This window comes from Chiloscyllium plagiosum, unplaced genomic scaffold (genome assembly GCF_037043375.1).
Source record: "Chiloscyllium plagiosum isolate Xiang-an unplaced genomic scaffold, Cpla_swu_hap1 HiC_scaffold_47, whole genome shotgun sequence".
Taxonomy (NCBI): Eukaryota; Metazoa; Chordata; class Chondrichthyes; order Orectolobiformes; family Hemiscylliidae; genus Chiloscyllium; species Chiloscyllium plagiosum.
The window spans coordinates 31,329,534-31,473,712 of NW_028270185.1; the positions used below are offsets into that span (position 1 = coordinate 31,329,534).

Below are 144,179 nucleotides of genomic sequence, written 5' to 3' on the forward strand. Positions count from 1 at the left end.
ATTAAAAAGAAATCAAACACTTAACTGAACAAATGAAAACAACAATTCCTTCTCAATAATCCACTATTCAGTTTTCACTGTCCGCTCAGGCCTCCCCATAAGCTTCATGTATAAACAATCTGTCCCTCTTCATCTACCTTTTTAACTTCTTTTTTCTCAAAACTTACCCACCACTGACAGCAGATTCACAGATCTATAGTTCCCCAGCTTTTCCCTACCATCTTTCTTAAATAATAGCACGATGGTAGCCACGGTCCAGTCTTCTGGCACCTCAGCCTTGGCTGTCAATTATACGGATATCTCAGTGAAAGGCCCAGCAATCTGTTCCCCAACTCCCTCACAGTCTGGCATTTTACAAAATCACAGCATCATTTTATTCCAGAATGTGTGATGTGAAGTCAACCAACAGTCCGCCTTCCATCCACTTCTAACCTACACCATGGAGACAGCAGAAACTGGTCTGTGGGAGGGTCTGGTCAAACCACTAACCCTGCAGAGTCCTTCGAGAAGAATAAACCTTCCAGAAACAATGATCCAATGGGTTACATTTGTCTCTATGGGACTCGACCAGCCATGACTCTCCTGTGATACACAGTAGCATGAAACTAGTGGACTGCAGATGCTGGAGATCAGTGTCTAGAGTGGGGTGCTGGAAAAGCACGGCAGGTCAGGCAGCATCTGAGGAGCAGGAGAATCAACATTTTGGGCATAAGCCCTTCATCAGGAATGAGGCTTGTAGGCCGGGAGAGATAGATGGGAGGGGGCTGGGGGGTAGTGCTAGGGTGAAGGTAGCTGGGAAAGCGATAGGCAGATGAAGGTGAGGGTGAAGGTGATAGTCAGAGGGCTGTGGGGTGGAGCAGACAGACAGGAAAGGTGATGTCAGGTCAGGAGGGCAGTGCTGAGTTGGAGGCTTGGGACTGGGATAATGTGGGGGGAGGGTAAATAAGGTAACTGTTGAAATCCACATTTAACCCGAGTGGCTGCAGGCTCCCAAGGCAGAATATGAGGCATTCATCCTCCAGGGAACACTTCCCCAGTTATAGCACTTGGAAAGCATCTGGATGGATATTTGAATAAGAAGGGTTTAGGGAGATAAGGGCCAAATGCTGACACATGGGACCAGATCTGTTCAGGGAGGACGGCTTTAATGGAAGCGTCTGTTTCTGTGTTGCACACGTCTATGACTCTAAGTCATCAGTATAGAGAAAACCACGAGGCATGGTCATTGGCAGGCCATTTGGCTAAATGTTGAAAATTGTTTAGGTCAGTCCTGTGCCAGTACTTAGTCAGTCTGCCCCATGCACTTCCCAGTTGTTATCGAATCATAGAGATGTACAGCATGGAAAAAGACCCTTCAGTTCAACCCATTCATGCTGAACAAATATCCAAAATTAATCTAGTCCCATTCACCAGCACTTGGCCCACGTCCCTCTAAACCCTTCCTATTAATATACCCATCCAGGTGCCTTTTAAACGTTGTAATTGTGTCTGCTTTCACCACTTCCTCTGGCAGCTCATTCCATACACACATCACCCTCTGCAAGAAAAAAACTGCCCCTTCGGTCCCTTTGAAATCTCTCCCCTCTAACCTGGAACTTATGACCTCTGCTTTTGGACTCTTATCACCTGGGAAATAGACGTTGTCTATTTACTCTATCCTGGTCACTCCTGATTTTATAAATCCCTACAAGAGCACCCCTCAGTTTCTGACATTCCAGGGAAAGTAGCCCCAGCCTATTCAGCCTCTCCCTATAGCTCAAACCCTCCAACCCTGGCAACATCCTTGTAAATGTTTTCTGAACCATTTTCACAATATCCTTCCTAGAGGAGGAAGACCAGATTCGAAAACAGCATTCCAATAGTGGGCTAACCAATGTCCTTCACAGCCACAACATGACGTCCCAACTCCTATACTCAATGTACTGACCAATAAAAGAAACACGGGAATGCTTTCCTTCTCAGTTTTTGTGTTTCTCCATGCACCTACGTCTTGTACTTAGGTACCTTGGTACCTGAGATGGCACCGTGCTTGATGACATTGTCACACATTTCACTGTTCTCCTGTACTTGAGTACATGTGACAATTAAGCTTAAGTCTATATCTAAATACCAAACACCTTCTTCATTACCCTGTCTACCTGCCCTGCACCACCTCCTCTGTAATGTGGAGATTTATCAAGATGTCACTATTTATTTCCCCAAGTTCTCTTGATTCCATCTTCTTCTTCACAATAAATACTTCTGTAAAACATTTGTTTACCATCGCCCATGTCTCCTGTAGTTCCACAGGTGGTCTTGCTGATCTTTAAAGGGCCCTAAAACAGAACATTGAACTGCCAGTCTTTTCCATTTCTCAATAGAAAGTGAGGACTGCAGACTGCAGAAGTAAACTAGAGATTACTACTTTTCATAATCTGTTTATTAACCTTCTACCTAACCTCTTACACTCACTCTGTAATGCTTCAACCTTTTCTTGTACAATGTCATTCCTATCAATGTGTACAACAACTTCCGGCTTCTCACTCTCCCCTTTGACAATCTGTTTCAAACATTTTGAGACATCCTTCACCCTGGCACCAGAAAAAGCAACATACTATCCTCGATTCACACTCACTCCCGCAGAATCTCCTGTCGTGTCCCTCGCAGATGAGTTCCCAAAAAACATTAATCTTTTAAATCTTGACAAACCTATTTAACATGAAATTCACTGAAAGTGGCAGTGCTACTGGATACGGGGGTAAAAAAGGCTTATAGCAAGTTTGCCTTCATTGGAAGGAGCATTGAGTATATGGATAGTACAAAGATGTGCAGGTTAAGTGACCTGGCCAAGCTAAATTGCCCATGGTGTTCAGGGATATGTAGGTTAGGCGCATTAGTCAGGAGAAATATAGAGTAATAAGGGAGGGGAGAGGAGTGGGTAAGGGTGGGATACCTCTTCTCAGGATCGGTGTGGCATGTTGGGCCAAATGGCCTATTTCCACACTATAGGAATTCTCTGATTTCTATGTTAGGAAAGTTATGCTACAGCTTTGTAGAACTTCAGTTAGACTGCACTTGGAATATTGTGTCCAGTTCTGACCACCACATTACTAGAAGGATATAAATGCTTTGGAGGGGGTACAGAATAGGTTTCCCAGGGTATTGCCTTGGTATGTGGGATTTTGAAGAAAGGTTAGATAAACTGGATTTGTTTTCACTGGAATGCAGGACATTGAGGGCTGGCCCAGTAGAAGTTTATAAGATTGTGAATGCCATTGGGTGAAGTGGAAATATGAGACTTTTTCCCAGGGTGGAGGGGTCAATTACAAAAGGCACAGGTTCAAACCACGAGGAGGGAAGTTTAAAAGAGATGTGCAAGGCCCGTTTTTCACACAAAGGGTGGTGAGTGCCTGGAATGTACTGCCAGAGGAGGTGATAGAAGCAGACACATTAGCAGCATTCAAGGGAATACCTGGACAAATACACAAATAGGAAGGGAATAGAGGGATACGGATCCTGGAAATGAAGACAGTTTTAGTATGGAAGGGTAAAAAATGTCAGCACAGGCTTGGAGGGCCGAAGGGCCTGTTCCTGTGCTCTATTGTTCTTTGTTCAGTGAGCTCTTCCTGCATTTAAAACACTGCAACAGGGATGCTATGAAAAGGCAGTAACCAAGAAACAACTCCAGGTCACTGAGATACAGACCCACCTTGGAGGGTACAGTCCCAGATGTGGCTTTCCCAGACTAGTGCACATGGAAGTTTGAGTATTGAGTTTTACTTTTAAAAAGACCCTTCCCCTGGATACTATTGAGAATAAAATGTCTATGCAATCACATCTTCAGAATTCCAGTGTCTTTCCAGTCAGATCACTACTCCGAACCCCTTGATTAGACTCCAGTCTGTAACTCACTCTGGGATGTTTACTATTCGATATAGAAACTTGTTGGAAAACACAAGAAAGAAATCACATAAGAACCGCACCAGGTCAGGCAGCATCTGTGGAGGGATAAGAGAGTTAACGTTTCTAATCAGTGTCTCTGGGGTTTCTGAAACAAGGATCCCTTCCTCCCAGGAACTGAGACTTCTCTGAACTGTTTCCAATACAAGTATATTCTTTTAATAAAAGAAACTAAAACTGAACGCAATTCTCAATGTGTGGTCTGAACAGTGACTGTGCGGTTGTAAGACCTCCCTCCTTTTATACATTATTCCCTAACGTTAAAGGTCAATATTCCATCTGACTACCAAATTCTTTGATGTACCTGTATACTACTCTTTTAGATTCCTGTACAAGAACAGATAAATCCCCGTCCGACAGAATTCTGTCGTCTGTCTCCTTTAGCACTACTGCCTCACAGCGCCAGAGACCCGGGTTCAATTCCCGCCTCAGGCGACTGACTGTGTGGAGTTTGCACATTCTCCCTGTGTCTGTGTGGGTTTCTTCCGTGTGCTCCTGTTACCTCCCACAGTCCAAAAATGTGCAGGTTAGGTGAATTGAGGAGATCATTATGGTTTCTTGCTGTGGCATGTTGGAACAGGCAGTAGATGAGTTGAGCATCATGTCCCGTTCTTATGAGGGCACAGCGAGAAACCGTAATGACTTCCTCAGGAGACAGACATTGGGGTACCAACCAACAGGGTACCCTTCATTGTCCAGTTCTTCCCAGGAGCTGAAAGACTACACCATGTTCTTCACAGCCTGCAACACATTATCAATGAGGATGAGCACCTCATCAAGACCTTCCCTTCCCCTCCACTTCTCGCCTTTAAACAACCACCAAACCTCAAACAAATCAATGTTCGAAGCAAACTGCCCGACTTTCAGGACAACACCATACAATCTTGTCACAGTGAACACTGTAAAACGTATCAGAGTGTTGAAACGGATACCACCATTACCTGTGGGACACCACCCACCAGGTACATGACAGGTAATCATGTGACTTGGCCAATGTGGTCTATCTCCTCTGCTGCAGGCAAAGATGCCCTGAGGCATGGTACATTGGCAAGACCGAGCAGAGCCTATGGCAATGGATGAATAGACACCACACAACAATCACAAAACAGGAATGTTCCCACCCAGTCGGAGAACACTTCAGCGATCCAGGACATTCGACCTCAGACCTTTGGCTGACCATCCTCCAAGTTGGACTTTGGGACAGGCTACAACATAAAGTGGGCGAGCAGAGGCTGGTAGCCAAGTTTGGTCCTCAGGGGGATGGCCTCAACTGAGACTTTGGGGTCATGTCACACTCCAGGTGACCCCACTGCACTACACACACTCTCTCACAAACACACACACTGCGACAGACCCATACACTTACGCAGATCCTCTCTCACACACAAGCTCTCGCCCATACACTCATACATGCACACCGACACTCACACATATACACACCCTCTCATAACACTCACACTCAGAATCATGCGCACACTCTCTCACAGACACTCATACACACCTTCCCCCCGACCACACACACACACACACACACACACACACACATATACACAAATTTGTGGGGTGAATTTGTACGTGCAGAAGTACACTTTATTTTGCTCAAAAACCATGTGAGATTGTGAAAATCCTTTTTTTCAGAAAAAGAATCAGTCTGAATATTGGGGCCCAGACAGCCCCCCACAGGGTACCTCACACCTTCAATGTATTACCTGAGCTGACATGGCATCTACTGGTAAAGTTCACTTGAGAATGTAACTTTAAAAAAAGTGCTGGGATTTTCATATGAAACAACTGAAAACAACATGGCTACTATAAAAGATGAGAAACATAACAAACAATCCAGGTCTTTTTCAATATATAATTTCAGTTGCAGCACACTGTAAACTTTTGCAATAAATTCTGTGTCTTATGATCTTATATTCCACAACCACCTGATGAAGGAGCAGTGCTCCAAAAGCTAGTGCTTCCAAATAAACCTGTTGGACTATCACCTGGTGCTGTGTGATTTTTAACTTTGTTCACCCCAGTCCAACACTGGCAACTCCAAATCAGGATTGATGAAGGCAGTGAGGTGAAAGTGATTGATAAGTACTTCAGTAAGGCATTCAACAAAGTTCTACATGATAGATTGGTGAGCAAGATGAGGTCACATGGAATACAAGGAGAACGAGCCATTTGGAGATAGAAGGAAGGAGGCAGAGGGTGGTGATGGAGGTTGCTTTCCAGACTGGAGACCTGTGACCAACGGTGGGACACAGTGATCGATATTGGGTCATCGCTTTTTGCCATTTATATAAACAATTTGAATGTGAATATTGGAGGTAAAGTCAGTAATTTTGCAGATGACACTAAAATTGGATATGTAGTGGAGAGCAAAAATTCCCACAGAGTACCTTGGGACCTTGATCAGGTGGGTTACTGGGCTGAGGAGTGGGAGGTGGAATTTAATTTAGATAAATGTGAGGTGCTGCATTTTGGGAAGGCAATTCCGGCTGGGACATATGCACTTAACGGTAAGGTCCTGGGGAGTGCTACTAAACAAAGAGACCTTGGAGTGCTGGTTCATAGATGTTTGAAAGTGGAGTCACAGGTAGATGGGGAGTGAAGAAGGTGTTTGGTATTCAGATTCAGATGTAAACTTTATTGTTATGTGTTCTCAAGTACAGGGGTACAGGAATACAGTGAAATGTGCACAATGTCATCAAACACGGTACGCGTAGTAACACAAAAACTAAGTTAGAGGGAAAGCATTACTGTGTTTTTTAGTTTAAGTAGAAAAATCAAGACATAAAGTTAAATGTTAACATTACAGTCCTTCGTACTGTTAAGTGGCGCAATAAAATAATAACAGTAAAAGTTGCCCAGTGTTTCTGAAGTGCTCCCTGTGAAGGCTCGATCCCCTTTGCTTGGGCCCGCTGTTTGGGAAACCTCTATCTCCCTGCTCTCGATGCTGCAGATGCTGGGGATAGGGGTGGGGGGTATCTCCCCCATCAACACTTTTGGTTTGCTCTGACCATGTTAGGCTCAGGCCCACGGCCACATCCACGCCCCAGATGGCCATCTGACAGCACTCAGGACCCACGGCCGCTGCCACACTTCTCACAATGCATCACCACTGCTGCCTCTCGACAGAACTCCAGAGGGAAGGAAAATATATACTAGAAGGAGAGAGGGACAGGAAATCTGGCCAGCCAGGAGCAGATGGGCCGAAGGCTCCTGTTCCACAATTTTTGATAACTTGTTCACTCTCTCCCTCACACTGCCCGCTCCCACTCTCCCTCTCCCTCACACTGCCCGCTCCCACTCTCCCTCTCCCTCACCCTCACACTGCCCGCTCCCACTCTCTCTCCCTCACACTGCCCGCTCCCACTCTCTCTCTCCCTCACACTGCCCGCTCCCACTCTCCCTCTCCCTCACCCTCACACTGCCCGCTCCCACTCTCTCTCCCTCACACTGCCCGCTCCCACTCTCTCTCTCCCTCACACTGCCCACTCCCACTCTCTCTCCCTCACACTGCCCGCTCCCACTCTCTCTCTCCCTCACACTGCCCGCTCCCACTCTCTCTCTCCCTCACACTGCCCGCTCCCACTCTCCCTCTCCCTCACACTGCCCGCTCCCACTCTCTCTCTCCCTCACACTGCCCGCTCCCACTCTCTCTCTCCCTCACACTGCCCGCTCCCACTCTCTCTCTCCCTCACACTGCCCGCTCCCACTCTCTCTCTCCCTCACACTGCCTGCTCCCACTCTCTCTCTCCCTCACACTGCCGGTTCCCACTCTCTCTCTCCCTCATACTGCCCGCTCCCACACTCTCTCTCCCTCACACTGCCCGCTCCCACTCTCTCTCTCCCTCACACTGCCCGCTCCCACTCTCTCTCTCCCTCACACTGCCCGCTCCCACTCTCTCTCTCCCTCACACTGCCCACTCCCACTCTCTCTCTCCCTCACACTGCCCGCTCCCACTCTCTCTCTCCCTCACACTGCCCACTCCCACTCTCTCTCTCTCCCTCACACTGCCTGCTCCCACTCTCTCTCTCCCTCACACTGCCCAATCCCACTCTCTCTCTCTCCCTCACACTCCCTGCTCCCACTCTCTCTCTCCCTCACACTGCCGGTTCCCACTCTCTCTCCCTCACACTGCCCGCTCCAACTCTCCATCTCCCTCACACTGCCCGGTCCCACACTCTCTCTCCCTCACACTGCCCGCTCCCACTCTCTCTCCCTCACACTGCCCGCTCCCACTCTCTCTCTCCCTCACACTGCCCGCTCCCACTCTCTCTCTCCCTCACACTGCCGGTTCCCACTCTCTCTACTTTGCAATGCCAGGGTTTGCTTGCTTTTATTGTCAGTGCATTTAATATAGGAGTTGGGAGATCATGTTGTGGCTGTCAAGGACATTGATTCGGTTATTGATATCCTGCATTCAATTTTGTTCTCCCTGCTTTAGGAAGAATGTTATAAAACTTGAAAGGGTTCAGAAAAGCTTTACAAGGATGTTGTAGGATTAAAGGCTTTGAGTTTCCTAGAATCATTGAAGAAAGGATTGGGAAGGTGATTCAGGAGATGAGTGACAGTAATAGGGTGGTTGTTATGGGGGACTTTAACTTTCCTGATATTGATTGGAAAAGCTATAGCTCAAGTTCGTTAGATGGGTCAGTGTTTGTTCAATGTGTGCAGGAGAGTTTCCTGACACAATATGTAGACAGGCCAACAAGAGGTGAGGCCATACTGGATTTGGTTCTGGGTAACGAACCAGGCCAGGTGTTAGAATTAGAGGTAGGTGAGCACTTTGGGGATAGTGACCATAATTCGGTGATTTTTACACTCGTGATGGAGAGGGATAAGTGTGTACTACAGGGCAAGAGTTATAGCTGGGGTAAGGGAAATTATGATGCGGTGAGGCATGACTTAGGATGTGTGGCTTGGAAAAGTAGACTCCAAGGCAAGAGTGTAAATGATATGTGGAACTTGTTCAAGGGGCAACTATTGAGTGTCCTTGATAGTTATGTACCTGTCAGGCAGGAAGGAAAGGGTCGTGCGAGGGAGCCGTGGTTTAATAAGGAATTGGAATCCCTTGTTAAATGGAAGAGGGCGGTCTATCTCAAGATGAGACGTGAAGGTTCAATTGGGGCGATTGAGAGTTATAGGGTAGCTAGGAAGGACCTGAAGAGAGAGCTAAAAGCAGCAAGGAGGGGACATGAAAGGTCCTTAGTCGATAGGATTAGGGAAAACCCTAAGGCTTTCTATAGGTATGTTAGGAATAAAAGAATGACTAGGGTAGGAATAGGTCCAGTCAAGGATAGTAGTGGGAAGTTGCGTGTGGAGGCGGAAGAGATTGGGGAGATACTGAATGAATACTTTTCTTCAGTATTTACTCAGGAACAGGGCATTGTTGTCGATGAGAATACTGAGTCACAAATAAGTAGAATGGATGGCTTTGAGGTATGTAGAGAAGAGGTGTTGGAAATCCTGGAAAAGGTGAAAATAGATAAGTCCCCTGGGCCTGATGGCATTTATCCTAGAATTCTCTGGGAAGCAAGGGTGGAGATTGCAGAGCCATTGGCCTTGATTGTTATGTCCTCTTTGTCTACAGGAGTAGTCCCAGAAGACTGGAGGATAGCAAATGTGGTTCCCTTGTTCAAAAAGGGGAGTAGGGATAGCCCTAGTAACTATAGGCCGGTGAGTATCACTTCTGTTGTGGGCAAAGTCTTAGAGAGAATTGTAAGGGATAGGATTTATGCACATCTGGATAGGAATAATGTGATCAAGGATAGTCAGCATGGTTTTGTGAAGGGCAAGTCGTGCCTCACAAACCTTATTGAATTCTTTGAAAAGGTGACGAAGGAGGTTGATGAGGGGAAAGCGGTAGATGTGGTATATATGGATTTTAGTAAGGCATTTGATAAGGTTCCCCATGGTAGGCTACTGCAGAAAATACGGAGATATGGCATTGAGGGTGAGTTGGAGGTTTGGATTAGGAATTGGCTGGATGGAAGAAAACAGAGGGTAGTAGTTGATGGCAAAGTTTCTTCATGGAGTGCCATCACTAGCGGTGTTCCGCAAGGACCTGTTTTGGGGCCATTGCTGTTTGTCATTTTTATAAATGACCTGGAAGAGGGGTTAGAAGGTTGGGTGTGCAAGTTTGTGGATGATACGAAAGTCGGAGGAGTTGTTGACAGTGAGGAAGCATGTGGCAGGTTACAGCAGGATATAGAGAAGCTGCAGAGCTGGGCAGAAAGATGGCAGATGGAATTCAATGTAGCTAAGTGCGAGGTGATTCACTTTGGGAAGAATAACAAAAAGATGGGGTACTGGGCTAATGGTCGGATACTTGGTAGTGTGGATGAGCAGAGGGATCTTGGTGTCCATGTACACAGATCTCTGAAAGTTGCCACCCAGGTAAATAGTGCGGTGAGGATGGCATATGGCGTACTGGCTTTTATTGGTAGAGGAATTGAGTTCGGAGTCCTGAGGTCATGATGCAGTTGTATAAGACTCTGGTACGGCCGCATCTGGAATATTGTGTGCAGTTTTGGTCGCCATACTATAGGAAGGATGTGGAGGCATTGGAACGGGTGCAGAGGAGGTTTACCAGGATGATGCCTGGTATGGAAGGAAAATCGTATGAGGAAAGACTGAGGCACTTGGGGCTGTTTTCACTAGAGAAAAGAAGGTTTAGGGGTGACTTGATTGAGGTGTACAAGATGATTAGGGGGTTAGATAGGGTAGACAGTATGAACCTTTTCCCGCGTATGGAGTCGGGTATTACAAGGGGGCATAGCTTTAAATTAAGGAGGGGTAGATATAGGACTGATGTTAGGGGTAGGTTCTTCACTCAGCGAGTCGTTAGTTCATGGAATGCCCTGCCAGTAACAGTGGTGGACTCTCCCTCTTTATGGGCATTTAAGAGGGCATTGGATAGGTATATGGAGGATAGTGGGTTAGTGTAGTTTAGGTGGGCTTGGATCGGCGCAACATCAAGGGCCCAAGGGCCTGTACTGCACTGTATTCTTCTATGTTCTATGAGTTCTTGGGAGAGGCTGAATAGGCTGGGGCTATTTATAAAATCATGAGGAGCATGGATGGGGGAAATAGGCAATGTATATTTCCAAGACTAGAAGTTGTAGGTACAAGGTGAGAGGGAAAAGAATGGGCTTATCAGTGATAGGCAACGTGGTTTTGTGAGGGGGAGATCGGGCCTTACCAACTTAATAGAGTTCTTTGAGGAAGTGACCAAGTTGAGAGATGAAGGAAGGGCTGTTGACGTCATATACATGGACTTTAGTAAGGCATTTGATAAGGTTCTCCATGGTAGACTAATGGAGAAAGTGAAGTCACATGGTATGCAGGGTGTTCTAGCTAGATGGATAAAGAACTGGGAAACAGGAGATTCGACGTTTCGGGCACATGTCCTTCTTCAGGAATGCATTCCTGAAGAAGGGCATGTGCCCGAAACATTCCTGAAGAAGGGCATGTGCCCGAAACGTCAAATCTCCTGTTCCCTAGATGCTGCCTGACCTTCTGTGCTGTTCCAGCAATAAAGTTTCAGCTTTGATCTCCAGCGTCTGCAGACCTCACTTTCTCCCTGATAAAGAACTGGTTGAGCAACAGGAGACAGAGAGTAGTAGTTGAAGGGAGTTTCTCGAAATGGAGAAAGGTGACCAGTGGTGTTCCACAGGGGTCAGTGTTGGGGCCACTGTTGTTTGTAATGATCTGGAAGAGGGCACTGTTGGTATGATCAGCAAGTTTGCAGATGACATGAAGATTGGTGGATTAGCAGAAAGCATAAGGGACTGTCAGAGAATACAGGAGGGTAGAAATAGACTGGAGAGTTGGGCGGAAAAGTGGCAGATGGCTTTCAATCCCCTGGAGCATGGGAGGTTAAGGGGTAACCTGATAGAGGTTTATAAAATAATGAGGGGCATTGATAGGGTAAATAAACAAGGTCTTTTCTCTCGGTTGGGTGAGTCCAGAACTAGAGGACATAGGTTGAGGGTGAGAGGGGAAAGATATACAGAGGAACATCAATTATCCAAAGGGCACAAGCAGGGGTATTTTGTTCAGTTAAATGAATGCCGGTTAACATAGTAGGCCACGCATTGGGATCATTCGATTCATCAAATGTCGGATTATCGAGGTTCCTCTGTAAAAGGGATCTAAGGGACAACTTTTGCACAGAGTGATTGGTGCGTATATGGAATGAGCTGCCAGAGGAAGTGGTGGAGTCTGCTTCAATTACAACATTTAAAAGATACCCTGTAGATGAACAGGATTATTTTAGAGGGATGTGAGTCAAGTGTTGGCAAATGGAAGCAGATTAATTTAGGATGTCTGGGTGGCATGGACAAATTGGACTGAAGGGTCTGGTTCCATGCTGTACATCTCTGTGACTCCATATGAATGTGCAAAACAAAATCAGAATGAGAAAAGAATTGCTTCCTTTTTTAACTTAAGACTTTAAGAGAAAGTGTCCCACTGAAACTCCAAATCTGTGTTTGTTCCCACGTCCAGTTTGTCCTTCCTCCTTGGGACTTGTGTTCGTTCTGTCCATTTTTAACTATTATCGTTTACACCCGCGTGCTCGGCAAGTTTTAAACCTCTGTAAGTGCTAAAGTTTTACGTTAACCTGTAAAATCCGAAGCCAGTTCTGATAGTTTTCGGTATATCCACTCAAACGGTGATTTATTCTCTTCCGCTTTATTCTCCTGGAGTGAGCCGTACTGTGAGGCCACATTTATTGGCCAGCCCCAGTTTCCCTGAGAAGGTGTTCTTAGGCCTTCTCATTGGTATTCACCTGTCCCAGTGATGAAGGTGTCAGGAATTCCAGGATATTAATCCGGTAGAATGAAGGAACTGAATAGCATGTCCGTAGTGGGTATGGCATGTCTTTGTTTTTCCTGTTGGTATAGGAGGTGGAGTTGGTTGGTTGGTACTGTTGGGGTGAGTTATTAATGAGTTGCTGTAATGCATTCTGAGGATCAGTCTTACAGCTATAGTTCAGGTGCAGTGGATGGATAACCGTCCGAGATGGCGATCAGGCAGGCTGCTCTTCTGGAGCTTCTTGATTGTCCTTTTAGTTGGGAACATGGAAAGAGTAGGAGGCAGTTTAATGTTCCAGGCATGTTCCTCCTCCACTGTGATCCTGGCTGATCTACAGCTCAGTCCCTTTTACCTGCCTTTGTTCTCTATCTCTCAGTACTTCTGCTTAACAGAAATCTTAGTTTCACTTGAGAGTTAGCAACTGATCAAATACCAATTTCCATTTGTGAATGGAAACTTCAAACTTCCATCACTTGCATCCACCTTTTAATGTGTAAATGGTGGACAGAATTTGACAGTCACTCAGTATCTAGTCTCTGCCACACTCTCAATAATCAGACAGTTGAACATTTTCTTGTTGGAAATGGTAACTTCTTCATTAGTAAGTACTACCTGCCAGTTAATGTTGTCCAGGTCCTGCTTTAGGCATGTTGTGAGCTGCCTTAGTCTGGAAGGAATTGAGAATGTAGCTGAATGATGTAAAATTGCTAATGAACATTGCTGCACCTTCGTATGATAAATGGAGGACTGTTGAAGGAACAGCTGAAAATGGGTGAGACGAGGATACTATTTGGAAGAATTCCCAATCACAGAATCTCTACAATGTGGAAAAAGACCATTTGGCCCATTGAGTCTGCACTGACTCAAACCCAGCTTCCTGTCCTATCCTGTAATCATTGTAGAGAGAATCACACATTTACTGTAGTTAATCCATTTAACCGGCACATCTTTGGACTGTGGGGAGAAACTGGAGCACACAACGAACACCCATGCAGACACTGGGAGAATGTGCAACTCCACACGGACTCCAAGGCTTCAACTGAACCGGATCCCCAGCACTGTGAGGCAGCCGTGCTAACCTCCGAGCCGTCATGCCACGATTCAGTTATGTTTGCTTTAGCTATGGAAAGGGATAGGTGCACACCAGAAGGAGGAAAGGCAATTACAACGCGATTAGACAAGATGGAGGATGCATAGGTTGGGGAAGGAAACTGCAGGGCATGGGCACAACAGAAATGTAGAGTTTATTCAAGGAACGACTACTGTGTGTCCTTGATAAGTATGTACCTGTCAGGCAGGGAGGAGGAGGTCGTGCGAGGGAACTGTGGTTTACTAAGGAAGTTGAATCTCTTGTCAAGAGGAAGAAGGCAGCTTATATTAGGATGAGATGTGAAGGCTCAGTTTGGGTGCTTGAGAGTTATAAGTTTTTCTGGAAAGATCTAAAGAGAGAGCTAAGACAAGCGAGGAGGGGACATGAGAAGTTATTGGTGGATAGGATCAGGGAAAACACTAAAGCTTTCTACAGGTATAGAAGGGATAAAGGAATGACTCAAGTAAGATTCAGGCCAATCAAAGACAGTAATGTGAAGTTGTGCATGGAGTCAGAAGAGACAGGGGAAGCGCTAAATGAATATTTTTTGTCAGTAATGACACTGGAAAAAGACAATGTTGTTGAGGAGAATACTGAGATACAGGCGATTTGACCAGATGGGATTGATGTTCACAAGGAGGAGGTGTCAGAAAATCTGGAAAGTGTGAAAATAGATAAATACTCTGGGAGAGATGGGATTTATCCTCGGATTCTCTGGGAAACCAGGGAGTAGATTGCTGAGCCTTTGGCTTTGATCTTTATGCTGTCATTGTCTACAGGAATAGTACCACAAGACTGGAGGGTAGCAAATGTTGTTCCCTTGTTCAAGATGTGGCGTAGTGACAACCCTGGTAATTATAGACCCGCGAGCCTTACTTCGGTTGTGGGTAAAGCATTGGAAAAGGTTACAAGAGATAGGATTTATAATCATCTTGATAGGAATAAGTTGATTAGGGACAGTCAACATGTTTTTTTTTAGATTAGATTAGATTCCCTACAGTGTGGAAACAGGTCCTTTGGCCCAACAAGTCCACACCGACCCTTCAAAGAGCAACCCACCCAGACCCATTCCCCTCCATTTACGCCTGACTAACTCACCTAACACTATGGGCAATTTAACATGGCCAATTCACCTAACCAACACATCTTTGGACTGTGGGAGGAAACCGGAGCACCTAAAGGAAACCCACACAGACACGGGGAGAATGTGCAAACAGACAGATGCCCAAGGCAGGAATTGAACCCCGGGCTCTGGTGCTGTGAACCAACAGTGTTAACCGTTGAGCCACTGTGCCACCCGAAGGAATGAAGGGTTTTGTGAAGTGTAGGTCATACCTCACAAGTTTCATTGAGTTCTTTGAGAAGGGGATAAACAGTACATGGATGAGGGTAAAGCTATTGATGTGATGTATATAGATTTCAGTAAAGGGTTTGATAAGATCCCCCATGGTAGGCTACTGTACAAAGTACAGAGGCATGGGATTGACAGCGATTGAGCAGTTTGGATCATGAATTGGCCAGCTAAAAGAAGACAGAGAGTGGTGGTTGATGGGAAATGTTTGTCATGGAGTTCCGTTACTAGTGGTGTACTGCAAGGATTCGTTTTCGATCCACTGTCGTTTGTCATTTTTATAAACGACCTGGATGAGGGCGGAGAGAGATGGGTTAGTAAATTTGCGGACGACACTGACTTCAGTACAATTGTAGATAGTGCCGAAGGATGTTGTAGGTTACGGAAGGACATAGATAAATTGCAGAGCTGGGCTGAGAGGTGGCAAATGGGGTTTAATGCAGAAAAATGATTCACTTTGGAAGGAGTAACAGGAATAGAGGTTATTGGGCAAATGATAAGATTCTTGGTAGTGTAGATGAGCAGAGAGATCTCAGTGTCCATGTACATAGTTCCCTGAAAGTTGCCATTCAGGTTGACAGGGCTGTTAAGAAGGCGTACAGTGTGTTAGTTTTTATTAGTAGAGGGATCAAGTTTTGGAACCATGAAGTCATGCTGCAGCTGTACAAAACTCTGGGGAAAGCCGGACTTGGAGTATTGTGTGCAGTTCGGGTCACCGCATTCTCAGAAGGATGTGGAAGCTTTGGAAAGGGTTCAAAGGAGATTGACTCAGATGCATGGTTTGGAGGGAAGATGTAATGAGGAAAGATTGAGGGACTTGAGGCTGTTTTCATTAGAGAAGAGGGTTGAGAGGTGACTAAATTGAGACATCTAAGATCATCAGAGGGTTAGATCGGGTGGACGGTAAAAGCCCTTTTCCTCGGATGGTGATGGCAAGCACAAAGAGACATAGCTTTAAATTGAGGGGCGATAGATATCGGACCGATGTCAGAGGTAGTTTCTTTACTCTGAGAGTAGTAGGGGGTGTGGAATGCACTGCCTGCAACAGTTACAGACCTGCCAACTTTAAGGACATTTAAATGGTCATTAGATAAGCATATGGACGAGAATGGAATGGTATAGGTTCGATGGGCTTCAGATAGGTTTCAGGGCCAAAGAGCCTGGACTGTGCTGTGATGTTCTATGTTCTATGTTCATGTCTGATGTCCTGAGACAAACGCAAAATGCTGTCAACCCTGGAAATCTGAAATTAAAAACCTGTCAAATCAGACAGTATCTGTGGAGAGAAACCGTTTGGTACAGGTCAGGGACCTTTCCACATGAGATGCAACCTGCTTGAAACATCCTAGATTCCCAGAGGATCTGACAGGGTCGATGCAGAAAGATTGTTTCCTCTTGCAGGAGAGTCTGGAACCAGAGGGCATAATCCCCAAATAATCCCTCACCAACCTAGAGACATCAGGTGGAATTTCTTTTCTGAGAGTAATGAATCGATGGAATTATTTGCCACAGATGACCATATAGGCTGGTTTATTGAGAATAATCAATGCTGAGGGAGATTGTTAAGAAGGCATATGTTGTGTTAGCTTTTATTGGTAGAGGGATTGAGTCATGCTCAATCAAGGTTATACAAGGTCATGCTGAAGCTGTACAAAACTCTGGGGAAAGCTGCACTTGGAGTATTATACAGTTCTATTTACAGCATTATAGGAAGGATATGGAAACCTTGGAAAGGGCCCAGTGATTTACTAGGATGTTGCCTGGTATGGAGAGAAGGTTTTATGAGGAACGGCTGAGGGACTTGAGGCTGTTTTCGTTAGGTGACTTACTTGAGACATATAAGATAATCAGAGCGTGAGAACGGGTGGACAGTGAGAGCCTTTTTCCTTGGATGGTAATGGCTAGCACGAGGAGACATAATTTTAAATTGAGGGCTGATCGATATAGGACAAATGTAAGAGGTAGTTTCTTTACTCAGAGAGTCGTAGAGGCGTGGAACGCATTGCCTGCAACAGTACTAGACTTGCCAACTTTAAGAACATTTAAGTGATCATTGGATAAACATATGGATGAAAATGGAATAGTGATGAGAGATAGGCTTCAGATTGGTTCCACAGGTCGATGCAACATCGAGGGCCGAAGGGCCTGTACTACACTGTAATGTTCTATAACGTAGTACTTTCCACTTCCAAGTCTCAGATGAGGAATGGTCACCTCCTTGATGATGACAAGAACCTCATAAAGACCATAATTCCAGCAGGAATGACAGCATCAAGGAGGGACAGGGCAGTTAAGCATCAGCCACATTGCTGGGGGTCTGGAGTTCCATATAGTCCAGACCAGGTAAGGATGGCAGTTTCTTTCTCTAAACAACATTCGTGAACCAGATGGGTTTTTCCAACAATTGATAATGGTCACTGTTGTGACTCTTAATTACAGATCTTTTGTTAAATTCAGGATTTCAACTCCTACTGTACTGGGATTTGATCTCGGTTCTCCAGAAAATTACTTGGGCCTCTGGGTTAATGGTCTAGAGATAATACTGCCCATTACTTCCACGATATCAAAACAGTGAGTGTTTTGGTGGCAGACATTTAACACTTTTTTTAAAGCTTTTGGACATCATTAGGTCAAGATGAGCTCATTGATCAAACAGATTTTGTATAAGTTTGATAATATTCAATGCATATTTGACCTTATTACTTAGTCCTCAGCTACTGAATCACAAACATGGTAATAATGTACCATGAGTCTGCAGGTTAGCCTGTTTAAAGTTGATTGTAGGAAAAATATTGCAGTCTTTACTAAAGCCATAATGGAAAACTATCCAAAACTGAGAATACAATAAAGAGCAGTCAGCACTGGTGTCAAACCCTATTGAATTGTTTGCTGACATAACAGGATGGGTAGGTACTACTGAGACTGTATTATATCTGGACCTTTAAAAGGTACCTCCAAGTAAATGCATGACTAAAGTTGCAACATGGATTCAGGAAAGAAGGAACAGAATAGATAGCAATATGGTGGACACTCATTTAAAAACCAAAAGAACTGCAGATACTGTAAATCAGAAGCAAAAACAAACATTGTTGGAAAAGCTTAGCTACAAATAAGCACTAAATCTTAAAGCTAGTTTCTCAGACTGAAAGAATGTGTTGTTCCATAGGGTGCTAGTCCTGAAAATAGTTATCTAAAATAATTGTGTCTGGAGATCAGAGGTATAGCAGTTATGTGGATGACAGGAAATTGGGGCTTATGGCTAATACTGAGGAAGATTGTAATAAAGTAGCAGATTACAGGAAGGTTAGCAGAATGGACAGGACAGTGGCAAATAACTTTAAGAGCCAGTGTACTTACATTGGAAGGAAGAGCGGGAAGCTGCTTAGATATATGTTTAAAATTGAGGGCATTTGATGATGTAGACTCAAAAAGTCATTTCCACAGATGAAGAATAAAAGTGAGATGACATCAATGTAAGATAGACATAATTAAGACCAATGAAGTATGAGAGAAATGTCTACTCCAAACAATGTGGCATTCAATGCTACAGAGAAACATAGAAGACAGGAGCAGGAAAAGGCCATTTGACCCCTCAAGCCTGCTCAGCCATGCACCACAATCACAGCAGATCATCCAATTCAATCAGCTAATCTTGTTTTCTCCCCATACCTATGATCCTATTCACCCTAAGTGCTGTATGTAACTGCCTCTTGAATACATTCAATGTTTTGTCATCAACTACTTCCTGTGGTAATGAATTCAACAGGCTCACCACTCTTTGGGTGAAGAAATGTCTCCTCATCTCCGTCCTAAATGATCCATCCTGAATCCTCAGTCTGTAACCCCTGGTTCTGGACATTCCCAACATTGGGAATGTCCTCCCTGCATCTATCCCATCTAGTCTGGTTAGAATTTTATAGGTCTCCATGAGATCTCTTCTCATTCCTCAGAGCTCCAGCAAAAACAATCCTAACCCTCGTCAATCTCTTGTCATAGGTCAGTCCCGCCATCCCCGGAATCAGAGTAGTAAATCTTCGCTGCACTCCCTTGAGAGCAAGAACGTTCTTCCTCAGAAAAAGAGACCAAAAGTGTCCAGAATATTCTCGGTGTGGCTTCTGCAAGGCCCTGTATATTTGCAACAACACATCCCTGCTCCTGTACTTGAAACCTATTACAATGAAGGCCAACATACCATTTGCCTTCTTTCCCACCTGCTGCATCTGCATGCTCACCTTCAGTGACTGGTGCACAAGGACACCCAGGTCCCACTGCACACTCCCCTCTCTCAATTTACAGCCATTCAAGTAGGAACCTGCCTCCTTGTGAATAACCTCACATTCACCCAAATTATACTGCATCCCATAGGCTTCAATGTTGTGATGTTTCGAGTGCTCATCCAAATATTTTTTAAACTTTGTAAGGTTTTCAAGCTTGTCGAATATACTGGCAGGGAGATATCCTAGAACTGTGCAGGAGGATTTAAATTGGTGCAGGGTGGGAAAGGGTCCAGGATGGCAGGGGGTGGGAGTGCGGTGCTAGTGGAGAGAGACCCAAGGAGACAGTGAGGAAAGAGAGAAAAGTTGCCCATTCAGGAAAGTGAGGAGTAGTCCATCACACACTCCTGACTTGTGCCTTCCTGATGGTGGGACAGGCTTTGGGGATTCAGGAGGTGAGTTACTCGCTGCAGGATTCATGGCCTCAATAAAAGTTGGGAAAAGGAGCAAATCAAATTATCAGGGGAGGCAGGAACCATGCAGAGAACGAAATAAGACTAGTAAATTAAACTGCATTTATTTAAAGCACAGGGCCTAGCAAGTAAGGCAGATGACCTCAGCATGGGACTGGGATAGCATGGCAATTATAGAGATGTGGCTTAGGATGGACAGGACTGACAGCTCAATGTTCCAGGGTATAGATGCTACCGGAAGGATAAAAAGGTGGGCAAGAGAGGAAGGAGAAGGGCATTCCTGATTAGTGATAACATTACAGCTGTACTTAGGGTGGATCTTCCTGCAAATGCATACAGGAAAGTTATTCGGGTAGAGCTGAGAAATAAGAAAGGGGTGATCACTTTATTGGGATTGTACTACAGTTGCCCTTCAATAGTCAGTGAAAAATTGGGAACCAAATTTGTAAGGAGATCTCAGTTATCTGGAAGAATAATAGGTTGGTGATTTTAACTTTCCAAACATAGACTGGGATTGGCATAGTATTAAGGGCTTGGATGGAGAGGGATTTGTTAAGGGTGTACAAGAACATTTTCTGATTCAGTATGTGGATCTACCTATGAGGGAAGCTGCAAACCTTCACCAACCATTAATGATATAGATGAAGGTATTAAAAGTAACATTAGCAAATTTGCTGATGACACAAAGCTGGGTGATAGGGTGAAATGTGAGGAGGATGTTAGGAGAATACAGGGTGACCTGGACAGGTTAGGTGAGTGGACGGATGCATGCTAGATGCAGTTTAATGTGGATAAATGTGTGGTTACCCACTTTGATGGCAAGAATAAGAAGGCAGATTACTACCTAAATGGAGTCAACAAAGCAATCATGCAGGTACAGCAGGCAGTGAAGAAAGCTAATAGCATGCTGGCCTTCAAAACAAGAGGAATTGAGTATCGGAGCAAAGAGGTCCTTCTGCAGCTGTACAGGGCCCTGGTGAGACCGCACCTGGAAAATTGTGCGCAGTTTTGGACTCCAAATTTGAGGAAAGACATTCTGGCTATTGAGGGAGTGCAGCGTCGGTTCCTACCAGTTACGATGAAGGATTACTGGATCTGTAACGTTACCTCTGCTTTAACTCCACAGAATCTGCCAAACCTGCTGAGTTTCTCAAGTGATTTCTCTTTTCATTCACATTCACATCCAGACGACAGTCCCAAGGTGGGACCACACTTTCTATTTGCTATAAGCTCGAGATGGACAGACTTTCTAACCAATCAGAGAGGGATGGAGAACCAAGGCCCGCCCTGAGGACTCACACGGTGTCAAGATTAGAGTGGTGTTGGAAAAGCACAGCAGGTCAGGCAGCATCCGAGGAGCAGGAAAATAGACCTTTCGAGCAGGAGCCCTTCGTCAGGAATGAGGCTGGGAGCCTCGGGGGTGGAGAGACAAATGGAAGAGGGGTGGGTAGCTGAGAGTGCAATCGGTGGATGGAGGTGAGGATAAAGGTGATAAGTCAGAGAGAAGGGTGGAGCAGGTAGGTGGGAAGGAAGATTGACAGGTGGGACAGATCATGGGGACAGTGCTGACTGGAAGGTTGACACTGGGGTAAAGTTTGGGTAGGGGAAATAGAAACCAGTTCCACCAGAGAACACACCAGATGGCCTCCTTCTTTAAAGACCGTAATGTCCCCTCCCACGTGGTTGAAAATGCCCTCCAATACATCTCAGCCAGGTCCTGCACCTCTGCCCTCAACATTAGACATCCATGTCTGATAAAGGAAATCTCATGAATCTGAGAGATTATCTGACGAAGTTCAACTAGATGCAGATATTTGAAGATAAAATAATGACAAACCAGTGGGAGGATTTCAAAAGTGAGATTCTAGATGAAACAGTGTAAACATGACCCAACAACAGAAATCATTCTGCTTCCAGATCTAGTGCCCCATAGGTGTCCCCAAGCAGACAAGGTGACAGGAAACAGTAAAAGAAAGATACTGATCCTGACAAAACAATTCAAAAACTATGAGAAGCTTTGCCGAGAGTCTAAATGGGTGAACTGAAAACTAAAAGAAACACTTGGAAAGGCCAAGGAAGGACAGGGCAATGTTAGTGGGTAAGACCAAAAAGAAAAAGTGGTTTATTATGAAATGAAGAACAAAAGGATAACTATGAAAATTATAGGGCTGTCAAGTGCAAGATGATTAATATTGCCACTGCACATTCACACACTAATGCACACACACAAATGATAATCCAATGCATCGCTTAGTATTTTATTACTTTAATCACAGTGAATCATGTTACTATGTTTGTGATTTATTCCATGTTAATGAATATAAACCTGTTGTGGGAAAGATTTGTCTGAGGTATCATCTCAGGAATTGGTTTTGAAGTAGAAATGTTTCCCTGACCAAGGAACTGCATCAAAGATAGTCAAGACATAAACACTGTATTGGAGAACGGTGTCCCATTGTTACAATGACTATGAAATAACGGCATTTGGAAATAAAACCCCAGATAGCCGCACATATTTCTTCAACCGTAATCTTGACGAGAGGAGCAGAGAGATGACATCTGGGGATGGGCTTGAAACAGGACAGTGATGTCATTGAAACTAATTAAATGAGCCAATACCAGGACATCCCGAACATGACAGTCACAGCAGGAGAAAGGGGAATGAAGAAATAACTTGGAATTTGACTTGCTGCCGGAAGCTGGGTAAACCACAACTGCTGGAGAAATTCAGCAGGTCTGGCAACACCTATGGAGAGAAAATAGTTAACATTTCAAATCAGTGACCCTTCATCAGAAGTAGTAAGATTGGGTGCTCCAAAATTGAGCTCAAATGACTGTTCATAGGAAGGGGAGGCAACAAAGGAGTGGGACTGGCTATTTTGATTAGGGAAACATCACGGCAATACTGAGAGAGGATGTTCCTGATGGATCGTCCAGTGAAGCTATCTGAGTTGTGAAAAAAGAGTGTTATTACTTTGATGGGATTTTATTAAAGATTCCCGATTAGTCAGTGGGATATTGAGGAGCAAATATATAGGGAAGTCACTGATAGGTGTAAGAATAATAAGGGGATCTTAACTTTCCAAACACAGATTGGTAATGGCTGGGAGGAATTTCTTAAGTGTATTCAATAAATCTTTTTCAATCAATATGTAGATGGCCCTCTGAGAGAAGGGGCAAAACCCAATCTTCTCTTGGGAAATAAGGCAGGGCAAGTCACTGAGGTATTAGTGGGGAAACACTTACCACAATTCTATCAGTTTTAAAATCGCTATGGAAAAGTATAGGCCTGATTCAAAGGTTAAAGATTTTCGAGCTGACAGTGGGATTAATTCAATCTCTGGATATTACAGCATGTTTGTTTGCCAGCCTTTGATATTGTACATAGGAGTGGGCGGCACGGTGGCACAGTGGTTAGCACTGCTGCCTCACAGCGCCAGAGACCCGGGTTCAATTCCCGCCTCAGGCGACTGACTGTGTGGAGTTTGCACGTTCTCCCCGTGTCTGCGTGGGTTTCCTCCGGGTGCTCCGGTTTCCTCCCACAGTCCAAAGATGTGCAGGGTCAGGTGAATTGGCCATACTAAATTGCCTGTAGTGTTAGGGGTAAATGTAGGGGTAGGGGTAGGGGTATGGGTATGGGTGGGTTTCGCTTCGGTGGGTCGGTGTGGACTTGTTGGGCTGAAGGGCCTGTTTCCACACTGTAATCTAATCTAATCACTCAGCACTCAGAACTGTTATTCTTTGTATGTCTGATGGATTAGGACCATATATTTTATGTTTATCTCCATATTTTTGATTGTAACTATATTTTTATTATTGTAATGTATAAATAGTTTTCTATGTGGTATATCAATTATAAATAATCTGAACTCTATGGGAATATTTGTTTTAATTAAATAACTTGTGTGCCTTCTGAACATGGAGTAAACTTACATGAATGTAAACAGCAAACACTCAGCAGATCAGACAGCATCTGTGGAGAGAGAAACACAATGAATGTTTCTGGTCAATGATCTTTCATCAGAGAAAGTGACTGAGTATTTCCAATAGTCTCTGTTTTTATTTAATGTTCACAGCATCTGGAGTATATAGTTTTTCAAATTATAAATCTGCTTAAACATACTATTCAATTGGTTGTTGTAGGTTACTCTTGAGAGATTAACACAGTTCTTATTGATCTTATAGTCGCTGTGATTTGGAGGCTGGGATTTGTTTACAGACCAATTTGGAGAGAAATGACTCCTTTCTCTCTCGCTCTGTTTGAGTGTTAGAATAAAAAATATATCACTGAACGTGGGATCTTAGTGAGACTGAACACTGTCTCTGTCCGAGCCTTTGGGAGTGATGACCCTTCTGTGTCTCTCTATCTCTGTCAGTGATAATGTGAGTGTGTGTGAGAGGGAACTGCCTGCATTGTTACTTGTGTCTCAGCTGGAAGGTGGGAAGAAGAGCAGTAGGGAAAGTCTGTGATGGTCTGGAGAGCAGGAGAGGCTGAAATGACAGAGTAACAATATTAACCAAAATGGTGCAAGGAATGGGGTGGAGGGTGCAGTGGGAAAAGAGAAGAAACAGAAGATGGGGATGTAAATTACAGGATCCTTACCAACTGTCATCTGAAAGGAATCAAAACAAAAGAAAACTGTGACAGCGATAACAAAGGGAGGTACTCTGTCAAGTCCCCTTCACTGTTTACAGGATGCATGATGACTGTCAGATTCTGAATCAATTCTTTCTGTTTCTCATTATTAACTCAAAAATGTCCATTTACTCTCAGTTTTCAGGAAATGGATCTGGAGTCAAGTGACCAATTCATTGGTTTTACAGAAATTCTGTTCCAACCCAGTTTCAGTGGGAAGACACAGGGAAATGTCCTCAGGCTGTTGGTGCAATGGGCCCGTCTTCTCAGGGCACTGTTACATCCCAAGAATTCTGTACTAACCAAAAACCCACTCTGTCTGTCACTGATGAGCAATCTTTATTGACATGACAAATCTCCGACATATGCACTGGACAATACAGATATAGCTTGTTGTGAACAAAGATCAAAGAAAATTTACAGCCCAGGAACAGGCCCTTCAGCCCTCCAAGCCTGATCCGATCCAAATCAACTGTCTAAACCTGTCGCCCAATACCTAAGTATCCCTCTGCTCCCCACCTACTCATGCATCTGTCCAGATGCATCTCAAATTAATCTGCCGTAGCTGCCTCTACTACCTCTGCTGGCAACCCATTCCAGGCACCTACCACCCTCTGTGTAAAGTACTTGCCGTGTGTATCCCCCTTAAACATTTCACCTCTCACCTTGAAAGTATGACCTCTCATTATTGAATCCTTCACCCTGGGAAAAAGCTCATCTCTACCTAGGAGAAAGTGAGGACTGCAAATGCTGGAGATCAGAGCTGAAAATGTGTCACTGGAAAAGCGCAGCAGGTCAGGCAGCATCCAGGGAACAAGGGAATCACCATTTCGGGCATAAGCCCTTCTTCAGGAATGAGGATTCCTGCACTCCCAGATCTCTCTGCTCATCAACTTTCCTTGAGGCTCTTCCGTTTACAGTACAATTCGCTCTAGAAATAGACTTCCCAAAATGCATCACCTCACGTTTACCTGGATTGAACTCCACCTGCCACTTCTCTGCCCAACTCTCCAGTCTATCTATATTCTCCTGTATTCTTTACAATCCCCTATGCTTTCTGATACTCCACCAATCTTCGTGTCATCTGCAAACTTGCTCATCATACCAACAGCGCCCTCTTCCAGATCATTTATGTATATCACAAACAACAGAGGCCCCAGTACAAATAACAGTGTCCCTGTGGAACCTTTCTCCATTTCGAGAAACTCCCTTCAACTACTACTCTCTGTCGCCTGTTGCTCAACCAGTTCTTTATCCACCTAGCTAGGACACTCCACACACCATGTGGCTTCACTTTCTCTATTGGTTTACCATGGGGAACCTAATCAAATGCCTTACTAAAGTTCATGTGTTTGACATCAACAGCCCTTCCTTCATCTCTCAACCTGGTCACTTCCTCAAAGAACTCTATTAAGTTGGCAAAGCACAATCTCCCCCGTAAAAAACCATGCTGCCAATCATTGATGAGCCCATTCTGTTCTAAGTATATATAGATCCTATTCCTCAGTACCTTCTCCTACATATTTCCCACCATTGACATCAGGTTCACTATTCAGTAGTTACCTGGAATATTCCTTCTACCTTTATTGTACAGGGGCACAACATGAGCAACCCTCCAGTCCTTCTGCACCTCATCTGTTTTTAGGGATGCTACAAAGATATCTGTCAGGGCCCCAGCTATTTCCATTCTCGCCTTCCTCAGCAATCTGGGATAGATCCCATCTGGTTCTGGGGATTTGTCCACCTTAATAACCTCTAGCCTACCCAAAACAACTTCCTGACTGATGTTAACGTGATCCACACTAATCAAATATGTATCTCTAATCTCAACATTCATCATGTCCCTCTCCTCAGTGAATACTGATGCAAAGTAATCATTCAGAATCTAACCCATTCTCTCAGGTTCGACTCACAGACTTCCTTCATTATCTTTTAGTTACCCACTTGCTTCTTATATAAGAATAAAAGGCTTTGGGATTGGCCTTAATTCTGCTTGCTAAAGCTATTTCATGACTCCTTTTAGCCGGCTTGATTCATCATTTAAAACTGGTCCTACTCTTTCAATATTCCTCCAGGGCCTGTTCTGTTCTTAGCTGCCTTGACCTTATGTACGCTTCCCTTTTCCTCTTGGTTAGTTGTATCATTTCTCCTGTCATCCACAGTTCACGAATTTTGCCTTTCCTATCCTTTGCTTTCAATGGGACATGCCTACCTACCCTGCACTAACTTTAAGCTATCTTTGAAAGCCTCCCAAATATCAAATGTGGACTTCCTTTCGAATAGCTGTGTCAAATCCACATTTCCCAGCTCCTGCCTAATTTTGATATAACTGGCCTTGACCCAGATTAATACTCTTCCTTTAGGACCACTCTCATCTTTGTCTACAAGTATTCTAAAACTTACAGAATTGTGGTCACTGTTCCCAAAGAAATCCCCCACCGCAACTTCTACCACTTGGCCTGGCTCATTCTCCAACACCAAGTGCAATATGGCCCCTTTCCTCATCGGAATATTGGCATACTGCTCTAAAAAATTCTCCTGGACGCTTCTTACAAGTTATGCCCCATCCAGACCTCTGACACTACGTGTATCCCAGTCGATGTTGGGAAAATTAAAATCTTCCATCACTACTACCCTGTTGCCTCTACATCTTTCCAAAATCTGTTTACCTATTCATTCTTCTACTCACGCTCACTGTTGGGAGGCCTGTAATACAGCCCTAACAATGTAACTGCATCCTTATTTCTCAGCTCCACTCATAATGCCTCGCTACTCAAGCCCTCCAGAGTGTCCTTTCGCACAGCCGTGCTATCATCCCTGACCAGCAATGCAACTCCTCTCCCACTTTTGATTCCCTGCCTGTCTTATCTGAAGCGTCTATATCCTGGAGAGATAGTGCAGGGGCTGGAACGGGATAAGGAGGGTGTAGGTGCTGGAAGGAAATTATAGAGATAACGAGGGGTGTTGGAGCTGGAGGAGTTTACAGAGGTATGGGTTGGAGGCAGTTGGAGAGACATGGAATAATGTTGATAGTCAAGATGGCTTCTCATACAGGGAGGGATGTAACTGCTGGATGGTGACAGAAAGAGGAAGGGATGTCGGGGATAGGGACAGATGCAGTGTCTGGGGAATGTTACAAAGATAGAGATGAGTTCTGTTGGATGGTGGAATTGAAAGAGATAGTGAGGTTTGTAGTTTCTCGAGGACATTAGAGAGATGAGGGGTGTACAGATAGAGCAGGTTTACAGATATAGGGAGGCTTGTTGTGGCTAAAGGAGGTAACAGAGATGGGAGGGTTGTAGGTGCTCTGGGAGGTGGCAGAACTGGGGAGGTGTGCAGGGGCTGGAGCATGTTACAAAGTAGGGAAGAGTTTAGGGGCTAGCAGAATTTACAGAGATAGGGAGGTTTATAGAGATTAATGGAAGTGACAGAGATGGAAGGATTCTAGGTGCTGTAGGAGGTTACAGAGATAGGGATGGGTGCTGGGGCTGAGGGACGTTATAGTGAGGGTTTCAGTAACTCCCTGTTTGATCGCAGTGAGGCCTCTTGAACTGGACAGGTCAAAGTATGACCTCACTGTGTACATCACAGAGAGAGCTCATACATCACAATTGGTTTATAAACTGGCTTCATCGGAGACACGAGGCTGCTCCAGGAAACACAGGGAAGGAAACACTGACCGTGTCTCTGTCTGATCTGTCTGAGAGTGAATGTGATCAGCAATAAGATCAAAACATTTTCATTTCATAGACACCACATTATATTGTGTAAATCCCATTAGCGAGGTGATCAGGCAGAAGGTGGTGAGGTTTGAAAGGTCCATGAAAAAAATCTTTGTCTTGAGGTTTTGGTGGAGATAGGGGAAGACAAGACAAGCTGTTTGATCGATGGGAGGAATGAATCCAGTTGGTGGCTAGAAGGAGAGGTGAGGGGCTGGGAAGGGAGTCGGGGATAGGAAAGGGGGTTACTTGAAATTGGAAAACTCAGTGTTGAGTACTCTGTGTTGCAGGCGGGCCAGACGGAAGATGAGGTATTATTCCTCCAATTTGTAGTTTAATTTGTTGTGGCAGTAGAGGAAGCCAAGGATGGTCATGTCAGAAGTGGGAAGGGGAATTAAAATGGCCTGTGACTGGGAGGTCTTGTCGGCCTCTGTGGGCCTGGCTGAGATGCTTGGCAAACTGTTCACTAAGTTTACTTTTGGTCTCCCAGATGTAGAGAAATCCACACCAGAAGCACTGGATACAGTAAACTAGGTTGGAGGAGAGGCAGGTGAACCTCTGTCTCACCAATGATGCAAAACCTACCAGCACACCACCCCCTTCACCTCCATCCAGTGCCCCAAACAGTCCTTACAGATGAGACAATTTCAAATAACCCCCTTTCCCATCCCCTGATTCCCTTCCTAGCCCCTCCCTCTCCCTTCCATCCCTCTCATCGACCCTTCCTCCAAGCCACCAACCGGATTCACTCCTCCCATTGACCAACCAGGTCATACCCTCTACCTGTCTTCACCGATCCCCACCAACACCCTGCCCCGTGCCACCCCCTTTATCTGCAGCTCCCCACAACCCACTCCCAGTCCTGAAGAAGAGTTACCCCCAAAATATTGCCTTCTCCACCTCCTGATGCTGCCTGGCTTGCTGTGTTCTTCCAACCTCCTGCTTGTCTCCCTTGGAATTCAACATCTGCAGTTTTTTTTTGTCTCTGAGCAAGGAAATGGTCAGCCTGTGGAATGTGGGATTCTGGGAGGTTCGAAGTGTCAGAGATAAACATATCTCTTGGAAATGTGACAGTGTGCATCAACTGGAGCTCTGTTTTCGAGAATGGGAGTAACTGTAGGCCATCCACGGGACTGAGGATGAGGAGAATAACACATTTATGGAGGTGGCTACACCACAGTTAGTGTGTATGGGCAAATAAGGAATACGTGACAGCCAGGTATCTCAGCAGTCCCCTGAGATGATCGAGATCAGACATCAGTTTCCTGCTTTGGAAGCTTGTGATGGAAAGAATTCATCAGAGGAACGCAGACAGAGTCACGTCAGCTGGACAGGGTGGTAGGAAGAATGGGTACATTGTACTGATAATGGGTTCGTTAGTTAGGGGAACAGAGTAGAGTTTCTACAGTTATAAACATACCTTCAGCATGCGATGATAACCTCCCTGCTACCAGGGTCAAGGAAATCACAGAACAGCTGCAGGAAATTCTGCTGCAGGAAGATCAAACGACAGAGGTATTTTGCTCCATGTTGGTGACAAAGACCTCGGTGGGAATGCGGAGATGTGGTCCATGAAACAGATTTGAGGCAGCAAGGAATGAGATTGAAAAGCAGGATGTGGAAACAGTATTCTCAGAATCACTGCCAGTCTCATGTGTTGATCAGAATCCGAGCAGAATAATTGGATGGTTGAACATGTGTCTGGAAAACGGGTTCAGAAGGTCAGGCAGCATGTTTCAAGGCATTAGGACCAGTTCTGGAGCAGGCTAGAACTCAATAAGATGGACAGTTTATATCTTGGGAGGACTGGAATGAACATCCATACAATTCCCCCAAATAGGTTTGTGAGTGCTGTTGGGGAGGTGATAGTCGAGATGAGAAATGGCTTGGGAATGTAAGTGGCATCTTGGCTTCAAGGGAAGGCTGCATTCATAGCAGAACATCGAACACTTTCATATTGAGTTTATTCAACAAAACTCACAGAATCCAAAAAAAAAATGAAATCAGTGGAAGAACATGGAACATTTTGGATACACGAGTGAGAATTTAAAATGAGAATTTGGAGGACAATAGGCCTGTGTTGGTCCTTGCAATCACAGGATGATCAGGGAATATTGGGATTTGCTGGGATACGCAAAGCAGGAGGGAGGAAGACATTTGGACAAAGTAAAGGTCTGGAGTTTATAATCTAGTTTCAGCCGATATGGTGCTTGTTACAAAAGTCCAGATATAACAACCGAGAAAATGACTGTTTCACCAAGTATGAACTGAGACAGGGATATACGAGCTGTTTTGCAGATGGAAACAATTCTTCATGGTGATGTAAATATCATTTTGAATTTATCACACCCTTCAATATGAAGCCACAAGCAAACAGGGTTCATCCAGAGTTAGTTCACAGTGAGCTCCATGGAGACAGTGAGAGCCACAAAACATTTTCACGGAAGTACGAGATGTCGCCTCATTTTCCATATCCGACCCCATTCCCAAGCTTCGGATCACATCTGCCACCAAGCCCTCTAATTGGGCCTTGGAGTTTCCCAACCACTTTCACAAAGATTGTGTAAAGAAATGAATAATGAACTGGAGTGATATCAGTCTCAGAGGAGGGCAGACAGTGTGAATGGGCAAAGTAAATTATCGATGAAAATATGTTTGTAATGAAAAGGCAGTTTTTTTGCTGTTTACACATCACATTATTTAGTCTTTATAACAGGAACTTTTGTTTTTCACTTTTCCCAGATGTATATATCAGAGACTTCAGTGTGGAAGAATGGGCAGGAGCCAGTCATTGGTTTTTCCACTGTGGCCTGCAGTGAACAGTGATAATTCCCCCAGGTCATGTATTTTATCTGTGTCTGGTTCACACACTGAGAATGGATTGCTTCAGATGACTGTCCTCTTTTGCTTCGGATGAATTTTCTTTTGTGCATATTTAATTCCTTTTTCGGTTTTGCTTTTGTTGTCCCACTTTCTACTAATTGTTGCTCATTGCTGACAGCACTTTACACTGGCTTTGCACCTCCAATCTCATTCACTTTGCCCCTCAGATGGAGTCATTCCTTGCCCATGAGGAAAGGAGTGTTATCATGTTGCTGCTCCTCCTTCTCCTTTCGGTCCATTCCTCACGTGGACTCCTCGTTCCGTTCTCTGCTGCACCTAATGTTGACTCCCAGCTACATGCATTTATTCATCAATTGAATTATTTTTATAAGTGGATATTTCACTGCATACTTTAACTGGTCTCTGAGACTATTCTTCATCACCACATAAATAAATGCATTTATGCAGCAACTTAAGTCTCGCAGCATAAATGTGATTAGTTCAAAGAGATAAAAATCATCCAAATAATAACCAACATTGAAGAAATATAAAATATATACCAACCAGAGAAGTATGAAGCTGACAGCTACAACAAAGAGTAAAGTCACTGATTTCTTTCTGCTCTCTATCTCGGGGTCGTTCTCTATTTTTCTTTGACTCCTCAGTCCCTTATGTGTCTTAACTACCTGAAAAATGTGTCTCGTACTTCCATAAAAATGTTTTGTGGCTCTCACTGTCTCCATAGAGCTCACTGTGAACTGACTCTGGATGAACCCTGTTTGCTTGTGGCTTCGAATTGAGGGGTGTGATAAATTCAAAATGGTATTTACATCATTATGAAGAGTTGCTTCCATCTGCAAAATAGCTCCTAAACCCCTGCCTCAGTTCATATTTGGTGAAACAGTCATTTTGCGGTTGTTATATCTGGACCTTTGTAACAAGCACCATATCGGCTGGAGACCAGATTATAAACTCCATACCTTTACTTTCTCCAAAATGTCTTCCTCCCTTCTGCTTTGCATATCCCAGCAAATTCCAATATTCCCTGATCAACCTGTGATTGCAAGAACCAACACAGACACACTATCCTCCAAATTCTTAATTTTAAATTCTCACTCATGTATTCAGGATGTTCAGAAAGAGAATAAAAGTGAATGGGAGAAGTGGTATTAAAAATGTTTCAATATATCAATAACTCAGCCAATGAGCATCATTATAATATCTGTAGGTGGTGTAACAGTACCATGGAACACTGTTAATGATCATTTCGGCTTCAAATCGAAAATAGTTGGGAATATTCTTTAAAGAAAGGAAAATTCAGATTATTGCTAGAACCCTCATTGCAGTTTTCTCTGTGCAATACTGAGATGTCATCTGATGAATATAAATTGCAACAAATCAATCAAAAGAAAAAGCGACAGTGAACCAGACAGAACAATCAACGGTCAAGCGGCTCAGGGCATAGATAGCGCTACAAACAAGAGTCATGTCCAGAAGGCACCATGGATAATAATAGTAAATAAACTTAGAAAGCATGATATCAAAAGTAACGTACAGTAGATCAGACACTGCCATGGTTACCAGATAGCGAGCGGTGCATGTCGAAAGACCACACTTGCCCTCAGATAAGATTAGAATTGCTGCTCGACGAACTGTAAGAGAGAGAAAGGAAAAAAAGAGACAAAGTTACTGATCAAATATTCTCTATGCATGATGGATTTTAGCACAAAGATAATTGTTGCTCTGTGTCTTATCATCTGAACCAATATAGTAACACCTCTCAAATCAAACAATTGCCCTTCTAGAGACGCATAGGGAAATGCATCAGCAGCAAATCACCCCCAGAAACAAATTAATGTACTCAATATTTTTTGGTGGAATCAGAAGTTGTTTCTTCTCTTTCATAGGTTACTGTGACTGGCAGGAGCTTCCCATAAGACCACAATATCCAAAAGAAGACACCTGGAATCAATAAAGTAGAGAATGGGAGACACCTGACATGGACATTAACTGCAAAATGTTTGCATTCGGTTTTGGAGTCTCCACAGCTCAGATTGCCTCCAGAATTTTATATCCACACTTTATGAAGGACAGTACAAGATATGGAATCACTCCACAGTAACCAGAAATGGATGCCCTCAACATTATGGACAGGTGAATGATTGGACATTGAGTCACTCTCTCATGCACAGGACTGAACACACTGACAATCAGAACTTTGAAGGTATTCAGCAGTGAATCCAACCACCATGTCCCAGGTTAGATTGCACCAAAATTAAAAGAAGTGCCTTTTTTAAAAAATCTGTACAGTGTGGATACAAGTCCTTCATCCCAACAAGTCCACACCAGCTCTCTGAAGAGCATCGCACTCAAACACCTGCCTCCCAATCCCAGTAACGCTGTGTTTCCCATGGCCAATCCACCGACCCTGCACATTTTTGGACTGTGGAAGGAGACCAAAGCACCCAGATGAAACTGATACAGACCCAGGGAGAATGTGTAATCAGCACACAGTCACCAGAAGCTGGGATTGAACCTGTCTTCTTGGTGCTGCAAGACAGCAGTGCTAACCACTGAGCCACCATGCCGCCCAACGTCCAATATTTGTGATGGAATTCCTCCACATGTTCAAGCCTCTAAACCACAGTCTTCACACAAATAAAATCTGACTCCATGTAACATAGTTCATTGCATCTTTCCAGTTTAGAAATCAGACACTTTATCTGAGATTAAGCAAAGCTTCTTGCTTGATGTCCAGGTTCATGCACCCAAACTTCTCTCCTAGTCCCTCTCCCTGTGAATGGAAACCCCCCCTCCCAGATTTGGAGCACACACCCAGGCTAAGAGTCTTCACGGTTTAACCAGCACTCTCTGTGGAGATCACCAGAATTGCACCACAATTTTGTTCTAGGAGAGCAAACATAGAATAGCATTTATTGTCACATATACTCAATGAGTATAGTGAGGAGTTTATACCTCACCAATTACAGTACCGACTGAGATACAAAAGTAAACGTTCAGGACAGCAGACCACGCTGGCAGCTAGTTTTCAGTTCGCACCAGTGACACACAATGCCGGGAAGCTGCTATGCAAGGAGGCTGCTACGCCAGACTAGGACGTTGCCATATCACCCCGGGAGGCTGCTGCACCAGGCGGGGAGGTCACTGTGCTGTAAGGCCACTGTACCAGGTCAGGAGGATGCCACACTGAGAGGCCACTGTGCCAGGATGGGAGGATGGCACGCCATGCTGGAAGGCTGCTGCGCTAGGCTGGGAGACCCTTGCAACAGGCCAGGAGGATGTCATGCCTCACCGGAATGCTGCTATGGGAACCATAAGGCTGCCCACAACCTGCCAGGAAGCTGTTGGGTCAGGCCAGGAGACCGTGAGAGAAGGCTGCTGTGCCAGGCTGGAGTCATCACCAAAGGGCGCAAATCATCTCTGCAGGCAAGGACTTGTGCTCCCCAGAGGACGGGAGTGGTTGCCAGAGGCCGGGAATCATCTCTACAGGCAAGGAATCATTGCTCACCAGCGGCCAGGAAGAAAAGGAGCAGGAAAAGAGAAAGAAGAACACGTGGCGCGGATGAGTTCTGGCTGGAACATCCTACTCCACTGCCTTCTTGGAGCTTGGTATCAGGGACTGCTGCTGTGGATCCAGTTCAATGTCAAAGATTAGGGGAGATGATGGCGTTTTGGTCTTGTGAGACAATGAGTTCAGAGATCAAGGGGAGCTGGGTTCGATATCCCCAACGGCAGATGGTGAATTCAATACAAATCTAGACTTAACAGTCTAATGGTGACCAGTAAACTGTTATCAGTTGTCAGGAAAAAAGAATCCCATCTCCTTCACAAATGTCTTTCAGAGAAGGAAAGCTTTCATTCTAACACAGTCTGGGCTACATGGGACTACAGTGTGTAGGAAATATGCCTTTAAGAGAGATTTATTTTGTCCTGTTTCTCTTGAAGAGAGCTATTGTCAACTAATGGTGAGGTGTCTGCTCCATGGAAAGCAGAGTAAATAGCTTTGATATTTTTAAAATTTACACAACAACATCCTGAGTGGATGGAGTTCGGCTCACAAACTCCCAGAGTTTTAGTTTCTGCTTTCTGTTGTTGAACTTGGTGTTTTGGAATTGAAACTGGTCAATAGAGCTCTCTCTCTGCTGCTACAAAAAAATCTTGAGGGCTCTCTCAGTTGTTGAAAGGGTTCTTTCAGTATTTCATTTTGCTGCGTTAGAATGAGAAGACTGCAATGAGAATCACACTGTTTTGCTGAATTTGCTTTCGCCAAGGGTGTGTTTATGGATGAGTTAAAATACAAATTACTTTGTCTCTGGTCAGTAATATAAAATAGAATGCATCTGCAAATACAATTCTGCAAATGCGAATTCACTCATTGACTTATGTGTGTGTGTGCGTATGTGTGTGAGAGAGAGAGAAAGAGAGTGTGTGTGTGTTGGGGGAGAGGGACAGAGTGTGAGTGTGTGCATGCTTCGTGGAGTGTGCAGAGGTGGAGTGGTCGATAGCCACATTTGATACCCATGAGGATGGCCTTAACGGGATCTGGGGTTTATGTTACACTTCAGTTGACTCCACTACAATATACTCACACATATACTCACACATTCTTATATGCACATACACTCACATTGACCCTCTCACATACATATTCTCTCTCTCAGCCACACACACTTACAATCCCCACTTGCACACCCTCTCACAGTCTATCAAGCATACACACACGCTCGCACACATACACACACACGCTCGCACACACACACACACACACTCTCTCTTACACACATACATGCAGACATATGCATGCACATACACACATGCTCCTCTCTCCCTCACATGTACACACACAGACATTTACGTCAATGGGCTGAATTGTATTTGGAGATACAATCTATTTTGCTCAAAAAGCACATAACCTGCAGGCAGTGAATGCAGGCAGTTAATCCATGTAACATTTTATAAATTCCTACGTTGGAACTAGAACCAGTCTGACTCAAGGATGGAATAGATACAGTCTCTCACCTCACACATTTAATGCCTTGTCTGAGCAGTGATGTCAATTCTTTTGTAAAATCTTAAGTTATCTCGGGAATATGACTTGAAAGAAATTCTGGAATTTACATATTAATGAATTAAAACCCGCAACCCATTCTAAAAGAAAGACTTAACAGCAATCTAGATTTCTTCAATACATTGTATCAGTTGCATGACACTATGATCTTGTGCTCTAAATTCTGTGTCTTATGAACCTGCCCCATGAGCTACCAAATGAAGGAGAGGTGTTCCGAAAGCTACTACAGGTACACAATCCTTTATCTGAACCCTCAGGACCAGTTGGTTTTTGGAATTCGGAAGTTTTTGCATTTCAAAATAAGTGACTGTTTAATTGTGATTTTTTTTCAAATTGTACTGAACATCAATTTCATTGGTGAGTATTACAGGCCCTGAGACAAAATTGATGCCTGCCAGTGCTGGGTCATGCCCCCATGTCACATCTGAGTGATGTGGGTTGAGTGGTTATGGAGTTGGGTTAACTGTTTGCACGCCAAACAACTTTGTGAATGAGAAAAATCTTCACAAAAGGAACTTTGGATTTGGGAGCTTTTCGGATTTCAGGATTTTGAATAAAGGATTGACTACCTGTGCTTCTAAATAAACCTGTTGAACTATAAAAGCAAATGACTGCGGATACTGGAATCTGAAACTAAGAGAAAATGCTGGAAATTCTCAGCAGGTCTGGCAGCATCAAAGCTTTGACAAAGGGTCAGTTAGACTCGAAACGTCAGCTCATTTCTCTCCTTACAGATGCTGCCACACCTGCTGAGATTTTCCAGCATTTTCTCTTTTGGTTGTTTAACTATAACTTGGTGTCGTATAATCTGATTAAGATCTTATTAAGGAACAGATATTCTGTGAATGCAATTCAAACAGTCCTGTGTTTGTCACACTTTAGAGTTAACACTTGCTTCTTTGGAAGCGGCTGGGAATAAAAAAAGGGATTCTGGATCAGTGGTGCTGGAAGAGCACAGCAATTCAGGCAGCATCCGAGGACAGGCAAAATCAACGTTTCGGACAAAAGCCCTTCATCAGGAATAAAGGCTGAGAGCCTGAAGCATGGAGAGATAAGCTAGGGGAGGGTGGGGGTGGGGAGAGAGTAGCATAGAGTACAATAGGTCAGTGGGGGAGGAGATAAAGGTGATATGTCAGGGAAGAGGGGGTGGAGTGGATAGGTGGAAAAGGAGCTGGGCAGGTCGGACAAGTCCGGACAAGTTGAGTTGCTGGAGGTTAGAAGCTAGGATGAGGTGGGGGAAGGGGAAATGAGGAAACTGTTGAAGTCCACATTGATACCCTGGGATTGCAGTGTTCCGAGGCGGAAGATGAGGCGTTCTTCCTCCAGGCGTCTGGTGGTGAGGGAGCGGCGGTGGAGGAGGCCCAGCACCTCCATATCCTCGGCAGAGTGGGAGGGGGAGTTGAAATGTTGAGCCACTGGGCGATTTGGTTGATTGATGCGGGTGTCTCTGAGATGTTCCCTAAAGCGCTCTGCTAGGAGGTGCCCAGTCTACCTGGCCTTCTCCACCGCCGCTCCCTCACCACCAGACGCCTGGAGGAAGAACGCCTCATCTTCCGCCTCGGAACACTTCAACCCCAGGGCATCAATGTGGACTTCAACAGTTTCCTCATTTCCCCTTCCCCCACCTCATCCTAGCTTCTAACCTCCTGCAACTCAACTTGTCCGGACTTGTCCGATCTGCCCAGCTCCTTTTCCATCTATCCACTCCACCCCCTCTTCCCTGACCTATCACCTTTATCTCCTCCTCCACTGACCTATTGTCCTCTATGCTACTCTCTCCCCACCCCCACCCTCCTCTAGCTTATCTCTCCACGCTTCAGGCTCTCAGCTTTTATTCCTGATGAAGAGCTTTTGCCCGAAACGTTGATTTTGCCTGTCCTCGGATGCTGCCTGAATTGCTGTGCTCTTCCAGCACCACTGATCCAGAATCTGGTTTCCAGCATCTGCAGTCATTGTTTTTACCTAATTAAAAAAAAGGAAATGTGTGACATAGTCTGGACAACCGACAAAGTCAGAATATTTGTCATTATCATACGAAAAGAAGAGAAATGCCCGCAACTCGAGAAATTGGATTTGTGAGTTCTGTTAGTGACATTAAAATATGCTGGGCAAAATTGAGTCGTAATGTCTTAAGTCAAACGTCTCATTCAAGATTTTCTCTATTTAATAGCCCATATTCTGCATTCTGTACTGTTAATTCTCTGACATGCTCTCAAACTCAATTATTAATCATAGTCACAATATTGCAGATACTAAACTCAGTTATTTGTTGAAGCAGACATTTTTATTCCTATTAATATTTTTTTATTCCTGTATGTCCATCCAATATTCACCTGTCCACTCCACCCCCTTCCATGAACCAATCACAATTACCCCCACCTGCATCCACCTATCACCATCTCGCCTGCCCTTCCCCCAGCCCTACTCCCCATTTATTTCTGAGCTCCCGTCCCCTTCCCTCCCTCGTCCTGATGAAGGATCCCAGCCCAAAACATCATTGACTTCCCTGCTCCTCCAATGCAGACTGACCTGCTGTGCTTCTCCAACTCCACATTGTTGACTTATATTTGTTTATCTCCAGCGGATCATTTAACTTTGGAAACTTTGGACCAAACATATCCACCCAACTGAGAATATTTTCCCACATGCAATCCATCACTTTTCCAAGCTACATTTATAGCTCCATTTGTGAACAGATCAGAAATGAGAAATATAATACAAATAAAGCATCACATGGTTTCAAATAAGTTATCATTCTATTTCCCACTGCAGTCAGATATTCCATTGCATTCAGTTCCCCACAAACAATTAAAATTTATAGTCTAAGATATACCTCCTGAGGTCACGGGTATTCTGCTGTTAGTGCTCCACATTTACTCCAATGCTATATTTACAGATACCCACAGAAAAGCAAGAATACTGGCTCAGAAGTTCATATCTGAGCAGTTACCCACATTCTGTACAATTCTACAATGACACATCCTCCCAGCAACATCAGGGTCCAGCCTGAGGTTTGTGATCCCCATTCAGTACAATTTCATGATCAGAGTGATTCCTGGAGATCTGGATCAACAGTACACAACATTACAATCAATCTCTGAATAATGCAGAGTGTCTGTGAGCTACAGTCAGAGTTTCTTTCCTCAGCTGAGAAATTACACCACAGAGTAAGTTTGGAAATGTTAACTGCAGACATTAATCTCACACAGTGGAAACTCGCATGAACCCAGCGATCTGTCCTCACCAATGTCATGACCCCACACATCCACTGACTGATAAAAACCCACAAGACGTTCAAAGCCATCTCTGCTGACCCTCACTTTTTAACTCCATAATAACCTGCTGTATCCATTGATTACCCTGTTTTATCTGGGCTCCCATTTGGAGGAAGCTGACTGAGCAAGATCCCTTTCCATCAAGGAATGGGAAACACCAGGTGTCACTGCGAGGTGGGTTGTTACAAAATCCATCTGAACGATAGCAGGCTGTGAACTACCATAGAGAGAGGATGGTCTTTCGAAACCCTTTCTAGACCAGCCAGGGCCGGTGCTCAGCCAAACCCTATCAATGTGGCCTCAGTGTAAACCAATTCTGCACAGAATAGGGAAACACACCTTACTGAGGAGCCTCCGAACTGACAAACTATTCACTTTAAATTCAGTCAGTGAGGACACTATTGTCTGACATCAGAATTTCCCTTGCTAAATGGAAATATAACAATTATCAGTCGTAAGTGGAAATAACTATGTTTCAATGCAGTGATTTATGCAATTTAAGTTATAACAAAACCTCCCAGGAACACCAACGATAGCAAGATGGTGTAGCATACTGTTGTGATCCTTAGCCTTAGAAAATACATTTTGTTGTTTGTGAAACAACCTCCCCCTTCCTGCTGCTGGCAATCTGTCCAAATTGGAGAATCCTCTCAGAATTGGAGATGAGACAGTTCCAGAGACTTTATTTTATATTGTGTTGCATCTCCACTGGGAAACTGTGATTACACCTTCAGGCTTCTTATAATTTTGAACAATAGCTTTATTTTAATGATGTGATGTCATTGAGATTTAATCTGTAATTGAATACGCCAAAGACAGCACTAATCTGATCCTGGTCTCAACCGTTAATTCCAACTTGTCTTCAAACAACAATACTTAAATTATTTCAAGCACTATTAGCCACATCAATATCTCAATACCTTTTAATATCCTTTTAAGTGATGACCTTCATTCTGCTGAGGCTATTCAGACATTCAATACCTCATGCTGGAGAGTTCCTTGAGAGCTGTTCTACTGCATGCTGTTATCCCCCAGCTTTCCTTGTTCATTCAGTTTTATAACTCATTTGGGAAATTCTTTGTCTAACACTGTCAAAATTTGCCTTCCTTAACTTTGAGATCAGGTTGATCCTTTTCCACCACTACTTTAAAACTACAAAGAACAAAGACAAAGAAAATTACAGCACAGGAACAGGCCCTTCGGCCCTCCAAGCCTGCGCCGATCCAACTCCTCTGTCTAAACCTGTCGCCTATTTTCTAAGGATCTGTGTCCCTCTGCTCCCTGCCCGTTCATATATCTGTCTAGATACATCTTAAATGATGCTACTGTGCCCACCTCTACACCTTCGCTGGCAACTCTTTCCAGGCATCAACCATTCTCTGCATAAATAACTTTCCACGCATATCTCCCTTAAACATTTCCCCTCTTACTTGGAACTCGTTATCCCTAGTATTTGAGACCTCCACTCTGGGAAAAAGCTTCTGGCTATCCACCCTATCTATATATCACATGGTTTTGTAGACCTCAACCTGCATCTTTCTAATGAAAATAATCCTAATCTACTCAACCTTCCTTCATCGCAAGTACCCTCCATACCAGGCAACATCCTGGTGAACTTCCTTTGCACACTCTCCAAACCATCCACATGCTTTTGGTAATGTGGCAACCAGAACGGTACGCAGCATTCCAAATGTGGCTGAACCAAAGTCTTACATAACTGTAATATGACTTGCCAACTCTTGTCCTCAATACCCCATCCAATGTAGGAAAGCATGCCATATGCCTTCTTGACCACTGTATCGACCTGCATTGCCACCTTCAGGATACAATGTGGGTGGCACGGTGGTTAGCACTGCTGCCTCACAGTGCCGGAGACTCAGGTTCAATTCCCACATCAGGCAACTGTCTGTGTGGAGTTTGCACATTCTCCCTGTGTCTGCGTGGGTTTCCTCCGGGTGCTCTGGTTTCTTCCCACAATCCAAAAATGTGCAGGTTAGGTGAATTGGCCATGCTAAATTGCCTGTAGTATTTGGTGAAGGGTAAATGTAGGAAAATGGGTCTGGGTGGGTTGCTCTTCGGAGGGTTGGTGTGGACTTATTGGGCCAAAGGGCCTGTTTCCACACTATAAGTAATCTAATGAACACCCTGATCTCTCTGCACATCAATTTTCCCCAGGGCTTTTCCATTCAATGTATAGTTCGCTCTAGAATTGGATTTTCTAAAATGCATCACCTCGCATTTTCCCGGAATGAACTCCATCTGCCATTTCTCTGCCCAACTCTCCAATCTATCCATATTCTGCTGCATTCTCTGACAGTCCCCTTCACTACCTGCTACTCCACCAATCTTAGTGTCATCTGCAAACTTGCTAATCAGACAATCCGTACCTTTTTCCAGATCATTTATGTGAAACACACTGACCACGGTTCTCCATTTTGAGAAACTTCCTTCCACTACTACTCTATCTCCTGCTGCCCAGCCAATTCTCTATCCATCTAGCTTATACACCCTGAACCACATGCGACCTACCATTGGGAACCTTACCAAATGTCTGACTGAAGTCCATGTATATGACATCTACAGCCCTTTCCTCATCAATCAACTTTGTGACTTCCTCAAGGAATGCTATTAAGTTGGTAAGGCATGACTTCCCCTGCAAAAAGACATGTTGCCTATCACTGATAAGCCCATTTTCTTCCAAATGGGTGTATATCCTTTCCTTCAGTATGGCAGGCTCTTTGGTCTATAATTGCGTGGGTAATCCCTGCTACCTTTCTTAAACAAGGGGACAGTATTTGCAATTCTCCAGTTCTCTGGGACCTCACCAATGTTCAAGGATGCTGCAAAGATATTTGTAAAGGCCCCAGTTATTTCCTCTCTCACGTCCCTCAGTAACCTGGGTTAGATCCCATCCAGACCTGGAGACTTGTCCACTTTAATTCCTTTTAGAATACCCAACACGTGCTCCCTCCTTTTGCCAACTTGACCTAGAGTAATCAAGCATCTATTCCTAACCTCAACATCTGTCATGTCCCTCTACTCGGTGAATACTGACGCAAAGTACTCATTAAGAATCTCACTCATTTTCACTGACACCATGTATAACCTCCCTTCTTTGTCCTTGAGTGGGCCAACCCTTTCTCTAGTTACCCTCTTGCTCCTTATATATGAATAAAAGGCTTCAGGATTTTCCTTAAACTTGTTTGCTAAAGATATATCATGAGCCCTTTTAGCCCTCTTAATTCCTCATTTCAGATTGGTCCTACTCTCCAGATATTCTTCCAAAGCTTATGTACCTTCCTTATGTTCGCTTATGTCGATCTTATGTATGCTTCCTTTTTCCTCTTTGCTAGTCCCACAATTTCACCTGTCATCCATGATTGCCTCAGCTTGCCATTTCTATCCTTCATTTTCACATAGACATATCTGTCTGGCTGTCTAATCAACCTCTCTTTAAAAGCCTCCCACATAGCAAAGAGAATTATAATCACTGGCCCCAAAGTGCTGTCCCATTGACTCCTCAGTCACTCGCCCTGCTTTATTTCCCAAGGTCAAAAAGGCTACCTGGTGAAGGAGCAGCGCTCCAATAACACATACTTCCAAATACCTGTTGGACTATAATCTGGACTTTTAACTTTGTCCACTCCAGTCTAATATTGGCACCTCCATATCATTATTTCCAAGAGTAGACCAAGTTTTGCTCCTTCTCTAGTTGCTACATCCACAGACTGATTATGAGAATATTCTTGCACAGAATCTTCACCCAAACCCTTGATACTAATAATAGTAATATTAGCAAATTTTCTGGGTGGCAGGGTGAAATGTGAGGAGGATGTTAGGAGAATACAGGGTAACCTGGACAGGCTAGGTGAGTGGACGGATGCATGGCAGATGCAGTTTAATGTGGATAAATGTGTGGTTATCCACTTTGGTGGCAAGAACAAGAAGGCAGATTACTACCTAAATGGAGTCAAGTTAGGTAAAGGGGCAGTACAATGAGATCTGGGTGTTCTTGTACATCAGTCAATGAAAGCAAGCATGCAGGTACAGCAGGTAGTGAAGAAAGCTAATAGCATGCTGACCTTCACGAGGTCAATTCTTGGAATGGCGGGACTATCTTATGCTGAAAGATTGAAGCGACAGGGCTTGTATACGCTTGAGTTTAGAAGGCTGAGAGGGGATCTGATTGAGAACTATAAGATTACTAAAGAATTAGACACCCTGAAGGCAGGAAGCATGTTTCTGCTGATGGGTGAGTCCTGTACCAGAGGACACAGTTTAAAAATAAGGGGTAGGTCATTTAGAACAGAGTTAAGGAGAAACTACTTCACCCAGAGAGTGTTGGATGTATGGAATGCTCTGCCCCAGTAGGCTGTGGAGGCCAAGTCTCTTGATACTTTCAAGAAAAAGTTGGATAGAGCTCTTAAGGATAGTGAAATCAAGGATTATGGGGATAAGGCAGGAACAGGATACTGGTTGAGGATGATCAGCCACGATTATAGTGAATGGCGGTGCTGGCTCGAAGGGCAGAATGGTCTACTTCTGCACCTATTGTCTATTATCTATTGTCTATGGCAGTCGTAGTCTACATTTGAAAGTTAAAATTCTCTACTCTTACCACCCCATTATTGTTACAGATAACTGTAATCTCCTTACAAATATGCTTTTCAATTTTATGCTGAAATATTTAGGAGTGAAACTACTGTCAGACACTTTGTTGAATTAGCATTGTAAAACACAAAATTTGCTCTAAGGACCAAAATCTGTGAGATTGTACTTTATCAGTCGATACCTGATACTGTATATGATTATTGCAATCAAGAATTGTTATTAGTAGACACTTTACAATATCAGTATCCGTATTACTCATAAACACTGCCCATTATTACTATTATCAGTGAAAATAAACATTGGGGGCTGACTTTGATTCTAATCATATTTCTTTCTATTCTATCCAGGTTATACAATGTTGATCTCACAGATTTTTGGGCGAAAGATTTCTCCACTACTGTTGTTGTGTACAGTTCGGTCACCACAATACCAGAAGGATGTGGATGCTTTAGAGAGGGTACAGAAAAGATTTACCAGAATGTTGGCTGGCCTGGGGGATTTTAGCGTGAAGAAAGGTTAGATAGACTGAGTTTGTTTTCAGTGGAATGCAGGAAGTGACCTGATAGAAGTTTATAAGATTGTGAATTTTGAGTGGGAGCAGCGGCCGAGTTGAGGTGAACCCGGGAGACTACAGCTAAGGTAAGAGTTTTTTTCAAAATTACTTACCTGTAGCGGGCAGCGGTGTTTTGTTTTCTCTCTCCTTCACAGAAAGAGCGGGAGCAGCAGAGGAAGTGACGGCAAGCAGAGGGGCAGCCGGGAAGGAGAACTGAGTATAAATACTCACTGTTTCACGACCAACGGTCATTTGAGTGGGAGCAGCGGCCGAGTTGAGGTGAACCCGGGAGACTACAGCTAAGGTAAGAGTTTTTTTCAAAATTACTTACCTGTAGCGGGCAGCGGTGTTTTGTTTTCTCTCTCCTTCACAGAAAGAGCGGGAGCAGCAGAGGAAGTGACGGCAAGCAGAGGGGCAGCCGGGAAGGAGAACTGAGTATAAATACTCACTGTTTCACGACCAACGGTCATTTGAGTGGGAGCAGCGGCCGAGTTGAGGTGAACCCGGGAGACTACAGCTAAGGTAAGAGTTTTTTTCAAAATTACTTACCTGTAGCGGGCAGCGGTGTTTTGTTTTCTCTCTCCTTCACAGAAAGAGCGGGAGCAGCAGAGGAAGTGACGGCAAGCAGAGGGGCAGCCGGGAAGGAGAACTGAGTATAAATACTCACTGTTTCACGACCAACGGTCATTTGAGTGGGAGCAGCGGCCGAGTTGAGGTGAACCCGGGAGACTACAGCTAAGGTAAGAGTTTTTTTCAAAATTACTTACCTGTAGCGGGCAGCGGTGTTTTGTTTTCTCTCTCCTTCACAGAAAGAGCGGGAGCAGCAGAGGAAGTGACGGCAAGCAGAGGGGCAGCCGGGAAGGAGAACTGAGTATAAATACTCACTGTTTCACGACCAACGGTCATTTGAGTGGGAGCAGCGGCCGAGTTGAGGTGAACCCGGGAGACGACAGCTAAGGTAAGAGTTTTTTTCAAAATTACTTACCTGTAGCGGGCAGCGGTGTTTTGTTTTCTCTCTCCTTCACAGAAAGAGCGGGAGCAGCAGAGGAAGTGACGGCAAGCAGAGGGGCAGCCGGGAAGGAGAACTGAGTATAAATACTCACTGTTTCACGACCAACGGTCATTTGAGTGGGAGCAGCGGCCGAGTTGAGGTGAACCCGGGAGACTACAGCTAAGGTAAGAGTTTTTTTCAAAATTACTTACCTGTAGCGGACAGCGGTGTTTTGTTTTCTCTCTCCTTCACAGAAAGAGCGGGAGCAGCAGAGGAAGTGACGGCAAGCAGAGGGGCAGCCGGGAAGGAGAACTGAGTATAAATACTCACTGTTTCACGACCAACGGTCATTTGAGTGGGAGCAGCGGCCGAGTTGAGGTGAACCCGGGAGACTACAGCTAAGGTAAGAGTTTTTTTCAAAATTACTTACCTGTAGCGGGCAGCGGTGTTTTGTTTTCTCTCTCCTTCACAGAAAGAGCGGGAGCAGCAGAGGAAGTGACGGCAAGCAGAGGGGCAGCCGGGAAGGAGAACTGAGTATAAATACTCACTGTTTCACGACCAACGGTCATTTGAGTGGGAGCAGCGGCCGAGTTGAGGTGAACCCGGGAGACTACAGCTAAGGTAAGAGTTTTTTTCAAAATTACTTACCTGTAGCGGGCAGCGGTGTTTTGTTTTCTCTCTCCTTCACAGAAAGAGCGGGAGCAGCAGAGGAAGTGACGGCAAGCAGAGGGGCAGCCGGGAAGGAGAACTGAGTATAAATACTCACTGTTTCACGACCAACGGTCATTTGAGTGGGAGCAGCGGCCGAGTTGAGGTGAACCCGGGAGACTACAGCTAAGGTAAGAGTTTTTTTCAAAATTACTTACCTGTAGCGGGCAGCGGTGTTTTGTTTTCTCTCTCCTTCACAGAAAGAGCGGGAGCAGCAGAGGAAGTGACGGCAAGCAGAGGGGCAGCCGAGACCCGGAAGCAGTTAGTGTAAGCTTACCTGGGTAGGTTTTTCCCCTTTAAAAGCGTGAAGGAAAGGAACCCGAGGCACTACACGGGTAGTGCCTCCCACCCGCCCTCCTCCTCTAACCTAATAATAACATCTGTTGTGGCAAGCAGGTAAGTGCTGAATTTTGCTTGTATTATTTAGACAGTTTTTTTTTTAAACAGTTAGCTTTAGAGGGATGGCAGTGAAGGCAGTGCAATGTTCCTCCTGCAACATGTATGAGGTGAGGGATGCCATCGACGTCCCTGCCGATTACACTTGCAGGAAGTGCACCCATCTCCAGCTCCTCCAAGACCGTGTTAGGGAACTGGAGCTGGAGTTGGATGAACTTCGGATCATTCGGGAGGCAGAGGGGGTCATAGATCAGAGTTATAGGGAAGTAGTAACTCCAAAGATGGCAGATAGATGGGTTACAGTGAGGGGGACTGGGAGGAAGCAGCCAGTGCAGGGACCTCCTGCGGCCATTCCCCTCAAGAACAAGTATATCGTTTTGGATACTTGTGGGGGGGGATGACTTACCAGGGGTAAGTAACGGGGCTCAGGTCTCTGGCACGGAGCCTGTCCCCGTTACTCAGAAGGGAAGGGTGAAGAAGAGCAGAGCAGTAGTAATTGGGGACTCGATAGTTCGTGGCACAGATAGGCGGTTTTGTGGGAACGAGAGAGACTCACGTTTGGTATGTTGCCTCCCAGGTGCAAGGGTACGTGATGTCTCTGATCGTGTTTTCCGGGTCCTGGAGGGGGAGGGGGAGCAACCCGAAGTCGTGGTCCACATTGGCACCAACGACATAGGTAGGAGGAGTGCTGAGGATGTTAGACAGGCTTTCAGGGAGCTAGGTTGGAAGTTCGGAGTTAGAACAAACAGAGTTGTTGTCTCTGGTTTGTTACCCGTGCCACGTGATAGAGATTCGAGGAATAGGGAGAGAGAACACTTAAATGCGTGGCTTCAGGGATGGTGCAGGAGGGAGGGGTTCCAGTTTTTGGATAACTGGGGTTCTTTCTGGGGACGGTGGGACCTCTATAAACAGGATGGTCTACACCTGAACCTGAGGGGAACCAGTATCCTTGGGGGGAGGTTTGCTAGTGCTCTTGGGGGGGGTTTAAACTAACTCGGCAGGGGCATGGGAACCCAGATTGTAGCTTCAGGGTGCAGGGCCTGGAGTGTAGGGAGGTGAGGAACATGGCATCAATTTCCAAGGAGGGTGCCTGTAAACAGGGAAGTGGCTTGAAGTGTGTATACTTCAATGCAAGAAGTATACGAAATAAGGTAGGTGAACTTGCAGCATTGGTTGGTACCTGGGACTTCGATGTTGTGGCTATTACGGAGACATGGCTAGAACAGGGACAGGATTGGCTGTTGCAGGTTCCGGGATTTAAATGTTTTAGTAGGGTCAGAGGTGGGGGTAAAAGAGGGGGAGGTGTGGCATTGCTTGTCAAAGATAGTATTACAGCGGTGGAAAGGACGATGGATGAGGACTTGCCATCTGAGGTAGTTTGGGCTGAGGTTAGGAATAGGAAAGGTGAGGTCACCCTGTTAGGAGTCTTTTACAGGCCTCCTAATAGTCCTAGAATCATTGAAGAAAGGATTGGGAAGGTGATTCAGGAGATGAGTGACAGTAATAGGGTGGTTGTTATGGGGGACTTTAACTTTCCTGATATTGATTGGGAAAGCTATAGCTCAAGTTCGTTAGATGGGTCAGTGTTTGTTCAATGTGTGCAGGAGAGTTTCCTGACACAATATGTAGACAGGCCAACAAGAGGTGAGGCCATACTGGATTTGGTTCTGGGTAACGAACCAGGCCAGGTGTTAGAATTAGAGGTAGGTGAGCACTTTGGGGATAGTGACCATAATTCGGTGATTTTTACACTCGTGATGGAGAGGGATAAGTGTGTACTACAGGGCAAGAATTATAGCTGGGGTAAGGGAAATTATGATGCGGTGAGGCATGACTTAGGATGTGTGGCTTGGAAAAGTAGACTCCAAGGCAAGAGTGTAAATGATATGTGGAACTTGTTCAAGGGGCAACTATTGAGTGTCCTTGATAATTATGTACCTGTCAGGCAGGAAGGAAAGGGTCGAGCGAGGGAGCCGTGGTTTAATAAGGAATTGGAATCCCTTGTTAAATGGAAGAGGGCGGCCTATCTCAAGATGAGACGTGAAGGTTCAATTGGGGCGATTGAGAGTTATAGGGTAGCCAGGAAGGACCTGAAGAGAGAGCTAAAAGCAGCAAGGAGGGGACATGAAAGGTCCGTAGTCGATAGGATTAGGGAAAACCCTAAGGCTTTCTATAGGTATGTTAGGAATAAAAGAATGACTAGGGTAGGAATAGGTCCAGTCAAGGATAGTAGGGGGAAGTTGCGTGTGGAGGCGGAAGAGATTGGGGAGACACTGAATGAATACTTTTCTTCAGTATTTACTCAGGAACAGGGCATTGTTGTCGATGAGAATACTGAGTCACAAATAAGTAGAATGGATGGCTTTGAGGTATGTAGAGAAGAGGTGTTGGAAATCCTGGAAAAGGTGAAAATTGATAAGTCCCCTGGGCCTGATGGCATTTATCCTAGGATTCTCTGGGAAGCAAGGGAGGAGATTGCAGAGCCATTGGCCTTGATTTTTATGTCCTCTTTATCTACAGGAGTAGTCCCAGAAGACTGGAGGATAGCAAATGTGGTTCCCTTGTTCAAAAAGGGGAGTAGGGATAGCCCTAGTAACTATAGGCCGGTGAGTCTCACTTCTGTTGTGGGCAAAGTCTTAGAGAGAATTGTAAGGGATAGGATTTATGCACATCTGGATAGGAATAATGTGATCAAGGATAGTCAGCATGGTTTTGTGAAGGGCAAGTCGTGCCTCACAAACCTTATTGAATTCTTTGAAAAGGTGACGAAGGAGGTTGATGAGGGGAAAGCGGTAGATGTGGTATATATGGATTTTAGTAAGGCATTTGATAAGGTTCCCCATGGTAGGCTACTGCAGAAAATACGGAGATATGGCATTGAGGGTGAGTTGGAGGTTTGGATTAGGAATTGGCTGGATGGAAGAAGACAGAGGGTAGTAGTTGATGGCAAAGTTTCTTCATGGAGTGCCGTCACTAGCGGTGTTCCGCAAGGATCTGTTTTGGGACCATTGCTGTTTGTCATTTTTATAAATGACCTGGAAGAGGGGTTAGAAGGTTGGGTGAGCAAGTTTGCGGATGATACGAAAGTCGGAGGAGTTGTTGACAGTGAGGAAGCATGTGGCAGGTTACAGCAGGATATAGAGAAGCTGCAGAGCTGGGCAGAAAGGTGGCAGATGGAATTCAATGTAGCTAAGTGCGAGGTGATTCACTTTGGGAAGAATAACAAAAAGATGGGGTTGCTGAAAGTTGCTACCCAGGTAAATAGTGCGGTGAGGAAGGCATATGGCGTACTGGCTTTTATTGGTAGAGGAATTGAGTTCCGGAGTCCTGAGGTCATGATGCAGTTGTATAAGACTCTGGTACGGCCGCATCTGGAATATTGTGTGCAGTTTTGGTCGCCATACTATAGGAAGGATGTGGAGGCATTGGAACGGGTGCAGAGGAGGTTTACCAGGATGTTGCCTGGTATGGAAGGAAAATCGTATGAGGAAAGACTGAGGCACTTGGGGCTGTTTTCACTGGAGAAAAGAAGGTTTAGGGGTGACTTGATTGAGGTGTACAAGATGATTAGGGGGTTAGATAGGGTAGACAGTATGAACCTTTTCCCGCGTATTGAGTCGGGTATTACAAGGGGGCATAGCTTTAAAATAAGGGGGGGTAGATATAGGACTGATGTTAGGGGTAGGTTCTTCACTCAGCGAGTAGTTAGTTCATGGAATGCCCTGCCAGTATCAGTGGTGGACTCTCCCACTTTATGGGCATTTAAGAGGGCATTGGATAGGTATATGGAGGATAGTGGGTTAGTGTAGTTTAGGTGGGCTTGGATCGGCACAACATCGAGGGCCCAAGGGACTGTACTGCGCTGTATTCTTCTATGTTCTATGTTCTATGAATGGCATGGGTAGAATGGAAAGTATGAGCCTTTTTTCCAGGGTGGAGGTGCCAATTATTCAGAGAGACAGGTTCCAGGTATTAGTGGGGGTGTGTTTAAAAGAGATATGTGAGGCACATTTTTCATGTGAAGTGTAGTGCGTGACAGGAACACGCTGCCAGAGGTGGTAGTGGAAGCAGACACAATAGCAGCATTTTAGAAGCACTTGTAACAACACATGAATAGGAAGAAAATAGAGGGATATTTGATCCTGTAAGTGAAGACAGTTTTAGGATAGAAGAGCAAAATGTCTCAGCACAGGCATTGAGGACTGAATGGCCTGTTCCTATGCTGTATTGCTCTTTGTTCTTTGCTGGTACAAACCAGTCACTGAAAGTTCTGGATTTGAGATCAAATCCATTCACAAACAAATTTGTCCCCACTGTGTCCTGCCTTATACATAAGACCATAAGACATAGGAGTGGAAGTAAGGCCATTCGGCCATCGAGTCCACTCCGCCATTCCATCATGGCTGATAGCCATTTCAACTCCACTTACCTGCATTCTCCCTATAGCCCTTAATTCCTTGTGACATCAAGAATTTATCAATCTCTGCCTTGAAGACATTTAGCGTCCCAGCCTCCACTGCACTCTGCGCAATGAATTCCACAGGCCCACCACTCTCTGGCTGAAAAAATGTCTCCGCGTTTATGTTCTGAACTTACCCCCTCTAATTCTAAGGCTGTGTCCACAGGTCCTAGCCCCATCACCTAATGGAAACAATTTCCTAGCGTCCACCCTTTCCAAGCCATGTATTATCTGGTAAATTTCTATTAGATCTCCCCTTAATCTTCTAAACTCCAATGAATACTCCAACTCCAGGATCCTCAGCCGTTCCTCGTACGTTAGACCTACTATTCCAGGGATCATCCGTGTGAATCTCCGCTGGACACGCTCCAGTGCCAGTATATCCCTCCTGAGGTGTGGGGACCAAAACTGGACACAGTGCTCCATATGAGGCCTAACCAGAGTTTTATAAAGTCTCAGTAGCACAATGATGCTTTTATATTCCAAACCTCTTGAGATAAATGACAATATTGCATTCGCTTTCTTAATCACGAACTCAACCTGCATGTTTACCTTTAAAGGATCCTCGACTAACACTCCCAGATCCCTTTGTACTTTGGCTTTACGAATTTTCTCACCGTTTAAAAAGTAGTCCATGCTTGTATTCTTTTTTCCAAAGTGCAAGACCTTGCATTTGCTCAGATTGAATTCCATCAGCCATTTCCTGGACCACTCTCCCAAACTTTCTAAATCCTTCTGCAGCCTTCCCACTTCCTCAGTACTACCTGTCTGACCACCTAACTTTGTATCATCAGCAAACTTTGCTAGAACGCCCCCAGTCCCTTCATCCAGATCATTAATATATAATGTGAACAGCTGCGGCCCCAACACTGAACCCTGCGGGACACCGCTTGTCACCGGCTGCCATTCCGAAAAAGAACCTTTTATCCCAACTCTCTGCCTTCTGTCAGACAGTCAATCCTCAATCCATGCCAGTAGCTTGCCTCGAACACCACTGACCCTCCATTTACTCAGCAGCCTCCTGTGTGGCACCTTATCAAAGGCCTTTTGGAAGTCTAGGTAAATCACATCCACTGGGTTTCCCTGGTCTAACCTACTTGTCACCTCTTCAAAGAATTCCAACAGGTTTGGCAGGCACGACCTCCCCTTACTAAATCCATGTTGACTTGTTCTAATCCAACCCTGCTCTTCCAAGAATTTAGAAACCTCATCCTTAATGATGGATTCTAGAATTTTACCAATGTCTGCAGGTTTGGAAAAGATTGTGTTAGTGTCTGTCTTTTTGCTAATATAAAATATAATATGATCTAGTCTCCTTTATCGGTAACATATGTCAAGGATTATTAAAATATTACCTCCGTTTTATTTATGGTTGTGTTCAATCTGTTTATTTCCTGTTTTCTTTTCAATCTGTTTCCAGCTGTTTGGGAATCAGTTCAGGCCAAAGGGACAGAGACAATTGGAGTCAGCACAGGAACCTACAGCTGCACTGACTGTAGCCGTGGGTGAATGTTTCAGACTCTTCAGGGCTAGAACAAAAAAGAGAAGAACAACTTTCACATTGTTGGGGTGGCAATGATATAAGGGGTTAGAATAGAGAGAGTGCAGGATTAAAACTACACGACACATGGCTATAGGTCAATAGGAGCAGGGAGAAAAAGTCACAATGAAAACCCATGTGTGTCTCCCCCATTGAGAAACAGCTGGGGCTTGTTTTCAGTTGAAAATGAATCGATATTTGATGTAAAGGTAGGAGACTGCAAGGTTTAAGTTGGTGTCTCAGAGAGAACAGATAGACAAAGGCCACAATACAACATGGTATTTTTGATTCCTAATGGATAATATAATATGGAGGTGCCTGATGAAGGAGCAGCTCTCTGAAAGCTAGTATTTTTAAATGAACCTGTTAGACTATAACCTGATGTTGTGTGATTTTTAATTCAATGGATAACGTGGGAGAGCTTGGACATCGGTTTCGAAGAAATAACTTGAAACCCGTTTAAATCAGCTGGCAGATCCTCTGAAGACTTTAATCCTCGGTTCAAAGTCCTGATGTCAGGGCTTGGGTTTGCTCCATCTGACCAATTAGAACATCACGTCACCTATTAACAGTTAATTAGAAATTAGTTAATTATGCAGTTAGCAGTACAATATAATTTGATTCAGTTAAATATGTTAACTTTTTATTATCTTCAGGGAACATTTATTCAACTTGGATGATTTATCCTGCTTAACTGTAATAAAGTTGTGTTTTCCTCAACGATGTCTCAACTCTAGCAGTCAGTCCCAAACACTAAATTAGAACAAGGCTATTGATTGGTATGTTTTCTGCTCAAACTATATTTTGTCTATAGAAGTCACAACTATATCTATATCACCTGTCTCTTATGGAAAACATGTACAGTCACCAGTAGAGGGGGAATTGTGTGTTTGTCTGTGTGAGAGGGGTGGATATTCAGAATCTAGCAGAGGGAGATTGCTGTTGGTGGTGTACGTTCTGTAATTGACACTGACCTGAGTGTCAACATCTTTAACACAATTTGTGTCAAGCAACTATTTCCCAACATTGACTGTAGATGAACTATTGACGAAAAATGGAACAGCCTTGTAACATTCAGTTACAAATTCCTAGGAATGAAGAACCTTTGTTTAATGCATGTATGTTCAATTCATCATACATTTCTGTTTATTTTTAAAAACATTTTGTCCATTTGTATAATTGTTTTATGTTAAATTGTAGAATGTATTTAGCATAATTTGTATAATCTCAAATTCATTAAAATGTTGATTAAAGTTACCTTTCCTCCTTTGGTCATTTCATGACAACTGCATAGCTTATACAAGTATAATTAGTCCATTCAGTCAATTTGTATTCTTAGTAAGTCAAGTGCCTCCTCTGGTGAGTCATCATCCAGAGGAGCAGCATCTGATAGATACTAAATTTCAGCATGGAAGTTTGGGCATGGAGGTACTGGGGTAGGCAAGGGTCGATTAACCAGATTCCTTTTTGGCTTAGGCAAAAAACAATATAAGGTCCGCTTCATGCATAGATGGATGACAATGTATATTCCTAAGATGAGACAAAGGACTATCAGTACATCCCATATGATCCACCCATATAGCGACTATAGCCAGCAACTAACACTCCATCCACATGAATCGGATAACGGTGGGGCAGGTACCTTCCCTGTGTCTTGACCCGATTTATTGATAACATCTGTGTTGTCCAAATGTTTTTCGAGAAATCATCGAAGTAGGTGCCACATTGCGGGCCAATGACTGAATAAGCACCTCCTTTAGCAAGGAGGAAATCTAGCACGAGCTGATTCTGAAGCATCATCATCTGGATCCCCTGTAACTCTTTGTTCACCAGCTTCAGAGCATGGGCAGTTGAGTTGGCAAGTTTTTCTATGTCATTGCCAGGTCACTTATCTGATCTAGGGCCATCTCAACACACCAGCCAGGAATAAGACCTCCCAGCAACCTGGACCACCAGGCTTGTTGATGGAAAAATTTGTGTAAGTTTTGTTTGTCCTTTACTTTTTATTCCGTACTGATTCACATTTTGGTGGGTGTTCCATTCATCATCTATTTCAGACATTTCATGGTGGAGGGTAAAATGTGGTAACGTGTGTACTACGGCACAACTTCCGTACCAGTCATTGGGTAAATATGAGTCGGCTTTGTTTTCACATAGTCAATGAAGGTTAAAAGGAGCTCCAAGGGTGCGCTTCTGTGAGTGAATGAGGAGTCCACTCAGAGTGAGAGCTGAATCTTATAAACAGTGAGTGCTACCAAATGTTATGTTCAGTTGTCCAAGGGTATTAACAGACGGAGAGCAGGGGTATGATCAGTGTCTTTGATAATATTTTTACGTGGTTTTGTTTCACTTGCCCCATATTGAGGGTACCAGAAGGTCTTTCAGTGCACCATTTTAACAGCAGACCAACGTTAATATTGAATCCTTTAGGTTTGTACACTTTACACAGTGATGCGCTTCTTCTACCAAATGGGTGTTTCCATCACAAATGAGGGACTGCATAAGTGGATGAGTCCTATTTACACACTGTACATCAGAATGATAGAAGAGTGATTAGATAACACATGGATCAGGAGGTTTAGCTTAAATAAAGAAACCATTAGTAACAGGAGGAGGATTTGGAGAGCATAGTATTTTTGGTCTTGGTTCATCTTTCCAGCTTGTCTTGTCAATTGCTGTAGCTACTGAATACAGGAAACGTGTAAAGGTATTGCTGTCGGTGGCATTGGGTTGGATAGGAGAGGATTCCATTAAGAAGGTGTAGATGGTCAGTCTCATTTCGGTACTGTGTGCTCAATATTGCAATCTGTACAGTTCAGTTTGAGGGGAATAGACAAACATTTCAAGTAACACTTTTTGGTATACAGAGCGGATGAGGTTATGGAATTATGCCAATTCATGATGACTGGCACAGAAGTGTTGTGAGGATGACAATAAGGTCGAGAGTGATATTTACTTACATAATGTGAGTAGTTTAAATGAGTTTCAGCTGGGTGGTTGCATTCATAACTTCCCATAGTTTTAGTACAGGTTTCACTTATGCAGTCACACTGGAGTTTAGCCGGTCTGAGATATCACAGATAGGTTGGTTACAGCTGGGCGCATGTACTTCGGTTGGGTTTTCATCAGATGCCAATATCAGTACTAACACTAGGACTGTGAGGAAGATACAAGCTTGCAACGTCCTTTGTCGCCCATATTGAACGTCCTTCTACCTTTACTATAGTTTCAGTTGTCAGAAGAATTTCATAAGGATCTTTCCAGTAGAGGCCCAATTTTTCATGATTGAAGTCTTTCAGTAGTAGGTAGTCACAAGGGTTAATGTCTTTAAACGTTGGGGCTTTTTCTTCTTTCTTCCCTGGTGACTGATAGGCTTCTTTGACCTGTTGATGATAAGACTGCAATGCTTTGGTTAGCTTAATCAGGTACCTGAGCATCTCTTCTGTCATGGCATGCACATCAATAGGGTGTTGGGCAGTTAATGGTGCAGACCAGCAAGTCCTCAAGGGTTTTCCATATATCAGTTCAGCCGCTAAGAATCCCGTCTTTTCTGCATAATGGTTGGCATATTTAAAAGGGTAATTGGGAGTACTTGCAGCTAATTAAGATCCGTTTAGAGTCATAGAGATGTACAGCATGAAAACAGACCGTTCGGTCGAATCCATCCACGCCGAACAGATATCCCAACCCAATCTCGTTCCACCTGCCAGCATCCAGCCCATATCCCTCCAAAACCTTTCTATTCATATACCCATCCAAATGCCTCTTAAATGTTGCAATTGTACCAGCCTCCACCACTTCCTCTGGCAGCTCAATTCATACACGTACCACCCTCTGCGTGAAATAGTTGCCTCTTACGTCTCTTTTGTATCTTTCCCCTCTCACCATAAAGCTATACCCTCTAGTTCTGGACTTCTCGACCTCAACGAAAAGAATTTGTCTATTTATCCTATCCATGCCCCTTATAATTTTGTAAACCTCGATAAGGTCACCCCTCAGCTTTCAACACTCCAGGGAAAACAGCCCCAGCCTGTTCAGCCTCTTGCTGTAGCTCAGATCCTTGGCAACATCCTTGTAAATCTTTTCTGAACCCTTTCAAGTTTCATAACATCTTTCCGATAGGAAGGAGATCAGAAATGCACACAACATTCCAACAGTGACCTATCCAATGTCCTGTACAGCCACAACATGACCTCCCAACGCCTGTACTCAATATTCTGACCAATAAAGGAAAGCATACCAAATACCTTCTTCACTATCTTATCTATTTGTGACTCCACTTTAAAGGAGCTATGAACCTGCACTCCAAGGTCTCTCTGTTCAGCAACACTCCCTAGGACCTTACCATTAAGTCGATAAGTCCTGCTAAGATTTGCTTTCCCAAAATGTAGCACCTCGCATTTATCTGAATTAAACTCCATCTGCCACTTCTCAGCCCATTGACCCATCTGGTCCAGAACCTGTTGTAATCTAAGGTAACCCTCTTCGCTGTCTACTACACCTTCAATTTTGGTGTCATCTGCAAACTTACTAACAGTACCTCTTATGTTCGCATCCAAATCATTTATGTAAATGACAAAAAGTAGAGGGCCCAGCACAGATCCTTGTGGCACACCACTGGTTGCAGGCCTCCAGTCTGAAAAACAACCCTCCACCACCACCCTCTATCTTCTACCTTTGAGCGAGTTCTGTAACTAAGTGGCTAGTTCTCCCTGTATTCCATGAGATATAACCTTGCTAATCAGTCTCCCATGGGGAACCTTGTCGAACGTCATACTGAAGTCCATACAGATCACATCTACTGCTCTGCTCTCATCAATCTTCTTTGTTACTTCTTCAAAAATCTCAATCAAGTTTGTGAGACATGATTTCCCACACACAAAGCCACGTTGACTATCCCTAATCAGTCCTTGCCTTTCCAAATACATGTACACCCTGTCCCTCAAGATTCCCTCCAACAACTTGCCCACCACCGAGGTCAGGCTCACCGGTCTATAGTTCCCTGGCTTGTCTTTACCACCCTTCTTAAACAGTGGCACCACATTTGCCAACCTCCAGTCTTCCACCACCTCATCTGTGACTATCGATGATACAAACATCTCAGCAAGAGGCCCAGCAATCACTTCTCTAGCTTCCCAGAGTTCTCGGGTACACCTGATCAGGTCCTGGGGATTTATCCACTTTTAACCGTTTCAAGACATCCAGGACTTCCTCCTCTGTAATCTGGACATTTTGCAAGATGTCATCATCTATTTCCTTACAGTCTATATCTTCCATATCCTCTTCCACAATAAATACTGATGCAAAATATTCATTTAATATCTTCCCCATTTTCTGTGGCTCCACACAGAGGCGCCTTGATGATCTTTGAGGGGCCTTATTCTCTCCCTAGTTACCCTTTTGTCCATAATATATTTGTAAAAACCCTTTGGAGTCTCCTTAATTCTATTTGCCAAAGCCACCTAATGTCCCCATTTTGCTCTCTTGATTTGCCTCTTAAGTAAACTCCTACTTTCTTTGTACTCTTCTAAGGATTCACTCGATCTATTCTGTCTATACCTGACATATGCCTCCTTCTTTTTTCTTAAACAAACCCTGAATTTCTTTAGTCATCCAGCATTCCCTATACATACCAGCCTTCCCTTCCACCCTGACAGGAATATACTTTCTCTCGATTCTTGTTATCTCATTTCCGAAGGCTTCCCATTTCTAGCCGTCGCTTTACATGCCAACATCTGCCTCCAATCAGCTTTCTTCTACCAATTTTCTTACCTGACCTTTTAAGGTATCATTGGCTCTTTCTACAATTCCCGCTGCTTGGGGGTGGTTGGCACAATGGAACTTTTTATTCATATTCAAACTCTTACACTGTGCCTTGGCTAGCTCCGCACAGAAGTGGGGGCCATTGTTGGAAGAGACTGTTACTGGTATTCCAAATCTGGGTATGATTTCCTTTAGTAGAATTTTACAAGTAGTTGTTGCTGTGCAGTCAGTACAGGGATAAGCTTCAATCCATTTACTAAATACATTGATTATCACTGAACAATATTTATAACAATGACATCTCGGTAACTCTACAAAATCTAACTGGATAGTATCAAAAGGTGCACTTGGCAAGGGAGTTTCATCTGGTGGATACTTTACTCCTTTCCCGGGATTATCCTTTTAACAAATTAAGCAATTTGCAGTTCTTGTTTTGCTGTTTCTTGCAGGTTGGGATTCCATCAAATTTGGAAAATTCTGTCCACCATTCCTTCCTTACCTATATGCATGCGTGTATGTACATAATCAACTAGAATAGGCAAAGTCGTGTTGGACAGACATGTCTGTCCTTCCGGCATAACCCAAAGCTTATTGTAACATAACAATCATGGTCTATCCACCTTTGTTTCTCCTCATCAGAGGTGTCCCCCTGATGGGTCCGTATTTGCTCTAGGTCAGGCATGGTCAGGGTGTCAGAAGAGGTTCCCTATTTGTCATTTCAGTAACCACGTCTTTTTGCTCAAAACCTGCTTTCTTAGCCGCTTAGCAGAGTTGTTGCTTTGGGCGACATCGGAAGCATCAGAGGAGTGGCGAAGAAGACATTTGGTATGCTTTCATTTATTGGTCAGAGTATTGAGTACAGGAGTTGGGAGGTCATGTTGTGGCTGTACGGGGCATTGGTTAGGCCATTTTTGGAATATTGCATGCAATTATGGTCTCCTTCCTACTGGAAGGATGTAGAAAGGGTTCAGAAAAGATTTACAAGGATGTTGCCAGGGTTGGAGGATTTGAGCTATAGGGAGAGGCTGAATAGGCTGGGGCTATTTTACCTGGAGCGTTGGAGGCTGAGGGGTGACCTTATAGAGGTGTATAAAATTATGAAGGGCTTGGATAGCATAAATAGGCAAAGGTATTTCCCTGGAGTCGGGGAGTCCAGAACTAGAGGACATAGGTTTAGGGTGAGAGGGGAAAGATATAAAAGAGACCTAATGGGCAACCGTTCATGCAGAGGGTGGTATGTGTGTGGAATGAGCTGCTAGAGGATGTGGTGGAGGCTGGTACAATTGCAAAACTTAAAAGGCATCTGGATGAGTATATGAATAGGAAGGGTTTAGAGGGATATGGACCGGGTGCAACAAGTGAGACTGGATTAGGTTGGGATGTCTGTTTGGCATGGACGAGTTGGACCAAAGGGTCTGTTTCCCTGCTGTACATCTCTATAACTTTGTGAGTGAACATAACATTTGATAATTGCTGAGAGGGACGTTGAATAGCACTGAGGGGATTAGCAAAACAGACAGCATTGAGGATAGGGGTTCCTGATGAGGCAAGGAAGCTGCGCTGCTGCTAGAGTTGACCAAAATCATGGGCACATCCAAAGCGTAGTGGGAATCAGTCCAGATATTAGCTGACTTTCCTTTAGTAAGTGTACAGGCATGGGTGAAAGCAAGGAGTTCAGCTTGTTAGGCGGAAAAGGATGGGTTGACAGAATAAGCTTCGATTGTTTAGGACAAAGTGACGATCGCATATCCTGACATTCGTTTTTCCTTTGGAGAAGTAGAAGAAGAACCATCGACATAAAGTGTAAGGTCAAGGTTAACAAGATCCTGATCCGTAACGTCAGGACATGGTTTAATAACAAGTTCATTTATGAGAACACAATCATGGGGAGGATCAGGCAGTTCAAGAGGTTCTTCCTGCAGGAATGTACCTGGGTAAATTTTGAAGCAGTCTCTAAAAGAGATAAGTGGATTCTGAAGTATTGAAATCTCATAGCGACAGAGTCGAACCACAGTGAGGTGTTGAGTACGTTTAGAGGTAAGCAAGGATACCACAGAATGGGATGTACAGACTTCTACATTTTGATGTGAAGTTATATTACGGGCAGCCGCTGCCATAGTATGAATGGCGGGGAGAATTTGGGTGCAGCTTTAAAATAATTGGGTTGCAGCCACATGTACTTTTATCTTGAAAGAATTAAATGTGGTCCCAGTAGAATGCCATAGGCTGTCTGTAAATACTAATTAGGAGGCAGAGTTGTAATTGCCAACCTGCACGGTGGCCTAATCCTTCTAGTCCGAATTTTAAATTGCATTAGTTTGTATCTAATTTGCACTTCTGGTTGCTTTAAAGTCGAACTATAATACTTTTGTTTGCTTTCTTTCTGGTTAAAGAGTATGAACTGGTTTTAAAAGCAGCAGTTAGATTTGATCAGAATCAGTGGCCTTAGTTCACTTATCAGTGCAATTGTAACACTCCTAAAACACACAGGGACAATGATTCATTGAGGGAAGGCCATGGGCCTTGGCACATTGGTCCTCAGTGGGGGTGGGGTTCAGGCAACATTTTTTTATGAAGAGTGTTCACCTTGGCCGTACTGTGGGTGAGATTTGAGGAGGTCCCCGGTGGGCAATCAGAGGAGATCAGCTGACTGGACGGGAGGCGTAAAATATTTCCTCCTCTGAATCTGAGACCCATCACTCATTTGCGGATGGATCAGGATTTTTTTGTAATGGGTCTTTGGGAGAGGTGGGATATAAGGAACAGTCTTTGTCGTCCGTCTAGTCCTGCGCGGCTGCAGCTGCAATCTGTTGTTTATTCAGCCGTTTCCCTTTTCTTTGGGCCCCTGACATTTCAGCTTCAACTGTGATTCTTTGCTTACCCTTTTTATTTTATTTTCTCCCTCGCCAATTCTAATTCTGCTTCTAAATCATGTGCTTCATATGTGCATTTTAGTTCTATCCAATTTAGTTCAGATCCTTCCTCAGTTAATGGATTAATTCCCTTTTTAATAAAGTTTGGTCTCATGATGATTGCATGGATTTCTCCCATATTTCCTGAGCTACCTTTTTCCACACTGATATGGCTTCTTTCTGCTTAGTTCCTTTTCTTTTTGCCCCAAATCTATTCTGTTGAGCAGCTGTGGTCGATATTCTCCTTAATTGTTTCTCATAGTTAGGATACAGACTTATTATTTTTGTTAGGGGACATTTGTCTTCCATCTTATCTAGGGTTACACCATATTTATCTTATTTACTTTAAACCTTCACAAAACTACTGATCTACAGGGAACTCGAACCCCAATTACTACAGGGGTCTCTAACCCCACAAAACACAGCGGCCTCTAACCCCATAATTTTCTGCTTCTAGTTAAACGATCTCATTTAGGGTTCAGTCAGGGTACCATGAGAGTAAAATGGGGGAAGCAGCACACAAAGAGCAATCAAGATATAATCTTACCTTGTGAGCCTGACCCTTAGGTAAAGCTCCTCATTTCCAGTTTCACTCAAACGTGTCCCTTGTTGGAACCCTGATCACAGCAGCAAATTGATAAAGCACAGAGTTGAGATGGCCCAGGAAACCCCTTGTGGACTCAACCTGTAAGCCTCTCTTGTTTCGTCCCAGAGATCGTACTTTTTGGAAGTCTGGCATTAAAAAAACCTCTTTCAGACAGTTTAGTTTAATTTTAGTCTTCCCCTTTAATTACCAATAGCATCACTGTTAGAACATAACACTGATATCTATAAGCCAGGCTAACTAGGTTCTAATAACTAAGGAGAGTAGGATATCAGCTCCCCTACAGCCCAGCAGGCTACGCTGCTGTACTGTCACAAACAGGCTTCCTTTATTCAAATCAAGTTTACAAAAACAATGCATGTTCTTAACTAGAAAGATAACAGTGAAGGACAATAATTAAGGAGAGAAGTTAATTGATACCGGGTTTCATTTAGAGGTCAGAATCAAACACTGTTCCTAATTTCACAAGGAAACAGCCATGAATGTTATCACTCTGTGTCCTGTTTACACAGATTCACTGATGCCAAGATAAATATTCTTAATTGCCTTACCTTCCCTGTCTATTTTCTAGTGTGCAGCAAATGTGTTCTATAATTCAACATTACATTTTAGTCAAAATCTTTACGGACAAGTTTTAAGGCTACAGACTTTCTCAAAAGGAGAGGGGAGATCCTGTAACATGGTTCCCTGAGCAGACTGTCAAAAGTAACTTGGCAAAATGCCTCATCACCAGAACTTTCCAACAAACACCAAATCATTGCTTGGCTGGCGGTGGGAAGGTCACTACCTGCGAGATCCTCTTGTCTTCCTAGACTGTGTGTGCCACCACACTCTGCCCTTGAAGCTGCTGCAGACTGAGTCGAGACTGTGTCACATCCTCTTCTGGAATGTACCTTTGCAAAGGAAGTCTGCAGAAAGATGCAGTGGTTTTTAAGGTTCATCCCAAGCAGCTCCGTGAAGCAGAACTCTACGTTCTAGGATTCTGTGATACACACTGAGACAAACATTGACTGTGCTTGGAGGACCATCAACATGGCCAAAGATGCTCTTTGTTCTGCCCAAAACTTGTTGGTCTTCCAAAACAAGGAGGTTACTCCAATCGGGTGTTGCAGATTAGCACGTTCCAAGTTCCAGGACTACGTGCTGAGGGATGCACTAAAGTTTGGGACAGCTGCTATCAAGTAAGAGGATTCGCAGTAGGTTGAAATCTTTGAGGAGAAAGTGAGGTCTGCAGATGCTGGAGTTCAGAGCTGAAAATGTGTTGCTGGAAAAGCGCAGCAGGTCAGGCAGCATCCAGGGAACAGGAGAATCGACGTTTCGGGCATAAGCCATTCCTGAAGAACGGCTTATGCCTGAAACATCGATTCTCCTGTTCCCTGGATGCTGCCTGACCTGCTGCGCTTTTCCAGCAACACATTTACAGCAGCTGCTATCAAGACACATTGGGGAAGGACCACTGTTTGAGGTCTTTCTGCTGAAGGCAAGTGGACCCATTAAGTTATCGGACCCTTTGGATACCTCAAAAATATATATAATATTATACAAGTAAGAAATGCTTTTGGTTTGTTTATTGGATAGAGTCCAAATTCAATGTTTAGTCTTGTTTTCTTTACTTGCTATTGCAAAGAATCAAACTTCTTTAGTAACTATGGATATCTATATATTCTTCATGAATAAAGTGTATTTTTGAAATAAAAAGAATCCTTCCTTAGATACGAGACCCAAAACTGCTCACAATATTCCAAATACCTTATACTGCCCGAGCAACACGTCCCTATTCTAACCTTCTCAAACAAGCCCAAACATTGCATTTACTTTCCTAACTGCTAACTGAAGCTACATTTTAACATGAAGAGAATCCTGACCAGGACTGACAAGTTCCTTTGTGCTTCAGGTCTGGCAGTATCTGCCCAGAGAGAGATAAAGCTGAGACAACGTTTGGGGTCCGGGGGCGGCCGTCATTCGGAAGATCGCGCTTTGGGACTTGATGCGGCGACACACAATTTCTTCATCACTTTCACCTCCCTGCCTGTGGGAAGGAGTATTTTTCATTCTAAAACGTATTATTTTGTTTGGCGACACCGAAGTCGGCCCTTTTGTTTTCTGTTTTCTCTCCTGAAAGGGTTGTTTCTCTTTAAAGAGTTTATCTTCTGAAGCAGCTGCTAACGGTCACTCGGGGCACGAGGCGGCCGTTAACCGCCAGCTCGCGCGCGGCGGGGGAGGGGGCGGGGCCTGGAGCTAAAATGGCGGCGGTCCCACCCAGAAAGGAAGAGGGTCAGAGGGAGAGCGGACTGTGTCAATAAAGTCCCTCTTCCCAAGGTAACGATGGTGGTTATTGGGGGATGGAGGGAGAGCGGACTGTGTCAGTAAAGTCCTGTTCCCGAAGGTAATGATGGTGGACATTGGGGGCTGAGGGGGAGAGGATCGAGCCTGGTCCCCTCCCCACAGTGAGACATCTTGCCGGTTAGCGGGGCCGGGGACCGTTACTAATTTTATTTTATATTCCACCCCCCCCCCCCCCTCACTTAGCTCCAAGGGTTTTTATTTACACTGGAGGATATTGTGTGATGGTGGGGAGCTTGTGCTGGTGAAGGAAGAGGGATGGCTGACCACCGCGACAGCGAAGACCACACCGTTTTATTTTGCCGCTGGGACACGCTCCAGATGCAGGAGGATGCCCGGGGACTGAGGAAAGAAAGAGAACTTGGAGATGGGAAGAGTTGGTAGGGTTTGGGACTCTGTACCTCAAACTGCAGTCTATACCAATTCAATTGTTAAACTTATATTTGACATAAACAATGATTTTTATTAATCGGTGTATGGGGTCAAGGCAGACAAATGGAGTGAGGCCATAGATCAACGCCGATCTTATTGTGGGATAGGAACAGGATCTAGGGGCTGAATGGCCTCTTCCTTTTCCTGTGAAACTTGTTTACAAATTTACCAGAACTCTTCAGTAAAATTGGAAGGTGATAAATTAATAAAGATGGATAATCTCGTGCCCTGGGGCAGCACAGTGGCTCAGTGGTTAGCACTGCTGCATGACAGCACCAGGGCCCGAGGTTCGATTCCAGCCTCGGGTGACTCTGTGTGGAGTTTGCACATTCTCCCTGTATCTGCGTGAGTTTCCTCCGGGTGCTCCAGTTTCCGCCCACAGTCCAAAAATGAGTGGGTCAGGTGGATTGGCGGCTAAAGTGTCCATAATATTAGGTGTATTAGTCAGAGGGAAATGGGTCTGGGTGGGTTACTTTTCGGAGGGTTGGTGTGGACTGGTTGGGCAAAAAGGCCTGTTTCCACACTGTAGGGGAATCTAATCTACGACAGGGTTCACTCTGCTGAAACTGCTGGGATGGGACTGTGCATTTCTCATCTAATAGTTACTGTGTCACTGACCCCACTGTGTCAGTATCATTGACTCCAAGGAGAGCAGACTGGTATGTTGTCCCTTTAAGGACAATGTGTTCTGTTTCTCTTGATGAGGGATGTTATCAACCTGGTGCCAGGGTCTATGTTCCATGGAAAGCAGAGTAAATAGCTTTGGGTTTTCTTAAATTACGACCAAAGCAGCATGAGGAAGTGGAGTCTGGCTCTCACTGATCCAGGGGCTCAGTGCTGCTCTCAGATTCTGAAGTTGCATTATTTGGTATTGAAGCTATTAGTCCCAGCTGTCACCTCTCTTTGCTGTAGGAAAAAAGCTTGAACTCTCTCTGTTGTGAGATTGCTTGTTTGTTTTGGTGTTCCCATCTTTTGGATTGGAGGATTGAGAGAAATCTGTTTTGCTGAATTTGCCTTTACTATGGGTCTGTTTATAGGGTGTGGCAGAATTAGAACAGTTGATTGGTAGAATTAAATAATATATTACTTTGTTCTGTATTCCAACAGGTTCAAGTTGTTTTTTTTTCATTGTTTGCATTTTAATTGTGGTGTAAGAATTAAGTGTGTTTTGTGTAAAGCTCAACATTCTGACCAATCGAATTCCATCCAGAACAGAACACTCTAGAACTGTCCATGATACTCCCAGCGATGTCTAAGGTTCGACATGACCGTTCTCAAACTCACTTGAAATATTGGCCAACAGAGTTCTGTACACTGTAGAAGGGATGTGAGTGCATTGGAGAGGGTGCAGAGGAGATTGACCAGGATGTTCCCTGGGCTTGGAGAGTTTTCGTTCTGAAGAGAGTTTGGACAGACTGGGATTGTTTTCATTAAAGCAGAGGCGATGGAGAGGAGACAGGACTGAGATTTATAAAACTATGATGGGCGTAGGGTATACAGGAAGAGAACATTTCCTATGGATGGAGGGATTAAGGACCGGGGCATAGATTTAAGTGAAGGAAATTGAACCCTTTAGTTGAAGGAGGAGTAGCGTGTCAACAACTAAAACCCTGGAGGATAAGAGAAAGAGCTGGAAAGCGCAGCCGAAATGAGTGGTAGAGGTGTGAACCCTGAAGACAATTCAGAATTATATGAATGATATTTTGAAATGCCACAGTGGACAAGGCTGCAGACTGATGTAGACAGTGAAGCAAGAGGAAAAGACAGACAAGGAGTGAAACCCACATCACTCTGTATAGTAGGCCCAAACCCATACCCTCCCTGGCCTCACCCCTCCATCCCCCTTCAAACTGCTCCATCATCAGTCAGCTGTTTTGGGTTTCTAGACTGAGCATGCCCAGTACACTGCAGGGAACAAAGAATGAGATTCACTCCCATTTGCTGCTGTACAGATCGTGTGTGTCTCAGAGTCAGCTCTGAAACATCTCCAGGGCAGTCTGAATCTCTATCTGTGTGTCTCTGACTCCGTGTCATTGAGCAACACCCGTACACCCTAATGTCTATGTCTAGAACTGCTTTGTATATTCTGGAATATGAACACATTGTAACCTGAGAAAGGTGAGGGTTTCGGTCCTCCCCGGCTTACTCCCTGTTTGATCGCAGTGAGGCCACTTGAACTGGACAGGTCAAAGTGTGACCTCACAGAACAAGTGTGACCTCACCGTGTACATCACAGAGAGAGTTCAGACATCACAACGGGTTTGTAAACTGGCTTCAACTGAGACATGAGGCTGTCAGGAAACACAGAGAAGGCTAGGTCACTGCACTGACCGTGTCTCAGGTTGATCTGTCTGGGAGTGAATATAATCAGAGAGATCATCAAAACATCTGGACTTTACAAAGAGAAAACAAAGCTTTGAAAACACCATCAGCAATCTGATCAGGCAGAAGCTGGGGAGGTTTGAAAGGTTACTGTAAAATTCTTTGACTTGCACTGACTGTGGTTTTGGGAATAATTATAGAGTCATAGAGTTATAGAGATGTACAGCATGGAAACAGACCCTTCAGTCCAACTTGTCCACACCAACCAGATATCCCAACCCAATCTAGTTCCATGCCAACACCCGGCCCATAACCCTCCAAACCCTTCCTATTCATACACCCATCTAAATGCCTCTTAAATGTTGCAATTGTACCAGCCACCACCATATCCTCTGGTAGCTCATTCCAAACGCGTACCACCCTCTGTGTGAAAAAGTTGCCCCTTAAGTCTCTTTTATATCTTTCCCCTCTCACCCTAAACCTATGCTCTCTAGTTCTGGACTCCCTGATCCCGGGGAAAAGACGTTGTCTATTTATCCTATCCTTGCCCCTCATAATTTTGTAAACCTCTATAAGGTCACCCCTCAGCCTCCGATGCTCCAGGGAAAACAGCCCCAGCCTGTTCAGCCTCTCCCTGTAGCTCAGATCCTCCAACCCTGGCAACATTCTTGTAAATCTTTTCTGAACCCTTTCAAGTTTCACAACATCTTTCCGATACGAAGGAGACAAGAATTGCTCGCAATATTCCAATAGTAGCCTAACCAATGTCCTGTACAGCCACAACATGACCTCCCAACTCCTGTACTCAATACTCTGACCAACAAAGGAAAGCATACCAAACGCCGCCTTCACTATCCTATCTACCTGCGATTCCACTTTCAAGGCGCTATGAACCTGCACTCCAAGGTCTCTTTGTTCAGCAACACTCCCTAGGACCTTACCATTAAGCGTTTATTTCCTGCTAGGATTTGCTTTCCCAAAATGCAGCACCTCACATTTATCTGAATTAAACTCCATCTGCCACTTCTCAGCCAATTGGCCCATCTGGTCCAGATCCTGCTGTAATCTGAGGTAACCCTCTTCGCTGTCCACTACACCTTCAATTTTGGTGTCATCTTCAAATTTACTAACTGTATCTCTTATACTCGCATCCAAGTCATTTATGTAAATGATAAAAAGTAGAGGGCCCAGCACAGATCCTTGTGGCACACCACTGGTCGCAGGCCTCCAGTCTGAAAAACAACGCTCCACCACCACCCTCTATCTTCGACCTTTGAGCGAGTTCTGTAACCAAGTGGCTAGTTCTCCCTGTATTCCATGAGATATAACCTTGCTAATCAGTCTCCCATGGGGAACCTTGTCGAACGTCATACTGAAGTCCATACAGATCACATCTACTGCTCTGCCCTCATCAATCTTCTTTGTTACTTCTTCAAAAATCTCAATCAAGTTTGTGAGACATGATTTCCCACACACAAAGCCACGTTGACTATCCCTAATCAGTCCTTGCCTTTCCAAATACATGTACACCCTGTCCCTCAAGATTCCCTTCAACAACTTGCCCACCACCGAGGTCAGGCTCACCGGTCTATAGTTCCCTGGCTTGTCTTTACCACCCTTCTTAAACAGTGGCACCACATTTGCCAACCTCCAGTCTTCCACCACCTCACCTGTGACTATCGATGATACAAATATCTCAGCAAGAGGCCCAGCAATCACTTCTCTAGCTTCCCAGAGTTCTCGGGTATACCTGATCAGGTCCTGGGGATTTATCCACTTTTAACCGTTTCATCAAGAGAGGGTGGAGTGGATAGGAATCTCAGGGAGTCTCTCTCTCACTGCAACTACCAGGTCATTTCCTCAGCCCTGAAGCTAACCTCCAGCAACTCGACTTGTCCGACCTGCCCAACTCCTTTTCCATCTATCCACTCCACCCTCTCTTCCCTGACCTATCGCCTTCATCTCCTTCCCCACTGACCTATTGTACTCTATGCTACTCTCTCCCCACCCCCACCCTCCTCTAGCTTATCTCTCCATGCTTCAGGCTCTCTGCCTTTATTCCTGATGAAGGGCTTTTGCCTGAAACGTCGATTTTGCCTGTCCTCGGATGCTGCCTGAATTGCTGTGCTCTTCCAGCACCACTGATCCAGAATCTGGTTTCCAGCATCTGCAGTGATTGATTTGAGCTGCTTTATAGGTTACTCTGACTGGTTGGATTTTCCTATAGGACACAACATCTACGCAAAGGCACCCTGCAAGAGTAAATCAACAATGTTGTACATTTAGCACAAACATTGATTGCAAGAATTTTGCAATCAGTTTTGGAGTTTCCACAGCTCAGATTGTGTCTAGAATTTTAGGTCCACACTGTATGAACTATAATATGGGATATTAAATCACTTCACAGTGACTGGGAGTGGATGCCCTCTACAATATGGAATTTTAAAAAAATGATAAAATTTTGAGTCCATCCCACGTGTACAGGATTGAACATCCCAACAATTTTATCCATGAAAGCATTCCATCCCACCCAAGCTATACTTTCTGGATGCATCCAGCAGTGAATCCAAGCACCATACCCCATGTTAGGTGCCTACCACAATCATAAGAATTTCAATATTTGGCATGGACTCCCTGACCTGTCTGAGACTGTAGTCCACTGCTCCCACCCAAATCCATGCAACATTGGTTATTGCAACTTTCTAGTTTAGAGTTCACACTTTTTATCTGGAATGAAGCAAAGCTTCCTGCCTGATGTCCAGGCTCTCTCACACAAGTTCCTCTCTTTGGAACAGAGCTCCTCCTCCCAGATTCAGAGCACATGCTGGGGATAAGAATGTCCATACACACACCTTGGGAATCACTAGAATTGTACTAAAGCTTGTTGTGGGAGACTCTAACATTGTTCGATTGCCTGGCTTCAGAGGCTATATTTGAATAAAGGCCAATATTAAAGCTTAGGGGAGATGATGTGCTCATGATCAAATACTAGACTCTCCACAATCTGGTGACTCTAAAATGATTGCTCCCTTTTTTAGACCACTTCTTGTGATAGGATATCCTTATGTGATGTTTATTTTCACGAGCGTGCAACTCCCAAAATCGACCCACTTTTGAAGATCCTTAATTTGATTCAGTATAATTTTCTAAAGTAAGGAACATCAACACATAAATCCATAGACCACAGGGAAAAGGTTCTGTCTTCTGGCTTATAGACTAGTAGTAGTTGGGAAATTCGTTGGACACGACAAAATAAGCTTTGACATGGACCATCCACTGGAATAGATGACATCCTGAATCCAGCAAGATATCAGCACCAAGCTTCCCTACTTTCCCGTTGGTTATTTTTCCTGCTGTCTCCCAAGTGGAACATTCTTTTGGACAATAACCACAGCTCAGGTTCAGAGCTGTCTTCTTTCAGATGTGGGAATATTGGTTAATTTTAAATGTACTCACAAAATGTGAGTTTTGGTGTCTGGACCAATAATTCTTGCCCAATTCTAATTGCTTTTGAGATAGTACTGGAGAGCAGCATTTTTGAACACCTGCATTATCTGGTGGATAGGAAAACCTTGTATATTTTGGAGCAGAGTTCCATAATTTTTAGACAGCAGTAGTAATGGAACAATGATGTATTTCCAAGTCAGAATGAAATCTATCCTGAAAGGGAAGTAGTATATGATGGTGTCTCTATGCAACTCCTGCTCTTGTTCTTCTAGCTATTAGAGGTCATGGTTCTGTGAGGTACTGTCAAAAAACACTTGGAGTGTAATGTTTTGCATCTGTGGGTGGTATTCATTGTCATTGGTGAAGAGAGTGAGTACAGAATGTGGTAATTGGCATGCTGATCAATGTGGTGCTTTGTAAATGTTGTTGGAAATGCTTTCAGTGAGATACATGGAAAGCATTCCATCCCACCCAAGCTATACTTTCTGGATGGTAGACAAAGATTGGAGAGACAGACAGGGAGCTTATTGCTGCAGAAATCAATATCTGGCATACTCCTGTGTCCACAGCACTTGCATGGCTGGACCAGATCATTTTCTTGTCAATGGTTGGACCAGGTTGTTATTAGCTATGCATTCAGTGACAGTAATGTCACTGTAAGCCATTGGCATATTGGAAGGTTCTCACTTCTTGGGGATAGCTATTCCCTGGTGCTTGTGGGATACAAATGTTACTTGTCAATTACCAGACCAAGCTAGATGTTATCTCACGGTATAATGACACAGATTTTTTCATTATCTAAGGAGATGTAAATGGTGCAGAATATTGTGCAAGCATGAACAAACCTCTCTACTTTGGAAATGGCAATGGAGGGAAAGGCATTGATGAGGCAGCTGCAGATTTTAAGGCCAAGGTACAAGTGTGAAGAACTCCTGCAGAGATGTGTGACGGCTGAGATGATTGACTGCCATCAACCGTAACTATCTTCATCTGTGGTCAGGATGAAACGCAAGAGAGTTGTAATCTTGGTGAGTTCAGTTTTTCAAGGAGTCCTTATTGTGAATATGTGTTGACAATAAGAGCTGAGCATTTGTTGTCAGTAATTACAATTTAAATGTAAAAAGAGAAGCATCTGATTGAGATAAATACAATCAATACATCTGTAAATCCAAGTCAAATGATCCTGAGTTCGTCACACTAAAATAAAAATGTGGTTGTGCTGGAAGGTCAAAGGCTGAGGGGAAAAAACAGGTCAATGTGTGACACAGTTTGAATGCCCAGGAAAAGTCAGAATGTTTGTCATTATCACACTGAAGGGATAGAAATACTCCCAATACTGGAAGTGGGAATTGTCTTAGTGACATGTATACCAAGGGCAGGCAGAAATAACTCGTTCTGTTAAAAGTAAAATTAATCGGTTATACTTTTCAATATTTTCATGTACAGGTTGTTCTGTTGCAATGGGTGTCGTTAGCACAAAATCGCTATAATGCCAACTGACAAATTAAAGACACTGTTTCTAAAGTGCAGAATTTTAAGGTGTGTCTTAGTTATAATACCATTCCGGCCCCATTAGTTCAAATGGTGCTCTTATTACGCAATTTTCTTATAACGCAGGATTGCACAAGAATGGAATTACCACATTATAGCAGAACTGACTGTAAGTGTCTCCTTATTCTGCAATTATCTTCCCTCATTCAAGATCCCTACATAAGTGGAAACATCATCTCAACATCTACCCTGTCAAACCACCTCAAAATTATGTATATTTCAATAAGATCACCCCTTACTTTTTCAAAATGCTAATGAGTAAAGACTTAATCTGGTTATCATTTTTCCTAAATTAACCCTTCACCCCAGGAATCCGTCTAGTGAATCTTTTGAACTGCCTCCAACACCAGCATCTCCTTTCATAAATATGGAAACCAGAATCAAACACAGTACTAAAGGTGGAGTCTCAACAATCTGTACAGTTGTAATAAGACTTCCCTATATTTACACCTTCAAACCCATGGTAACAAAGCCCAAATTCCACTTATATCCTTAATTACTTGATGAACATGCTAACTTTTTGTTTTACACATAAATCTCACTTTGCTGACCTTTTTGAAATCTTCCTCCATTTATAATTGTTTGCTTTTTGATTCTTCCTAGCAAAGTGTTTGACCTTACACTTTCCAGCATTAAAGCTCCAGCTTCCAAGTTTTTGCCCATTCACTCCATGTATCTATATCCCCTTGCAGATTTCTTATGTTCTTACCAGAATGTACCCTCCACCACAGCTATTTATATATCATCAGTAAATTTGAATACATTATACTCTATTTCCTTCTTCAAGTCATTAACATAGATAGCAAGGAATTGAGATGCTGGGACAGGTTCTGATGGCACTTCACAAATTACATCTTTCCAACAAAATGTCTATTAATCCCAACTCTCCATCTTTATGTTAATCCAGTCTCAATCCATGCTAATACATTACACTCAACACTGTGAGCTTCTGTCTTGAGCATTAACCTTCCTTGCAGCACTTAAAAAAAAATCTTTTGAAATCCAAATGCACTACATCTTCACTTTTGACTCCTCAAAGTCTGTCCACCAGCTAGAAGGCGCAAGTCAGGAATACACTGGAATACTCCGTACAGTACCACATCCAAAAAGAAGTATGCCTCTGTTTCTTAAAAGATGAGTACAGCTAAAGTTGGGGTACGAAACTTTAAAAAGGTTTAGCAATGCAAGATATGAAGATGGAATTTCCATGAATAAGGGTAATGACAACTAGAGTTTGTTTTGTTAGAATATTCATTCAGCGTTCGAACACTTCGGAATGGGAAAGGCATGTCAGAGATAGTCAGAGATACTCCTACTTATGCAAGGCCACTGGCTAAGTTGTTCCCCTCCAGTTAGTTACCCACACTCAGTATAATTTTACTTTGAGAGATGCTCCCAGTGACACCTGAACACTGGGGTAAGTTGTTCCCCTTTAGCTAGGAACCTACACTCAGTGCAATTCTAATTGAAAGTTGCTAACTGAATCACAATGCCACTGGAATTAGATGTTCCCTTCAGGCTATTGACCCACATGCAAAACAGTTCTCCAGTGAAAGATATTAGCGATTGAGGGCATTTTCCTATTCATGGTCCACATTGAATACAATGCTGCTTTTACAGATATCCACAGGAAAGCGAGAACACTGGGTCACAAATTCCTCATGACCAATTCTTTGTTTACTGACACACAGAATTGTTGGCTGGCTAGTATTTATTAGTCAACCTCAGTTGCCCTTGAGAGGTGATGTGAGCTGCGTTCTTGAACTGCTGCAGTCCATGTGCTGTAGGTTGCCCCACAATGCCATAAGGGAATGGATTCCAGGACTTTGACCCAGTCTGACATTGAAGGCATCGTGAGATATTTCCAAGTCAAGATGGAGAGTGACTTGGAGAGGAACTTTCAGGTGGTGGTGTTCCCAAGTATCCACTGTCCTTGTTCTTCTAGATGGTACTAATCATCTAGTTTTGGACAGTGCTGTTTAAGGACTTTTAGTGAATTTCTGCACGTATCCTGTAGACTGAACACACTGCTGTCAGTGGTGAAGATAGTGGCTGTTTGTGGATGTAGTGCTAATCAAATGCACTGCTTTGTTAAGGATGGTGTCAAGATCCATCAGTTTTGTTGAAGTTTCACTCATCCAAGCAATTGGGCAGTATTCCATCACGCCCCTAACTTGTGCCTTGCAGGTGATGGACAGGGTTTGGGGAGTCAGGAGGTGATTTGTTTGCTACAGTATTCTGAGCCTCTGACCTGCTATCCCAGCCACTGTATTGATGGGGTGAGGCCAATTGAATTTCTGGCCAATATTGATAATGGGGGATTCACTGATGTTAACACCATTGAATGTCAAGGTGTGGAGGGAAGGTCATCTCTAATCACAGATATTCATTGCCTTGCATTTGTATGGCGTGAATCTTATCTGCCATTTTTCAGCCCAAGCCCAGATACCCAGCATATCTGGCAGCACAGTGGTAATCAATGCTGCCTCACGGCACCTGGCGCCCAAGTTTAGGTTCTAGCCTTGAAGGACCATCTGCATGGAGTTTACCTGTATGTATGGTTTTGGTTTCAATGGTTTCATCTCACATTCCAAAGCTGTGCAGGATCGGTAGTTTATCCGTGGTAAATGCAGAATTATGCCAGTAGGGTGGTAGTGTGGGATGGTCTTCGGAGGGTTGGTGCTGACCCAATGGGCTGAATGGCCTCTATCTGCAGAGTAGGGATTCTACAATTCCATGCTATTGTTGAGATCTTGCTCCCTTCAAACATTGATTTCTTCAGTATCAGATGAGTTGCTAATGGTGCTGAACATTTTACAATTATCGGCAAACATCCCCACTTCTGACTTTCTGATGGAGGGCACATCATTGATGAAGCAGCTGAAGATGTTTGGGCCTAGAGCACTACTCTGAGGAACTACTGCAGAAATGACCAGGAGATGAGAAGACTGACCTCTAAGAACTACTCTGTGCCAGTTTTGACTCCATCCATCGGAGTTTACTTCCTGATACCCCATTCATTCAAGTTTTGCCTGGGCTCCTGATGCCACACTTGACAAAGTGTGGTCTTGATGTCAAAGGTCATCACTGTCACCACATTTCTGGAAATCAGCTCTGCAATTCAGCTCTACAGTGATGGATCCTCCTAACAACAAGACACCATTGCAATCAGAGGGTCCAGCCTGATGTTAGTGATCCCAATACAGTTCTGTTCCATGATCATTAATGCCTTCATTCAGAGTGATTTCTGGAGGCTTGATTCAGTATCACACGTCAATCCAGTAAATCAGTGGCAATGAAGAGCACCTGTAGGGAATAAAACCTTTTTTTAGTTGTTCTCAGTTGACGAATTTCACCACAGGGTTAGTTTGTAAATGTTAAATGTGTACATTGATATTACACATTAGGAATTTGTACTGCCCAATTCAGTGGCCAGTAAGTAGAGTGTTAAATGTATTTGTCATGCACACCAATGGATCAGCATTCAGAGAGTACCCCACATCTGAGAGGTGGCTCCTCTGGGGAGGTAAAGACTGAACTTGAAGAGAAGAAATAAATACTTGAAGAGACCCCATCAACCCAGAACATTCAGTCTTCTGTATTGTACTAACCTCTGGCATTATGGCAGCAACACATGTTCTCTGAATCTGACATCGTTCCCTTGGCTGTCAAATGAAATTTGTTTAATATCTTGTCATCCAACATTCCATGGGAATGGGTTGAGCTCAGTTGGCTGGATTGTTGGTTTGCAGAGCAATATGATGCTAACAGCATCGGCTCAATTCTCATCACTGGCTTGAGGGTACCATGAAGGACTCCCCTTCTCAACCTCTTCCCTCATCTGAGGTCTGGTAGCCCTCAAGTTAAATCACAAGCAGCCTCTTCTCTCTAATGAGAACCCTATGATCTGGTAAAACTATGGTGACACAATATATCGAACACTATTTTCCTTCAAGTGAATCATTATGGAATTGAAGAACGGTGTTATTATTTGCATGAAAGAGTTTGACCCACTATATTTACATCCCCTGATGTAAAACACACTGTTCCAGACATGCCCCAGGCAGCAGTGTTGATGAAGCAGTCCTGACATTTACAATGTACTGAGGGAACATTCAGCTCGGTGTTACTGTTACTGTAAACATTTATAAACTTCCAAGTGCTAGCTGGCATCAGCAAGACCCTTCTATACTATCTCTCTCTTCCACTCCCAATTTAAATTTGATTCCTCGATAGCCACAAAACAGTCTGAGATTACTCAGCACCTCTGTGTGATCTCCAATAAACAACCTCATATTGATATAGAGATTCAATCAACATGAGAACTTTTATCCAACCAGAAGGGGCTGAATGCACTGAACTGCCCTGTGTGGGGTCAGTTCCCTGAATGGCCAGGGTTAAGACATGAGTGACTTCCCACAAAGTGAATACAGGTGAGCAGTCATTCCCACTCACCTCAGCTTTCCAATCATTCAGAATGGGAGGAAAATATGACAACATTTCTAAGGGCAGATTGGCTCAAATTGATCAGCAAGATCTTGAATAGCATTGATGTAACATCTCACCTTATAACTGTAGGAACTGATATGTCTATGCAAATCTGTATCGATGGTGTAAACTACAATTACTGTTTGGACAGGCATCCTATGTGACAATCGGTGCAATGATGTCCTACACCATGAGACAAAGAGCATCATGTAAATCAGGGTCGACAGATGATTCACATGAGAACACAGAACATCGAACTGTACAGCACAGGAACAGTCTTTATAAAGCTGAAACATGACATCTTGACTCTTGTACTCAATTTATCAGCCAATAAAGGCAAGCTGACCATACATCATCTTTGCTACCCTATTTACTTGCATGGTCACTTGCAGGGAGCTATGGACTTGAACCAAGATCACTGTACATCAGTGCTGTTCAGGGTTCTGCCATTAACAGTATACCTTTTCCCTATCATTCAATCTCCTAAAGTGCAGCGCCTCCTACTTACCCAGATTAAACTCCATCTGACACCTTTCCTCCCATATCGGCAGTTGATCTCCACTGTATCTTTGACAACCTTATCCACAACTTCGCTGATCGTTCTGCCATCTGCAAATAAACATAGGGCAGAGGTCCCATTATGGAACCTTGAGGAACACCACGAGTCACGAACCTCCAGCCAGAAAAACACCTTTCCTCACTGTCCTCTGCTTTCTATGGGAATCGAAGCTGCCACCATATCATGGATCCAATGTGGTGTAATCTTCAGGGTGAGGGACCATAGCGGGCGCCTTTACTGAAATCCATGCAGAAACATCCACTGCTCTACCCTCATCGATTACCTTTGTCACTTCCTCAAAAGATTCAATCAAGTTAGTAAGACATGACCTGCCTTGCATAATGCCATGCTGACTGTCCCTAATTTGGCCCTGCATTTCCAAATGCATGTAAACCCTATCCCTAAGAATAATCTCCAATAGTTTATTTAAATATCTGTTCAGCAGTACGCTGTTGATGGACTATGACGGTGCTCTGGTTTTGTCCACAATCCAAATATGTGCAGGTTAGGTAAATTGGCCATGTTAAATTGCCCATAGTGTTCAGGGATGTGTAGCTTAAGTGTATTAGTCAATGGTAAATGTAGAGTAATGGGATATGGATTTGGAGGATCAGTGTAGACTTGTTGGGCCGAAGGGCCTTTTCCCACACAGTAGGGATTCTAAGATTCTGAGTGAACAGTTCATGTTCAAGGGGTTACAGAGATACAAAACATGAACCTGCTGTGATAATCAATTCAGTTCACACTAACTGATAGCAAGGTCTGGCTGGGAGCATTGATAAATTGAAGGCTACAGGTTCTGATAATATTAGATTAGATTACTTACAATGTGGAAACAGGCCCTTCGGCCCAACAAGTCCACACCGACCCGCCAAAGTGCAACCCACCCATACCCCTAACCTAACACTCCAGGCAATTTAGTATGGCCAATAGTGTTAGGTAAGGGGTAAATATGGGGTTATGGGTGGGTTGCGATTTGGCGGGTCGGTATAGACTTATTGGGCTGAAGGGCCTGTTTCCGCACTGTAATGTAATCTAATCTAAAGTGGGACTAGATGAATTTAGGATATTTGGTTGGCATGGACAATTTGGACTGAAGGGTCCAACTGAAGCTTGAAGACTGAACAGAGCAGCTGAGCCTAATAAACTTCAAAGTCAATCATTCATATATTCTTTTCAATTAAAAAAAAGTAAGTTTGGGTAATTTGTATTATTATCTGTTTCAACCCCAACCCACCCCCAAACATTAGGCATGTCTACAGAAGAGACAGCTAATGCTGGGCTTCAGTACCTGAGGACCGGATGATAGAGTAATGATAGAGTCATAGTCCCCAACAACACAGGGAAGTGGGCAGCCAGGTTTACCATTAATACAATGCCATGGGTTACAGTGATTGGTGACACCATCTGTTATGGCATGGCTTTGGGAGAGGTCCTCACTTCTGCCACTGAAGATATTTCCCTGTGAAGTCAGTACAGAGGATGAAGTGACATCCCAGGGTATTTGTTCCTATTTTCTATTGGATCATCTGTGAGTGTTCTCATCTACCTAATATCACTGGAGTTATTAATAAAATTCATGCTCACTTCTTTCAGTCCATTCTTCCTGCTCTGTAAGACTGAAAGATCGATGGTTTCATCCTTGATTGGTGCTGAGAAATCTGATTATCGACAATGATCAACTTCAGTGATGTTTAATGAATGACTGTTGGAAATCCGTTGGGCTTCCCTCTTCCAATCACAAGGCAATGACTTCCCTGTGGCCTTGGGGTTTATGAATTTCAGTGAAGAAAGGATTTTGCATTATTTCCTTCCATTATTGAATACTGCTCAATAACAGTGAGGTGATAATCACCTTGATGGGATTGTACTGTCGGCTCCCCAATAGTCAGAGGGCAATTGAGAAACAAATATGGAGAAGATATTATAATAATCAGGTTGTAATAGGAGGGGATTTTAATTTTCCAAACATTGACTCAGACTGCCATGGTGTTAAATGTTTTGATGTGAAGAATTTTTTCAATTGCAAGAAAACTTTCTTTATCAATATATAAATGTTCCTACAGGAGACTGATCAAAACTTGATCTTCTCTTGGGAAATAAGGCAGGACAAGTGACCAAAGTGTTAGTCAGGGAACACTTTTGGACCAATGATCATAATGCCAGTAATTTTAAAATAGTTATGTAAAAGGATATGTCTTCCCTAAAAGTTAAAGTTCTAAATTGGAGTAAGGCAAGTGGGTATGAAAGGGTATGAAACAAGACCTTTCAAAAGTTGATTGGAGCAGACTGATCACAGGTAACAGGGTGACTGACAAGGAAGGCCTTCCAAAGTGTGACAACAAGAGTTCAGAAACATTCTGTTCCTGTTAGAGTGAAAGGCAAGGAAGGTAAGGTTAGCGAACACTGGATGAATAAAGATGTTGAAGTTCAAGTTGAGAATCAAAAATAATCAACGAGAGAGACAATTGGGATTAACAGAATGTCTTGAAAAGTATAAAGAGTTTAGGGGCATTCTTGAGAAGGAAATGAGGAAAGCAAAGAGGGGACAGGAAATAGCCTTAGCAGGTAAGGTTAAAGTAATCCAAAGATATTCTATAAATACGTTAACTGTGAGGGAGCAACTGGAGAGAGTATGACCCCTTAAAGACCAACGAGTTACCTTTGTATTGAACCTCAAGAGATGGGAGAGATATGAATGAATATTTTGCATCAGTTTTTATTGTTGGGAAAGAAATGGAAATGAGAGAAATCAGGGAAATAAATATTGATATTTTAGAAACAGTTTGCAGTCCAGAAGAGGAAGTGATGGAGATGTTAGATAACATAAAGATAGATAAACCTTGAAGACCTGATCAGGTGTGTCCCAGGACATTGTGGGAAGTTAGAGAGAAAATTGTACGGCATCGAGCAGAAATATTTGTATCATCTATAAACATGGGTAAAGCACTGGAGGACTGGGGTGTGGCTAATATGTCATTGTTTAAGAAGGGATGTGAGGAGAAGGCTGGGAACTATTGACCTGCGAGTCTGACTTTGGTGGGTACGTTTTTGGAGATGATCCTGAAAAGTAGGATTTACACAGGGTGGAGAACATAGAACATAGAACATAGAAGAATACAGCGCAGTACAGGCCCTTGGGCCCTCGATGTTGCGCCGATCCAAGCCCACCTAAACTACACTAACCCACTATCCTCCATATACCTATCCAATGCCCTCTTAAATGCCCATAAAGTGGGAGAGTCCACCACTGTTACTGGCAGGGCATTCCATGAACTAACTACTCGCTGAGTGAAGAACCTACCCCTAACATCAGTCCTATATCTACCCCCCCTTAATTTAAACCTATGCCCCCTTGTAATACCAGACTCAATACGCGGGAAAAGGTTCATACTGTCTACCCTATCTAACCCCCTAATCATCTTGTACACCTCAATCAAGTCACCCCTAAACCTTCTTTTCTCTAGTGAAAACAGCCCCAAGTGCCTCAGTCTTTCCTCATACGATTTTCCTTCCATACCAGGCAACATCCTGGTAAACCTCCTCTGCACCCGCTCCAATGCCTCCACATCCTTCCTATAGTATGGCGACCAAGACTGCACACAATATTCCAGATGCGGCCGTACCAGAGTCTTATACAACTGCATCATGACCTCAGGACTCCGGAACTCAATTCCTCTACCAATAAAAGCCAGTACGCCATATGCCTTCCTCACCGCACTATTTACCTGGGTGGCAACTTTCAGAGATCTGTGTACATGGACACCAAGATCCCTCTGCTCATCCACACTACCAAGTATCCGACCATTAGCCCAGTACCCCATCTTTTTGTTATTCTTCCCAAAGTGAATCACCTCGCACTTAGCTACATTGAATTCCATCTGCCACCTTTCTGCCCAGCTCTGCAGCTTCTCTATGTCCTGCTGTAACCTGCCATATGCTTCCTCACTGTCAACAACTCCTCCGACTTTCGTATCATCCGCAAACTTGCTCACCCAACCTTCTAACCCCTCTTCCAGGTCATTTATAAAAATGACAAACAGCAATGGTCCCAAAACAGATCCTTGCGGAACACCGCTTGTGACGGCACTCCATGAAGAAACTTTGCCATCAACTACTACCCTCTGTCTTCTTCCATCCAGCCAATTCCTAATCCAAACCTCCAACTCACCCTCAATGCCATATCTCCATATTTTCTGCAGTAGCCTACCATGGGGAACCTTATCAAACGCCTTACTAAAATCCATATATACCACATCTACCGCTTTCCCCTCATCAACCTCCTTCGTCACCTTTTCAAAGAATTCAATAAGGTTTGTGAGGCACGACTTGCCCTTCACAAAACCATGCTGACTATCCTTGATCACATTATTCCTATCCAGATGTGCATAAATCCTATCCCTTACAATTCTCTCTAAAACTTTGCCCACAACAGAAGTGAGACTCACCGGCCTATAGTTACTGGGGCTATCCCTACTCCCCTTTTTGAACAAGGGAACCACATTTGCTATCCTCCAGTCTTCTGGGACTACTCCTGTAGACAAAGAGGACATAAAAATCAAGGCCAATGGCTCTGCAATCTCCTCCCTTGCTTCCCAGAGAATCCTAGGATAAATGCCATCAGGCCCAGGGGACTTATCTATTTTCACCTTTTCCAGGATTTCCAACACCTCTTCTCTACATACCTCAAAGCCATCCATTCTACTTATTTGTGCCTCAGTATTCTCATCGACAACAATGCCCTGTTCCTGAGTAAATACTGAAGAAAAGTATTCATTCAGTGTCTCCCCAATCTCTTCCGCCTCCACACGCAACTTCCCACTACTATCCTTGACTGGACCTATTCCTACCCTAGTCATTCTTTTATTCCTAACATACCTATAGAAAGCCTTAGGGTTTTCCCTAATCCTATCGACTAAGGACCTTTCATGTCCCCTCCTTGCTGCTTTTAGCTCTCTCTTCAGGTCCTTCCTGGCTACCCTATAACTCTCAATCGCCCCAATTGAACCTTCACGTCTCATCTTGAGATAGGCCGCCCTCTTCCGCTTAACAAGGGATTCCAATTCCTTATTAAACCACGGCTCCCTCGCCCGGCCCTTTCCTTCCTGCCTGACAGGTACATAATTATCAAGGACACTCAATAGTTGCCCCTTGAACAAGTTCCACATATCATTTACACTCTTGCCTTGGAGTCTACTTTTCCAAGCCACACATCCTAGGTCATGCCTCACCGCATCATAATTTCCCTTACCCCAGCTATAATTCTTGCCCTGTAGTACACACTTATCCCTCTCCATCACGAGTGTAAAAATCACCGAATTATGGTCACTATCCCCAAAGTGCTCACCTACCTTTAATTCTAACACCTGGCCTGGTTCGTTACCCAGAACCAAATCCAGTATGGCCTCACCTCTTGTTGGCCTGTCTACATATTGTGTCAGGAAACTCTCCTGCACACATTGAACAAACACTGACCCATCTAACGAACTTGAGCTATAGCTTTCCCAATCAATATCAGGAAAGTTAAAGTCCCCCATAACAACCACCCTATTACTGTCACTCATCTCCTGAATCACCTTCCCAATCCTTTCTTCAATGATTCTAGGACTATTAGGAGGCCTGTAAAAGACTCCTAACAGGGTGACCTCACCTTTCCTATTCCTAACCTCAGCCCAAACTACCTCAGATTGCAAGTCCTCATCCATCGTCCTTTCCACCGCTGTAATACTATCTTTGACAAGCAATGCCACACCTCCCCCTCTTTTACCCCCACCTCTGACCCTACTAAAACATTTAAATCCCGGAACCTGCAACAGCCAATCCTGTCCCTGTTCTAGCCATGTCTCCGTAATAGCCACAACATCGAAGTCCCAGGTACCAACCCACGCTGCAAGTTCACCTACCTTATTTCGTATACTTCTTGCATTGAAGTATACACACTTCAAACCTCTTCCCTGCTTACAGGCACCCTCCTTGGAAATTGATGCCATGTTCCTCACCTCCCTACACTCCAGGCCCTGCACCCTGAAGCTACAATCTGGGTTCCCATGCCCCTGCCGAGTTAGTTTAAACCCCCCCCAAGAGCACTAGCAAACCTCCCCCCAAGGATACTGGTTCCCCTCAGGTTCAGGTGTAGACCATCCTGTTTATAGAGGTCCCACCGTCCCCAGAAAGAACCCCAGTTATCCAAAAACTGGAACCCCTCCCTCCTGCACCATCTCTGAAGCCACGCATTTAAGTGTTCTCTCTCCCTATTCCTCGAATCTCTATCACGTGGCACGGGTAACAAACCAGAGACAACAACTCTGTTTGTTCTAACTCCGAGCTTCCAACCTAGCTCCCTGAAAGCCTGTCTAACATCCTCAGCACTCCTCCTACCTATGTCGTTGGTGCCAATGTGGACCACGACTTCGGGTTGCTCCCCCTCCCCCTCCAGGACCCGGAAAACACGATCAGAGACATCACGTACCCTTGCACCTGGGAGGCAACATACCAAACGTGAGTCTCTCTCGTTCCCACAAAACCGCCTATCTGTGCCACGAACTATCGAGTCCCCAATTACTATTGCTCTGCTCTTCTTCACCCTTCCCTTCTGAGTAACGGGGACAGGCTCGGTGCCAGAGACCTGAGCCCCGTTACTTACCCCTGGTAAGTCATCCCCCCCACAAGTATCCAAAACGGTATACTTGTTCTTGAGGGGAATGGCCGCAGGAGGTCCCTGCACTGGCTGCTTCCTCCCAGTCCCCCTCACTGTAACCCATCTATCTGTCATCTTTGGAGAAGAAAGGATTGATTAGAGATAGTCAGTATAGTTTAGTGTGAGGTAACTCATATCTCACACACTTGATTGGGTTTGTTTTTAGAAGTAACCAAAATGATTGATGAGGACAGAGTGGTAGATGTTGTTTGCTTGGACTTTAGTAAAGCCTTTGATAAGATTCTGCATGGGAGACAGATTAGTAAAGTTAGATCACATGGGATTCAGGGTGGCCTTGCCAATTGGATGTAATTGGCTTGATGGTAGAAGACAGCAGGTGATGGTGGATCATTGTTTTTCAGATGGAGGCCTGTGACCAGCGGTGTCCCACAGGGAGTGGTACTGGCTCCACTTCTGATAGTCATTTATACAAAGGATTTGGGTGGAAATGTAGGAGGCAATGGTTAGTAAGTTTGTGGAGATACCAAAATGGTAAAATAGACAGTGAAGAAGGTGACCCAAGATCACAAAGAGATCTTGATCAATTGGGTCAATGGGTTGAGGAGTAGCAGATGGAGTTTAATTTGGATAAACGTGAGGTATTGCATTGTGGTAATACAAACAAGGTCAGGACTTAACGGTAGGGCCCTGGGTAGTGTGGGAGAGCAGAGAGAGACCTCCGGGTCAGGGACATACTTCTTTGAAATTAGCATCCCAGTTAGACAGGATAGTTAAGAAGGTGTTTAGCATGCTTGGCTTCATTGCTCAGTCCTTAGAGTATAGGAAGTTCTACCATTATGTTGAATGTGTACAGGACAGTGATGAGGCCTCTTCGGGATTAGATTAGATTACTTACAGTGTGGAAACAGGCCCTTCGGCCCAGCAAGTCCACACCAACCCGCCGAAGCACAAACCACTCAGACCCAAACGCCTACATTTACCCCTTCACCTAAAACTAAGGGCAATTTAACATGGCCAATTCACTTAACCTGCACACTTTTGGATTGTGGGAGGAAACCAGAGCATCTGGAAGAAACCCATGGAGACATGGGGAGAATGTGCAAACTCCAAACTTCTCATTGCCCTGTTAGAGGAAGGATGTTATTAAACTGGACGGGGTTCAGTAAAGATTTACCGAAATGTTGTCAGGAATAGAGGGTTTGAGGTATAAAAATGGGCTGCTGCATTGGAGGGTGAGGGGCGACCTTATTGATGTTTAAAAAATCATGAGGGTATAGATAAGGGAATGGCAAGGATCTTTTCCCTCGGGTGAGGGAGTTCAAACCTGGGGGTATATTTTTAAGGTAAGAGGAGAAAGATTGAAAAATGACATGATTACATTAGATTCCCTACAGTGTGGAAACAGGCCCTTCAGCCCAACAAGTCCACACTGACCCTCCAAAGAGTAACCCACCCAGACCCACTTCCCTCTGACTATTGCACCTAACACTATGGGCAGTCCAGCATGGCCAATTCACCTAACCTGCACATATTTAGACTGTGGGAGGAAACCGGAGCATCCGGAGAAAACCCACGTAGACACGGGGAGAATCTGCATACTCCACACAATATTCCAAGTGTGGTCTAACCAGGGCTCTTTAGAGCTGCAGCATAACCTCGAGGCTCTTAATCTCCATCCCCCTGCTAATGTTAACACACCATACGTCGTCTTAACAACTGGAGGGTGTGGGGGAGGCGGGGAAGGGGGGTTGGGGGGGGGGGGGTTGTGGGAGGGGGGTGGTGGACTTTGAGGGATCTATAGACATGGAAGCCCAAGAACCTTCTGTTCCTCAAAACAGTCAAAAATCCTGCCTTTAACCCTGCATTCTACATTCCAATTCAACCTTCCAAAATTCATCACTTCACTCTGTTCCAGGTTGAACTCCATCTGACACTTATCAGTCCAGTTCTGCATCCTGTCAATGTCCCATCACATCTCCAATAGACCTTCCACCAACCTTCATGCCATTGGCAAACTTACTAACCTATCCTTCCACTTCTTCTCCAGGTCATTTATAAAAATCACAAAGAGCAGAGGTCCCAGAACCGATCCCTGCAGGACACTACTGGTCACCAAGCTCCAGGCTGAATACTTTCCACCTACTACCACCTTCTGTCTTCTATGGGTCAGTCAATTCTGTATCCAGACAGCCAAATTTCCAAGTGTCCCATGCCTCTTTACTTTCTGAATGAGCCGACCATGGGAACCTTATCAAATGCTTTACTAAAATCCATATGCACCACATCCCCTGCTCTACCTTCATCAATGCATTTTGTCACATTGGCAAAGAATTCAATAAGGTTTGTGAGACATGACCTGCCCTCACAAAGCCATGCTGACTATCTCTAACCAAGGTATGGTTTTCCAATTAAACATAAATCCTGTCTCTCAGAATCCTCTCCAATAATTTGCCCACCACAGACGTAAGACTGACCAGTCTGTGATTTCCAGGATTATCCCTATTCCCTTTCTTGAACAAGGGAATAACATTTGCCACTCTCTGATTATTTGGCACTACTCCAGTGGACAATGAGGACCCAAAGATCATCGTCAAAGGCACAGCAATCTCTTCCCTCGCTTCTTGCAGTAGCCTTGGGTATATCCCATCTAGCCCAGGGGAGTTAGCTATCCTTAAATCATTCAACACATCCTCCTTTTTAATATCAACCTGTTTGAGCATGTCAGCCTGTTTCATTCTGTCCTTACAAACATCAAGTTCCCTCTCAGTAGTGAATAATGAAGCAAAGTATTCATTGAGGACCAACACTACCTCCTCCTCCGACTCCAGGCACAAGTTCCCTCCACTGTCCCTGATTAGCCCGACCCTCACTCTGACCATCCTCTTGTTCCTCGCATCAGTGTAGAACGCTTTGGGGTTTTCCTTCATCCTGCCTCCTAAAGCCTTTACATGCACCCTCCTAGATCTCCTAAGTCTATTCTCCAGTTCCTTCCCAGCTACCTTGTAACCCTCTAGAGCCCTGTTTGATGCTTGCCTCCTCAACCTGAAGTAAGCTTCCTTCTCTTGACTAGATGTTCCACATCCCTTGTCAGCCAAGGTTCCTTCACTCCATCATCCCTTCCTTGCCTCAGTGGGACAAACCTGACCAGCACTATCACCAAGTGCTGCCTCAACTACCTTCACATTTCTGTCATGCATGTCCCTGAGAATGTCTGTTCCCAATTTAGATGGCCCAGCTCCTGCCTAATAGCATCATTATTCCCCCTCCCCCAATTAAATACTTTCCCATACCATCTGCTCCTATCCCTCTCCATGAGTATCATGGAGTGTGATGACGATCACCGAAATACTGTCCCACCGAGAGATCTGACACCTGGCCTGGTTCATTGCCAAGCACCAAGTCCAACATTGGATGTTGGTATCGCTTTGTATCACCAACCAGCCATCCAGCTGCTGCAGGGGGTCAGTTAGCACAGTTGGCTGGATGGCTGATGTGAGATATAGAGAGGCGAGGTGATACTTTGGTTAAACTCATCATCAGTTGTTTCTCTCGCTCTCTCCAAGACAGAGCAATCTTTTGAATTGTGCAATTCCTTCTGTATCCCTCTGTCACAATCCGAGAGAGAAGGTTGAAAGGCGATGTGAGGCATACAAGATAATCGGGGTTCGATAGGGAGGACAGTGTTCAGCCGTTTTCCTTGGATGGTGATGGCTTGCATGAGGGGACGCAGCTTTAAATTAAGGGATGATAGATAAAGGACAGATATCAGAGATAATTTCTTTAGCCAGAGAGAAGTAGGGACGTGGAATGCCCTGCCTGCAACAGTAGTAGACTTGCCAACTTTAAGGATTAGTGGTGCTGGAAGAGCACAGCAATTCAGGCAGCATCCAAGGGCAGGCAAAATCAACATTTCGGGCAAAAGCTATTCATCAGGAATAAAGGCAGAGAGCCTGAAGTGTGGAGAGATAAGCTAGAGGAGGGTAGGGGTGGGGAGGGAGTAGCATAGAATACAGTAGGTCAGTGAGGGAGGAGAGGGTGGAGTGGATAGGTGGAAAAGGAGCTGGGCAGGTCGGACAAGACAGTGTTGAGCTGGAGATTAGAAACTAGGATGAGGTGGGGGAAGGGGAAATTAGGAAGCTGTTGAAGTCCACATTGATGCCCTGGGATTGAAGTGTTCCGAGGCAGAAGATGAGGCGTTCTTCTTCCATGCGTCTGGTGGTGAGGGTGCGGCGGTGGAGGAGGCCCAGGACCTCCATATCCTCGGCAGAGTGGGAGGGGGAGTTGAAATGTTGGGCCACGGGGCGGTTTGGTTGATTGGTGCGGGTGTCTCGGAGATGTTCCCCAAAGTGCTCTGCTAGGAGGTGCCCAGTCTCCCCAATGTAGAGGAGACCGCATCGGGAGCAACGGATACAATAAATGTTATTAGTAGATGTGGAAGGCTCCTTTAGGGCCTTGGATGGAGGTGAGGGAGGAGGTGTGGGCACAGGTTTTACAGTTCCTGCGGTGGCAGGGGAAAGTGCCAGGATGGGAGGGTGGGTCGTGGGTGGGCATGGACCTGACCAGGTAGTCACGGAGGGAACGGTCTTTGCGGAAGGCGGAGAGGGGTGGGGAGGGAAATATATCCCTGGTGATGGGGTCTGTTTGGAGGTGGCGGAAATGTCGGTGGATGATTTGGTTTATGCGAAGGTTGATAGGGTGGAAGGTGAGCACCAGGGCGTTCTGTCCTTGTTGCGGTTGGAGTGGTTGAGACACCACCCACACCCTCCACCTCCTCCAAGACTTCCGTTTCCCCGGCTCCCAATGCCTCATCTTCACCATGGATATCCAATCCCTTTACACCTCCATCCGCCATGATCAGGGCCTCCAAGCCCTCTGTTTTTTTCCTCTCCAGACGTTCCCAACAGTACCCTTCCACCAACACTCTCATTCTTTTGGCCGAACTGGTCCTCACCCTTTACAATTTCTCCTTTGAATCCTCCCACTTCCTCCAGACCAAAGGGGTAGCCATGGGCACACGTATGGGCCCCAGCTATGCCTGTCTCTGTGTTGGCTACGTAGAACAGTCGATCTTCCGTAATTACGCCGGCACCACTCCCCACCTCTTCCTTCGCTACATTGATGACTGCATTGGCGCCACCTTGTGCTCCCGCGAGGAGGTTGAGCAATTCATCAACTTCACCAACACATTCCACCCTGACCTTAAATTTACCTGGACAATCTCTAACACCTCCCTCTCCTTCCTGGACCTCTCCATCTCCATCAGTGACGACTGACTTGACACTGACATTTTCTACAAACCCATCGACTCCCACGGCTACCTGGATTACACTTCTTCCCACCCTATCTCTTGCAAAAATGCCATCCCGATTCCCAATTCCTCTGCCTCCGCCGTATCTGCTCCCAGGAGGACCAGTTCCACCATAGAACACACCACATGGCCTCCTTCTTTAGAGACTGCAATTTCCCTTCCCACGTGGTTAAAGATGCCCTCCAACGCATTTCGTCCACATCCCGCACCTCCGCTCTCAGGCCCAACCCCTCCAACTGCAACGAGGACAGAACGCCCCTGGTGCTCACCTTCCACCCTACCAACTTTCGCATAAACCAAATCATCCACCGACATTTCCACCACCGACATTTCCACCACCTCCAAACAGATCCCACCACCAGGGATATATTTCCCTCCCCACCCCTCTCTGCCTTCCGCAAAGATCGTTCCCTTCGTGACTACATGGTCAGGTCCACGCCGCCCTACGACCCACCCTCCCATCCTGGCACTTTCCCCTGCCACCGCAAGAACAGTAAAACCTGTACCCACACCTCCTCCCTCACCTCCATCCAAGGCCCTAAAGGAGCCTTCCACATCCATCAAAGTTTTACCTGCACATCTACTAATAACATTTATTGTATCCGTTGCTCCCAATGCGGTCTCCTCTACATTGGGGAGACTGGGCACCTCCTAGCAGAGCGCTTTAGGGAACATCTCCAGGACACCTGCACCAATCAACCACATTGCCCCGTGGCCCAACATTTCAACTCCCCCTCCCACTCTGCCGAGGATATGGAGGTCCTGGGCCTCCTCCACCGGCGCTCCCTCCCCACCAGACGCCTGGAAGAAGAACGCCTCATCTTCCGCCTCGGAATACTTCAACCCCAGGACATCAATGTGGACTTCAACAGGTTCATCATTTCCCCTTCCCCCACCTCATCCTAGTTTCTAACCTCCAGCTCAACACTGTCCCCTTGTCTTGTCTGGATTTGCCCAACCTGCCCAGCTCCTTTTCCACCTATCCACTCCACCCTCCCCTCCCTGACCTATCACCTTCATCTCCTCCCCCACTGACCTATTGTACTCTATGCTATTCTCTCCCCACCCCCACCCTCCTCTAGCTTATCCCTCCATGCTTCAGACTCTCTGCCTTTATTCCTGATGAAGGGCTTTTGCCGAAACGTCGATTTTGCCTGTCCTCGGATTTTGCCTGTCCTTGGATGCTGCCTGAATTGCTGTGCTCTTCCAGCACCACTAATCCAGAATCTGGTTTCCAGCATCTGCCGTGATTGCTTTTACCCTGCCAACTTTAAGGGCATTTCAATGGTGATTGGGTAAACACATGGTTGAAAATGGAATAGTGTAGGAGAGATGGGCTTCAGATTGGTTCCACAGGTCAGTACAACACAGAGGGCCAAAGGGCCTGTACTGCGCTGTGATATTTGATGTTCTACGTTCTATTTTAGTGACCAGTCGCACCTGGAAGAGGCTGAAGGGTGAGAGCAAAGGAGAAATCCGCAGAGACCCATAGATGGGGAGCAGAAGGAAGGCTGAGATTCTGCTCTTCACAATCTCTGGGAGCTTCACCCTCCCGTGGTTCATCAATGTTGTAGATTTCTGAGATTATGTCATTAGAGGCATCAATCCTGATGATTACCACCGTTTCTGTTAGTGTTCAGTGTTGTTGGTTACATGCTGCAGAGGTTACATTGTTGTATAAACAAATTTATTTATGCAGCAACGCTGTCTATGTTCAGAGGGAAGATCGGTATCACAGTAAAATCTCTGGCTACACAAATTCATTATGTTCTGAATAAATAAAACTCCTCATTGAAACCAAAAGGACAGTCTCATTGTTCCCAGACTGTGGAATGATATTTTTCATTGACCTGTGGGATATGGGCAGCACTGGCTGGGCCAGTGTTATTTGCCCGACTCTACTTGCCCCTTGAGAAGGTGATGGTGAGCTGTCTTCTCGAACTCACTGTATTCCACGTAATGTAGGTAGACCCACAATGTGCCCCTTCGGGAGGGATTTCCAGGACTTTGACCCAATGACACTGAAGGTACGGTGATATATTTCCAAGTCAGGATTGTGAGTGGTTTGGAGGGGAACTTGCAGGGGGTGGTGTTCCCATGTATCTGCTGCCCTTGTCCTTCTAGATGGAAGTGGTTGGGGGTTTGGAAGGTGCTGGCTGAGGATCATAGGTGAATTTCTGGAGAAATCCTGTGGCTGGTACACACTGCTGTCATGGAGCGTCAGTGGTGGAGGGAGTGGATGCTTGTGGATGTGGTGCCAATCAAACCAAGGCCACTTTGTCCTGGCTGGTGTTGAGCTCTTGAGTGTTGTTGGAGCTGCCCCCATCCAGACAAATGGGGAGCTATTCCATCACATTCCTGACAGAGAGTCCCTGTCCCAATGTGGGATCCTGCTGATTCCCCATCGGAGCACAACCCAGTGGAATTGTCAGAGATAATGGCCTTTCCCACTGGAATTCCTGTCAGCTTGAAACCCTGTCTAAATCTCCATCAAAATCAAATCCTTTGGAGTGTTCCGCTGTAATTAGATAGAATAGTTCATCAGAAAATGTTTGACTATTAAATACGTGGTCTCCCTTCTCAGCAACAATTTAACAGACCCCCATCCTCCTGCCACAAACAGCCACCTATGAGCTGTCTCAATGTGAGAAATTGTAGCAGGTGATCACATGACATCATCAGACCCCACCCACCAAACATTTAATTATGCAGCAACTTTGTCTCGGTTCAGAGTGAAGTTCAGGAACGCAGTGAGTTCTTGGTTACACGAACTCATTGCATTATGAGTAAATAAAACTTATGTACAATAACAAATGACCGGGCTTCGTATTTTCAGCATCAAGCTTCCTTGTTGCAATTGGCTGCTACTCCAATGCAATCCCAAACAGAAATTTCCAGTGAGTGAAGATTCAAAACAGGGCAACCCATCTCCTTTGTGTGGCAAGTGACACACTGCCACCCTCTGCTGGCCTCCCCATGCCCCTGCACAAGGGGCTCACAGATGAAAAACCTCAATGATTCAGTCAGAGAGAGACAGAAGGAGGGCAACAGTTCACGGCACCATCAACGCACAAACACACAGACACACACACAGACTCACATACACACACACAGACTCACACGCACACACAGAGTCACACACAGAGACACACACACACAAGGCTAGTGTGGAGTGGTTTTCTATTGGATTGAGGTCCCTCAGTGTGGAACACGCTTCTGTGGAGAAATGTCGTGCACCCTCTGCAATGTGGGAAATGATTTATCTTTGAGCAGTATTCCTGATGTTATACATTACATAGAGTGTTTCTGCTGCAATTGCTTCTAGTCACCTCCAAGTGAACTGTTTTGTGAGAAGACGGTGAATTTTATTGCACTTTCTGCATGTTGCCATGTTTTCTGATGTACTCTCACAAATTCTAAGTCAGAATTGATTCAAAGGTGGAAAGGGTGAGACCATCACTGGGCATGTTCATCTCCTTCTCCTCATATCTCTGGGATAACATCGGGAGGGCTCGGGCAAAACTGCTCTGTGTCTCCAAAGGCATTCTTCGAAGAACGAAACAAACATGCATTGTGAGAAATTCACAGACTTTGACGTTTTCTCCAAAAGAGATCTGCCACTTGTGCAATGGCGTGGGGTGTCCAGCAGAGAGCGACATTGTATCACTTTAAAAACAAGAAGGACCAAGAGCAAAAGAGAGCGAGAGGATTCATCCCAAAAACATATTGGACAGAGACACAGAGATACATACAAACATAGAGACACACTGATATATCCCCAGGCTGAAGTACACCCCAGGAGCAGGGTCTTTCCCTGTGAGAAACCATCCAGAGAGCTGGGAACAACGGGAATAGTCAGTATCACTCCTTTCGTCTGTTCATGTCTTAACTCCTGTTTGTCTCTGTCTGACTTTTCTCCTCTTTCTCACTCTCTGCCCTTCTCTCCCTCTCTCTTCCTGTTTCTCTCTCTCTCTCCCTGTTACTCTACCACTCAGACCTTCTCTCTCTCTCCCTGTTTTCTATCTCTCTGACCATCTTTCTCTCTGTCCTGCCTTTGTCCTCCCTCTGTCTCTCTGTCCTTCTCTCTCTGTGTTCCTCTTTCCCCATCCCCACACTGTCCATCTCTCTTTTTCTCTCACCCTCCCTTTCTCCCTCTTTTTCTCTCTTTCAGACCTGAAAATGCCCACACCACTTTGCATGTCCCAGAAACATTTTGCCCCCATTTTCATGCCCCTCCCAATGTATGTCCTACCCCAATTATTCAACTTCTCTCATATGAACTCCTGCAAATATTTTTCTGCCCCCAGTACTGTGCTGAGCCTCCCTCCCTGGGACAGAGGTAAATGAGCCTGGGTGGCCTTACTGTCCTGTGGCTGACTGTTTTAATGCACAGCAAGATCCCAGCGCTGGACTTACAGGAGTTTTACATCACAGAGGGGTGTGAATGTAATGGAAACAGTTCTGAGAAGGTTTACTGGACTAATCCCCGGAATGAGGGGATTGCCTGAAGAGGGAAGGGTCCCCACCTGATCAAAGTCCTTGAAATATTAACAGGAAAAGTCAGGGCAGATGAAGAGAAGCTTTTTCCACTGGCTGGGGTTTGAGAACGAGGGAGCAGAATCTAAAAATTAGGGTCAGAGCTTTCAGGAGAGACGTTAGGAAGCACTTTGGCACACAAAGGATGGGAGAGGTTTGGAATTCTCTTCCACAAACCACAGTGAGCATTGGATCAGTTGTTCAGTTTAAATCTGAGAGAGGGATTATTTTAATAAGTTTTGTTGCGGATCAGGGATGAATTGGGACGCTGTCTGCTCTCACTGTCTGCAATGTTTGATTCAACTTCATTTTCTTTCCCTTGAATTGATCAGTTTTCTCTCTGTCTACAGCAAATGTGACCAGCAGCAGCTTCCCAAAGCCACTGGAGCCCCCGGTTCTGAACAGACACATGCAGCCAGTTCCCACGTCCACGATCAGTCAGGGGTACCCCAGCCGATTTTTCCCTCTGTACCAATAGACCACTCACCTTCCCTTGCTCCAGTATGACTCACCTCAGCCCCAATGGACCCACCCCCACACACCGAACCTTCAGCTCCATCCACAGGAACAGCTTCTTCCATCAGTCACCAAGAATGGGGGAGAGAGCCCTTTGTGGGCAATGCCATGTTCCCATTGGTGAGGCACTGCCCGCTGTGCCCGGGGTCAGAGCAGAGACAGTGAACAGTGAGACTGGGAATTTGGGGCCAGTGAGACTGGGCCCATCACCCACCATGTAACCACCACCATTGTGCCCAGTACGTCGGTGGGTACTGGGGGCAGTGACGATGTGCCCGTCGTGGGGCTGAGGGGTAACCTAGCACCTATGGTCGGTAAGGAGGTTTAGTACAATGTGACCAATCAAATGTGGGGGAGCACAGACAGTGAAGCGGTGTCCATGGTAACCATTGTGACTGGGAGTGTGACGAGGGTGAGACTGTCCCTGTCCTGACCACTCCATCAGAAGGTGCGGCCAATGGGGGAGAGGAGACTGTGGTTGGAGAGCAGAAAGTTTGACTCCCCTGGGACTGAGGAAACCACAGCCACCGTGGGGAGGGGAATGGGGGACACCCAGCCTCGTGACCAGCGACAATCTGTCCCTCAACGTGATCAGCAAGGCAGCAGCTAATGAGATGGTCACCATAGCAACAGGGGGGTGAGAGAGACAGGGTCCCAGAGCTGGGTGAAGGGGAAGGGGACAGTCACACTGCATATAGAGTGACCAGTGAGACTGTCCCCATGAGGAACAGCCAGACTGAGGCCATCCTGACCAGGGGAAGGACAACTCTGGAAGTCAGTCCCAGTCTACCCATCTCCCCAATCATCTCCATTAATCCCAAGCAAGATCTTTGATCAAAAACTGAACAGGCTGCAGACTCAAATCAAAGACAATTTCTCTGTCAGTGTAATAGATCATTCAGAATCTTTTCAATCACATCCATCAATCTCTGCTCAACTTCAAACCCATTGTCTGTTGGGAGTAAAATTGACCAATGTCCCTCCAGTCCTGAAACGTCCAAGCAATCTCTTGTATTTCACAAGATAAGTGACAACACAAACTCTGGATATTGATCCACTTTGTAAATGTGCATGTCCTTGTGATTTCGGGAGGTTTCAGAAGCAGCAATAGGAGAATTGTGAGGATTGTCATGTGCTGAAAAATGTAATTTAAATTAACTTTATTTCAGTGGGAACAATGAAGCCTGAGGATCCTCTGGAATAGACAGGAATATTTTTCAGGGCCATTGCCTTCACATTCTGAATCCCAGTAAGGCTGATGATCTCTCCACACACTGTACCATCCATTTGTCGACCAATACGGGGGGGAGGGGGAAATAGAGAGGTGGGGAACATGAAGTGGAATGGAGGTGACTCACAATGTTTTGTGGGGTCAAACTGCTGCCATATCACTAGTTATACTGGTCCGGACCCTCCCTTCGACTGTCACATAGCCCCAGTCAATCTGGAAAACCTTTACAGAGGTAACAGTGTCCGATGTCGCAGATGGTGATCATGCCACTGCTCTGCCCAACAAAGACAGCTCCACTATCCGAGCCTGCAACTGACCTATTCTACTGACCAGAGAAACTGGGTCGGCTTTAGTTGGGGAATAGAATAGAGGAGCTGTGTAAAGTGTGAATGGAGCTGCAGGCCTTTCGTGCTTCAGTACAAACACACTGCTCTGATTAATTAACTTACTTACAGTGTGGAAACAGGCCCTTCGGTCCACACCAACCCACCCAAACCCATTCCCCTACATCTAACACTACAGGCAATGTAGCAGGGCTGATTCACCTAATATGCACATTTTTGGACTGTGGGAGGAAACCGATGCCTGAGGCAGGAATTGAACCCGGGTCTCTGGCGCTGTGAGGCAGCAGTGCTAACCACTGAGCCCAGTTGTGAGCAGTTGTGTGCTCTTCTCCTTTCTAGACATAACTTGGAGTTGCTGGTGTTGGACTGGGGTGGAAAAGTTAGAAATCACACAACACCAGGTTAGAGTCCAACAGGTTTATTTGGAAACACTAGCTTTAAGAGCGCTGCTCCTTCATCAGGTGGTTGTGGAGGATAAGATCATGATCACAGAATTTAAAGCCAAAGGAGTCCAGTGTCATGGAGATGTGATACATTAAACAATTTTACATTAAATCTTTCAACTTTTAGATTAGGATTTGCCAATTCTTTGATATGTAAACCCCAGAACATCTTTTAAATTACATTCTCTGGATAGCTCAGCGTTTCTAACAATAGGTGTGAAGTCTGTCTGTGTCCCAGTGCCATGTCAGAATGACAAACCCTCTGCATAGTTGTACAGAGTCTTACACGGATTCATGCAGGTTTTGAGCAAAATAAAATGTATTTCTGCAAAAACATACTCACCCATAAACCTCTATGTGTGTGTGTCGGAGCAACAGAGTGAGTGTGCATGTGAGTGTGTGCATGTGGATGTGAGTGCACATGGAAGACTGTGTGTGTAGGCTTGGTTAAGTGTCTGTGTGAGTGTGATGGAGTATGCATCTGTGAGATGGTGTGTGGGGGTATGAGGGTGGGGGCTTTGCATGTGCATTTGAGATGAGAGGGAGCGGTGTGTCTGTCTGTGTGTGTGTGTGGGTGTGTCTGTGTGTGTGTCTGTGTCTGTCTGTCTGTGTGTGTGTGTCTGTGCCTGTGTGTGTGTGCGTGTGTGTGTCTGTCTGTCTGTCTGTGTGTGTGTGTGTGTCTGTGTGTGTGTGTGTCTATCTGTGTATGTGTGTGTGTGTCTGTGTAGTGCAGTGGGGTCACCTGTAGTGAGAGGTGAACCGAAGGTCCCAGTTGAGGCCATCCCCATAGGGACTGAACTTGGCTGTCAGCCTCTGCTCGGCCACTTTGTGTTGTTGTTTGTCCTGAAGTCTGCCTTGGAGGATGGTCATCCGAAGATCCGAGACCACATTTTCCTGCCTGCTGAAGTGTTCCCTGACTGGGAGGGAACACCCCTGTCTGGTAATTGTTGTGCACTGTAAATCATTCATTGTCATAGCGTCATGTCTGCCTCTTGAGGAGGTCACTGGGGTTACTCGCTGTGGCACGTTGGAACTGGTAGGCGATGAGTTGAGCATCGTAACCTGTTCTGATGATGACATGCTTGAGCACTTTCAAGTGCCTGTCACATTCCTCCTCATCTGAGCAGATCCTGCGTATGTGGATGGTTCCTCAGTCTGACATAGCACTGGGACACAGACAGACTTCACACATATTGTTAGAAATGCTGAGCTATCTTGAGAATATAATTTAAAAGAAGTTCTGGGGTTTACATATCAAAGAACAGAAGTCAGCAAATTCCATTCTAAAAGTTGAAAGATTTAATCTAAAATTGTTTAATGTATCACATCGCCATGACACTGGACTCCTTCAGCTATAAATTCTGTGATCATGATCTTTTCCTCCACAACCACCTGATGAAGGAGCAGCTCTCTGAAAGCTAGTGTTTACAAATAAACATGTTGGACTACAACCTGGTATTGTCTGATTTTTAACTTTGCCCTTTCGAGACAGACTGAGCCTTGGATCTGTATCTGGATACCTTCAGTTCACCTTTTTCTGAGTGAAACGATCCCCTGCAGACTCTGCTGTCCACTAAAATACACCGGATTGTTAAAGAGTTAAACAGTAATCTCAAACAAAAAGGCAGCCGTGCAACTGAAATCCTTTTCACCCAGGAGGCTGCCTCACCTGCAGTTAATGTGTAAAAGGTCACATTGGAGCGACAGCCTCAGGCAGCGTTGGAAATTATTCAGCCAGAGTCATATGGAAACCAGCAGGATGTGGTCTGTAAAGCAATCAGGGCAGGGAATGCTGTCATAATCAGAGCAGCGGTTCGCACTGTGCAATAGTCTGCTTTAAATATCTGACAACAGATAGTTACAAAACGGTCAATTGTATAGAAGGCAGTCAACAAGACTGACATATCCAATGTGGCAGGAATAAAACACAGGATGACTTTACAAACTGCAGCGTAGGGCAGAAATGAATTTGGAACGTGATATCTCAAAACATGATATACGATGACACTGAAAAACAGGACCATGAAATCTGTTGTTTCCGGCGATCATGTACACCGAGGTACATTCGGACAGTCCACACTTCCCATTGGAGAGAATGATGATGGTCAGTAGGTTTGCTGTAAGAGGGAGAGAGAAGAGACAGCAAGGAGGACCTTAATATAAAAAATCAAGCCAAATGTTTGGGTTATATTGTGATGTGATATTCCACAGAACTCGCCACAGATTTGTTTCCATGCTACAGATAACGATCCTGACAATTTGAGGAAATGAAATCTTTGAAGATGACACGTATGTGTCCTTTCAACAAACTTTATTTCCTATGTATTAGATATAATTTCTCAATAATGTGTAGATTCCAGTAAAATGTTCAGTTTCATCACAAACATTACATTAAAGTCTTCAGACTTGATTTTCTTTCCTGATCCCTATCCTGGGGGAGCTGCTCAGTAAATATACAGCACCAAGTCCATATTCCCCAGTTCCATCTGGTGGATAAGGTACTCTGCAATGAGGACTATTCCTGAAACCTGTTCCATGAACACCATGGCATTCACTGTCCATGAAGGAAAAAACATTGCCTTACTGGGAACGCCAAAGGCTGCAATAACAGGGTAGCAAACAGGTAATGAGGGAAAGATAGAAATTGGAAACAAATTAATATATTTTTCCACTAATTCTGGCGAGAGCAGGAATAGCAGCAATTGCATCACCAACAGGTTGGAGAATGAGCTAAATAGGACTGCGCCAAGAACTATTCCACCTTCCCCACAAAGACACAGATACACTGGGACCTGTGCAGGTAGCCAGAAGTAACCCTTTGACTTGGAGAAAGTGAGGCCAGTGAAAGGGAAACGGTTCCAAATGAGCTGAGCCTGGTGGATGGGAACGGTGGGGGAATGGGGACTCGTTCTGAGGCAGAAGCAGAGAACCTTCAGGCCAACCTTAAGCCCCAGCACTATCGGATATGTAAGTGTTGCTTCAAGCCCCAACACTATCGGATATGTAAGTATTGCTTCAAGCCCCAACACTATCGGATATGTAAGTGTTGCTTCAAGCCCCAACACTATCGGATATGTAAGTGCTGCTTCAATCCCCAGCACTATCGGATATGTAAGTGTTGCTTCAAGCCCCAGCACTATCGGATATGTAAGTGTTGCTTCAAGCCCCAACACTATCGGATATGTAAGTGTTGCTTCAAGCCCCTACACTATCGGATATGTAAGTGCTGCTTCAATCCCCAGCACTATCGGATATGTAAGTGTTGCTTCAAGCCCCAACACTATCGGATATGTAAGTGTTGCTTCAAGCCCCAAGACTATCGGATATGTAAGTGCTGCTTCAAGCCCCAGCACTATCGGATATGTAAGTGCTGTTTCAAGCCCCAACACTATCGGATATGTAAGTGTTGCTTCAAGCCCCAACACTATCGGATATGTAAGTGTTGCTTCAAGTCCCAGCACTATCGGATATGTAAGTGTTGCTTCAAGCCCCAGCACTATCGGGTATGTAAGTGCTGTTTCAAGCCCCAACACTATCGGATATGTAACTGTTGCTTCAAGCCCCAGCACTATCGGATATGTAAGTGCTGTTTCAAGCCCCAACACTATCGGATATGTAAGTGCTGCTTCAAGCCCCAGCACTATCAGATATGTAAGTGCTGTTTCAAGCCCCAACACTATCGGATATGTAAGTGCTGCTTCAAGCCCCAGCACTATCAGATATGTAAGTGCTGTTTCAAGCCCCAGCACTATCGGATATGTAAGTGTTGCTTCAAGCAACAACACTATCGGATATGTAAGTGTTGCTTCAAGCCCCAGCACTATCGGATATGTAAGTGCTGCTTCAAACCCCAGCACTATCAGATATGTAAGTGTTGCTTCAAGCAACCACACTATCGGATATGGAAGTGCTGCTTCAAACCCCAGCACTATCGGATATGTAAGTGTTGCTTCAAGCAACAACACTATCGGATATGTAAGTGCTGCTTCAAGCCCCAACACTATCGGATATGTAAGTGCTGCTCCCCATTGTTTTCCATTTCAATAAACCACAGTGCTCCCGTGTAATCATTACCCCACCACACCGTGAGCCTTTACTTCCTGCCATGACATTTGCTGGGTCATTTTATGGGATAAAAGCTCAGCTCAGGGCCGTCCCCTTTATCAATGACACATGTTACATCCTCAAAGAAAAGCAATGGACACACACAACAATGTCGACTCTGCCAGATTATCTTCAACTGATCAATGTGAGCTGTTGTATCTGGTTGAATAATACCTTCCAGCAGTTTCCCTGTGATATGTTAAGCTAACCGGCCTGTGCTTCCTGCTTTCTGTCTCCCTTTTTTAATGCAGGGCTTCCACCCGCTACCTTCCAATACACTGGGGCTGAACCATGAAACCAGGAACAGCAACAGGTTCAGGATTCAGACAGTAAAAGTCATTCACTGGCTGGATAGCAGTTTCCCCATTCTCCATCAGAGTAGATAATTTCTTTAGGAGCTGACAGATTCTGACTGGTGTATGGCCAAGGTGGTGGAAGGGAATCTGTCTTGTTGCAGATGGTGGTGGAGAATGGTGTCTTGTGTACTTTTCACCGTCCTTATATATTCCCATACTTGAGTATACATGACAATAAAATCTAATTCTTGTTTTAATCTCAAACCCCAGGGAATCAATTTGGTTACATTACTTACAGACATTTACCAAAAATACTTAGGCATGATTTGTATTGTGTACATTCAGATTGAGAACAATGGTGGGTAATGACATTAGATAATTCATTAGACAATATTTAAACCTGGAAAGTGAGGGGTTGAATTGATGATAGTGAGCCAATCCCCACAGGATAGGTGATGGGAACTCTTCTCAGACAGATCACCATGAGCCTGCTCTTGTTCCCCATCTCCTTCAGATCAGTTTAGATTAGATTAGATTACATTACAGTGTGGAGACAGGCCCTTCAGCCCAACAAGTCCACACCGACCCACCAAAGCGAAACCCACCCATACCCCTACATTTACCCCTTACCTAACACTACGGGCAATTTAGCATGGCCAGTTCACCTGACCCTGCACATCTTTGTGACTGTGGGAGGAAACCGGAGCACCCGGAGGAAACCCACGCAGACACGGGGAGAACGTGCAAACTCCACACAGTCAGTCGCCTGAGTCGGGAATTGAACCCGGGTCTCTGGCGCTGTGAGGCAGCAGTGCTAACTGCTGTGCCATCGTGCCGCCCATAATATCAGTTCTTTTGATATTATACCCTTACACTAACAGGAATCAGTCATTGTCAGTTTGAATGTGAAACTGCTCGCTCTATAAGTTACTGTGCTGTCCTGATAAATATGTTAACCCACAATTACACCAGAGATAAAGATACTCTTCAAATACAATTCCAGCTGAGTTTAAGAGCTGCGAGGTTATGCTGCAGCTCTATAGAGCCCTAGTTACAGAACACCATCTCGTTGTAATGACAGTCACTGATTTGCTGCGCTGCTGGCACGGGCAGTATGTTTTGTTCCACTCAAACGTAAACACTGATCACCCTGGGATCACGAGGGTTACAAGAACATCTGAGACACAGGAACAGACCAAATATCAGACAATTATTCTGGATTATAAGAAGTTATTCCTACTTTTAGCAGCAGGGATTTTATGACCTGTCCCAAGGACTAACCACTGCCTGACAGTGCTGTCTGAAAATGCTACACAGGTCAGAAACATTTCGAAGTAAATTCAGCCAGCACTGCTGTTTGCTCAATGTATGTCATCATGGTTAAAATGTGAGTACTGCATTCCCTTACAGTAATGGGGTGGCACGCTGACTCAGTGGTTAGCACTATTGTCTCACAGCACCAGAGACCTGGACTCGATCCCAGCCTCAGCCAACTGCCTTTGTGGAGTTTGCACACTCTCCATGTGTCTGTGTGTGTTTCTTTCCACAATCCAAAGATGTGCAGGTTAGGTGAAGTGGCCATGCTAAATTGCCCAGAGTATTCAGGAATGTGTAGGTTAGGTCCATTAGTCAGGGGTAAATATAGGGTAGTGGAATGGGTCTGGGTGGGTTCCTGTTTGGAAGGTCAGTGTGGATTTGTTGGGATGAAGGGCCTGTTTCCACACTGTAGGGATTCTGATTTGAATTCTAATGGTTATGTCTCTTCCTGTCTGAATTTTCTAGCTGCCATAATCTTGTTTGAAGCATCTAAGCTGTTCTCAGGGAAATGCTCAACAGAAATGTAAAGGTTGTTTAGGGAGCACTTCCTGGTAGTGCTGGACAGGTCTGTCCCACTGAGGTAAGGAAGGGATGGTAGGGTGAAAGAACCTTGGGTGACAAGGGATGTGGAGCATCTAGTCAAGAGGAAGAAGGAAGCTTACTTAAGGTTGAAGAGGCAAGGATGGACTGAAGAGTGGACTTAGGAGAGCTAGGAGGGGGCATTAAAAAGGCTTTAGTGGGTGGGCTTAAGAAAGACCTTAAGGCATGCTACACTTAAGTGAGGAACAATAGGATGCTCAGAGTGAGGGTAGGGCCGATCAGGGACAGTGGAGGGAACTTGTGTCTGGAGCTGGAGGACGAGGTAGGGGAGGTCCTTAATGAATACTTTGCTTCATTATTCACTATGGAGAGGGACCTTGACATTTGTGAGGACAGCATGAAATAGGCTGGTCTGCTCAAACAGTTTATGCTCGAAATGTTTATTTGGAGGATGTGCTAAAAAGTTGGAAAAATGTAAGGATAAATAAGTCCCCTGTGCCAGACGGGATATAGCCTGGGATACTACAGGAAGTGAGGGAAGAGATTGCTGCGCCTTTGACAATGAATTTGCATCCTCACTGTCCACTGGAGTAGTGCCAAATGATTGAAGGGTGGCAAATGTTATTCACTTGTTCAAGAAAAGGAGTAAGGATAACCCTGACAACTATAAACCAGTCTGTATCAGCAATTATTGGAGAGGATTCTGAGAGACAGGATTTTTGATTACTTGGAAAACCATAGCTTGATTAGAGATAGTCACATGGCTTTGTGAAGGGCAGATCATGCCTCACAAACCTTATTGAATTCTTTGAGGATGTGACAAAATGTATTGATGAAGACAGAACACTGGATGTGGTGTAGATGGATTTTAGTAAGGTGTTTGAGAAGGTTCCCTATGGTAAACTCAATCAGAAAGTAAGGAGACATGGGATACAGGGAATCTTGGCTGTCTGGATACAGAATTGGCTGGCTCATAGAAGACAGAGAGTGGTGGTAGATGGCGAAAGTGAGAACTGCCGATGCTGGAGATCTGAGTCTAGATTAGAGTTGTGCTGGAAAAGCACAGCAGGTCAGGCATCATCTGAGAAGCAGGAAAATTGACGTTTCAGGCAAAATCCCTTCATCAAGAAATATTGGATGTAAGCCTGGAGCTTGGTGACCAGTGATGTTCTGCAGGGATCTGGGACCTCTGCTCTTTGTGATTTTATTACTGACCTGGAGGCGGAAGTGGAAGGGGGGGTTAATAAGTTGCCGATGACATGAAGGTTGGTGGAGTGGTAAATAGTGTGGAGGGCTGTTGTGGGTTGCAATGGGACATTGACAGGATGCAAAGGTGTCAGATGGAGTTCAACCTGGAGAAGTGTGAAATGATTAATTTTGGAAGGTTGCATTTAATTGGGTTAATACAGGATTAAAGGCAGGATTCTTGGCAGTGTGGAGGAACAGAGGGATTATGGGGCCCATGTCCATCGATCCCTCAAAGTTGCCACCAAATTTGATTGGGTTGTTCAGAAGGTGTATGACGTGTTTGCTTTCATTAGCAGGTGGATTGAGTTTAAGAGCTGTGAGGTTATGCTGCAGCTCTATAGAGCCCTGGTTCGAGCACACTTGGAATATTGTATTCAGTTCTGGTCACTTCATTATAGGAAGGATGTGGAAGCTTTAGAGAGGGTGCAGAGGAGATTTACTAGGATGCTGCCTGGAATGGAGGGCATATCTTATGAAGATAATTTGAGAAAACTCAGGCTTTTCTCATTGGAGTGAAGACAGAAGTGAGGTGACTTGATAGAGGTGTTCAAGATGATCAGAGGCATAGATAGAGTGAATAGTCAGAGACGTTTTCCCAGACTGGAAATGGCTATCAAAAGGGGAGACAAGTTTTAAGGTGATTGGAGGAAGGTTTTGGGGGGATGTCAGAGGTCGGTTCTTCACACAGTGAGTGGTGGGTGTGTGGAATGCACTGCTAGCAGGGGGAGTAAAGTGAGAATCATGAGGGACATTTAAATGACTATTGGATAAGCAGTTGGAAGGTGGAGCAATGTCGGATATGGAGGTTCTTTTGATCTTCGCGGAGCATAAAAAGTCAGCACAACATTGAGGGCTGAAGGGCCTGTCCTGTGCTGTCCTGTTCAATGTTCTACATTAATAGCACAGGTTCAATTTCCACAATTGGAATATTGTATTCAGTTCTGGTCACTTCATTATAGGAAGGATGTGGAAGCTTTAGAGAGGGTAGTCCATACAGTGAGGATGTAGAATTCTGGAGGAAAACTAAACTGTGGAGACTCCAAAACCAAATGCAGTAATTTTTGCGATCAATGTCCACATTTGGTGCCTGCTATTCTGTGTTTTGCTGATCTCAGGTGTCTTTGTGTGGATGCTGTGGGTTTATGGGTAATGCTAGCCAGTCAGAGTAACCCGGAAAGTAGATGAAATTGACTGCTGCTGTCCCAAAACCATCTTGGGGATATGACCATGTTTCTCGTGAGTAATCTGCTGCTCATGTTCTTCCCTATGTCCTTTAAATGTACAAATGACTAATTTACAGAGAGTTTGTTGCTTTGGTTCATATAACATGGAACAACAATTATATTTGTGTCATTACTTACAATCTGGGCTCAGGCACAGAGAATCTTTGATTATTAACTTCAAGTCCTTTTTTCCTTTCTCTTACAGTTAGTCTCGTGGTGATTATAATTTTAGCTCGGGGCAAATGTGGTCTTTCTACGTGCAGCACTCGCTATCTTGTGGCCATGACAATGTCAGATCTACTGTTCATTGTTTTTTACATCATCCTTCACCGATTTCGACAGTTTTATTATCCACTGTGTTTCCTGCAAATCACTCCTGTTTGTACCATGCGCTATGTCCTCAACCGCTTGAGCATTGATTGTTCTGTGTGGTTCACCATTGCTTTTTCCTTTGATCGATTTGTTGCCATTTGTTTACATGAGATGAAAACTATGTATTGCACAGGGAAAACTGCAACCAGGGTTCTAGCAACAATCTGCATCTTTTTTTGTTTAAAGAACATTCCAAATGCCTTTGTATATAGACGTGGAAAGATGATCAACAATGTTCCATGGCACTGTTATATCACGTACAGTTATGCTCATGACCCTCGGTGGACAAGCTTTAAATATTTTGAGACATTTTTAACACCAATGTTCCCATTCACTTTTATTGTCTTTATCAACATTCTGTCAGACATATCTTCGAGGCCATTAAGGTGCGGAAGGAACTGAGAGGTCAGAGAAAAACACAGAATGATCCAGAGGTAGAGAGCAGGAAGAATTCTGTGATTGTACTCTTTGCCATATCTGCCAGCTTCATACTTCTCTGGTTGTTGCATATTTTATATTTCTTTAATGCTGGTTATTCCTTGGATAAAGTTTCTTTTCGTCTCTTTGTTCAGATTGGATACATGCTGAGGAACTTCAGTTGCTGCACAAATGCCCTTATTTATGTGGTGACACAGAAACATTTCAGAGACCAGTTAAAGTACGCCATGACATATCCAGTTAGAACAATAATTCAATTGGTGAATCAATCCAAATAACTCAGAGCCAACATTAGGTGCAGCAGAGAACGGAACGAGGATGCCACGGGAGGAATGGACCGAAAGGAGAAGGAGGAGCAGCAACATGATAACACTCCTTTCCTCATGGGCAAGGAATGACTCCATCTGAGGGGCGAAATGACAGAGACTGGAGGTGTAAAGCCAGTGTAAAGTGCTGTTAGTAATCAGTAACAATTAGTAGGAAGTGGAGGAACAAAAGCAAACCCAAAAGATGAATTAGATATGCACAAAATCGACATTGATGTAAAGTAGTCTGTTCTCAGTGAGTGAAGTGGGTAGAGAAATAAATAATATGGAGTAAGATGAATATTAGATGAGATGAGATTAGATTCCTCAGAGTATGGAAGCAGGCCATTTGGCCCAACAAGTCCACACTGACCCTCTGAAGAGTAACCCACCCAGACTCATTCCCCTATATTTACCGCTGACTAATGCACCTAACACTGTGGGCAATTTAGCATTACCAATTCACCTGACCCGCACATCTTTGGATTGTGGGAGGAAACTGATGAAACCCACGCAGACACGGGGAGAATGTGCAAACCCCACACAGACAGTTACCTGAGGCAGGAATGTAATCTTTCACTGCAGGCCAGACAGGGAAATGCAACGACAGGCTCCTGTCTACTCTTCCTCACTGAATACTCGAGCCACACATCTGGGCAAATTAAAACACAGGAGAAGTTTCCTGTCAGAAAGACAAAATAACATATTGTAAAGATTCTGTGTCTTCTGTTTGCACGTTTATTTTTAACAATAATTTACTTTATTTCCATTCAATTCCTCACTTTGATTCCTGGCAATCACATGTTGACATTTTCACATTGATCAACAGGAAACCCCAAAGAGAAAAGGACTTTGATCAGTTTGTGAATACATGTGACTTTCATTCCAAGACAGTAAAATGCAAAGCAGGAGAAGACAAAGGCAGTCTAGGCTAAACTATTTCCCTGACATCATTCTGTTTCTTTATTTGTTCCTTTCCATGAACCAGCTGATGCCCAACCAGAGGGATTTCTGGACTCCCTCCTGCACCCGCCCAATGAGCCAGCTCCCTCCCTGATTTCAGATGCTCCTTCAAATCTACCTCTTCATATTAATTATTGTCACCTGATATAACATCACATTCAGTGAATCAACACGAACTCTGTTTGATTTGTCATGATAAAGGTCGTTTTAACTATGTTTGGGGACTGTGTTGTGGTAAAGTGCACAGTGATGGTGCTATCATGGTTAGTGTAGTTGTCTTCCAAACAGGTGACCTGGGTTAGATTCCTGGCAATTGCAAGTTGAGATTTTTAACATTGATCAATAGGAAACAACAAAGACAAAAGGAATTTGATCTGTTTGAAAATATATTTGGCTTTCATTCCAAGACAATAAAATGCAAAGCAGGAGTAGACAAAGGCAGACTGGATGAAACTGTTTACCTGCTGCATTCTTTCACACCTTCTCACTCCCTCCCTCCCTCCTCCCTGTAATCCCACTGGCTGTGCTCCATCCCTGGGGGAGGTAAGCCTGGGGTAGAGAGAGCTGGGAGTTGACTGAATGAGCTGGGACTTTGGCAGAGAGGGGACTTTGAATGAGAGACTTGTGGATATTTCAAATGGGTTCTGGCAGCTATTGTCCCTTTCACCGTGTTCACTGAGCAGGGAGTGAGTCTTGGTGTGTTTCTGTCTGTCTGTGTATGAGAGTGCATGGAATGTTTGAATCTCAAAAGCAAGCCCCTGGAGCAGAGTCTGTCCTAAATGGGAAAGAGCGAGTGTGAGAGATCATTGAGAGAGCTTAGACCAACCAAAATTTTGAATATCACCTCTTTAATTTCACGTTCCTTATCACCTGTTTGCATTTGTCTGATTTTTCCTCTTTTCTCTCTCTCGGTCTCTCTCTTTGCCTCTGTCTCTTGTTCTCTGTCTGTACACTCTATATCTTTCTCTCTCCCTCTCAACTTTTCTCGATCACACTATCTTTCTGCCTTTCTCTCTCTCTCTCTCTCTCTCACTGCCTCTGTTACTGGCAGCCTTTTCTTTTGTATTTTTTCTCTCATGCCTCTTCTTCCTACCTTTATCTATGTTCTTTTTCACTCTTTCTTCTTCTCTCATTTTCTCTCTCTTTCTTTCTCTTTCTTTCCTTCCCTATTTCTGTTATTCAATCCTGAAACTGCACCCCCTTCAATATTGGATAACCTCCCACCCATCGCAAATTTAGCCCCTGTCCCCTTCCATGACCCCTGTCCCATTGCCCTTCCCTGTGCTGCTTCATCTCCCCTGAACTGCTCCTCTGTAGTTTCTCTATTTCACAGCCACTGCATATAAAAGCCCCCCAGTATCTCCATCCATTAACAATACCCTTCCCCCTGCTGAGTCCCAGCCACTGGTCTGGAGGACAAAGTGGGCGTGTGCAAAGACTATCTTGTCTTTTGTCTGCGTACCATAATATCATGGAGTCATAGAGTCATCCAGCGCGGAGACAGACCCTTCAGACCAACCAGGCCACACCCACCATGTTCCAAAACTAAACTATTCCCAACTTCCTGCGCTTGGCCCATATCCCTCTAAACCTTTCCTATTCATGAACTTATCCAAATGTATTTTAAACACTGTAACCGTACCTGCATCCACCACTTCCTGTGGTAGTGCATTCCACACATAAACACCTAAAATCTTTGCCCCTCATGCCCTTTTGAAATCTTTGCCCTCTCACCTTCAAAATATACCCCCCAGGTTAGAACTCCCCTACCCTAGGGAAAATACCCCTGTCATTCACTTTATTTATGCCCCTCATAGTTTTTCAAAGATCAATAAGGTCACCCCTCACCCTCCAATGCAGCAGCCCATTTTTATATCTCAAGCCCTCCATTCCTGGCAACATCTTGGTAAATCTTTACTGAACCCTCTCCAGTTTAATAATATCCTTCCTATAACAGGGCGATGAGAATTGCACACATTAATCCAGAAGAGGCCTCATCACTGTCCTGTACAAGTTCTATATGATGTCAGAACTCCGATACTCAAAGGTCTGAGCGATGAAGGCAAGCATGCTAAACACCTTCTTAACTACCCTGTCTAACTGGGATGCTAATTTCAAAGAAGTATGTCCCTGACCCTGAGGTCTCTCTCTCTGCTCTCCCACACTACCCAGGGCCCTACCGTTAAGTCCTGACCTTGTTTGTATTACCACAATGCAATACCTCATGTTTATCTAAATTAAACTCCATCTGCTACTCCTCAGCCATTTGACCCAATGATCAAGATCTCTTTGTGATCTTGGGTCACATTCTTCACGAGGTAAAAACAATGACTGCAGATGCTGGAAACCAGATTCTGGATTAGTGGTGCTGGAATAGCACAGCAGTTCACTGCAATACAGTAATAATCACATTCTTCAGTGTTCAATGTACCATTTTTGTGTCATCCACAAGATGACTAAACATGCCTCCTATATTCTCATCCAAATCCTTTGTATAAATGACAAACAGAAATGGAGCCAGTACTGATCCCTGTGGAACACCGCTGGTCACAGGCCTCCAGCCTGAAAAACAATGCCTTCTACCATAAAGCCAATTCTGTGTCCAACTGGCAAGCCCACCCTGAATCCTATTTGATCTCACTTTACTAAAGGCCAAGCAAACAACATGCAATACACTGTCTTCATTAATCATTTTGGTTACTTCCAAAAACAAACCCAATCAAGTGTGAGACATGATTTTCCTCGCACAAAGCCATACTGAGCATCTCTAATCAATTCTTTCCTCTCCAACCTCTGTAAATCCTATCTTTCAGAATCATCTCTAAAAACCTACCCACCACCGAAGTGAGACTCACAGGTCGATCGTTCCCAGGTTTCTCCTCACATCCCTTCTTAAACAATGACATTTTAGCCACACCCCAGTCCTCCAGTTCTTCACTGTGTTTATGGATGAGACAAATATTTCCCTAACTTCCCACAACGTCCTGGGACACACTTGATCAGGTCATGGAGGCTTATCTATCTTTATGCTTTTTTAAGACCTCGAGCACTTTCTCTTCTGTACTGTGAACTGTTTCCAAACCATCAGTATTTATTCCCCTGATCTCTCTCACCTCCATTTCTTTCCCAACAGTGAAAATTGATGTGAAATATTCATTTATATCTCTCCCATCCTTTGAGGTCCAACACAAAGACAGGGTTTTTTGTGGTCTTTCAGGGGTTCTACTCCCTCTCCAGTTGCTCCTTTACTCTTAGTGTATTTATAGAATCTCTTTGGATTATCTTTACCTCATCTGCCAAAGCAATTTCCTATCTCCTCTTTGCCTTCCTCATTTTCCTCTGAAAAATGTCCCTACACTCTTTATACTGTTCAAGACATACAGTTGATCCTAATTGTCTCTCTAATAGACGATTATCTTTTGATTCTTGACTTGAACTTCAACATCTTTATTCATCCAGTGTTCCCTAACCTTACCAGCCTTGCCTTTCACTCTAACAGGAACAGAATGTTTCTGAACTCTTGTTATCACGCATTGGAAGGCCTCCCACTTGTCAGTCCTCCTTTTACCTGTGATCATTTTGCTCCAATCAACTTTTGAAAGATCTTGTTTCATACCCTTTCATACCCATTTGCCTCACTCCAATTAAGAACTTTAATTGTTATCTATTTACATAATTATTTTAACATTACTAGTATTATGATCATTGGTCCAAAAGTGTTCCCTGGCTAACACATTTGTTACTTGCCCTGCCTTATTTCTCAAGAGAAGTTCAAGTTTTGATCTGTTTATCATAGGAAAATTTATATCTTGATAAAGAAAATGTTCTTGCATTTGAACAAATTCTTCACCATCAAAATGTTTAACACCACAGCAGTCTGAGTCAATGCTTGGAAAATTAAAATTCCCTACTATTGCAACCTTATTATTCTTACGTATATTTAGTATCTCTACATATTTCCTTCTCAATTGCCCTCTGACTGTTAGGGAGCCGATAGTACAATCCCATCAAGCTGATCAACTCTTTCTTATTTCTAACTTCAACTCATATTTTCACTAAATGATCCCTCAGAAATACCTTCTCTAGTAATATTTTCCTTAATCAAAAATGCCAGTCCTTCCCCTGCCTTGCCTCTTTCTGTCCTTCCTGTACCATCTAAATCCCAGAACACTGAGCTGCCAGTCTTTTCCATTCCTCAGCGATGTTTCTGTGATAGTGATGACATCCCAGGCCCATGTTCCCTTACAGGCCCCGTGTTCATCAGCCTTATCCATGAGACCTCTTGCATTGAAATAAATGCAGTTTCAGTGTTCAGTGTTCCTTTGTTCTCTGACTTGTTCTTGTTTGTCTTTTCTCAATAACTTGATGTTTTCTGATTCAGAATCAAATTCACGTTTCTTTATATTTTCATTGTTGTTTAGAAAGCCCCGCCCAACCTCTCCCAGGAGGACCAATTCCATCATTGAACATTCCAGATGACCTCCTTCTTCAAGGATCCCCTCCCAGGTGGTCGATGATACCCTCCAATGCATCTCATCCACTTCCTGCACCTCCACCCTTGAACCCCACCTCTCCAATCACAAGTACAGGACCCCCCCCCCCCCCCCCCGGTCCTCACATTCTACTCCACTAACCTCCGGATACAACGCACCAATCTCTTCCATTTCTGCCACCTACAAACAGACTCCACTACCAGGGATATATTTTCCCCCCCACCCCTATCTGTGTTCTGCAGAGACCATTCCCTCCGTGACTCCCTTGTTAGGTTCACACGCTGACTGACCCCACTGTGTCTGTGTCACTGACCCAGGGGAGAGCAGAGTGACCCCACTTTTTCTCTGTCACTGGATTTAGTATGTTGATGTAATTACTAGAAAGGAGCAAAACTTGACTTTCGGTAAATAAGGCAGGGCAAGTGACTGAGGTGTCAGCTGAGAACACTTTGGGGTCAGCAATCATAATTCTACTTGCTTCAAAATCATGACGAAAGAGGATGGATTGGATCTAAAAGTTAATGTTCGAAATTGGAATTACGCCAATTTTGATGATATTAGGCAAGACTTTTCAAAAGTTGATTGGGGCAGATGTTCGCAGGTAAAAGGAGGGATGGAAAATTGGAAGCCTTTGAAAATTGAGATAGTGAATTTTCAGTGACAATATGTTCCTGTTAGGGTGAAGGGCAAGACTTGTAAATGTAGGGCGTGCTGGGTGATCAGGAATAATAACATGCTTCCCTATCTACGTAACCCTCTCCAGAACCTGCACTTCTCTTGGTTTCTGTGACATGACCCTGTCCAAATTCACCACCCTATCATTGTAACCACCTCCAGTCACTACAACCCCTTCCCTATCTCTGTAATCTCCTCCAACACCTCCATCCCTCCCTCTTTCTGTATCCTCCAACTTCTTCACCACAAACTATCTCTGTCATGTCCAGTGCACATGCAAGAGACATGTCACATGCACAAAGATTGCTTGTCAGTGAAGACTCTTTGTTTCATGTGAAGTTCTCAGCATCTGAGAGGAAGGGTCCACGACATCAACAGCCAGAGGGCATTTCCCCGTGTCTTCCCACTGAAACTGGGCTGGAACAGAATTTCTGTAAATCCAATGAATGGGTCGCTTGACTCCAGGTCCATTTGCTCAACAAGATTCTTTAAAACTGAGAGTAACTGGCAATGTGAGACTTAATGAGAAAAAAGACAGAATTCATTCAGAATCTGAGAGTAAACGCACATCCTGTTAACAGTGAAGTACCTCACTGTACATGACAGAGTACCTCATTTCTTATCTCTGTCACAATTTTCTTTTGTTTATCTTTAGATGACAGTTAGTGAGGATCATTTACACCCCAATCATTTGTTTCTTCACTTCTCTCATTCTCCTGCCTTATTCCAACCCCGTTCCTTATACCATATTGTTACTCTGTCATTTAAGCCTCTCCTGCTCTCTAGACCAGCACAGCCTTTTCCGTCTGCTCTTCTTCTCACTTTCCAGCTGAGACTCAAGTAACAATGCAGCTAGTTCCCTCTCACACACACTCACATTATCACTGACAGAGGTACAGAGACACAGAAGGGTCATCACTCCCACAGGCTCAGACAGAGACAGTGTTCAGTCCCACTCTGATCTCACCTTCCAGTGACATTTTTGTTTGAGCACTCAAACAGAACAAGAGAGAACGAAATGATTTATATTTCTCTCCAAACAAATCCCAATCTCCAAATTACATTGACGATAAGATTGAAAAGGACTGTGTTAATCTCTCAATAATAACCCAGAGCAACCAACTGAATACTACGTTATGGAGATTCATAATTTGAAAAGCTGTATACTCCAGATACTGTGAATATTAAGTAAAAAACAGAGACTGCTGAAATACTCAGTCACTTTCTCTGATGAAAGGTCATTGACCAGAAACGTTCATTCTGTTTCTCTCTCTCCAAATGCTGTCTGACATATAAAGTATTTGCAGGACTTTCTGTTTTACACCATGTAGATTCCCTCCATGTTCAGAACCCATGCAAGTTATTCATTTCAAATGGATACTCCCATTAGAGGTCAGGTTCTTTATAATTGATATACCACATCGAAAATTATTTGTACACTGCAACATGAAAGATACAATTGCAATCGCAAATTGAGATAAGCATTAAATATATGAACATAATCCATCAGGCTTGTAAATAATAACAGAGACCTGAATGCAGAGTGAATCTCACTCTCATTTACAATATCAAAGACTCAGAAAAAGATTCCGCACATCACACATACATATTGTAATGTCCAAAGACCCCACGTCAGCTCCATACACTTTAACTTGTTAACTAGTCTATCCTTTTCCATAGCTATTTTGAAACTAATTGAATAGCAGTTAGTGCTCCCTCACTAATACCTCCGTCTCTTGCCCTCCCTTATTTCCCAAGAGAAGGTTGGGTTTTGCCCCTTCTCATGAGGGCCATCTTCATATTAGTTGAGAACGTTTTCCTGAATATACCATTCCCAGTCTATATTTGGAAGGTTAAAATCCCCTTTTTCTTGCAACCCTATCATTCTTACAGCCTTTGGCAAGCTCCCCACGTATTTTCTCCCCAATTTCCTGCTGAGTATTGGTGGGGGGGGTGGGCGCGCAGGGCGGGGCGAGAGTGTAATCCCAACAATGTGATTACACCCTTCATTTTTCTCAGTTCCATCCATACAACTTCACTGGATGACCATCAGGAATATCCTCTCTAAGTACTGCCGTGACATTTTCCCTTATCTAAAACACCACTCCCCTCCTCTCTTGCCTCTCCTTCTCTCCTTCCTAGAAACACACCTTCAATGCAGGTTTGCATTTGAACACAGACCTTGTGGTTCAGAGGTAGGGACACTGCCACTGCACTGCAAAAGCCCTCACAAATCAGAATTAAACCACAGAGAACATTCATAACACCTGACATAATAAGAGACACCAATGTTCGAGTGTCTGTGTAATGGTGACCACTGGACCAGAACTAACACCTTCCATCACAAAGTGCAGGGAGCAAATCTCACCCAGATTTACAAAGCTTCAATAATTTTAATCACTTATCAGGAATACTAACATGGCAAGAATCATTTTGAATAATTTATTGATTATTCCAGATGTTTTCAGCATTGAGATAATCTGTGTTTTCATTCTGCAGTCAATCTCTCTCCATCAAACATTGCCCAGCACTTTAACCTATACCATGGAGGATCACCTGGGGATTGTGAGGTGTCATCTCTCTTCAAATGAGTGTTTCATTCAAATGTGAAGAACAGATTAGGACAATGCATATTAAGTACTCAAATGAATATACATATATTTTGAAAATTAAGTTTTAAAGACTGGACAATTCTGATCACATTAATTAATGAAATGAGAACTTTCATTCCACAAGCAACATTATTTTCCTATCAAACACTCCCATCCCTAAATCTCATTGTGTTCCAAGGATATCCTTCTCTTAAGAATGCTCACTCAGTAACTCGTTCCCTCAGTGAGCTGGATAACTGGTTTACAATGTAGAGGCACACCAACTGCATTGGCCCTATTCCCACATTAGCTGATATTACCATGAAGGACTCTTCTTCTTACCCTGGCCTGAACTATGGTGACCCCGAGGTTACACTCGGCACCAGTTGCCCCTCTCCACTGAGGGAGTGGTGTGTGACCATGGCCTTGGAGAAAAAGAGATGTTACCAGAGGGTGGTGTGAGTATGACTGGGCTTAATGTTAAAGCTGTGTTTGACTGAGTGTGACATCAAGGAGCCTGAACAAATCTGGAGCCAATGGAAATCGAGGAAAACTCTCTGCTGGTTGGAGTTGTACCTGGTACAAAGGAAGAAGGTTATGATTGTTGACGGTTAGTCATCACAACGACAGAACATTTCTGTTGGAGTTCCTCAGGAGAAGGTCCCCTCGGCCCAACAATCTTCAGTAGTTTATAAATGTAAATCCCTCCATCTTAAGGATGTTAGCCAATGTTTGCACAATGTTCAACAGCATGTGTGACCACTCAGATACTGAAGCAGCACTTGTCAAGTGCAGAAAAACCCGGATAATATCCACGACTAGGAAGAAAAGAGACAAAGAACATTTGTGCCACACAAATGCCAGACATTGATCATCTCCAACAACAGAGAATCAAACCATCATGCTTTGATATGCAATTGGGTTACTGTTGCTGAATCCTCTCCTGTCAACATCTTGGGGTTACCATTGACCAGAAACTGAATTGTACTAGCGATATAAATACAGTGACAATAGAGCAGGTCAGAGGCTTGGAATACCACCATCTACAATACACCAGTCAGGATTGTGATGGAATACTCCCCACAGGCCTGGATGGGGGCAGCTCCAACAGTATTTCAGAAGCTTGGCACCAGCCGGGATAAAAGATCCCACTTGATTGCCACGACATCCACAAACATCCATGTTATTTTCAGCACTGACCTGCAGGAGCAGCAATGTGCGCCAGCGACAAGGTGCCCTGCAGAAATTCACAGAAGCTCCTTAGACAGCACTTTCCAAACCCACAGCACATTCTCAACAACCACTAGGGATGGGCAATAATTACCAGCCCAACCAGCGATGCCCAGGAATGGATTAGAATTCATTTAAAATGTTACCCAATCACAACCAATGGGGGGCACTGGGTTTTAGGATTTGTAAGTGTCAGCTGGTTGGGTCCAGGCAGTAACCTGTTTGTTGTGAAGACCCGAAGAGAAATGCTGTTTGGAACAATCTGTCAGTCTTTCAGAGGCATGGCCTACATACATAGCAACACACAGACACTGACCTTCATACACCAGATTACTCACACGGGAGAGAGGTGGAAGCAATTTAAAATGTATTTGTATCTGGACTGAAGAATATTTGGAAACACATTTAAAATGTTGTCATGAAAACAATTTGGTGAGGAAGTTTGTATCCAAATGAGATATTTTTAAAGTGCTTGAACTTTAAAATAATTTGATCTGGGTGTGATAACCAGGCACATTTGTGTTCTGTGTTTACAACAGATTTCAGTCTGAAAATCAACCAAACAAATTGATGAACCTGTGTTTATTGGACAATCAAAGTGGACATGGTTAGTATTGAAGAACAATCACTGGACACGAAAGGTTATCTCTGATTTCTCTTCACAGATACTGCTGAGTTCTTTTCAGCAATTTTTGTTTTTCTTTCAGATTTAAAGCATTTGCAGTTTTTTTTGGATTTGGTCAAAAGATTTATGACCTCCAATAATTAGACTTTGTATTTCATGGTCAGGACAATCTGGAAATCATTAACTTTCTGGCTTGAGTCACAGACAAGGATGTTGGCTGGGATTATGCCAGACATCAATGTCGAAGTACAATTCTTTTTGCACATTGAAGCTGTGGAGCTGACATACACTGGATATGGTTGATGAGAGATTCAATGAAAGACCCCATGTGCTGCAGTATTCCATTACCTTTGTAACACCTTCATTAAGGATCTGGTCCAGGGGGCAGAATTACAGGGTGCCTTTCTTGGTCAGTGCATTGAGTGTAGGAGTGTGGCTGTACATGACATTAGGTGGAGAAAGGCAGAGAATGTAGATAGAGGCGCATGGCTGCAAGCGTGGAGCGGAGGATCCGGAGGGAGGTCTGTTGCTATGACATTAGTTAGGCCACTTTTGGAATACTATATTCAATTCTGATCTCCCTGCTAAGGAAAGATGTTGTTAAACTTGAAATGTTGCAGAAGAAATATATAAGAATGTCACTGGCCTTTGAGGGCTTGTCCTAATAGAGGCTGAGAAGAGACCTGTTGCTGAACAATGAGACCTTGGAGTGCAGGTTCATAGCTCTCTGAAAGTGGAGTCGCAGGTAGATAGGATAGTGAAGAAAGCATTTAGTATGCTTTCCTTTATTGGTCAGAGTATTGAGTACATGGGTTGGAAGGTCATGAGGTGGCTGTGCAGGACATTAGTTAGACCATTGTTGGAATACTGCGTGCAGTTCTGGTTTCCTTCCTATCGGAAAGATGTTGTGAAACTTGAAAGGGTTCTGAAAAAAATTACAAGGCTGTTGCCAGGTTTGGAGGATTTGTGCTATAGGGAGAGGTTGGACAGGCTGTTTTTCCTGGAGCATCGGAGGCTGAGGGGTGACCTTATAGAGGTTTACAAAATTATGAGAGACATGGATAGGATAAATAGACAAAATCTTTTCCCTGGGGTGGGGAAGTTCAGAACTAGTGGGCATAGGTTTAGGGTGAGAGGGGAAAGATATAAAAGTGATTGAAGAGGCAAATCTTTCATACACAGGGTGGTATATGCATGGGGTGAGCTGCCAGAGGAAGTGAGGAGGCTGCTACAATTGTAACATTTAAGAGGCATCTGGGTGGGTATATCAATAGGAAGGGTTTGGAAGGATATGGGCTGGGTGCTGGCAGGCAGGACGAGATTGGATTGGGATATCTGGTCGGCATGGACAAGTTGGAGCGAAGGGTCTATTTCTGTGCTGTACAACTTTGTAACTCTCTGAATCTATGACCTCAGAGAGGTTTGCTAAATCATGAAGAGCATGGATAGGGTGAATAGCCAAGGTCTTTTCTAAGGGGAAGAGGAGTTCATACTGGTGAGCACAGTATTAAGTTGAGATGGGAAAATTTAAGATGGACCTAAGGGGTAACTTTTCTTGAACAGAAATTGGTGCGTGCATGGAATGAGCTGCCAGAGGAAGTGGTGGAAGCTGGTACAATGACAGCATTTGAAAGGCATCCGGATGGTTATATGACTAGGAAGGGTTCAGAGGGATTGGGGCCATGTGCTGGCAAATGGGACTGGATCTGTTCAGGGTGAATGGGTTTAATGGAGCGGTCTGTGTCCATGCTATGACATTTTAACTCTCAGTCATCAGCATAGAGAAACTGTGAGACATGGTTGTTGGCAGATCATTTGTCTGAATGTTGAAAAGTGTTTAGATCAACCCCATGCCAACGCTTGGACAATCTGCCCCATGCACTTCCTACCTTTAATAGAGTCATAGCATCATAGAGATTACATTAGATTAGATTACAGTGTGGAAACAGGGCCTTCGGCCCAACAAGTCCACACCGACCCGCCGAAGCGAAACCCACCCATACCCCTACAATTACCCCTTACCTAACACTATGGGCAATTTAGCATGGCCAATTCTCCTGACCCTGCACATCTTTGGACTGTGGGAGGAAACTGGAGCACCCGGAGGAAACCCACGCAGACACGGGGAGAACGTGCAAACTCCACACAGTCAGTCGCCTGAGTCAGGAACTGAACCCGGGTCTCAGGCGCTGTGAGGCAGCAGTGCTAACCACTGTGCCACCATTCAGCATGGAAATAGACCATTGGTTCAAACCTTCCAAATACCCGAAATTAATCTAATCCCATTCGCCAGCATTTGCCCCACATCTCTCTAAGCCCCTCCTATTAATATAGGCATCCAGATGCCTTTTATATGTTTTAATTGTACCAACCTTTTCCTCTGGCAGCTCAGTCCACGTACACATCAATCTCTACAAGAAGAAGACTGTCCCTTAAGTCCCTTCAAAATCTTTCCCTTCTCACCTTGTACCTTCAACTTCTAGTCTTGGAAATAATATTGGCTATTTCCCCTGTCCAATCCCCTCATAAATCTCTACAAGGTCACCCCTCAACTTTTGAGGGAAATAGCCGCAGCCTATTCAGCTTCGCCTAATAACTCAAAACTTTCAATCCTACAACACCCTTGTAAAACTTTTCAGAACCCTTTCAAGTTTTATAACATTATTCCTGTGTCAGGGAAAATAAAATTGAATGCAGTAATTCATCAGTGGGCTAACCAATGTCCTTGACAGCCATAACATGACTTCCCAACTTCTATATTCAATGCACTGACAATAAAAGCAAGCAACTCCGTCATTGCAAAGTGGATAGAGTGGGAACCGGCAGTGTGTGGGAGAGAGACTGGGACCTGGAAGGGTGAGGGAGAGGGAGAGAGAGTGGGAGCTGGCAATGTGAGGGAGATAGAGAGAGTGAGAAACGGCAGTGTGAGGGAGATGGGAGCCAGGAGCATGCGGGAGAGAGAGTGCGACCCAGCAGAGTGAGGGAGAGAGAGTGGGAACGGGCAGTGTGAGGGAGAGAGAGAGTGGGACCCAGCAGAGTGAGGGAGAGAGAGTGGGAACGGGCATTCTGAGTGAGAGAGAGTGTGGGACCTGGAAGTGTGAGGGAGAGAGAGTGTGGGAGCGGGCAAAGTGAGGGAGAGAGAGAGTGGGAGTGGGCAGTGTGAGGGAGAGCGAGAGTGGGAGCGGGCAGTGTGAGGGAGAGAGAGAGTGGGAGCGGGCAGTGTGAGGGAGAGAGAGTGGGAGCGGGCAGTGTGAGGGAGAGAGAGAGTGGGAGCGGGCAGTGTGAGGGAGAGAGAGTGGGAGCGGGCAGTGTGAGAGCGAGAGAGAGTGGGAGCGGGCAGCGTGAGGGAAAGAGAGTGGGGGAGCGGGCAGTGTGAGGGAGAGCGAGAGTGGGAGCGGGCAGTGTGAGAGCGAGAGAGAGTGGGGGAGCGGGCAGTGTGAGGGAGAGAGAGTGGGAGCGGGCAGTGTGAGGGAGAGAGAGAGTGGGAGCGGGCAGTGTGAGGGAGAGCGAGAGTGGGAGCGGGCAGTGTGAGGGAGAGCGAGAGTGGGAGCGGGCAGTGTGAGAGCGAGAGAGAGTGGGAGCGGGCAGTGTGAGAGCGAGAGACAGTGGGGGAGCGGGCAGTGTGAGGGAGAGAGAGAGTGGGAGCGGGCAGTGTGAGGGAGAGAGAGAGTGGGAGCGGGCAGTGTGAGGGAGAGCGAGAGTGGGAGCGGGCAGTGTGAGGGAGAGAGAGAGTGGGAGCGGGCGGTGTGAGGGAGAGAGAGAGTGGGAGCGGGCAGTGTGAGGGAGAGCGAGAGTGGGAGCGGGCAGCGTGAGGGAAAGAGAGTGGGAGCGAGCAGCGTGAGGGAGAGAGAGTGGGAGCGAGCAGTGTGAGGAAGAGACAGAGTGGGAGTGGGCAGTATGAGGGAGAGAGAGTGGGAGCGGGAAGTGTGAGGGAGAGAGAGAGTGGGAGCGGGCATTGTGAGGGAGAGACAGAGTGGGAGTGGGCAGTATGAGGGAGAGAGAGTGGGAGTGGGCAGTGTGAGGGAGAGAGAGAGTGGGAGCGGGCAGTGTGAGGGAGAGACAGAGTGGGAGTGGGCAGTATGAGGGAGAGAGAGTGGGAGCGGGAAGTGTGAGGGAGAGAAAGTGGGAGCGGGCAGCGTGAGGGAGAGAGAGTGGGAGTGGGCAGTGTGAGGGAGAGAGAGTGGGAATGGGCAGTGTGAGGAAGAGAGAGAGTGGGAGCGGGCAGTGAGAGAGAGTGGGAGCGGGCAGTATGAGGGAGAGAGAGTGGGAGCGGGCAGTGTGAGGGAGAGAGAGAGTGGGAGTGGGCAGTGTGAGGGAGAGAGAGTGGGAGCGGGCAGTGTGAGAGTGGGAGCGGGCAGTGTGAGAGAGTGGGAGCGGGCAGTGTGAGGGAGAGAGAGTGGGAGAACAAATTCTGGATCAGTGGTGCTGGAAGAGCACAGCAATTCAGGCAGCATCCGAGGACAGGCAAAATCAACGTTTCGGGCAAAAGCCCTTCATCAGGAATAAAAACTTCCCTTCTGGAGTTGTGTCGAGAGGCAACAGTGTGGCAGCGGCCGTGGGTCCTGAGTGCTGGGGTGAGGATGTGGCTGTGGGCCCGATCCTAACATGGTCAGAGCAAGCCCAAAGTGTGTCAATGAGGGAGATACATAAATGATAAAACACGGTGAAGCCAGTACCAACCGACGTGTCACACCGCTGGTCACAGATCTCCAGTCTGGAAAGCAATTTTCCATCACCACCCTCTGTCTCCTACCTTCTGTGTCTAAATGGCTAGTTTTATCCTTGTATTCCACATGACCTCATGTTTCTAAACAACTGACCATTCAGAACTTTGTTTTACGCCTTACTGAAGTCCATATAAATCACATTCAGCACTCTGCCTTCATCGATCTTCTTCATTACTTCCTTAAAAACTCAATTAAGTTAATGAAACATGATTTCCCAGCATGTTGACTAACTCAAATCTGTCTTTGCCTTTCCAAATTCGTGTAAATCTTCAGGATCCGTCAGGATCTCACCTCAATATATTGCTCTCCACCGATGAAAGGCTCACGGATCTATATTTCCCTGGCTTCTCCTTCCCAGATTTCTTGAACAATGACACCACGTTCGCCAACCCCCAGCCTTCTGGCACCTTATCAGTGACTATTGATGATATAAATATCTCAGTAAGGGGCCCGGTAATCATTTCCTGAGCTTCTCACAGAGCTCTCGGGTACACCTGGACAGGTCCTGGGGATATATCAACCTTTATATATTTAAAGGTGTCCTGCACCTCCTCCTCTGTAATATAGACACTTTTGAAGATGCCCATATTACAGATATTTATTTCCCCAAGTTCTCATGCTTCCATATCCATATCACAACAAAATGTTCGTTTAGTGTCTCCCCACATCTGCTGCGGTTCCACAAGTGGGCTTGTTGATCTTTCAGGGGCCCTATTCTCTCCATAATTACCCTCTTGTCTTTAATGTATTTATAAAATACCTTTGGATTCTCCTTAACCCTATTTGCCAAAGCTATCTCATGTCCCATTTTTACCTTCCTGATTTCCCTCTTCAACTGCCTTTTTACTCTTCTTGAGATTCTCCAGAATCCTGCTGTCTATACCTGACATATGCTTCCTTCTTATTTCTGAACAAAACCTCATTTTCTCTGGTCATCTGTCTTTCCCTATGCCTACCAGCCTTGCCCTTCACCCTGACTGGAACATACTGTCTCTGGACTCTCATTATCCTATTTTTGATGGCTTCCAACTTTCCAGCCATCCTTTACCTGAAACTACCCACCTCTAATCAACTTTTGAAAGTTCTTGCCTAATATCATCAAAATTGGCCTTCCTCTAAATTCAAATCTGTAACTTTTAGATCCACTCTGTCTTTTTCCATCACAATTTCAAATCTAATAGGGTTATGGTCACTGGCCCCAAAGTGCTCCCCCAGTGATATCTCAGTCACCTGCCCTGCTTTATTTCCCAAGAGTAGGTCAAGTTTTGCTCCTTCTTTAATAATACATCCACATACTGAATCAGAACATTTCCTTGTAGGCACTTAGCAAATTTCTCTCTAACCAAGACATTAACACTATGGCAGTCCCAGTCTGTGCTTTGGAAAGTTAAAATCCCCGACTGTTACCACGCTGTCATTCTTCCAGATAACTGAGATCTCCTTCTCAATTTCCCACTGACTTTTGGGAGTTGACAATAGAATCCTATTAAAGTGATTATTCCTGTGAGGACATCCAGGGAAATTATTCCCTCCCTACCAGCATTGTGGGTCAACCCACAGCAAGTGGACTGCAGTGATTCAAGAAGGCAGCTCACCACCACCTTCTCAAGGTCAAATAGGGATGGGCTGTCAGTGCTGGCCAGCCAGAGACACCCATGTCCCATAAATGAATAAAAAAGAAGCAATTTGGGTGGAACCGAGAAATAAGAAAGGAATAACCTTAAGTATAGCCGTATTATTATCCCTAATCAAAAACTCCTCTCCCTCCCCTCTCTTACTCCCTTTCAATCCTTCCTCTTTCATCTATACCCTGGAACATTAAGCTGCCAGTCCTGTCCATCCCTGTGCCACATCTCTGTAATTTCTATGATATCCCAGTTCCATGTTCCTAATCATGCCCTGAGTTCATCTGCCTTACCTATTAGGCCACTTGTATTGAAATAAATGCAGTTTAATTTCTCAGTCCTACCTCGTTCTCTGCTCTGTTCCTGCCTGCCCTGATGTAATGAACAAGCTCGTCTTCCCAACTATACCAGTCTCAGACTGATCTCTTTCCCCACTATGGCCCTGGGTATCAATTCCAAACCCCTCCGCCCCCAACCCAAGCAGCTCAAGCAAATCTCCCCATCAGTATATCAGTCCCTTTGCAATTCAGATGCAACTGTTCCTTCTTATACAGGTCTCTTCTACCTCAGAAGAGATTCCAATGATTCAAAAATGTGAATCGTTTTCTCCTCCACCAGCTCCTCAGCCACACATTCATCTGCTCTACCCTCCTGTTCCTACTCCCACTGGGACACGGCACTGGGAGTAATCCAGATATTACTGCTGTAGGAGTGACCACTGTCTCGGAGGCAAGAAGACTCTGAAGGCCTGGACAATTCAGCAGGAACAGCAGTTTATTCCAGCGGGAATCGATTACAGCCAGGAGAGGAACTCCAGACCATCACACAGGACAATCCAGCTCTCTCTGTCAAACACTCGCACAATACCAATCTTACACTTTCTGACATCAAAGTTATGGAAATGTGTTGCTGGGGAAGCGCAGCAGGCCAGGCAGCATCTCGGGAACAGGAGAATCGACGTTTCGGGCATTAGCCCTTCTTCAGGAATGAGGTAATGCCCGAAACGTCGATTCTCCTGTCCCCTAGATGCTGCCTGGCCTGCTGCGCTTCTCCAGCAACACATTTCCATCTCTGATCTCCAGCATCTGCAGACCTCATTTTCTCTTCAAAGACATCAAAGTTATGTCAGTCTACAAACTAACTGTTCGTGTGCAGTTGATCATATCAAGTCTTCACAACTTTCAAAATATAAATACAACATTCACTCCCCAAACTCAAGTGATGCTTTCTAAAGAAGCAACATGAGCTAATAACACTTTGATAATTATCAGAATGAAAAGAAACAAGTCATTTGTTTACACAGTTCTTGAGATGTGGTTGAAACCTTGCAGTGCTGAAAATGTGTTGCTGGAAAAGCGCAGCAGGTCAGGCAGCATCCAAGGAGCAGGAGAATCGACGTTTCTGGCATGAGCCCTTCTTCAGGAATGAGGAAAGTGTGTCCAGCAAGGATGCATTCCTTGAAGAAGCTCTATTCCTCCCTCTACAAGGATTTCAGTGAGTCCCTCTCTCACCTGCACACCCCAGGTCATAGGCCTGCTGGACACACTTTCCTCATTCCTGAAGAAGGGCTCATGCCCGAAACGTCGATTCTCCTGCTCCTTGGATGCAACACATTTTAAGCTCTGATCTCCAGCATCTGCAGTCCTCACTTTCTCCTTGAAACATTGCAGGACATGGTTAGTTGCTGATCTCTATTTATTTCAGATATTAATTATCCCTGAACTCCTATACTTTACTGTTAAGACATGGGCTTTGTTAAACTGGACCGCCATTTATTACCCATCCCTAGTTGCTCATGAGAAGATAGTGGTGAACTGCCTTCTTGAACCACTGCTGTTAGTTTCGTGTAAGTAGATCAACCAAGTCCCATTTACAAGGGACTTCCCAGGATTTAAACCCAGTGTCAGTGAAGGAACGACAGTAAATCTCCAAGTCAGGGTGGTGAGTGGCTTGGTGGGAACTTGCAGAAAGTGCTGTCAGTCCTTGTTGTTTAAGATGATAGTTTTATGGGTTTGGAAGACATTGTATAATGGCTCTTGATGAACATTTATTGTATACCTTGTAGATTGCACACACTTCTGCTACTGAGCATCAATGGTGACCTGAATGGGTCTCTTTGTCCTGGATGGTCTCAAGCTTCTTGAGTGTTTTTGGGGCTGCACTTATCTGCCTCGGAACACTTCAACCCCAGGACATCAATGTGGACTTCACCAGTTTCCTCCCCTCACCTTACCTCAGTTCCAACCTTCTAGCTCAGCTCTGAGCTCATGACCTATCCTACGTGCCAATCTCTTTTCCCAGCTATCCGTTCCACCCCCCCCAACATATCACCGCCATCCCCCCCCATTCACCTATTGTACGCTTTGCTACTTTCTCCCATCCTCCTCTCTGACCTATCACCTCCATCCCCACCCCCATTCACATATTGTACTCCTTGCTAACTTCTCCCCAGCCCCACCTCCCCACCCCAATTATCTCTCCACACTGGATGCTTCCTGCCTGTATTTCCAATGAAAGGCTTTTGCCTGAAACGTCGATTTTCCTGCTCCCCGGATGCTGCCTGACCTGCTGTGCTTTTCCAGCACCACTCTGATCTAAATGCTACACTTATCCAGGCAAGTGGGAAACATTCTATCACATTTTGACTTGTGTCTTACAGATGGTGGACAGGCTTTGGGGAATCAGGAGGTGTGTTACATTCTGCAATATTCCTCGCCTCCGACCTACTCTTGTATCCATAGTATTATGTGGTCGGTTAAGCTGATCATCCCCAGGATGTTGATAATTAGATTCAGCGATTGTAATGATGTAGAATATCGACGAATGATGGTTTGATTCTCTCTTGTTGGAGATGGTTACAGTCTGGCACTTGTGTAGTAAAGTGTTTCTTTCTCGGGAGGAAATTAGAAATTGGCGACCAATCTCACTGCTAAATGTGGATTACACAATCTTGTCAGAGGTCATTGCCAACCAGGTCAGGTCTGCTCTGGGATCAGTGATCCACCCTGACCAAACCTGCACTGTACTGGGCAGGACAATCGCTGAGAGTCTCACACTGCTCAGGGATATGATCGCTTACATACAGGACAGGGGGGTGGTCACCAATCTCATCAGCCTGGTCCAGGAGAAATCCTTTGACAGGATATCACACACGTACATGAGAAATGTGTTCTCCAAAGTGCACTTTGGGAGGGAATCTGCAATTGGATCCGTCTGCTCTACACCATCATTGTCAGTGCAGTCTCAATTAATGGGTGGGAATCAGATAGCTTCCCAGTCAGACCTGGAGTCAGGCAGGGCTGCCCACTCTCTCCTGCCTTGTTTTTGTGCTGCATCGACCCATTTGCTGAGTCCATCAGGAAGGATGCGAGCCTGAGAGGGGTAACTATTCCTGTCAGCAGGGACCGACAGGTTAAGGCCTCCCTGTACATGGATGACGTCGCTGTTTTCTGCTCAGATCTGCTGTCCATGCGCAGACTCGTCCATTCTGTCACCAGTTTGAACAGGCCTCGGGGACCAAGGTAAACTGAGGCAACAGTGAGGCCATGCTCTTTAGAAACTGGGCCGACCAATCCTCTATTCCCTTCACCGTCAGGACTGACCATCTGTAAGTGCTGGGTATTTGTTTCGGAAGGGCTGGGGCGTGCGCCAAGTCTTGAGAGGAGCATGTCACAAAGTGAGGCAGAAACTGGGCCAATGGGAACAACGGTCGCTGTCCATCACGGATATACATCTTGTCATTAGGTGTGAGGTACTGTCAGTGTTGTTATATGTGGCACAGGTCTGGCCTATTCCCAGAACCTATGCTGCCACAGTCACCCAGGCCAACTTCCACTTCATGTGGAGATCAGACATAGACTGGGTCCAAAGTGACACCATGTACAAAGTTCTAGACAAAGGGGGGAGAAACACACCCAAGACTATCCTCACCCTGATGGCCAACTTTGTGTGTGCCTGTATCAAGCTGTGCGTGGATCCCCAGTACACAAACACTAAGTGTCACTGTGTACTGAGGTTCTACCTGTCTCTCGTGTTGCGAAGGATGGGCCTGGCCTCACTGCCGCGGAACGCTCCGAGTAGTTGGACAGTTCTGTATCACCTGCATCACGGAGAACTTTGTGAAGAAAAACATCTTTGACCACAAGTCCATCAGGAAGTGGTCAGCACGTAGTGTCCTCGAGACCCTTCAGGAAAAGGAGAGAGTGGATCCCATTGAGCAGTTCCCTGGGCAGACTGTCAAAGTCATTTGGCAGAATGTCTCTTTGCCAGAACGTTCCAACAAGCACCAAGACATGGCCTGGCTGGTGGTGAGAAGGGCTCTGCCTGTGAGATCCTTTATGCACGCCCGGACTTTCTGCCCCACCAAATGCTGCACTCAAAACGGCTGTGGAGGGGACGAGACTGTCACACACCTCCTTCTGGAATGAGCCTATGCAGAGGAAGTCTGGAGAGGAATGCAGTGGTGTTTGTCGAGGTTCGTCCCGTGCAGCTCTGTAACACGGACTTTGCTCTATGGCCTGTTCCCTGGGAGGTACACTAAGACAAACATCAACTGGGCCTGGAGGACTATCATCTCAGTGAAAGATGCTCTTTGATCTTCCCGAAACTTGCTAGTCTTCCAGCTGAAGGAGTTGACCCCGACTGAGTGTTGCCAACTGGCACATTCTGAGGTCCAGGACTATGTGCTGAGGAATGCATTGAAGCATGGGGCAGCTGCCACCAAGGCGTGGTGGGGAAAGACGACCATGTAAGGTCCTTCTGCTGAAGAATAATGGGGGTGGGGGGTGCATTCAGTAATTGGGCTCCGCTGACGCCTCAGCAAAATACCAAGAGGTTGGATTGTTAACATACAGAATTGTAAATACTAATGACTCAGTCTGTTCTCTGAATGTAACAGCAGTATACATCTGAATGACATCATCAACTGTACAGGTACCAAAGATTTCTGTCAATAAAGTATATTTTTGAAATATAAAAAAAACCCTTGAGTGCTGTAACTTAAAATAACATGTACCAAACACACTAAGTTCAAATCGAAATAAAGGATATATGTTTATTTTTCACAACTGTCAAAATGTAAATGCAACAAATATTCACTCCCCAAACTCAAGTGATGTTTTCTAAAGAAACAACATGAGCTAATAACACTTTGATAATGATCAGAGTGAAAAGAAGCAGGTCATTTGTTTACACAGTTCTTGAGATGTGGTTGAAACATTGCAGGACATGGTTCGTTGCTGATCTCTGTTTATTTCAGACATAAATTGTCCCTGAACTCCTATAGTTTATTCTTAAGTTGTGGGCTTTGTTAATTTGGCCCAACCCTAGTTGCTCTCGAGAAGCCTTGAGAAGCCTTCTTGAACCGCTGCAGTTAGTTTGGTGTAAGTAGATCAGTAAGGCCATTACCAAGGGGCTTCCGGGATTTTAACCCAGTGTCACTGAAGGAACGGTGGTATATTTCCGAGTCAAGGTGATGAGTGACTTGGTGGGGAATCTGCAGGTAGTGCTGTCATGTCCTACTGTCCTTGTCCTTCAAAATGACAGTGTTTTGGGTTTGGAAGGCATTGTATCAGGGTCCTTGATGAACATCTATTGTATACCTTATAGACTGTACACACTTCTGCTACGGAGCATCAGCGGTGACGTGAATGGGTCGCTTTGTCCTGGATGACATCAAGCTTCTTGAGTGTTGTTGGGCTGCACTTATCCAGGCAAGTGGGAAATTTTCTGACGCATGTTTGACTTGTACCTTATAGATAGTGGACAGGCTTTGGGTAATGTACCTACTAGAGAAGGTGCAAAACTTGACCTACTCTTGGGAAATAAGGCAGAACAGGTGACTGAGGTATTAGTGGAGGAGCACTTTGGGGCCAGCGACCATAATTCTGTTATTTTTAAAATAGTGATGGAAAAGGACAGACCAGATCTAAAAGTTGAAGTTCTAAATTAGAGGAAGGCCAATTTTGACGGTATTAGTCCAGAACTTTCAAAAGCTGATTGGACACAGATGTTTGTAGGTAAAGGAATGGCTGGAACATGGGAAGCCTTCAGAAATGAAATAACTAGAGTCTAGAGAAAGTATATTCCTGTTAGGATGAAAGGAAAGGCTGGTAGATTTAGGGAATGCTGAATGACTAAAGAAGTTGAGGGTTTGGTTAAAAAAAAGAACAAAGCATATGCCAGGTATAGACAGGATCGATCAAGTGAATCCTTAGAAGAGTACAAACAGAGTAGGAGAATACTTAAAGGGAAAATCAGGAGGACGAAAAGGGGACATGAAATAACCTTGGCAAATAGAATTAAGGAGAATCCAAAGAGGTTTTACAAATACGTTAAGGACAAAAGGGCAATGAGGGAGAGAATAGGGCCCCTCAAAGACCAGCAAAGGTGACCTTTTGTGTGGAGCCGCAGGAGACGGTACAGATACTAAATGAGTATTTTGCATCAGTATTTACTGTGGAAAAGGACATGAATGGTTTAGAATGAAAGGAAATAGATGGTGACATATTGAAAATGTCCATATTACAGAGGAGGAAGTGCTAGATGTCTTGAAACGCATAAAGGTGGATAAATCCCAAGGACCTGATCAGGTGTACCCTAGAGCTCTGTGGGAAGCTCGGGAAGTGATTGCTGGGCCTCTTACTGAGATATTTGGATCATCGATAGTCACAGGTGAGGTGCTAGAAGACTGGAGGTTGGCTGACGTGGCACCATTGTTTAAGAAATGTGGTAACGACAAGCCAGGGAACTATATACCATTGAGCCTGATGTCAGTGGTGGGCAAGTTGTTGGAGGGAATCCTGAGGGACAGGATATACATATAGTTGGAAAGGCAAGGACTGATTAGGGTTAGTCGACATGGCTTTGTGCATGGGAAATCAAGTCTCACAAACTTGATTGAGTTTTTTGAAGAAGTAACAAAGAGGATTGATGAAGTAGAGCAGTAGATGTGATCTATATGGAGTTCAGTAAGGCATTTGACAAGGTTCCCCATGGAAGACTGATCAGGAAGGTTAGATCTCATGGAATACAGGAAGAACTCACCATTTGGATACAGAACTGGCTCAAAGGTAGAAGACAGAGGGTGGTGGTGGAGGGTTGTTTTTCAGACTGGAGGCCTGTGACCAGTGGAGTGCCACAAGGATCGGTGCTAGGTCCACTACTTTTTATCATTTATACAAATGATTTGGATGTGAGCATTAGAAGTAAAGTTAGTAAGTTTGCTGATGACACCAAAATTGGAGGTGTAGTGGACAGTGAAGAAGGTTACCTTAGATTTCAACAAGATCTTGACCAGATGGGCCGATGGGCTGAGAAATGGCAGATAGAGTTTACTCTAGATAAATGTGAGGTGTTGCAATTTGGGAAAGCAAATCTTAGCAGGACTTATACACTTAATGGTTAGGTGCTAGGGAGTGTTGCTGAACAAAGAGACCTTGGAGTGCAGGTTCATAGCTCCTTGAAAATGGAGTCGCAGGTAGATAGGATAGTGTAGAAGGTGTTTGTTACACTTTCCTTTATTGGTCAGAGTATTGAGTACAGGAGTTGGGAGGTCATGTTGCATCTGTACAGGACATTGGTTCAGCCAATTTTGCAATATTGTGTACATTTCTTTTCTCCTTCCTACCAAAATGATGTTGTGTATCTTGAAAGGGTTCAGAAAAGATGTACAAGGATGTTGCCAGGGTTAGAGGATTTGAGATATATGGAGAGGCGGAATAGGCTACGGCTGTTTTCCCTGCAGCGTCAGAAGCTGAAGGCTGACCTTATAGAGGTTTATAAAATCATGAGGGATATGGATAGGGTAAATAGACAAAGTATTTTCCCTGGTGTGGCAGAGTCAGATCTAGACAGCATTGGTATAGGGGTGAGAGGGGAAAGATAGAAAAGAGACAGAACAGGCAACCTTTTCACGCAGACGTGTATGGAAAGAGCTGCCAGATGAAGTGGTGAAGGCTGGTACAATAGCAACATTTAAATGGCATCTAGATGGCTATGTGAATAGAAAGGGTTTGGCGGGATATGGGCCAGATGCTGGTAGGTGGGACTACATTGGGTTAGGATTCTTTTAATTTCAAAACTATACATTATTCATAAAATAATTTGATGGTCTGTTGGTCTGTACAGTTGGTCATACATACATAAACATTTACATACAGAGATCAGAATTTATCATTTGTATATACAGCTCTGTTCGTTTATCAATCATATGTCCATATATTTAGCTGAGGCGTCAGCAGAGCCCAAATGACAGCGTGGGCCCCCTGTTCTTCTTAGGCAGGCAGATGTTACACAGTGGTCTTTCCTCACCGCGCCTTGGCGGCAGCTGCCCCAAGCTTCAGTGCGTCCCTCAACACATAGTCCTGGTCCTTGGAATGTGCCAGTCTGCAACACTCAGTCGGAGTCAACTCTTTCAGCCGGGAGATCAACAGGTATCGGACCGCCCAGAGAGCGTCTTTCACCGAGTTGATGATCCTGCAGGCACAGTTGATGTTTGTCTCCGTGTGCGTCCCAGGGAACAGATCGTAGAGCACAGGGTCCCGTGTCACGGCGCTGCTCGGGACGAACCTCGACAAACACCACTGCATTCCTCTCCAGACTTCCTCTGCGTAGGCACATTTCAGAAGGAGGTGTGTGACAGTCTCATCCCCCCGCAGCCGCTTCGAGAGCAGCGTGCAGTGCGGCTGAGAGTCCGGGCATGCATAAAGGATCTCACAGACAGAGCCCTTCTCACCACCAGCCCAGCCATGTCTTGGTGCTTGTTGGAAAGTTATTGCAATGAGACATTCTGCCAATTGGCTTTGACAGTCTGCTCAGGGAACCGCTTGATAAGATCCGCCCTCTCCTTTTTCCGAAGTGTCTCAAGGACACTACGTGCTGACCACTTCCTGATGGACTTGTGGTCAAAGGTGTTTTTCTTCATAAACTTCTCCACAAAGAACAGGTGATACGGAACGGTCCAACTACTCGGAGCATTCCGCGGCAGCGAGGCCAGGCCCATCCTTCACAACACCGGGGACAGGTAGAACTTCAGTTCGTAGTGACGCTTGGTGTTTGCGTACCGGGGATCCACGCACAGCTTGATGCAGCCACACACAAAGGTGGCCATCAGGGTGAGGGTGGCATTGGGCGTGTTTTTTTCTGGTCGGGGGGTAACGATAGCTGTGCCTCCGGCCTGGGTATCCTGTTGTGAGGAGGCAACTTCACCATCTCATAGGTTAAGGAAGTGGTGGGCGGGTGCCTCCTCGTCACCGACGTCATGTACATGAATGCTCCCCTGAGACTGATTAATGTGTATGCCCCAGTGGGTAAGAGTAAACGGTTGGCCACCCTGCAGCAGCTTCCACTGTTGCTGGCTACGTCCAGGCCGGTCTCTCTGGCCGGAGACTTCAAGTGTATCATTGATACAGATGGACGATCTGGGGAGTGGGCGGTGGGACAGTAAACTGTATGCCACGTTCAGAGCCCTGATGGACACGGTAAAGATGCCAAGTTGCACGATGTCTTCACCACCCCTGCAGACGGAGTGCAGCATGGATACGCCTGGTCATGGGCAGATGGGTCTATCCGCTCAAGGATAGATTACCTGTTTGTGTCTTGAACGCTCTCGGTCTGATCCAACGACGTCGTCTCTGACCACTGCCTCTTGCTGGCCGACTGTCACCTACAGGATGAGCAACGGGCTGGTAAGGGAACGTGGAAGCTGTTGACTCTGGGAAACATTGAGGAGCTCAAGAGGGACTACACAGGTTGGAGAAAACCGTGAAGCCCCTCTTTGAGCCTCCAGCGGACTGGTGGGAAACAGTAAAAGGGAACATCAAGAGGTCCAGGGTCCACTCGGTGGAGCAGGACGAGACGTGCTCATGTTTCTTTATCCAGAAGGTGTATAAAGAGAACTCCATGCTCAGCAGCCTGAAGGAAGAGGATGGCTCGTTAACATCATCTCAGGCTGACATCATGAGGATCAGTAAATCCTTCTCCGCCAGTCTGTATGACACAAAGCCAACCAACAGTGCGGTATCCCAGTAGTTCCTGTCCTCTATCACGGAGGTCTTAGACGACAGAACACGGGAGAGACTGGACCAGCCGCTATCTCTGGGTGAGCTGACCAAGGCCCTCGAGCCCTTCGAAAAGAATAAAACTCCCAGAAGCGACGGCTTACCGGTCGAGCGCTATTCCGCTCTGTGGGACTTGATTGGCCAGGACCTGCTGGAGGTGTATGTCAGTATGCTTCGGGCAGGTACCATGAGTGAATCCATGAGAAAAGGCATCATCAACCTCATCTACAAGTGGAAGGGGAAGAGGGAGGAACTCAGAAATTGGAGACTAATCTCATTATTGAATGTGGATTACAAAATTCTGTCAAAGGTAATCGCCAACCGGGTCAGGTCTGCTCTGGGGTCGGTGATTCACCCTGACCAATCATGTGCTGTGCTGGGCAGGAAGATCGCTGAGAGCCTCGCACTCCTCAGGGATACGATCGCCTACGTGCAGGACAGAGGGTTGGACACCTGCCTGATCAGCCTGGACCAGGAGAAAGCCTTTGACAGGATATCACACAGGTATATGAGAGATGTTCTCTCCAAAATGGCCTTTGGGGAGAGAATCTGCAATTGGATCAGACTGCTCTACACCAACATTGTCAGTGCAGTCTCAATCAATGGGTGGGAATCAGATAGCTTCCCAGTCAGATCTGGAGTCAGGCAGGGCTGCCCCCTCTCTCCTGCCTTGTTTTTGTGCTGCATCGAGCCATTTGCCAAGTCCATCAGGAAGGATGTGAGCCTGAGAGTGGTGACTATTCCTGGCAGCGGGGGCCTGTAGGTTAAGGCCTCCCTGTACATGGATGACGTCGCCGTTTTCAGCTCGGATCCGCCGTCTGTGCGCAGATTCATCTGCATCTGTGACCAATTCGAATGGGCCTCGGGGACCAAGGTAAACCGAGGCAAGAGCGAGGCCATGCTCTTCGGGAACTGGGCCGACCAATCCTCGATCCCCTTCACCATCAAGACCGACCACCTGAAGGTGCTGGGTATTTGGTTCGGGGGGCTGGGGCATGCGCCAAGTCTTGGGAGGAGCGTATCAGCAAAGTGAGGCAGAAGCTGTGCAGATGGAAGCTACGGTCACTCTCCATCGTGGGAAAAAAGCCTGGTCATCAGGTGTGAGGCACTGTCATTGCTGTTATACATGGCACAGGTCTGGCCTATTCCCAGAACCTGTACCGCTGCAGTCACCCAGGCCATCTTCCAGTTTATATGGAAGTCAAAGATGGACCGGGTCCGAAGAGATTCGATGTATAAAGATACATTGGGTTGGGATATCTGTTTGGCATGGACGGGTTGGACCGAAGGGTTTGTTTCCATGCTGTATATCTCCATGACTCTGACTATAAGTCCACAAGTCAATTAACTGGGCGATGATGACATTTGGCCTGGAAATCAGTTAACTCGGCAGTTAATTACATCAGATTTGTACATTAAGTACATCAAATTTATAATTTAATTAACTCAGCATTTTGATGACATCAGGTCACTGTCTATTACATATCTCCCGGTCAGATTCAAACACACGGTGCCTGTTCGCTGATGTGGTCATTTGTTTATCTTGTAACCTTTGTCCCTGAATATCCTGTGATCTGCTGAGGTTCTGCCCTGCTCACCCATATCAGTTAATCATTCCCAATGTCTCCGTGGGCGAGCTGGCGGGTCTTTACTGATACAGAGAGTCAATCACCTTCAAACATCTTATTCTATGGTTGTGTGAGATATTGTACTATATGTTTCTTTATTTTTATATTAAGGCCCTTTATTTGTCAACCCACTCACAATCGCTCGGTATTGACTCCTTCCGCATTTCATTCAGTCATTCATCAAACTGTGGTCTCCCCACTCCCCAGCGCACTATCTCACCCGAAACTATGAAAAGATGAGAATACTAATCCCCCTCAGAACCATCTACGGGACTTGAACAGCTGGCAGGACATCAAACAAGTTGTCTCCATCAGCACGGATCTGTTAGATACAGATTGAATGGGGTCCCTGTCCCCTTTAAGAAAGTTACTGTCAAATCGCGCCTCCGTGAAATGGACTGAATGAGGGAGGAGACCGGCAATAGGGAGTGAAATTTCAAAACCCAGCCGCGGGAATCCGTTTACTGAGCCCTCTGCTTTTATTAAGTACATCTGTAATTTCTGATTTGGTTAAATCATATAAGCCTGATATTCTTTCTCGTATTCTCTACCCTAAAAGGACTCACACTCTCATCCCCCTCCTACAACTACCCTCCGGGATCGACTTTTTAAGTTCCTGCCTAAATTCCTATTTTCTCTCCTCAGAACCTCGTCCTTTTCCCATCCTGTACCATGGGTTCCAATGTGTACAGCAACACCCTGCTGGTCCCTCTCCCCTTTGGGAATATTCTGCACCCTCTCTGAGATAGTTCTGAATTGCCTGTAGTGAGGGGATATTTGAATAACTGCCTGGACCCAGTTTGGAAGCTCTCTGGACAGATTTCAGATCCCATCATTGACTCACTCTTTATTGGAGGGACAGTGAGGCGCAGCAGCACTATATTTGAATTCAGGCCTTTCCGAAGCCGTTTTCAATGTATTTGGTTGGGCAGTGTGTTGGGAAGGTGACCCAGCTGGTTACTGCAGTTACTGAATTGAGAAATAATCGGGTGTGTACTCTGATTATTGAAGCAAACGAAAACTAAATTTAGTTCCGCTTGATTTTAAAATTGAAAGAAATCAAGAGGTGTTAACTCTTTCTTATATAACACTTAAAGCTGCCCTGCAGTATATTCCTCACAGACTAATCGAGCAACAATCGAACATGGTCACACTCACAGAATCCCACTCTACAGACAGTGTCCCAGACAACACAATGACCATCTCAGGGCAGGTCCTGTCCCACTTGCAGGACAGAGCCAGCAGAGGGAACAGCTCCGTGGGATACAGTCAAGAGGGCTGTGCTCTGGAAGTGCTCAGCATTAATGTCCCAGACCCCATGAAGCCTCATGACATCAGGTTAAACACGGACGCGGAGACATTCTGTGTGTCTTAAAAAGTATTAAGGTAAATAAGTCCCTGGGTCCTGATGGGATCGATCCCAGAATATTGAGGGAGACAAGAGAACAAATTGCTGCAGCATTGACAGACATCTTTGTATTCTCTCTGGCCACAGGTGAGGTCCCAGAGGCCTGGAGAATAGCTGATGTTGACCCATTGTTGAAGAAGGGTAGCAGGGATAATCCTGGGAATTACAGAGCTGTGAGCCTTATGTCACTGTAGGAAAATGATTGGAAAATATTCACACGGACAAGATCTATATGCATTGAGAAGAAAATGGATTTATTAGTGACAGACAGCATGGTTGTGTGCGGGAGAGGTCGTGCCTTGCTAAATTGACCATGTTTTCTTTTGAGGGGATGATGAAGATGATTGATGAGGGAAAACCAGTCGATGTTGTCTCCATGGACTTCAGTAAAACCTTTGACAAGGTCCCTCATGGCAGACTGGTACAAAAGGTGAAGTCACATGGTGCAGGGGTGAACTGGCCGGATAGATTTTCCTGTTTAGAACTAACTCAATCATAGGAGACAGAGGGGAGTGGTGGAGGATGCTTTTCAGAATGGAGGGCTGTGACTAGTGGTGGCCAACAGGGGTGAGAGCTGGGACCTCTACTGTTCATGGCCTTCATAAATAATTTGGAGGAAAACGTAGCTGGTCTAAGTTTGCAGACGATAAAAAGATTGGGATGATACAAAGATTGATGGAGTTGTAGATATTGAGGAGAATTGTCAGAGGATACAACAGTATATAGATCAGTTGGAGGCATGGACAGAAACATGGCAGATGGAACGTAATCCAGACAAATGTGAGGTGATGCATTTGGGAAGGTCAAGTACAGTTGGAAATTATACAGTGAGTGGCAGAACCCTTCGGAGCATTAACATGCAGAGGGATCTGGGTGTGCAGGTCCACAGATCACTGAAGGTGGCAGTGCTGATGGATAAGGGGGTAAAAAAGGCTTATAGCAAGTTTGCCTTTATTGGAAGGAGCATTGAGTATATGGATAGTACAAAGATGTGCAGGTTAAGTAACCTGGCCAAGCTAAATTGCCCATGGTGTTCAGGGATATGTAGGTTAGGCGCATTAGTCAGGGGAAATATAGAGTAATAGGGGAGGGGAGTGGGTCAGGGTGGGATACTTCTTTTCAGGATCGGTGTGGCATGTTGGGCCAAATGGCCTATTTTCACACTATAGGCATTCTCTGATTTCTATGTTAGGAAAGTTACAGCTTATAGAACTTCAGTTAGACTGCAGTGTCCAGTTCTGACCACCACATTATAGAAGGATATAAATACTTTGGAGGGGGGACAGAATAGGTTTCCCAGGATATTGCCTTGGTATGTGGGATTTTGAAGAAAGGTTAGATAAACTGGATTTGTTTTCACTGGAATGCAGGACATTGAGGGCTGGCCCAGTAGAAGTTTATAAGATTGTGAATGGCATTGGATGAAGTGGAAATATCAGGCTTTTTCCCAGGGTGGAGGGGTCACTTACAAAAGGCACAGGTTCAAACCACAAGGAGGGAAGTTTAAAAGAGATGTGAAAGGCCCGTTTTTCAAACAAAAGGTGGTGAGTGCCTGGAATGTACTGCCTGCGGAGGTGATAGAAGCAGACACATTAGCAACATTCAAGGGAATACCTGGACAAATACACAAATAGGAAGGGAATAGAAGGATACAGATCCGGGAAATGAAGACAGTTTTAGTATGGAAGGGTAAAAAATGTCAGCACAGGCTTGGAGGGCCGAAGGGCCTGTTCCTGTGCTCTATTGTTCTTTGTTCAGTGAGCTCTTCCTGTATTTAAAACACTGCAACAGGGATGCTATGAAAAGGCAGTAACAAGAAACAACTCCAGGTCACTGAGATACAGACCCACCTTGGAGGGTACAGTCCCAGATCTGGCTTTCCCAGACTAGTGCACATGGAAGTTTGAGTATTGAGTTTTACTTTTAAAAAGACCCCTCCCCTGGATAGTATTGAGAATAAAATGTCTATCCAATCACATCTTCAAAATTCCAGTGTCTTTCCAGTCAGATCACTACTCCGAACCCCTTGATTAGACTCCAGTCTGTAACTCACTCCGGGATATTTACTATTCAATATAGAAACTTGTTGGAAAACACAAGAAAGAAATCACATAAGAACCGCAGCATGTCAGGCAGCGTCTGTGGGGGGATAAGAGAGTTAACGTTTTTAATTCAGTGTCACTGGGGTTTCTGAAACAAGGATCCCTTCCTCCCAGGAACTGAGACTTCTCTGAACTGTTTCCAATACAAGTATATTCTTTAAATAAAAGAAACCAAAACTGAACGCAATACTCAATGTGTGGTCTGAACAGTGACTGTGTGGTTGTAAGACCTCCCTCCTTTTATAATTACTCCCTTACATTAAAGGTCAATATTCCATCTGACTACCGAATTATTTGATGTACCTGTATACTACTCTTTTAGATTCCTGTACATGAACAGATAAATCCCCATCCGACAGAATTCTGTCGTCTGTCTCCTTTAGCACTGATGCCTCACAGCGCCAGAGACCCGGGTTCAATTCCCGTCTCAGGCGACTGACTGTGTGGAGTTTGCACGTTCTCCCCGTGTCTGCGTTGGTTTCCTCCCACAGTCCAAAGATGAGCAGGTTAAGTGAACTGGCCATGCTAAATTGCCCGTAATGTTAGTAAGGGGTAAATGTAGGGGTATGGGTGGGTTTCGCTTCGGCGGGTCAGTGTGGACTTGTTGGGCCGAAAGACCTGTTTCCACATGGTAAGTATTCTAATGAAATCTAATCTAATAAACAATGTTCTGCTCTCTGTTATTCCTGTCAATCAAACAACCTCATGCCACAGCCACATTATACTCCAGGTTCCTTTTCCTTCCCATTTACTCAACCCAGCAGTTTCATGTGATTGTAAACAGTTCAGGTCACAGCATTGATCCCTGTGACCCTCCATTAGTTACCAGTCTGAAACTGAACCATTTATTCTGATTCTCTGGTTCCTGGTAATCAGGCTTTCATCTCTACCCTGCTTAGATATCATCATTGGCAAAATGCAACAATATCTTCTGCAGCGTCTTTTACGCAGCTTCTTGTACAGAGCTTTATAAAATCATGAGGGGCCAGAGATAGGATGAATATCCAGGGTCTTTTCCCCAGGGCAGGGGAGTCCAAAACCAGATGGCACAGGTTTAAGGTGACAGGGGAAAGATTTAAAAGGGACCTGAGGAGCGACATTTTCATGCAGAGGGTGTGTGTGTATGGAATGAGTTGCCATAGAAAGTGGTCCAGACAGGTACAATTACAACATCTCGGAGACATTTGGACAGGGACATGAATAGGAAAGATTTAAAGGGGTAAATAAATATTGAACTGTTTCCAGATCACTGAAAGTAAATGTAATCTTTAACAACTCTATTACAGTCCTTGTCCAGAATTGCATGTGAGACAATCTATTTTACTGCATTTGCCTGTGCCAAGGATGTGTTTATGGGATGTTATGCTATTGGAGCAGGTGCTGTTTATGAGATAAATAACCCATTATCCTGCTAAGTTTTCCAATAGTTATTCCAACTCTTCCTTTTTTTGTCTGTAATTTGATTTTGATTTTATTGTCACATGTACTCAGTACAAAGGTACAGGAATACAGTGAGAAGTGTATAATGTCACCACAAAATGCACCATCTTAGGGATAAATACCTCGGCACAGAATCTTACAAAGAAGGTAGAAAGAAAAGAAAGAACAAACTTAAAAGTAATAATAGTGCTGCATAAAATATATGATGTCAGGAGTGTGATGGAATCCTTCCCACTTGCCTGGATGGGAGCAGCTCCAACAACACTCAAGAAGCTTGGCCCAGTGATTATAATCCCAGTCTACTCAGTCTCTCCTCAGAAGACAAACCACTCAACTCTGAAATCAACCGAGTGAACCTCCTCTGTATCCCCTCCAGTGCCAGTCCACCCTTTCGCAAAGAGACCAAAACAAGCCGCTTGATTGGCACCACATCCACAAACATTCAATCCCTCCGCCACCGGTGCTCAGGAGCAGCAGTGTGTCTATCTCCAAGATGCTCCGCAGCAATTCACCAAAGATCTTTAGACAGCACCTTCCAGACTCATGACTGGTTCCATCCAGAAGGACAAGGGCTGAGAGATCCCCACACCAGGCTGAGAGATTCCCACACCGGGCTGAGAGATCACCACACCGGGCTGAGAGATCCCCATACTGGGCTGAGAGATCATGATGCCAGGCTGAGAGATTGCCATGCCCGGGCCGAGAGATCCCCAGGCTGGGCTGAGAGATCACCACGCCAAGCTGACAGATCACCATGCCAGGCTGAGAGATCACCACACCAGGCTGAGAGATGGCTATGCCAGGCTGAGAGATCATTGTGCGAGCTAAGAGATCCCCAGGCCAGGCTAACAGATCACTGCACCAGGCTGAGAGATTGCCATGCCAGCCATAAAGAGCACCATGCTCGGTTACGTTGCAGCTGTATAGGATGCTGGTGAGAGTACAGGTGGCGTACTGCGTGCAGTTTTGGTCTCTTTGCGAAAGGGTGGACTGGCACTGGAGGGGATACAGAGGAGGTTCACTCGGTTGATTTCAGAGTTGAGTGGTTTGTCTTCTGAGGAGAGACTGAGTAGACTGGGATTATAATCACTGGGCCCTATAATGTCTTCTCTAACCTCTTGCAGTGCTCTTGGATATATTGGTCAGGATCAGGAGATTTATCCACCTTCATACATTCTAATGCACCGAGCACGTCCTCCACTGTGATACAGACTGTCCCCAAGATATCACCACTAACTTCCCCAAGTAACCAATCTTCATGTCTTTCTCCACAGTAAACACAGAGGAGAAATATTCATTGAGAACCTCACCCACCTCCTGTGGTTCTGCACATACACATCCACTTCGGTCCTTAAGGGGACTTTTTACTTAAAGAATCTCTTTAGAGGTTTTGGTGGTTATTTAAAGGTGAGAAGAGGAGATATGGGGAAGATCCTGGCGAGGTGCTCATCCTCATTGATAATGTGTTGCAGGCTGTGAAGATCATGGTGTAGTCTTTCAGCTCCTGGGAAGTACTGGGCAATGAGGGTATCCTGTTGGTTGCAGACTGTGTCTGTCTCCAGAGGAGATCATTATGGTTTCTCGCTGTGGCATGTTGGAACAGGCAATAGATGAGTCGAGCATCATGTCCCGTTCTTATGAGGGCACAGCGAGAAACCGTAATGACTTCCTCAGGAGACAGACATTGGCTGCAACCAACAGGGTACCCTTCATTGTCCAGTTCTTCCCAGGAGCTGAAAGACTACACCATGTTCTTCACAGCCTGCAACACATTATCAATGAGGATGAGCACCTCATCAAGGTCTTCCCTTCCCCTCCACTTCTCGCCTTTAAACAACCACCAAACCTCAAACAAATCAATGTTCGCAGCAAACTGCCTGACTTTCAGGACAACACCATACAATCTTGTCACGGTGAACACTGTAAAACGTATCAGAGTGTTGAAACGGATACCACCATTACCTGTGGGACACCACCCACCAGGTACATGGCAGGTAATCATGTGACTCGGCCAATGTGGTCTATCTCCTCCGCTGCAGGCAAAGATGCCCTGAGGCATGGTCCATTGGCAAGACCGAGCAGAGACTATGGCAATGGATGAATAGACACCACACAACAATCAACAGACAGGAGTGTTCCTTTCCAGTCGGAGAACACTTCAGCGATCCAGGACATTCGACCCTCAGACCTTTGGCTGACCATCCTCCAAGTTGGACTTCGGGACAGGCTACAACATAAAGTGGGCGAGCAGAGGCTGGTAGCCAAGTGTGGTCCTCAGGGGGATGGCCTCAAGTGAGACTTTGGGGTCATGTCATACTCCAGGTGACTCCACTGCACTACACACACTCTCTTACAAACACACACACTCCGACAGACCCATACACTCACGCAGATCCTCTCTCACACACAAGCTCTCGCCCATACACTCATACCCTTTTCCCTGACCTATCACCTTTATCTCCTCCCCCACTGACCTATTGTACTCTATGCTACTCTCTCCCCACCCCCACCCTCCTCTAGCTTATCTCTCCATGCTTCAGACTTTCTGCCTTTATTCCTGATGAAGGGCTTTTGCCCGAAACGTCGATTTTGCCAAAGTCCTCGGATGCTGCCTGAATTGCTGTGCTCTTCCAGCACCACTGATCCAGAATCTGGTTTCCAGCATCTGCAGTCATTGTTTTTACCTCGTTGATTTTAACCCTACTGCGAATCCTCTTGCAAGGATGCCTGCCTTGAAGAAGTTTTCCTCCTCTCTCTACAAGAATCTCAGGGAGTCTCTCTCTCACTGCAACTCCCAGGTCATTTCCTCAGCCCTGAAGCTCTTCAACCATGTTCTGAAACAAACTCGCTATCACAGCCACATTTGCTTCCTCAGTGCCTGTCTCCGTAACCACCTCATCAACCCCAGGGCATAAATGTGGATTTCAACAGTTTCCTCATTTCCCCTTCCCCCACCTCATCCTAGCTTCTAACCTTCTGCAACTCAACTTGTCCGGACTTGTCCGACCTGCCCAGCTCCTTTTCCACCTATCCACTCCACCCCCTTTTCCCTGACCTATCACCTTTATCTCCTCCCCCACTGACCTATTGTACTCTATGCTACTCTCTCCCCACCCCCACCCTCCTCTAGCTTATCTCTCCATGCTTCAGACTTTCTGCCTTTATCCCTGATGAAGGGCTTTTGCCCGAAACGTCGATTTTGCCAAAGTCCTCGGATGCTGCCTGAATTGCTGTGCTCTTCCAGCACCACTGATCCAGAATCTGGTTTCCAGCATCTGCAGTCATTGTTTTTACCTCGTTGATTTTAACCCTACTGCGAATCCTCTTGCAAGGATGCCTGCCTTGAAGAAGTTTTCCTCCTCTCTCTACAAGAATCTCAGGGAGTCTCTCTCTCACTGCAACTCCCAGGTCATTTCCTCAGCCCTGAAGCTCTTCAACCATGTTCTGAAACAAACTCGCTATCACAGCCACATTTGCTTCCTCAGTGCCTGTCTCCGTAACCACCTCATCAACCCCAGGGCATAAATGTGGATTTCAACAGTTTCCTCATTTCCCCTTCCCCCACCTCATCCTAGCTTCTAACCTTCTGCAACTCAACTTGTCCGGACTTGTCCGACCTGCCCAGCTCCTTTTCCACCTATCCACTCCACCCCCTTTTCCCTGACCTATCACCTTTATCTCCTCCCCCACTGACCTATTGTACTCTATGCTACTCTCTCCCCACCCCCACCCTCCTCTAGCTTATCTCTCCATGCTTCAGACTTTCTGCCTTTATTCCTGATGAAGGGCTTTTGCCCGAAACGTCGATTTTGCCAAAGTCCTCGGATGCTGCCTGAATTGCTGTGCTCTTCCAGCACCACTGATCCAGAATCTGGTTTCCAGCATCTGCAGTCATTGTTTTTACCTCGTTGATTTTAACCCTACTGCGAATCCTCTTGCAAGGATGCCTGCCTTGAAGAAGTTTTCCTCCTCTCTCTACAAGAATCTCAGGGAGTCTCTCTCTCACTGCAACTCCCAGGTCATTTCCTCAGCCCTGAAGCTCTTCAACCATGTTCTGAAACAAACTCGCTATCACAGCCACATTTGCTTCCTCAGTGCCTGTCTCCGTAACCACCTCATCAACCCCAGGGCATAAATGTGGATTTCAACAGTTTCCTCATTTCCCCTTCCCCCACCTCATCCTAGCTTCTAACCTTCTGCAACTCAACTTGTCCGGACTTGTCCGACCTGCCCAGCTCCTTTTCCACCTATCCACTCCACCCCCTTTTCCCTGACCTATCACCTTTATCTCCTCCCCCACTGACCTATTGTACTCTATGCTACTCTCTCCCCACCCCCACCCTCCTCTAGCTTATCTCTCCATGCTTCAGACTTTCTGCCTTTATTCCTGATGAAGGGCTTTTGCCCGAAACGTCGATTTTGCCAAAGTCCTCGGATGCTGCCTGAATTGCTGTGCTCTTCCAGCACCACTGATCCAGAATCTGGTTTCCAGCATCTGCAGTCATTGTTTTTACCTCGTTGATTTTAACCCTACTGCGAATCCTCTTGCAAGGATGCCTGCCTTGAAGAAGTTTTCCTCCTCTCTCTACAAGAATCTCAGGGAGTCTCTCTCTCACTGCAACTCCCAGG

The 144,179-nt window shown here is 44.9% G+C and overlaps 2 long non-coding RNA genes across 2 annotated transcripts; one reads left to right on the top strand and one right to left on the bottom strand.

The window, feature by feature from the left end:
• Positions 1-22,136: 22,136 nt before the first annotated feature.
• Positions 22,137-53,202, bottom strand: LOC148136059 (uncharacterized). Its single transcript, XR_015754749.1, has 5 exons — positions 53,064-53,202; positions 52,501-52,674; positions 32,619-32,715; positions 23,819-23,858; positions 22,137-22,631 (listed from the first exon to the last, which is right to left on the bottom strand). It is a non-coding gene; the product is annotated as an uncharacterized LOC148136059 (long non-coding RNA).
• An 11,018-nt stretch (positions 53,203-64,220) lies between these two features.
• On the top strand, positions 64,221-76,937 carry LOC148136060 (uncharacterized). The gene is made up of 3 exons (XR_015754715.1): positions 64,221-64,283; positions 71,312-71,536; positions 76,699-76,937. It is a non-coding gene; the product is annotated as an uncharacterized LOC148136060 (long non-coding RNA).
• Positions 76,938-144,179: the final 67,242 nt, after the last annotated feature.